The sequence below is a fragment of the Falco rusticolus genome, chromosome 8, assembly GCF_015220075.1.
Source record: "Falco rusticolus isolate bFalRus1 chromosome 8, bFalRus1.pri, whole genome shotgun sequence".
NCBI lineage: Eukaryota > Metazoa > Chordata > Aves > Falconiformes > Falconidae > Falco > Falco rusticolus.
Genome location: NC_051194.1, coordinates 42,214,246 through 42,336,141, shown reverse-complemented (window position 1 = coordinate 42,336,141; position 121,896 = coordinate 42,214,246). Strand labels below are relative to the sequence as shown.

Below are 121,896 nucleotides of genomic sequence, written 5' to 3'. Positions count from 1 at the left end.
TGTGGCTCTGGGTGCAGACCAGCAGGTCCATGGCCAGATGCAGGCATGGGGTCTCAAGTGGGGACCAAGCACTAGAGCCTCAGACCAAGAGCATCTCCCCGGGAAGGGGACAGCCAGCCCTGGCTGCAGCCTCCCCACTGAGCTGTCTGAAGAGCCTTCCCAAGGTCACCAGCTGCAATTCCTGGCCTCAAGCTCAGGCAGCCAGACCCACGAGACAAGGGAGGATGCGCTCAGGGCCTCCCTACTTTCCATCAGGGCCAGGTATTCCCTGAGTGGAAGGAGCTACAGCAACATAGTGCTTGAGATATGCTAGAGTGCACCCCTGGAAAAACATTTTGCTAGCAGATGCGCACCAGGTCTAGCAGGAAAAGCAAGGAGTTGTGGGCAAACTACTAACACTGCTGTGGTTTTTCTCACCCTGCTTCAATCCCCATCCACCAAGCTGAATGTGGCAGGCAATCTGACCATATTTCACCCTCCCTTTCCCCTTTTTTAAAATCGTAATTGTGCTACACTATGCTGAAGGATACTGTAAAGCATCAGTTAAATGAAAACCATGTACTTGCACGATGAGCACATTTTCCTACAAATACAGATAGCCATTCAGAAATCTAGAACAGGGAAAAGTATTGCCCTAAGTTTAAATGTTCTTTCTAGTCTGGCTTGCAATCAAACACAGTGTTTTCTCCTGAACTATTTCTGATGATTGACTATTAACTTTGTATTGCAGTGTTAAACTGAAACATGTTTCTTTAACTCTCTTTAAATGAGCTACCTTTGTGGCAGTATTTTTAGATGGGTCTTTTGATGCGTTTTTAATGGTACATTAAAACTTAATGAATGCTGAGTAACAGTAGAATCCCTATGGAAGCACATATGGTATCTACATTAATACTGAATGAATGCATAATGATCAGTAAAATTTCTGTGATTTCCACATGAATCAACACTGATGAGCCACTTAGTGTTACACTCAATTACATCATGTTTAATTTATGTAGCATTGTTTGGACATTGTGTTTAAAATGTCTTTAGTAAATCATTGAGACTCTAATTGAGCCTCCATTTCAGTGACAAATTGCACTGTAAACATTAAATTCAGTTTTTTACACAACAATTAATTTATGTCGAAGCCTGCTTGCAAAGGGTCAACAATTTGATATATACTCACTATTACTCCCTGAAAAATGGAATCCTAGTATGAAAACAAGTTGTGATAACCTGTTAAATTATTTCTGTTCCCTTAGTTATGCCACAGCCGGACACTGGAAATGCATTAATTCCCTGAACTCTGGCAACAGAGGCAATACCTCAGCTGTTCCATGTGAGTGCTGCCACGCAGTTCAGAAGACCTTTTCAGGTCAGAGCACCTTGTCCACATCTATGCAGCAGACTCAGAGTTCTCCACAATGCCTGCCTCACCGTGGTATCACCCCACTTCTCATGTATTTGGGAGGCCCTTGTAGCCCATCCATGACTCAACTGCAGTGTATATACGGCACAGCAAGGTGGGCCAAGAGCTTTTGAAGAGTGACTGTACCACCGGTCTGCCAGAGGTAGCCAAAGAGGTGGTGAGGGAGCCCACAGCAAACACACATACTGTCTGTCAGCTGTTCTCCCATCCTTTGCAGGACCAGTAAGCAAACACTTCCTCCCATGGTGTCGATTGCTTGACGGCCTGTGCAGAGGAATATAATCTTGCCTTGCTTCCAAAGCGTTACAAAGGTGTGAGGGCCCACTATCTCACTTTGTCTTTCCTATTCTACCTTGTCACACACTGAACATGGGCTGTTGGTTGCATAGGCCCTGGCGTTAAGGCTCTCTGGAAGGCTGCCAGTGGTAAGAGGACTCTGTAGCTGCAGCCCTCCACTGAAGTTTTCCACAGTAACTGCTGCAGCAACAGGATTTGGACAGAAAGAGGGCAGAGGCTTATCAGGGGATGCTGTGCTAGGCACCATCTTTCCAGACTGGCTGCAAGTGAAGACTAAAGATATGCACATATCTGATGACGGTGAAAAATAATACAAGTAAACAGGCTTTGTAAAGGAAAACCGGCAACAAAATATGCATACTTCAACCCTCCCTAGGAACAATAAACATCTGCTTGGCTTTCAGTATTTCCTGTGAGGTACTTCCAGCAGATAAGCTCCTCACACAGTTTCAGTGGGTGTCTGCTTGAGCTGGTTTTGGAGAAATTCCAAGGCAGGTCTGTAAAGATCTCCTCTGAATCAGGCTGGGGTTGCCTGTTTTACTCAATCAGCTCAGTTACCTGAAGAGCCATCTGAACTTGTCTGACTTCTGGCAGGGAAGATACCCTCTTCCACTACTCTAGAAGGGATCTTGCACTTTGTTCTCTCAAGTTGGTCTTTCTTACTTCTAGTTCAGGCCAGCAAGGTCTTATCAAGAGTCTTTTTTGGCTTTAATATTCTTCCTCAAATAGCTGTTCAAAATACAGTCAGCTTGAGAGGTCTCGGCTTAGGGGAGTTTTTAGTCCTGAGAGGTTGTCCAGTCCAGCTGTCTCAACAAGAAGGACTGGGGGGGAAGAGAAAAGGATTTGGAGAAAAAATCTGATCAGATATTTACAAACAAATCCATCAATATATTTTTAGCTTCTTAAAATTTCCTGCATTAGCTTCTAGCATGAGGCACTCCATCCAGTTATTTTAGTTTATAGAGGATTTACCATCTGTGAGTATACAAAGCTATCATTTTAATTTGCTGTTCTTTTTGATCTGCTATGAGATTATCTGATAACTGGCAAGGCATCTAACAGACAGCTGACCAACAACTTTGTTAGAAGATCTACAGACAAAGAACTTTATAATGGTAATGATCATAACAATAGCTGCTCTCATTTCTCTGGATTGCTGAAAAATGCAAATTCAGACCTTTAATAATTGCAGCTCAGGCTTTCATTTCTGACAGCAAAGTGAGGGAGTAAAAAATCTTTCCATCCTAAGAAGCTAAGAAGCTGTAAAGGAGGCTATTAGATTATTTTTTTTTAATTATAATTCACTTCGTTCTTATTAGAAGAATTTAATAAACGGAGTATAAGAGAGAAAAGATACTTATGGAGAACCTTTTCATTTTGTTTTAAAAGTCCTTTTTTGGTTTATGTTGATCATTTTAATGATACTGTTCCCACGATTCAGGAATTCTATTCTGTGTTAATTTAATTCAGCTTTAATTTGAATTGAATGAAATATTGGCTAGCTTGCTGGCTGCAATGATAAAATGCATGTACTGCTTAAAGTGTTTGAAATATATAAAATAATCTGAAATACACTTCTCTTCAATGTATGCCTAATAGATTTTAGTGATGTAATTATTTCTAATTTATTATGTAGCTATATATTTTTAGAGCCTGCCATGTAAGACTGTTTTTTAAAATTAGATGTAATGAGGTTATAACCACCATAGCCTTTGGAATAACACCAATATAAGAAACAGTACAAGAAAATAATTGAATGTATGCCTTGAGCTACATGATGACTGTACAAACAGACTTCACGGCAAATTAGATTTCTTTGACTAGTGTTGTGGTTACAGTGATATAATTCATGTTTCATAACTCTGAAGAAATAATGAAGACATTGTAACCAGAAATGTGTCAATTTGAATAAATTTATTATGAATTGCTTTGCTTCTAAAAGCTCCCAATATGTTATAATAGAAGCCTACGTTCTTGCTTGAGAGCCAGCCAAACTCTCTGTAGAAAACGGAATGGGGTTTTAATGTCTTAACAAATCACTTAACGGTATATTTTCCCTTCAAATAAACAAAAGCAGAAATCTTCTGAAGGAACTGTGCTAATAAAAGAGATTGGAATATATTCTAAAGCTACTCTGAAAGTAGAGTGTTTGGAGGCCTCATATTTAGATGGTGGCTTCTTACTCTGCACAGAAACTCAAAACACTGTTAAAACTGTACATCCACTTTTGCCCAAATCCAAGCTGCAATGAAGGAAAAATTAACCCATGCACCAAGTAACTCTCTTTGCCCATTGCTGAACCGCAATTACATTTGGATTGAATGCAAAATTCAACGGGCTACCTCCAGCTACAGTACAAAGTAACTTCTCCAACTGAAACCATGCAGACTGGTGGAATTTAGTTAAGGCACCACCTTAACTTGCACAAAGTACAATTCATGAGCTAGGAAGTTTCATGTGTCACCTTCAGTGACACATTCGGCTTTAATGTGGTTCCTTGGTCAGAGGCTTGGGATTGGCTTTGAGGCCATGGCTTGACAACATGCTAAAATGGGCTTGAGGCCGTGAAGAGTTGCCACAGGAATCAGAATCCTCAAACCCACTTGGTTAGTTCAGATTTGTTAAGAGATTTTTCTTTGGGCTGAATTTTTACCAGTATGCTTTCTGCCAGGTCGGATACTTTCTGTCCTCCCACAGCCTGTGTAACGTCAACACAGAAACATAAAGGTGCTACAGATTCTTTATCATGCGCTGTAGCTAATTTGGCAGAAATGTGGCTGTGTGCTTATTCTTTCTGTGGAATGGGTATGTCATCTCAAGTGATCCAGTAGTACAGAAATGCAGTCATGAGAAACACCAGCTTTTGTACCTAGTGTGGATTTCTAAAAGCCTGGACTTTATGAAAATAGAACATATTAGTCCAGTAGTTCTTCTTGGATGACAGGATGAAAGTTCAAGTGGGTTAAAAGTCTGAAAACTGCAGTGCTATTGTTTTCTAAAGTAAGTTCAAAGGATGTAAAAAAAAAACAAACCACCAAACTTATATTGCTTTGTCATATTTGAATTCTCAGACAAGTACAATGGATTGAGCTAAATTTATGGAACTGATGGAGAACCCTGAAGGTTGAAATTAAAAGGGTTGAGTGGCTATAGCAATTTTCCTAATTTTAGATGTGATCTCAATTTGTACTCCTGCTTCACAAATGCTTCAGATACATCAGATATTAAATTTCTTTGAAGTCAGTTGTAAATTATTTATGAACTTGTTCAGTAGCCAGCATTTTTCTCCTCTCCCCTCCCACCCCAAGGGAAATTTTATAAGACTTTTTGACTTTTAAGTAGAATTTACAGGGCCACTATGTGTAACACAATTGTCTGGAATTACCTTGTACGTTATTATTCATGTGTTGTGTAATGTCCCCTTCATAAATACACAAAAGTGAACTACAAGGTTGTTTACATTCAGTGTTATGAAATTGTTCTAGTTGTCACAGTAAAGTTAGGACTATTAGAAAAAAATTGCTTTTTAAATGGAGTAGCTACTAATCAACTACAGAGCACAGCTTCAGTAAACACGAAATCAAAGGAAAAAGTACTTTTTTCTCCAGCTCAAAGGCAGACCACCTTTTGGACCAGATTTAAAGCTGACTTATTGTCAGGAGTACTGAAGTATTAATACATTTTACCTTTTTTATTTTTAGAAACAAGAAACCTTCATTATTTACAAAGAAGGATGGCCTGATTGTTAAAGTACTAATTTTGGACTAAGAGTTTCCATTCCTTACTCAGCCATAAATTCCATTAGGTCTTGAGAAAAATCACTTAGCAAATTAATTGTGTTGCCTAATTTCCAACAGCTAACTGAGATGCCTAAGTTAGAAGACAGTCCTCCCTATGTTTCCCACATAGTCAGAGGAAACAAAAAGTTATTTGAGGATGGCTGTCAGTACTAAAACCTGTATGTATTTTTTAGTTGACCTTTGGAGTCTTCTGTTTCTCTCCATGGAAGTTCTAAGTCCCTATGTTAATGGCCAACTCTAACATGCCTAAAGTCATGTACTCTGAATACCCACACAGGGTTAATTTTTAAACATCTTCAGGCATATAAAGATGCAAACATTTACTCATCCGCAAGAAGGGAATAAATACATAAAAATGTTAGGAGCACTGATGTTGTGATAATTATGTTCATAATAAGTGCTGAGATTGTCGCTGTATTTAGATAGGGTTCCTGAATTACAGACATTTGCATGAATAACCTTTTAATAACTTCCAAGTAGTCAACACAATGCTTTTAATACATGAACGGTAGGTTGGTTTTTCAAGGTTTATTGAATACCTCGTTCCCTGAATATAGACTTCTTGGAAACACTCTTGAGACAGAGCAAATACCCCTTCTCTGTATAAACCCCACGGGATGAATTCATTCCAAAGAGTACTAAATGTCCTACCAGGGGATGTATTAAAATGGTGGCAGATATATTATCATACAGTGGCACCACCTTAGGAGTTCCAGCTGGCCAAATAAGCATTTGTTTGTTCTGCTTTCTGTCATTTGGGAGGAACATGATGACTCCATCATTAAGGTTCAGCAGAGCTTTTCATTTCAGAGTTCATTTCCAAGGCATTTTAAATTGCACATGCACAGGTAGATTGATTTGGAAATTGCTTTGCTCGGTCAGGGCTGGTGGAAATTTGGAGGTGCAAATCTAGGCTAAGTTATCCTAGTGATTTTGGAAGAGTAAAATTCCTCCTCCTTTCACCTGTATGCAGATATGTATACAATCACGTTTAAAATTTCTTACTATTCCCAGAATTAGAGAAAAATCTCCTTAGATATATTGAAAGCTTCCAAAAGCCAATATCACAATGCAATACATCTGAAGTTACTAGACTTTCATTATGTTTCCTAAAGTCATGGATAGCCATTGTGAGCTGCATGTTACAGAAGCAGGGATGAAACAATATGACTGAAAATCAGGCCCCTAAATACAAGTGTCTGGTGCCATATTTCATGTCCAGTAACATCTGAAACATCCAGACTGGGCTGTCACGTGTGACATAGGATGAACAGGAAACCCATCCCTTCTTAAGGCACGGTAGAATAGGTATCTATATTGGAATTAGATACCTACATTTAGGCAAACAAATTTCTATACATAAGTCTTTCAAAATACAGAATTCATTTTGTCTTTACATTTCATGTGTCAGCCTTGTACTCTGATAACAAAAGTGGAATGTTGCCTGCCTTGAGTCTGACCAGGTACGTTGTTTCTTTTTGCCCAAAATAACTCTACATCTCCCTTCCTCTCAGCATATCTCTGGAGAGTCATTGTGCTTTGTCTGGTACTATTGCTTCAGTGTCCTTGGCAGTAGCTCAGACAGAAATGGCTGAGACTTATGAGTGGTGTGGCTGTTTGGGAAAAGTCATTTTAGTTAGCTCTACATTTCTTGGGGTTTTCTTTTTCTTTTTTTTTTTTTTTTTTTAATGCTTGTATTTTGTTTCCCACTCTGCAAAACAACTAGTGTTAAAACGATGTCAAATCTCATTTCCCAACAACTCACATTATGGAAACTGAACTTCTGTGCTGGATAAACACAAGGAGTACCTTCCCTCCTTAATAATTACATGTTTCTGTGCAGTATTCTGAAGGTATATAAGGTCAGAAATTAAGTTCTTTGTGTAAAGTGGAGTTCCAGAAAAAGGGCTGTAAAAACTATCAACAGTATCAACTCTGCCATTGCATCGCCTGTTTAATTTACCTAAATAATTTATCACTCGTGATGTTTAAAGTTGTCCACTCTTGTCAGAAGTTATTTCAGAGGAACTAATAAAGCATTAAATTATCACAAATATTTACAAGGGATTAATAAGAACAGAGAAATGTACTAAAAGAAAAATGTTCCTTCCATTACAATACTATCATTACAAATGTTTGGCACTGCTAAATCAGTTCCCTGACATTCATCAATTCACTTTCACAAATAACTGCAGCAGTGTATTATGCGGTTCATTCATCTTTAACTCTCCAGATTATATCTAGTCCAGTAGATTTAGACCCATTAGATGAAGACCTAGGCACTCTAATCTATACATATGTAATATTCACCCTTGACAATTACAGTTGTCTCTAGGAAGGAACTTTATGCCTTCTAGAAGTTCAAGGTTGGCCAGTGCAGATTGCATCATCTAATGCACAGTTTATTATAGACACTGCTGAATGATTGATTTCATGCAGCCTTAGTGCAAGGGAGCAGAAGCCAGTATGTCACATCTGACCTGCACCTCAGAAGCCCTACATGCCACTGAGTCAACTCTATGCTGAACCTAATTATTTGTTTTTAGCTACAGTGACCTTTCAGAAATCATAAGCTCTTGATTTGATGTGATTGGTTTGAAGGGTATCATTCTTATTCTCAAAACCCTGCACAGAATTTAATTCTGTTCTTGTGTTACAGTTCAAGGCAAAATTCCAGCAGGGGGATATTCTCGGCTGAGGACAAAGCTGTCACAGGGAGTCACAGAACTTGCTATTGAAATAGCAAATGCTGTTGTCAAAGCTAGCAATAAAATCCATCCCTTTGCTCAATTTTCTTATGCAAGTATGCTAAAGTATTTGTGCTTTTCAACAGGTAAAAAATTCCAAGCCCAAACCAAACAACACAGAAAACACTGTGAAAATCTGCTTCTTGATAGTAAGTGCAGAAAGGGAAAATAAGTCAGGGGAAACACTAGGGTGTTACTGTGCTGTGGCTTGTGAAAGTGCGTAACAGAGGAATTTTCTGATTAGGTTGAAAAGCAGCTTCTGGAAACAGCTGAGACTAGTGGTACTGATTTAATCCCTTGGAACCTTTTCCTTATCTGCAGCGAAAGATACACATTTTAACAGTCATTCTAAACTTAACATTCGGTGCGAGCTGTAATAACAGGCAAGACTCCTCACAAAACATTCAACCACAGATAATTTTCGGAGTTATGCACTACTGCCAAGAAGTCAGCTACTGGTATCTCTGCTTGTGCTCATTGGCTAAATTTGGCTCTTGTGAGGTACTGCCCAGACAGATGGGCCAGTTTTCAAAGTTAAAAATGGGCTTTTGCAATACTCAAGAAGGAGCAAGGATGCACAGCTCATTGTATCAGGACGGTAATAAGTGTAAGTGTTCAACATATTTGAAGTACAATGAGATAATAAATACATATAAATTACAAATTCAGGCTTGCCTCTTGGGACATGCCTTTTTAACTGGACAAATAACTTCTTTTTTTTTTTTTTTTTTAGGTGATCCTCTATATCATTACATTTGATGCAGTTTCTTTTGGGGTGCTTATAGAGAAAACATTGTATTTGGAGACAAGACTTGGGCCTGGTTATAGCCTTGCACTGGAAAAAGTATCTATTTCTGTGGCCTCTATCTAGTACTTCAGTAGAGGTTATTTTTTCTCTGCTACTGCAGCTATGACGGAAGATGGTGTAAGATATGATATTTTTTGTCTTTGTGTATCCATCTTTAAGAAATTATAATGAAGCTTTTTATGGTGAAGCCATTACACATATAAAACCACATTTAAAATAACTTGATAAAAGTAAGGGGGGTGGTGTGGAAGGGTGAAATAAAAAAAAAAACCACCCAGCAAAAACCCTCTACAGTTCTCAGAGATAATCACAAATACTTTGAATTTTTTGAACCTTCACTTTGTCAGTAATAGCTGTGAAAATTTACTCTAATTAAAGGCATAATTTTGTCACATTAATCAAGTGCTGTGGTTCTAAATAGCGCACAGGCTTTTGAGAACTGGAGAGCTTGACTTTCTGGAAGTGGGGTGCATACTGAATAGCTTGACTCCATTGGGTTTCTTCTCAATTTATATTTTTTATTTTACTTGATAAACACCTGGACCTGATCAGGGCTATCAAAGATTAAATCAAAAGAGGAAAAAACTACTGGGTTGAGGATTGAAGAATGGCCAGAAATTTAGTTTTAGGGAAATGTTAAGTCTTAGAACAAGGACTACTGTGCTGCAGAAGTGTAGCAGGTACCAAAAACCAGACTAGGTAGCTTAGGTGTATTTATGATAAAAAGGAAACCAAGTCACACAGCTCAACAAATATTTTTGAGTCAGGCCTTCGCAGAAACCTGCTAGCTTTTAATATCAACACTATTAATAGTCCAGAGATTACTGGGCTTGTTCAAAGAGAGAGTTTAAAAAGTTTACACTTAAACAGAGTCTAGGTCAAACGCTCTCAGATATCTTTAGCCAAGCTCAGGCAATCTTTTTTATCCTTGCAGTTGTTTGCAAGGAGGGACAGGAAGCCAGGAGAAACTTTAGTTTCACATTCTCACCTATGCAATGCTGCCAGTGCTACACTGGAACAGTCACGTAGATCTTTCTGTGCCTGTTTTCAAATTACTGTATTTTTCTCGTACAATGCTATTCCCACAGAAAGCACAGAAAGCAGCAAGCATCAGGACAGACTACGCGTAGAAAAAAATAATTAAGTCAATTTGTTTCTTAAATTACTACATTCAAGTGAAATTATAATAGCATTTCATTTTTTATTGATCTTTCCTGCAAGTGGCATTTTTGCTGTCATGACTCAATCCGAGCAAAGTTATTTTGAAACATAGAAGTATTTAATTTGTTTGCTAATGTTCCTTCTAATTGTGTTTTTTATTTGCCTGCCATTTCAAAGCAATTACATGACTAAGCCAAAGAAACAAAAAGATACCATGTATATCAGGTTGTAACTATGTAACAAGTTGCACCTGGTGCTAAGTGAAAACATACTTTCTTTTCATGGCTGAACTTCTAAAATGCTGACTAATATCAGCATGCAATTGCCACCGAAGGCTTTCATCCCTTCCTGACTTCAGTATTCTACCTAGAGCACCTACGCCACTTGTCCTTTCTCCCGCTGCTTTGAAGACAGTGAGGTTTAATATGCCATATTTATGCCAATGAATCGATTAGGCAAAAAACAGTGGTCTGGTCTGTGTGGTTGTGTAAAAAGATAGCTGTTTGCAAGCAACGAGCAAATCCGGTCAGTCATCCGACACTGTAAAATTCCAGATATGTTTGCCGGTTTCTGTATATAAGAACTGTTAATCAACTTGGACTTGCACTTCTGTGGTCAGCATAACAGCGAATGGGCTGTTCAGAGGACAAGGAATCCTTCGTTTCATTGGCAATAAACATCCTGCAAAATCAACCGTGACTCAGCCAAAATGAAAACCGTGAGTAGGGCTTCTATGTTGAAAAAATCTTTCTCCGGAGTTGACATTTTGGCTTGTGTGTGATGATTTCTTTGGTGGGGTCAGGAAAACAGCAAAGCACACAGGTCCCAAAACGTTCTGTGTTTTCACCAGTCCGACACCTCCGCTGAGCACGCCGGGCACAGTCAGGTTTCTGCACAAAGCTGTTTTTATCAGGGGCTGGGTTGTAATTATTTGACTTTCTGTCAAGGTGACTGACTGACACCATTTCACCTGCTCTGCTTGGTGTTGTCAAACTTCTTCGTACAGCGAGGGGGTGTGTATTTTTGCAATGGCATGGAGGCTGATAAGGACGGCCATGGAATTGCCACACAGGGTTTTGTGTAGGTGAAGCCGGGCAGGAGCTGGCTTGCTTGGCTGCATGGGCTGCCCTGCCAGAGCCCGAGGCACAAGGAAAACCTTTGCCACCCTCTGCTCTGCTCCAAGCTGCGGTGAACGCCAGTCCCGGGCCCAGCCGGGAGCCGAGCTGGCCCACGGGGGCCCGTTGGGCACAAAGGTGACGGGCCTGTCCCCGGGCCCTGCTCGTTCCCGCTTACTCCGAGGCATAACCGCAAACTCCCGACCCCCCGCAGGGACGGGGCAGCTTCGTCAACGATCCCGCAGGCGCTCGGCCAGGTGCCAGGCCCGCCCGCGGCAGGTGGATGCCGGCCGGGCCCGGCCCTGGGCCGCGCTGCCCCTCCGCCCCCGGGGTCCCCTCAGCCGCCCCGCGCCGGCCGGGTGGCACCGCGGCACCGGGGCCGCCGCCTGCCGGGGCGCCTCGCCCCGCCGCCGGGGAGCGGAGAGACGGCTGCCCCGGCCGCGGCGTGGCGGAGGCGGCCGCGAGCGCCCGGCTCGGCCCCCGCCCGCCCCGCGCTGCCTCCCCGCCGCCGCGCGGAGCCGGCGGCCGCCCGCCCCCGCCGCCGCCCGCGCACGTGTGCCAGGGAAGGCGTTCGGTGCCGCTCGCCGCCCGGGCGGCGCTTCCCCCCGCTCCCCGCCGCCTCCCCCGTCCTCCGCAGCGGGAGCGGAGAACAGCCTCCGCCCGACGCGCCCGGCAGCGCCGGGGCCGCTCGCCGACGTGCCTCCCGCGCGGGCGGCCGCCCGGCCAGGACGTCGCCGCCGCCGATGGCCGCCCCGCTGCCCGGTGTGCCGCGCGGCGCAGGGCGGGCGGCGGAGCCCGCGGGCGGCGGCCCCCCTTGCCCGCTCCCCCGGCCCCCCGGGGGGACCCGCCGCCCTCGCCCCCCGACAGGTAAGGCCGGAGCCCGGGCGGGCGCTGCCCGCTCCCTCGAGGGCCCGCCTGCTGCCGTCTAGGGGCCGGCAGGCGTCCTGCGGGCGGGAGCGCGGGGCTGGCGGGGCCTGAGGGGGCGAGCGCCCCGCGGCTGGGGAGGGGGCGAACCGCGGCGGGGGGGGCGGCCCGCTCCTCCCGGGGACTCAAAAGTTCTTTCCCGGCCCTGCGGGCGCTTCCCCGCGCTGCGGATGCGTCCCCCGCCCCCCCACCTCCCCCCCTTTTCCTGCGAGGTTTCCCAGCGTGAGGCGAGCGGCGGCGCCCAGCCGAGCCTGCCTCGGCGCACAGCGCCCAGCCGCCGCCTCCCCGGCGGTGCCTGCCCGGGGGCAGCCTGCTGCCCCTGGGCGCCCCGCCTGCTGCCCCCGGGCTGCTCTTAAAGGCGCTGGTCTCTGCTCTTGGGGCAAGAAGCTGTGAGCTGGGTTTCTCAGGAAGCGTCTGAACAGTTTCGGTAGACCCAGGTTAACGAAATCTGAAAATACTGCATTACAGGGCTTTTCACTCCTTGATGCTAAATGCTACTTTAAACGAACGTTCGGTGAGGATTTCCAGGTAGTAAAGCATCTTCATGCTGCATTGTTACCTTACTCTGATGTTTTCCCCCACTTTGTACCTAGTGGTGTATGAAATCTGGAATGATAACGATGAAGGTAATAAAGTTAAATATTGAGCTCGGAGCCATCAATTCACACACGTAGAAAAATGTGATTGTATGATGTTGGACGACTCAAATACTTGAGGTGCTTTGGGTGCTGCTCTCCAAATGAAATCAAGTAGGCAAAGTGCTCTTCCATATTTTATGTGAGAAAACCATCGACTGCAATGTACACAGCAGTCTGAACAGCCACGTTATTAATGTGATTATTTTAAACCGGTGCATAACTGAGCTATTCAGCAAGTACAGTAATGATTATCTTCGCTACTCTCACAAATGTTGCTTCGTGATACTTCTGATACAACCAGATTTAAGTAGCCAGCAACTACCGAGACATTTATTTTATGATGGAGCTATGGAGATTCAAATACAAAAGTAATTGGAAACAGAAAATTAGTCTAATGCTTTGCACTGTTTTGTCTTGTCAGTCACTTCTGACTCCTGGTTCTGGTGAAAAAAAATATCCATTTGTTTAAAATACAGTTGTGATGTACTCAGGAAGTATTACTGAGAAGTTACATGCATCCACTGTTGTAATATGTGTACACAGGGAATGGCATGAACACAGGGACAACAAAATATTTACTAATGTCCTTAGGAGCCAATATAAATATATCTGTGCTCTTACTCTGCAAAGACTTACACATATTCAAACAACTTTATATTCAGAGCTGAATACTTGGATTGCTTTCAAGTAGTGTTAAGCGCTGTATGGTAATAGATTCAGCCTACTGATTAAAATAAAATCTGCACAAAAAAGCTAATTGCTGCAACCAGAAAGTATCCTGGTATTAAGGCCTTCATATGTCATGCATTGTGGTTGGATATTGCAATTTTAACAGCAGTTGTTACAATTATCACTTGGTATTATGTATTTTGTTGAAATAGGAGAAAAAAGAAAGACGACAATATTTTGGAGATCCCATCAATTCCAAATCCTTTCCCCGAGCTGTGTTGCTCTCCATTTGCATCAGTTTTGTCAGCCAGTCTGTTGCCCAAGGCAACTTCAAGAAAAAAGCAGGTAAGATTTATAAATAATTATTTGACAAATACTAAATTGGTTTCATGAAAGCTTGAGGAAAAGCTCAGTTAACTATTAAGTTATTTTTCTAATAAAGGTGTTCCATATTTCTGTAATTGGGTGAAATTTTCTCTGTAGGTCATTGATGAGTGTAGAAAATGAGGTTTCAGGATCTGTGACTTAAGACGTGACTGTTCTTTCACAGAGTCTACATGACTGCAAATTTTTTGGGTAAAGCGGAACCAGGGGTGGGCAGGCGGTACTTTATGTCCTTAAATGAGAAGTTAATTTATTTCTTTCCTTCCTCCCCACCTCCAGTTACTGTCACAAGTGCTATAGCACGGAGGGTTCTAACAGTTGCTGAGCAGCTTCTTTTGTCTGAAGGTCTAATTTTGCTAGGATAATGGAATAAAATTGATGGGGAAGGAGCAAATGCTGTGTACATGGCTGTATTTGATATGCACGTGTGTTTACCTGCGTATGGCCACTGCTACTATTTCCATAACCTTAAGCTGTAAGCCAAGGGAAGTTCTGAGCGGGCAGGCAGACCTGGCAGTGCTCTGTCTTAGTATTATCACCCACAGTGCATTTGTTATCCTGAGCAGGGGTAGAGGTTGAAGAGAGAGAGTTTCCAATTAATGGAGATTACTGGTGTCAGAGATCTGTTTTGCTCTTTGAAAGCTTACCAGTCTCATTTTTATTTTCTTGATACTGGGAAGTGTTCTAACAAGGACCTCCTTCACGTTTGTGGTGGCCTGCGAGATCTTTGTTAAGACAGTCTTAACAGTTTTAGGGGTGGTATTGGAGGTGTAAGAACTTACACTGCTGCTGTTTATTTGGTTTTGATGATAGATGTCTGGAAGCTGAAGTTTCTTGTAGTTATATTAACTTTCCTGAAGCTGCCCAGCCATGGCTGTTTCTGTGCACCTGCCAGAGAACTTCACTGGCAAAGTCTTGGCTGGCGTCCTAAGGAGGAACCTTTTCCCTCCTTCCCCAGTGAAAAATATGTATGTGTCTGGGAAATGGTGCTGATTCTATCTTGCCATTTTTTGCCTGTGTTCTAAAAATAGCTATGGTGTCTTCCTGGACTGCTTTTATTACTTTTAGTTCTTCCCTACAACAGCAATGATAATCTGAGGCATTTCTGGTCAGTGTGTATCTAAACATTGCTGATGCAGTGGGGTAAACTTGGGCTAGTTTCACGCTTGGGTAAGGTGGAAGCATTGATAGTCTCTGCAGAGGCAGGAGAAACACCAAATTTGTAGCATTATTTTTCAGAACATAAGGACTGGAAGTCACATTTAAAGAAATTGTTTTACATTACTCATATTGCTGGCTTAAATTCCACTCATTGCGGTAATCTTTGTGCCTGCAACTGGAAAGTAGATTTCCCAAGCATGATTTAACACACAAGGGTCAACTATCTGCTTTTGTGCCCTGTCACGTTTAAAATTACTGACTGGCTTGATCAGTTAAACCAGCTAAGTGTTAGCTTCAGTCTCTCAGAAGCTTCACTGATTTTGCTCTTGTTTCTTCATAAAGGCTGTTGTCATGCCTTTTGTGACAATTTCTTCTCACAGTCCTTAAATTCCTCTGGTTTTCCATTTAGGAATGTAGTGCCCTCTCTGGTAGAAGCAGGATCAAGAACAACTGATTTGCTGACAGAAACGAGCTAAAATGACAATAGTCTGTGGAGGGTCTGGTCCGTTTTCCAGTTACCAGAAGAACTGAGAGGAGTCTTCCTGTTATTTTCTGGAGACGTTTTAACAAGTCCATGGTTTCTGTCAAAAAGTCTTTCACCTAGGGGTACCTGTTTATGGCTGCTGCAGGAGAAATGGTACTGGGCTAAGTAGACCTTTTGCCAGATCCAGCATGACTGTTCTGTTCTTCATGTAGAGTTTTTAAAGGTTAAGGCCAAATGGGAACTGTTGAGTTAAGATTTTATCTTTGAAATTCAGGTTGAAGTCTTCTAAAATGTTTGTAACTTGCACGTTTATATTACTTAGGTTTAAAAAGGAGGGAGGGGGAATGCTGAGCAGGTGTGCAAAGAGGAGAAGTTAGCTGGCTGTGACTGTGACTTCCTACAGTTGGCTGCAGAGGCTGTGCTTTGAAATGTGGTGTTTCCACCCCATGTTCTGATTTTGCCAATTTTGTAACAGCTCTGTCTGCAAGTACCTAATCCATATACAAAAATTTCATTGAATATACCCCCGAGGTCATGAATGTTCCTATTACAGTTTGCCAGTTTCCTAATTCTTAGGAGAAACCAGCTACACTTATGCACTTTTTTTTGGTATAGTGTTGACAGCTGTCAGATTTTTTTCTGTTGCCTCTCTGATGATCTACATATGTTTTCAGCGATTCTTCTTTTAGATTGCTTTCTTTCTGATGGAATTTCTTTTTCTGCCGTGTTTTTAATTTCAGGCATAATAAAGAAAAATTACAGAGTGAATTTCTACTTATGTCTAGTAGGTAACTATTATCAAAATAGGTGTTTCTAAAAGAAAAAAAAACACCCAAAGTTATGCCACTTCTGTCTTGTTTTTCTCTCCAGAAAAGATTTTCTGCTTCCAGGGGAAAAAAGAAGTTGTTGCAGTTATCTACTGTCTTATTCATAGCACCTACGACATCTGAAATCTTTCCTCTTCTGAATAGATTATTACATTATTTTGAATTCTTGTTTTTCTAAGCTGAAGTTCTTACTTTCTTCTGATCTTTATCATAAGCCTCTCAAACACGAACGTGCTGCTTGAACAGTATGTCTGTTTGTGGGGTTGACTTACTGGAAATAAGTTTATAAAAGCAAATCGGTAAAAGTCATGTGGCAGAATAGCGAGTTGCCTCTGTGCTTGGGAAGTAGGACACCTGTGTGTCCGAACAGGATTCACTCTGCCTCATCAACACAGCCGTCCATCCCCTTTCCCCCCCTCCCTACAGTTTGGGAGAGTTGTCTGTTATATCCTCTCAGAATCATAATTGTGACGTGTTAACAGTCATAAGAACAGACTTTCCTTAAGAGGCAACCTTGACTATTTTTTTCTCTTTTAATTTAAAAAATGAAGGGAGGGAGAATGATGGGGTTCAAAATAAGGAGCAAAAGTATAGAGTCAGTGTAGTGACAAATTTTATTATCCTAGATGGAGGACTGGGTACTGGGAGGATGGAAAGAACAGACCAAGCTGCTAAGAACGTGCAGACTTGTGCCTCAGATGACCTGTTCGCAGGGGAGCATTTCATGGAGGTGACCCTGTGGAGCTGATGTTATGGTATCACACCCGTGTTTGGGAAGGTGGAATTTTGAGGCGTTTTACGAGTGGGAGTGGGATTACGTATTTAACGTCCTCATCCTTAAGGGAGTAATACAGAGATGGAATCAACAGCTGAATGTATGGATGGCAAGATCTCCGTTGTGGATTGAGCAATCGGTTCTGTAAAAAATCATCAGGTTTGGTATCCTTGTAAGAAATGTAGGAGGGAGTTGAGTGCTTTTGGCATGGGTAATGTTGTATTTATATATGTTCAGATAAAATGAATTTTATGCTTCAGGGTGGAAGACTCTTATCTGAAAAGGCCAAAAACCCCCAATCATCTTTCCTCTCATGTCCAACACAGCATGGTCAACTAGGTGGATGGTGGGAAATGTCGCCTTCCTCTGAGAAAGCGACCATTTGCTGTTATTAGGTGGAGTTTGTAAACTTGTATGGAAAATCTAACTGTGTCTTAAAATCTGTGTTCTCTAAGAAGTGTCAAAGAACTGAAAATATAAAACACTTTGTACTTTTGTCTCTAATTATGATCAAAATGGATATTAGTAGGGAAAAATGTTAACTGTAAAAATCATGTTCTGTTCTTTAGTATACTTTTGGTTTTTATTTGGTCAAGTGAATTAAAAAGAGGTTACTAGAGTTTTATGAAAGCTTATTTTTTTAGGTTTTTCTGAAAACAAAACCTGTATCATTTGCACTGGAGCAACAGTTATTGCCCTGCTCAAGGGTAAGCCAAAAAGTGTTTCATCACAAAAGTAGTTCAAGGTAATTAGTACCTTGTTTCTTTAAATTAAATTAGAAGTGCAGAAATAAAACTCAAGTAAATCTCAAGGTGAAGAACAGTCAAATCTTTGGAATTTTATCTTGCCTCTTTTGTCTTTCTTGATGTTCTAAACAAGTAGATAGTTTATAATTTAGAATCCAAATCTACTCCCACAATGGTCTTTCCAGGAAATAAATTGTATAATGAGACCTCAAATACATATTTGAGACCTCAAATGCACATTTGATTGTGGTGGAACATCAATTGTCTTTTTGCATTAACAAAGATTTTCATGTAAAGCTCTTTGGAAAGAACTGAAAGGAGCTTTATGATGAAGAGCAGATGTTTCTTTAAATGTGTGCTATTATAATTTTATGAATACTATTGAGCAGTGACTGTTGTAATTGGAGTACCCTTAATTTTTTTAACAGCTATAGTTTAGGGTCTTCTAGAGTACCCACTTGAAACCTCCTCCTCCAAAATTTTACATATAATTGTGCTAGCAGACCTAAATGGCTAAGTATCTGGTACTTAGACTTTTTAATTACAGATTTTTTGACTGAATTCCTGTTTTCTCTCAACTTTTAAACACACAAATGAAAGGATTTTTATTGAAATGCGATAATTCATGATTTCCCAACAGTTTCTAAGGGTTGAAAATATCTTTTCCAACCAAAAGATTATTAGTTAAATTTCCTCTGTAATTCCAGTCTGTCTGTTTCTTGTCAGATTTCTTTCCAGGTTGGAGAGCATTGCACATTACCTCCTTTATCAGTTCTCAATCTTTTTTCTCTCCGGCTCCTAAGCATAGATCTGTTTTTCCCATGTCTGCCCTTTAAATTGCACAAAAAACCCCCACCCCAACCTTGGAGTTTGAAAAGCAGGAGGGAAGGGAAAAAGTCTTTCCAACCAATTTACAGATTAACAAAAACCCCATCCTGTACAGAACCACCTTAAGGAGATCAGAGTTTTTACGTGAAGTCTGTAATATAAGATTTGATTCAATTGAACTGCTTTTTGTGGTGTGTCTCATCTGGTGGCTTCTGCTCCAGTTTCTGTGGTCTGTTCTTCATTTGAATGACTTGTACCCTCCCACCAAGGAAAGATTTATTACTATTACAGTAGATTAAAATTATTTAAAACCCTATTAAAACTTGCCGGTTTAATGTATGTACCTTTGTGCTTTGACCAGTCGCCTGAACACTGTTGCAGAAAGTCACAAGTATATCTAGGTAAAAAATCAGAGGCAGAGTTGAACAATTGCTTGTTTCAGCAATAAGGAATATCTCCTGGTTTATATTGAGGTGGCATAGCACAAGCTGTCTGATACAGCAGCCTGGGGAAACTTCACAGTAATCACCTGTTTGTGGTTTTTTCCCCTGTATTTTACTTTACCTTCTTTACATTGATTCATTCATTAGTGTATTTTTGTTCTAAAGAATAGCAATTGCTTTCTGTCTTACTTCACATGAACCCTGCAATGTTGTTACATATTAACGCTGTACTTTGTTACCTGTCCAAAACAACCCAAGCAAAGACTAAACGTTCTAACTTCACAAAAATAGCATGTGTTTGTTTTTTTTTTTTTCTACACCACCCCTCCCCCCCCTTTCTAATGAGCAAGAAAACAAGGTCATTCTAACTTTTCTGGTTACTAAGGTATTGCCTCTGCAAGCTTGCTGTTTAATTCACTTACATCAGAAAATAAAAAAAAATATGAGTGCTGTCAAAGATTCTGGTAAACATTTTGCCAATGTTTGTCAAATGGGAATGATTTTAATCATCCTTTCGATTTTCATTGTTCTGGGCATCATCAGCCTTAAAGTCAAAACTGAAGTTTCTTATCTTTCCTGTTATGACTGTTTCTCCATAAAAGAAACTTGCCATTTCTCTGCCATTGGGAAGTTATATTTAGAACAAGAAACCTCTGTACATTGCAGTAGGTCTAATTCTTTGTAGAAAACCTCTGTAAGTCTGAAAACCTTGATTCTCCAAAAAGCAATTCCTTTAATATTAATCTCTTGAATTCTGAGTTGACTACCGGGTATGTTGGTCCTGTGACACCTCTAGCACTATGTAATTATGAGGTGGCTAGAGCAGGCAATGATAAAACCAGTCTCAATTTCTTTGAATATATGAGACTTGACAGTTAAAGCCAGCTGAAACTGCAGGGGACTTCTGCTCTAATGTTGCTGAGTCACTTTTGATAACTCAGTTTTAGTGAGTTGGCTTTAAAAGATTAATGGATGCTTGGATAGATGCTGATGAATGAGCTTGAATTCTCATACTTTTCAGAAGGGAATGAGATGTTGTACATACTAACGCTGTTCTTATTCATAATTGTTCCCAGGGATGGGTGCATTTGTTAGGGTTAGGGTAGAGAACTGAGAAGTTCAGGTCATGTTGTGGCAGCTCCTGACCTGCTGTAGACAGATCCATGATTAAATAAATATTTTATTGACAGATTTTTTTTCCAGGTGGCTTCTCATTCGTGGCATTGTCAGTAAGAGACAATGTGGTAAGTGGGGGATGCAGGATGTCGGTATTGTAACAGCAGAATGCTATTGACGTCTTCCCTTTACAGACCACTGTCTGAACTGTCTTTTGATCAAACATTCCCATCTGATGTCCAGGGTCTCACAGTCTAGGTTAATCAGAGTAGTGTTTAGTAATAGTCATAATGGTATCATTTATTCTAGATTAACGTTATGATTCACATTGAAGAAATTATCTGGATTGTTGTTTAAAGGCATTATTAAACTAGAAGACCTGAATCTGTTGTTTTTGAAGCGAGACTCCTCCCAAAGTATTGAAAGCTTTTCTATTCCCCAAAGGACTGTTTTTTACAGTCTTAAAAGACTTAAATGGCAGAGGTTTTAAGCATGCACATTTAGAATTAAAGTTCATGTCTGGATGTGTGTGAGAGTTCCACAGATCATTTTTGGGTTTTTGTTGCTACAACAGTCTCTATTCTCAGCCAGATAAGAATGAGACTGAGCTTTACGTACTTTTGTATTCTTCTGGTATTCATTTCATTTTTCCTCAGTTTTCTTTTCTGGTCTTAAAAAAACTCTGTGGTCCTGTTCTGGTCTACTTCTGTCATTTCATTGACAAGTAAACACCTGTTGTATTTCATGTTCATCTGTTTTTATAACATAAACGATTTCATAGTTGTGTAGTCAATGATGAATAGCTAAATTACCTGAAATGCTGCAAGTTTGTTAAAGCTGAGAACTTAAGTCTCTTGTTGAAGGTTTCTGACTTTGACCTCCTTTGAATTAAAAGCTGCGCAACAGATGGAGAATATACCAAGTAGTTTATCACACATTTTACAGTACTTAAGCTAACATAAGATGATCAGAAATTTTATGATTTTATCACAGTAAAACTTTATTATCCTAGCCTTGGGGCATTAACTGAAGAATAGAGCTCAAACTCAGGTCCATTTCTGGTAGAAGTTTTGGTGCAGATTTTAGCATATCCTTGGGCTGTTGCATTTCTGATGTTCTGACAGTTATTACCTCTTCAAGTAAGAGCTTGAGAACTATAGAAACAGGCAGAGAAATATCCCCATCCTACTTCTGTGCATAAATGTTGCCACAGTAAGAATAATTTAGATTTTACATAAAATATACCTCTGCATAAACATCAGCATTAAACCTGGTTAGTTTTCACCAGTTGGAATTAACTAGATCATGCATATAGTGTAGTCTTTAATATTTGTGATTAGTAAAACAATTTCATAGTCGTTATACATGTGTATCTTCTTGTAAATTATTTACAATAGATAGCTGAGGACTTGTTCTTTCACATAATAATTCCAGAGCCACTAAGACAGTACTGTGGGGTTTTTTTCCCCAATTTTAGCTTCATCATCTTTTAAACTCTTTGCAGTGGTATTCTTTATGCTGCGCCAATATATTTAAGAGAACTAGCTAGAATTTGTATGGGAAATCGGACCCCATTGGATATGGGACTATTAGAATAGAAAAAGGACTCCTTGTTTTTTAAGTTGCCATCTTGGCCCTCTCCCATGCTTCAGTTGCCTTTGCTTTCAGGACCAAGTTCCCTTGTGTAAGAAAAAGTATAGAAACTGGCAATAACCTGAGATCACTTACCATTCTCAGCACCCTATTTCATACAGCGTAGTAGAGGACAATCGGTACTCTGTGTCTTGACATGTGCAAAGTCAAGTATAGATGAGTACTTTAGGATAAGAGTAGTCTTCTCGCTTCGGCACATGTATAGCAGGAACCAGGATGGCCAGGCAGTGAGAGCATCAAAATCCTGTTACTGACAGATGATGTTGATTTCTTTGTGTGCATGTGCCACCCATAGAGCTTCCAGTTGGGGATTCCAGGGCTCAGGGATTCCAAAATCTTCTAGCAGCTGATTATTTCTATTAACAAGAAAGGATAGAACTCTAGCAAGTGTGAAATTATGCAATGATAAGTAACCCTGGCCATATTCTCCTTGTTTGTCTTCATCATGTTTAAAGCTGTTACTTCTGAGGGAATTCACACCCATATGACTGCCTTTAGTTTGGCAATGAAGATAAAGGGCAGCCTTCAAGATAGTGTACTTAAGTGTGTCTTCCATGTTAGAGTCCTGATGGGAGTCACCTCAAATGGGAAGATTAAAAAAACCTGCTAATCAGGCCAAAGAAAATTTTTCAAGAAGGGCAGTTGTGGGAGGAGGAGTTAAGAGGGAGAAGAAACTAGACCTCTTTGCTCTATAACTGTGAACTTTCTTTTCTCCTGTTTCAGTCACAGAACATTCATTTGCAGCTAATCAACTCATATTTTAGCCCAGTAGTGTATATGATATTTAATACTTATGTCTCAAGAGAGAAGTGTATATCAGTTATCTTAGAGGTGTGCCTGTGCTTCTAATTAGGATACCGATGGATTGTTCCTACCTACTTCTAGTATGTATGCATGTGCTGCGTACTAGTATGTCTATCTCTTTGCTTCTTAACTAGATAATATGTCCCACAGGAAAACTAGATATGGGAGATTGCTTTGTGATCAGAACTGGATTTTCAATGATTGCATTCTTAGGCTATAAAATAGCCTTTTTATATTAGTTATGTTAACTCCTGTTACTGATTGCATTAAGACTTGGAGTTTATGAACAGCTGCAAGCACTTTATAATGGTACAGAAATGGTATCAACTGCTGAGAAACAGGCTGGAAGTTTGCAAGAATTTGTTCTCATAATCACTAGAGTTTACTCCTATGTAGTGAGAAGGAAGCCTGTGCAGTATCAGGGTTTTCTCATAACTCCATCAACACCACTCCATTGGTGTGCTTTTCAGTCAGGCCCGAACCTATTAATTGTGAAACTAGGCAGCTGAAAAACTTTGGACGGAGTGTGTGTAACAAGGCTTTAAGATCCCACAAGTTTGTAAGGAGAATAGGTGAGGACGGAAACCTGCATTATGGTCTTTGATACTGCAAAATCTAGAGCCGCATTAAAAAGCAGTGCTCAGATTTTTGCCATTGTTCTTGCAGTGTGACCCCTTCTGTGATCCTTCAAGCGGGGATCAACAATCTGGTGAGAGAAGATTTTTTTTCCAGGCTTGTGTGACTTTCTGTAACATCAGCCCCTCTCTGATTAGCATGTTGTAGTATTAAGGATCCAGTAACAGTGTCTTCCACTTTGGTAAACAGACAGGATCTGCCTAGTTTCTGTCTAGTACACTCATTAGGGCTAAAGGAAAAGTGTCCATATCCTGATTTTCATACTTCAACTTACTTCCCATATCTGTATCTTTTGACTAGTTACACTTAATATTTATATCTGACTGTTCTCATTAAGTTATATTTTAAAGTGATTTTCTTTGAAATTTTGTTGAAGTATGGGGGAGGGGGTGTGTGTGTGACTTGTTCAGGAGGTAACAGCTCTCTAATTTCAGATTGTCCTGGAAAGCTTTTTTACCTCTGCTGCAGTGTTGTATTAAGATTTGTGTTAAGATGTTAATTTTCTGGGTAAAATATTAATTTCTCAGGATAGACCTGGGAGAGAGCAAGGGCATTTAGATTTGTCAAATGTGGAAAAATAAGTGCTCTAAATAGTTGAAGATTAAGGGTCCTGCTTGTGATGCTGTGGAAGAAGGTTTAAATCCTTCTCTTAATTTGAAGTGATCTGGTTAGCAAGTCATTGCTCTAAATTGAGCAAAGTTGGCTCTTCCTAGTGTTTTTATAACAAATAATTCTGAATAAAAGGTATCTCACAACCAAAAGTTTTAATTGGTGGTATTCTGATAAGCTGTAGTCCACGATTTGTTAATTCTGTAATAGTAAATTACTTTGAGTTCATTGTATTAGGGTAACTTTGGAACATGGGGCTTTCAAAGGAAGTTTGTGTGTTGTCTCCTCTGGTGAACTCACTGGGCAATGACATCCATTCTTACCCAAGTGTCCACATAACTACTCATAAGTATGTTCTTAGGGTAATATGCTCCTCATTCATGGAAATGAGGAGCAACCATAAAAATGATATGCTGTGGGTTTTGTGTTGGCTTTTTTGTTGGATTTTTTTTTCTTAACATAAGATCAGAAGGAGTTGAAAGGATTTTTGAAAATGATTCCTCTTAAGTTACTTGTTAAAAAGTTTTGTACTTTGCCCTTTGTACTTCTGCCCATGAGACAATGACCTTATTAAATAACACTGAAGATTAAGCATTAATACATTTCTGAAGTTAAGTATCCAGTAGGAGGTTTGTAACTTTGTTCTTTTTTAGCAGGCACTGGGCAAACAGATAGAAGACTCATAGGTATGAAAGATAACGTCAGTCTTGTAATGATCCTGTTAACCCTTTGGCAATAACTGCAAAAGCTTATGTAAAGAATAGACTTTATGGAAAATTGGAATATGTAACTGCTGCGTCAGCTAAGCCATAGAGAAGACACAAGGTATTCTAAAATAAGAGGCCTTTGGAACAGCTGAGTAATGAACTCCTTGTGGTTGAGTGTTATTTTTCTTCTGGAACGGAGACTTCCCAAATCCTGAATGAGTTTATAAATCAGAAACTACTTGGCTTTTCAGGCCCAGAGGAGGGGCATTTCTAGGATCACTGCAGAGAAGCAGTAAGTTAGTGGAAAGGACTGAGGAGGTCTAGGCTTTTTCTGCAGAGGTATTGTGAAGAGGTGATGAAAAAATACTTACAGTCTGTATTTGTGCCTTATATGTTGGTACAAATCTTATACGAATCTGTTTTAATCTCTTCCTAAACTCTTCCAGCAGCATTACAGTTTTGAAGTAGGGATTGTCCTTACCTAAGTACAAAAATCATGACCTGGGAAATTATTTGAATAGACTTCTCTAAACAAGGTTTAAGATAGTATGTAGCATTATGACTCCAAGACAAAACACTGATTAAGTCCAAGCAGTCTCAATGTACAGGGAGGAAAATGCATGGTTTGTGGAGCTCTTGTACTTGCTTGACTGACTGCTGTTTGGTTTCTGTGTAACAGAAATACTAGCATGAGAAAGACTTCTCTTTCTCAAATGAAACTAGCTCCTTCAAAAGACAAATGTATGAAGATACTAAAACTGGAGCCAGTGATTCAGCTGTGGCACCAAGAAGCTGCCTTGTCTTTGACCACTCTCTTTCTGCAACTAGTGTTTCTCTTTGCTCTGGTTCTATGTGTATTATTAAACACATTTTAGAGTGGAAAACTGACACGATGAAAAATTGTTTTCTAATACAACCAGCAGGTAATTTTGACTGTCAGAAAATACAGTCACTGAGAATTTTTAACAAAGAATCTTGCTTTAAGTATGTTTAAGGGTAAGTTTTGACCCAGTTATATCATAGCTATAACCAGGGGGAAGAAGGAAGCTGACGTGTTAGTAATTGAAGGATAGCATTAAAAAGGAGTTCAGAATTCATATGGTACATGTTTCTTGGCCAGCAAAAGGACAGTGATCTGCTGAGAACTATGAAATGATGTATTTGGAGTTGGCTTTTCAGTGCAGGGTTTGGGATCTAGGGTTATCTTGCTTTGCCCTTAAGCTGGTCCAGCATGGTGTGTTGTTTGTAATGCCTGGCTTGTCCATACAGGCTAGAAAACGAAGAGCAGAAACCCTGAATTGTGCTGATTTTTATTTTGCGGTGTGTTAGTTTCTTAAAATAGAAGCATTTAATAGGTGGATAATTGTACAGAGAGACTGTGGTGGCTCAAACATTATTGTGAAGTTCCTAGTTATGTCATAATATGTATGTTGCTTTACAGGTAATATAGTCTGTTTTAGCACAACTGTTTCTGCAATAGAAATCAATCGTTATCAACCTTCTAAGAGGGTGTGTGTTGTGTTTAAGGAATAAGACCTTGTTACTTTTCTTTGTATAAGGGACTACAGCAGTAGAAAGACAATTGGTCCCCTCACTCAGTCACTCCAAAACCTTATTTTTTTTGTGGGGTGGTTTTAAATAAAATAGTTATTTGCCAAATGTATGCAAATGTACCTGTGCAAAAAATACCCTGTATGTGTTTCCACAGTCACGTTGGTGGTGTTCACTGACTCTTCTAGTAAAGAGATTAGGTGACTGCCTGTGCCAAGCAGAAGGGAGCACTTCCTCAAGGAAGCACAGACAGTACCACAAATAACTTACCTGACTTTATGTTGGTCTTGTGTAATAATCTTCTGCCTTAGCTTAAGGAAAAAAACAAATACAAAAAATAGCATCAAACTTTTTTATGACTTCTAATGAATTTCTATTCTCTGTTGGTTTTTTTTAATCTACGGAAGCTAAAGCTCAGCCTGATTTGCTCTTGTTACCTATAAATGCCCACATTCCTGCCTTATGTCTGGCAGTGCCAGGAATAGATCAGCTGATGTGACTCCACATCCAGTGCCTTAAGTACACCACTGACCTTCCTCTTCTAGCAGGATATCTCTATTCCATATGTTGTTACAAAACCCTTCCTTGGAGCTACAAACTCTTACGAAGAGCTTTTCAATTCTTGCCCACTCAATTTAGTCACGCTTTCTTTAGTGGCAAGAAGTAGAAGTTTTTTGTATTTTGGAGTATCTAAAAAGTATCAGCACAATGTTTTCAGAACTGTATCTGGTAGCTTAGTGACAAAAATAGGAGTGAAAACTGCATGAACATAGTCACTTTACAGAGCTGTCAAGCAAGTGAGCTGGATCTGATTTCCTTTATGTCCACCAGCAGTAGCAAAATTCTTTGCAAACCTCCCATGGACGAGTCAAATCTCATACCTGTAGAGGAAAAAGTGGTTATATATGTTTCCCTGAAGGCATAATTGGCTTTCAGAGCCCTTCTGTATCTCCCATTTATCAGCAGAACTACTCTTGACTTTCACATGGTGAAGTTATTCTGCAAGGCTTGCACTTAGCTGAGATGTCCTTTATTTTGTTTTATTTTATTTAATGAGTATTTGTGAAATTTAAGTGATAAAAATATTTCTCAATGTAATTTTTAGTACTCTTGGGTGCAGCTGATGTGTACTTTCATTAGCATAAGTAAATTACTGTTAGCATTTTTATTTAAAGTCATATCTGAATATTGGATTTTTATTACAAAGTCAAACACTACAGTTAAGTTTTTGCTTACTTCCTAAATAGGTCTGATCTGTATATCTGACTTCAGAAGACAAAATACAGATAATCGCACTGAGGAAAATAATCCTCTGCTTCACCTTGCAGACAAATAGGTCAATATTATTCATAGAACAAAAAGCAGCACATGCTTTTCAAGAGCCAAGGACCTTCAGTACCCAGGGGTAAGGAAAAATGGCTTGGGTTATTTTTATTTCTTTCCCAATAAAGCCACTAATGCAATGCACCAAGATTTAGAGTTACTGTTTCCCACATATTTTTTGATAAGATCCAAGTGAAAAAGATTATAGAGGAAGTCCTTTGTTCTGGTGCTGCAAACATATGCATGTCTAATATTCCTGTGAGTAAAATGCCTACAGGATCTGGCTCTTGTACCATAAGTTCTTTTGTGAACCTTATAGCAAAATTTTGAAGCTGTATTAACAGAATTCTGAGAACATGCTCCCATAGGAAATGAAAACTGTGTGCCTGAAAGGTAAAAACCTAATTGCAGACACTTGACATTTATCATAGCTGTCTCTAGTAGAAAAGGATGTTCATTCCAAATATTACAGAATTAACACTTTAAACTTGATCTCTAGAATAGTGTTTTATTCTTCTGATTTCTCGAAACAGCCATAAGGATTTTGGACTGGAGCCTAAGAGAGAAAAATAAAAGTAAATAAATATAATACCTTAAACCTAGAAGGTTAGTTGCTATGGATCTATTTCTGCTATAGGCTCAATGTAAAATAAGGCAAAGTTAAAACTGAACCTTTGTTATTTACCCAAGGAAATGGGCAATAGCTACTGCATTTTAATTGGTTTTATGGCTTTATTAAAAGCTCTTGTTTTAAAGCTAACTGAATAAGGATCAAATGTCTGTCTGCAAACAAATTATCTTTGATTTGGCATCAGTTTCTTACCAGCTTTTTTTATCCTGTATGTCTCATTCAAGGACAACAGGTTTTGAAAGTTTAGGAAAATATTTGTCTTTACTTTCTATTCTTTGGCAGTATTTTATTACTATTTGAGAGCTGCAGGTAGGTTTTGGGAGGGAGCTGTATTCTTTTTGTATTTACAGTGCTTGTTCTTGTTCATCAGCAGAATTTACTTAAGCCCTACTGATTTTAGGATTTCAGGAAAGTGATTTAGCATGAAAGTATAGATGCTTTGAATCTATGGATTCTCAAGTGTCTTACTGGTGCCAATGACTTGATATGTAGCTTTTGCCACTTAACAAAACTCTCAAAACAGAAAATTGCATGAAATAACATTGTTTGTCTTTAACTTGCCAGTATATAGTTTCTTATATCTTGGAGATAAGTTTTTTTTCCCCCTAGATATTCTGGGATTATTTCAGACTGTGCTCATCTCCAGTACTGAGGAAAAAACACTATTGATAATGATCCAGTGAATTTTAGCATGAATTATTGTAATGTTTGGTGAATCAGTTCTGAATGCTTCTAGGACATATACATGAGATGTGTGCTAAATAATATACTTGCAGTAACTTTTGATGAAACTACAGTAGTCTGTATATCTGATATATTGTTTGAGATGTTGTGAATGCTTAATACAAATAATGTTTGCAGAATGTCTGCAATCTTCCCCTGTGGTGAGCAATGTTTCTGATGTGAACTGCTTGTTCAAGAGTTATAAAAGAAGTCTCCAATATCACAGTTCTAACATCTGGTTAATAATTTGGTTTACAATAATTATTGCTTAGTCATGCTGCATAAAACCAGAAAACTGTTTTTCTACTATTAAGCACATTGAGACCTTTAAAAAAAAGATTATAGCTTGCCTTATCAAATAAGCTATGCAAAATTTCACCCTTTTTGACAAAGAAGAAAAGAAAAAACCTTGACTTCCTCAACAGAACCACATTAAGGAAACCAGGCTTGTTATGGAGATATTTGATACATAAAGTAAATATGCAAGTGGGGGTGATCAACAACTTGAGTTCATGAAGCAGTCTTAAATTTCACTCGCTTGTAACATTTTTCGTGCCACATTTTCAGGCCTTTGTTGCATTGCAAAGGTAGAAATTGCATTATTTTAAGTAAAAGGGGAGTTTTGCTACTGCTTTGAATAAAGGTAATTAAGAATCATAGAATTAAACTCCATGGATTCAGTGCATCTATTATGCTTAGTTGCTTTCCTGAAACCCTAAGATCAGAAGCACTGAAGAATCTTTTGTTTGCTGGAAGAAGCCAAGAGAAAAAACCCCAAAGCTGTAACCACGCAGTGTAAAGTGCTAGAATACAGTCTTTAATGACTTGGTTTTTTGTTTTGTTTTGACAGTGAAGACAAGGTTCTGAGTGATAGAAATGCATGTTGTTCTGCTTATTTTTATAGGCAGAGTTATCAGTGTAAGCCTTTCCAAGGACAGAAGATGAGTTTTCAAGCTCTTTGGTTGGTTGAATTCTAGTTACCCCTACCCCAGTGTCATCTGTAATTGGCTTTGAGTAGGACTGAATTCACATAAACGGTGACATTCACTATACCCTTAGTCTTTTCTTTGAACTGACCCTGCAGTATTTGGGTTATGAGAAGTTACGTGTTAAGGAATATCGCAAACGACTTTCTTCTGCTTCACATTATCACCTGGATGAAGGTGGGAGAGTTCTGTGAAAAGCAGGCATGAGTTTGTCTTCAAGAAGAGCAACGTTGCCTGCAGTTATGCCAGTAACTCTGCAGAAATGGGTATGGAATTTAAACCAGTCTTTGCTTAGTGTAAATAAACAACATTTATAAGAAACATTTGTATTTAATTTTCACTTTTGTTTTATTTCTCTAGTGTAGTAAGAATTTTCTGATAAATGTAGACTTTTAAAATTGCATTATAGGAAATGTTTACATAACAAATATGTTATACATAGTTGAATATTTGTTACTGTGCTTTTGCCTCAGTTACTAGAATTCTGTACCTTGTGCAAGAAATTGATTTTGCTTACAGATTAATGTAGTTTTAAAATATAAAGTGTCGTAATTGTGTTTCAGAGTGTTAAAATACACCTTTTTAGAAGGCTATGGTACTGTTCCTAATGGAGGTTTATTGGAGTCCGCTTCCTCACGCTTTTGGTCAGCCTTAAACAAAACATACTTCTTCCTCACCCTCTCTGGCTAACACCTTAATAGTGGGTGGCACATCATGTATTTTGGGAATCAGGGTAGCCCTGTACAGTGTTTCTTCATAGCCACTGTAGCTTGCCTTTTTTTTGTTACCTCACTAAAAAGTGGAAGCAATGCAAAATCATCATGTCTGTGTGCACTAGCATCATCTCGTGCAACTCTACAGATTGGGGGTGTCTGTAAAGTTAAAAATACCCACAGAAGTATGGAAATATGACTCTCTCCTAAGACAGATGTATTAACTTCTAGGAAGTTAGTACAAACAAACTGTAAGTAATTCATTAGTTCAATTTATTTTGTAAATGTGGAGATATTTTTCAAAAATTCATTGCTGCATAATGTGCCTGAATCACTGTTAATAGGCTCCCCTGTTACTCAGAGGCTTTTAATATACTAGCTGTGTGAAAAATGAAATTTCACTGAATTATTCCTACAATATTAAATGGTTCTCATGAGCAACTTACAAGGACACAGCATATATTTCCTATGGCATAAGTCTGGTGGGTCTAAAGTAGTATAGGAACACATAGCTCTTACTGATTTGTGATGCATATACTTCTGTCTTAATAGTGTGATCATATACTACTTTTCTGGTATAGTAACTTCCCTTTCAGATTTAGATGTCTGCAGGTTGTGCTCTTAAACAGTTTTATCCTTATGTTGCAGCGTATCTCTGTTACACTCCTCAAAAATACTCTTTTAAAAATTATGTTTTAACTTCTCAGCTCTCATCCTCTCAATCCCTTGGTTCCCTACTCTTCCTCTCTTCTGGACCCCAGCACTCCACCCAGTCTCAAATCTTCAGTTGTCATAGTTATTATATTTTTGGCTGTTCTTTAGTTATTTATATGTTAGGAAGTGAAGGTCTTTGTTCTTGAGCGTGTAGTTGTGTCGGATTCCTCTGGTCTGTGCACAGCAGTACTTGGTGCTATGTGAGAGAGAAGAGATGTGTAACTTTGCTCAATCTAGCATTCAGAAAGCTAGGAAACTCAGTTTTAACTGTACTGTGTATTTTAATGGATTGCATGTTTTTTTGTTGTTGTTGTTGAGAAGTGAGCATCATTCTCTGAGGAAACCTGAGGGTTTTTCTCTTTTGACAAATGTATGGTAAGAAAGATGATTTTCTGTGCATTCTCTCCTAATTCTAAAACACAAATATTTTCACACTACTACAAAACTACCTGTCAACGATTGCTAGCTTTACTTCTCTTTATCTGTGTGCTTTGTAAGCACAAAATAAAAGTACTGGAAGTAGTAGTAGGAAGCAGCGCAGGATGTTGCCTTAGGTAGGTAGGTATTTGATTATGCATAGTTGCAGAAATTCTCGAAGGCATGTGTCCTTGCTGAGGGCTCACTGTATGCCAAATTTAATAATCCTATTTATATTTGCAGTGCTTGTATCTATGCATGTAGTATTTCTCCTGAAATATCTCTTCTCTGTATTCAGAAGATGCTTTTGTTCTATCTGTAGCAATACTCACATTTCTGGAACTGGAATACTGCAGAAAGGGAAGGCAGGCAAGAAAGAGCCTTGCTTGTGAGGGGTAACATTTGTGCGGGCATATGAATGTGTATTTTTGTTTTTCTTTCTCATGGACATTGGAACCTTGGACATCATTTCTATTTTTTGTAACACAAGAAGGATCTGGAAATGTAAAAATGTTATATTAGCACTGCATAGTCAAGAGAAACCTACAAGTTAGCTCATAAAGTATTATTTTAGACTATTGATCATCCCCAAGCAATCATTATTTCTTAAATTCATGGAAAGGGTAACTGTGCAAGAAGTCTAGTTTAATTATAGTACTTAAAAAAAAAAGGCAAGTCATCTCGGTGTCCCCCCCCCCCCCCCCCCCAAAGGTAAAATTTTGCATTATCAGTGTGCTAATCTAGTGGTTCTGCCAGTATCTTGAATACATGTTTTTTCTCATTTTCATTCCAAACAGCTACGATGTTTCGTCCAAAGTTATTTCATACTTTTTTCTGTATTAAAATCTGATATGAAGTACTTATCACAGTCAACATGTTTTATTCTTAAGTAATATATTTTTAGCTAGAGCTGAAGGGCCTTGTTTAGATTCCAGAGGGTCTTTTGGCACAGGCATAAAAATGACTTGCTTAATAAGCATGGGGAATTATGCATACTGAGTACTATTACAATCAGATTTATTGTGTGCATGTATATAGACTAGACATACAATTAATCCAACACAGACTAAATGCCTTCTTTATCTTTTGTATGAATAACTTTGTACTCTTCTAAAAACGTTTTTAAGGAATTAAATTTAAATGGCCATAATGTTTTCAAATTGTTTTACACTCAGTTAAAGACCAACCGATAATTTGAGATAAACACCCACAAGTCAACTGGGCTTGTTACGTGGTAAGTAGAAGAGTAGTTATGCACCTGGTGTTGGATGCAAGGTGTATAAACAGTAAGAGTTGTAGTTTTCCTCCAGAGCAGCACGGAACTTCATAGCAAACTAGATCACACAATGTGAAAAAGCCTTGTGTACATGTATCACAGCTGAATAATTTCCAGTGATTCTTGGAGATTGTGTAGTGTGTTTTTAAATAGAAGAAATATTGATTAGAAAGTGAGGATGTGATTTAGATTGCTTAAATCTAGGACTGATATAAGAGTGCAAACATAAAGATTCTGTTGCATTTTTATTCCATTTGTTTTTCTGGCCTGAAATGACACACTGCTTTAAGCAACACTCGCCCCTCCCCCAAGGAAAAATAGTCACTTAAGCCAAATTGTACTGAGAATTGGTAATGTCTGTCTGCAAGGCTAAGAGCATGAAAGTAATTTTTCAGTTTTGCATTTGGGTTCCCTGAGATGAAAGGCCAATGTGCTAATACAGGAATTTTACATAAGGCACTTCAAGTGACATGATAATTGTGTCATTAAATGGATACTTTTTATAAAATAACTGGAGGCAGACAAAGCATTCATGTATGAAACATCTCTTCTTAAGGACAGTTTGAAAAATACTCATTTAAAGATGCATAAACAACACCCATGCCCTTTTTGTCTTTTGTAATAAAATAATTAAATAATATAATAATAAAATAACAGAAGGGGTAATGTTCTGCAAAAATTTGAAGACGGATGAGAGATTTAAGTGGGAGATGGACTTGAATATGCTTTAAAGACTTTAGGAACAGTGGTCAGAAAACCCACGGTGGTTGAGGTGAAGTACTGAATCACTGTAAGGTCTTATTTCCAACGGAATATTTGGTTTCATGACGTTGAGGGGTGTCTGAAAAGAGTAAGATGAACCTGACTGGAAATCAGGGTAGAATTAGATCTTAGAGATAAATTAACAGGCTAAAGCATCAGGACATGCTGCTAACTGGATCTGCAGAGTTTGGTACAAATAGTAAAGGTTTTGAGCCAGAACAAGAGTTAGGGAAGGTTGAAGCAGAGATATATATATATGAATGGGCAGAGGTGCAAACTGAATTGAGGCGACTGGTAGTGTGTTTATTGAAAGAAGTTTATGTTTAAAATTGCCAGAAGGCTGAGCTTGTATGTAAGCTCAAGGAAAGGTCTTGTCGCCTTTGTGTATCTGACACATGCTAAGATAGCTGTTTTGTTTGGGGAGATCTGGAATTCTTGCTTCATCTTGATCACACAAAAGCTTTGTGAAACTAGTTTTACAAGTATCTACCTCGTATACTTGTTTGAGGGAGAACAGAACTTTCATCTTAGTTATGAAAGGAGTCATGAACTGCCTAGAATTCAGTCATCAGTTGTACTGTACTTGCAGATATTAAGTTACCTACTCATGGTAGAGGCTGATGTGATGCTAAAGGTTCAGTTTGTGCATGGCAGAGAAGAAGCAGGGTGGCCGACTAGCATTTTTGTCATCATGGAAGTGGTCTGGTTAGGTCCAGGGGCTGTTTAGGACAGAGCTACTGAGAGGGCCTCCTTGGGGGAAGGTATTGCAGGACTTTTCCCTTCCCTGATGATGTTGGCCAAATAAATCTAGATCTGATACTATATTTGAGAAAGGTTCTCGTTTTTGCTTTGAATATGTACTCGTTATACTCAACCAGGCATCTAAAAATGGATTCTGGTATGGCAGTCATATACCAGTAAGCCAGTCATATTTCCTGCTTTGAATAACATGAAACCAGTAAAGGTTCTTACCATTTTTATTTTGTACACAAATGATCCCACATGTATAAATGAAATCAAAATGGGATTAACTTTAGTGATCCCTATGGTCCAGCTACTGGGTGGAGAGGGAGATTTTTTTTTCTTTCTGTCCTGTGACATTCCAGTTTCTACAAGCAATCGAATTCTACAGAATATTTTGCACGCAGAATCATCAACAATGTTAGAATGTAAAATGTATAACACTACACTGCATAGTTGCCATGAAAGGTAGGTCAGGATGTGTGTGTGTATGAGAGGGTAAGTCATAAATGCACAGAGCTTTTTAAAAAGTCTTTTAAATCTCAGTGGTTTAATACACTTGGCCATTACTTGTCTCTGTATAGTTTGACAAGGTTTAGTGGCACAATTAACATCGCACACTGTCTCCTCTCTGTCTTTGGTTCTTGAACAAATCTTTGATATGTTTTTCAGTTTCTTCTTGCCTTCTTTGAACATCTAACATTCTTCATACAGTAACCAAGGTAATTGGCAGTGTTTAGTGCCCTACTCTGCTCATAATCCTTTTCTGTTGGCAGAAACCCTTTAGAAAAAAAAAAACCACCCAGCTTTTTCATCAATTGAAGAAAGTGCTTGGCCATTTTCTAGCTCTAGTACTTTAGTCTCCTCTTGAATAAATTAGGCTTCAAGAAGTCACAACTTGACCTTCAGACTGTGTTATCTAGCCTTGAAGTATATCAAGAACAATTGCTGAATAGTTATTTCTGCTGGTAGTAAACCCTGTACTGATTATGGTACATTACTGTATATAAAGGGAGAAACTCAACAAACAGCACACAGGTGTTGGTTTCAGTCCTATGAGAAAAATGAAATTTCCCTTACTTATGTCTTCTCTGTGGTACTTTCAATGTGTTACAAGACATAAGCAAGTACTTGAAAAATTAGAAGATTTGATTTACTTCTGATAAATTGAAGACATACTAATGAAACAAAGAAAATTCATCACCTTGCACCAAGGAATTATTTATAGTTAAGATTGCTTTCTCCCTTATTTTCATGCTGTTGCTATGGGTACTGGCCATGCCCTGTGCTCCACCACTCCTTGTTTTTCTGCCTGTGGGTCAGGAACAGAGGCAGAACCAACCCAACAAAACATCAGCTGCCTTTAAGAACCTAAAAAAGAAGTCATGACTGTATGATCATGTATTGGATTTATGTGGCCAGGTTTTGGTAGCAGGGGGCTGCAGGGTGGCTTCTTTGAGAAGCTGTTAGAAGCTTCCACTATGTCTGACACAGCCGATGCCAGCTGGTTCCAAGACGGACCCACCGTTGGCCAAGGCTGAGCCCATCAGCGACGGTGGTAGTGCCTCTGTGATAACATATTTCAGAAGGGGGAAAAAAGCTGCTGCACAACTGCAGCTGGAGAAGGTAGTGAGAATATGAGAGGGCCATAACTCTGCAGACAGCAATTAGATGGTATCTAGACTGAACAGGAACTGGAGCCCTCTGCTTGTCTTGTATCAGCTTGGCAGCCAGACTTCCTAGCTCATCAGATTATTCTCCAGCTGTGTATGCAAGCCCTCAGTTTTTTTCCTTTGGTCTTATTAATTGTAACTTGTTGGATTGGTGTCTGACACCATCCTTTTGGTACCCTGTTTGACAAGACTTTTAGGATGACCATAACACAAATAAAATACATACATTTATAGCGATATGAACATGGCTTGTGTGTGTGGAAGAGAAACAGCAGCCAAGAAACCCAGAAGACCTCTGAATGTAGGGTATCGCAGCATGGGCAGAGATGAGAAATGTGCTACTGACTTCCCGGTTTTCCTGTATGACTGAAGGCTGTTCAGTCTACGTACCTCATTTTCATTTCAGAACAAATGATTAGAGGTAAATTTTGTCAAAATACACTTTGTTTTTGTAATTACTAGTCTCTCATTATTATTACATCATCCACTTAACATAGTCTTTCTGTTCCACTTCATTCACTTGTTTCAGTGAGTGTCTCCTGCATTAGATGAGCATCACATTTTTGCTGACAATTACAGGGCCTGATTTCCACGTCCAGCTGCTCCTGGTCTTTCTTTTCTGTTCCTGTAGTGGTTTGGATGTATCAGCAAAATATGCTGACAAATCTGTGATCAAATGACTTTGTATAGTTGAAGGTTTTGCATGTTTTGAGTAGACTTAATAGCTTTATTGCAGGATTTACTCTTTATTTGAATATTATGCTTTGGCCAGAGAGAATAATGATGTGAATAAAATGAAAGACAAGTTGAAAAGTGCTGAGGGACAAAATGTTCTGTCAGAACAGCTATGCTACAGCAGTTAAATCTTACTGTTATATACCACCAGTGACTAGAAACAGATACCCAGAGACAGTGGTGGGCTGGAAGTATGTTGTAGCCTGATCCAGCAAAGCAGTGTTTTTGGTCTTATATCAAATGGCAAAGTGCTTCAGCATTATAAAACAAAACAACTATTTATTATAGTGGGCTAACCTACATAGCCTTTGTCATATTTGCTCTGAACATTCCTTGCATCACTTCAGAAATTCTGAGAAAATTTCCAAACTCTATGTTCTTTAGCTAAAAAACTAAACTTCACTTAGCCTTACAGAGTCTACATTTCTTTCTCCTCTAGTGACCTCCATGGCAATATGGATGTGATGACAAAGGCATTCTTCACTCAGAAGCTGTGTTGTAGTTCAAGCCACAACTTCTGTATGAAATTGTAAAAGTGAAAGAACGTTTTAAGAAAAAAAAATATTTTTTTTTATTAAAAAAATATTTTAGGACTGCTGCAGAGGAAATGGGAAAGGAATGGGTCTCTTAATGGTGTAATTCAGAGACTTGGTGTTTTTCAGCTTCATCAAGAGATCTGCTCTCTGAGAAACCAACAACATAGTGTGAAAAACCTGGTAGAAACAATAGGTACTTCTTTTTATAGGTGGTATCTCTTCAGAAACATAGAGTGCAGCCAGAATGTGACAGTAACAGATTTGCTTTCTCTGGTGCTGGAACACAGCATTCTATTTATCTCTGACAAGCAAAGGATATGTTGGACAAACCGTGCTATTAAATGCAGAAAGCCTCATTTAAATAATGTTAGTGCTTTGACATAAATAGGGACAAGCTATTCAGACTTGAGGCTGATTATGTTCTGCCCTGCACTTTGTTGTACGCAGAAAGCAAAAAACCAGAAGTGTATTTTAGTGGCTTTGTATTTAAATTTCTTTCTCCCCCAGTCTTCATACATAACTTTCATGGAATGTACAGTAGTATGTGGATAATTTCTACCATATTGCTAATTTGGATATTTAGATAAAGAACACTGGTGCACTGGGAACTTTTTTCATTTTCTGTTCATTTCTATTTCACAAACTTTTTTTCTTTTTAATACGAAATAATGAAGTTCCTCCTTCAAGTCATATTCTTTGAATCATCTAGTATGACTTTTCATCCCCTTCCTCTTTCTAAGTGTAGTTAGTCTGACTGGATGTTTTTCCATCAGTATATGGTAAGCACATTCTAAATGTTGCTATTGTATATAGTAAAGTGTAAAGCTGTGTATTATTATTAAACATATAAAATCTGTGTAAAGTTAAGACTTAGCAGGCAGTGTGGAAGCAAAGGACTGAAGATGCTAAATACCATAAGTTTACTAAGAGGGTTAATAAGCTGTTAATTTCCACTATATTAACTTTTAATGAAGATTAATTCACATAAAAGTACACTATTATTAATCTTAATGCAATAATCAAGTCCAGTCTGAATATTGATCTCTTTAAATTGAACAATAAGGCTTTTGAACTTTTTTCATAAAGGACTTGGTTTGGGAGAAAAATATGAAAGTCTTAGTCACTACCAAGATGAGTTTTGTACCTTGCTAGTTATTTCAGCATTTTTCTATGGATTTCATGAGAAACGCCAAGCTCCGAGTGAAGATAGTGGGTCATAAAACATGTACATTTAGCTTAAATAACTTAAGCTTTGTACTGTGGGTAGTGTTGGTTGGACATACCCAACTATATGAAAGAGCATGGTGATTCTGACACTAAGGGGTGGTGGTGCATGGTTGGAAGGGAGAATAGCTTGCATACAAATATGTTTGGAAATTGGATTACCACTGAGTTTTACAATTACTTCTCTCGGTTAAAGAATTTTACCCAAGTTTCACTGGATTGTCATCATTACCTACCTGTCTGTCTGAAACTCTCCTGTCTTCCTAATAGAGACCTACATGTCTGTGTACCAGCTTTAGGTTTAAGTGGGGAGCCGTGTGTACTGTGCACTGAGGCCAAGAAGTGACTTACATTTGATTAGATGTCTGTCTGTAAGTGGTACATAGAAGACAGGAATAGGGAAACTTTTACCTTTCCCAGGGCCAAGAGGTTTTTTGTGTAGCTTTGTCTCAGATGTTAATGTACACACTTAACATTACTCAATAGTGTAATGAAAAATAACTAAGACTTATTTCTATCATGGCGTGTAAGACATAGGCTCTCCACTCTGATTTAAGGTTAGTATGAATAAGAGTCAGAAATTACTTGACTATAGCCAGCTGTTCTAAAAATGAACAGTTCATTTTTAGTGTATCTTTATTTTACAGTCTTCTCACTCTGTAACTGTTTAATCTTCATAATAGCTCCTCTTTCAAAGGACTTGGGAAAAGTTATTGATCCAGATCAATGTGAACTGCATTACCCCACTGAGATTTTTCAGAAGTATGATGATTACTTTAAACCATTCTAGTGACTGCTGTGAACAAGATGAGGAAAAGTTTTCATAAATTTAAGAATGGATTTTCTTCTAGGAAGAGACAGATACAGGTAATATTAGTAGATTCTTACCTATCTGCCTGGCAATGGGGGCTCACAAATTCACAATGCTACACCCCAGTAATAATCTGCCACATTAGCCCTTTCTCCTTCTTTGTGCTCTGCCTCTTTCTCAGGACTGAAAAGAGGTTTATACCCTATGCACATCAGATGAAGTAATAGATGGAACCTAAGTCTCTATTTCTATTGATGTTAGGACAGACTGAGGTTTGGCATTTAATTTCTTAAAATTTTAGACTGTATAACCTTGTTTAGTTAAAGGTGGTTTTTTTTAATATATATATATATATATATATATATATATATTTGGTTTTTGCCTTTTCATTTCCAGTGTCCCCAGTGTTTACACTGGCAATTTTATTTCACCTGTAAAGAGTAGATCTGTGAACATGTTCTTACATATCCATTGTGAATAATTAATGCAAGTAAATCATTTAGCTGCTCTGCAGTGTGTTTATCTTGTATAAGTGATCTTTTGACTGTTTAATCATTTGGAAAACCTGCTAATTTTCTTTCATTTCTGCTATTCCATGGAGTTGTATTATTTGAAATTTTTGCTGCTGATGTTTAAATTTCCTCACAGTTTTCTAGTTATTCATACACATCTTACCAGTTGTACTTGAAATACCTTTTTAGCTGCTTTTGTTTAGAATCTCTGTAATCTGAAAAATATCTCTGGTAAGGCAGAATAATTTGAGACTCTCTATTTAAATAAAATGTCCCACCCACCCCCACCTTTCCTTATAATATTGTGCATATAAATAATGTGCATCCTATTTAAGGACTTTAGTGTGGTTTTTACTTCTGTAGTTCCCTTTGCATTTCTTACTCCTGATTTGGTTCTTTATTGTGGTAATGGCTGTTGATGGTGTGTCCCGATCTGATATCGGAAGTCCGTATCAGGGACGGTTCTTAAACAATCCCAAGAGCGAGATTAAGGCACAAATGAGGCCAGATGCCATACAACCTTACAAGTTTTATTCTCTACAATAACTGATACTTGCGATAGGACAGAGAGGAAGAGAAAGAGAAAGTCAGAATCCCTAAGCAAGAGAACGGGAGAGGCGCATCTATTCACCCCCACCAACAGGACTCCAGCGATGTTTTGTCTCGGCGTGGTTGTCCAAGTCCCAGACTCTGTGGAGGTGAGTGGGTGGAGCAGGTGGAGTTGGTGAAGCCCGTGGAGTCCTCCGAGCCACCAAGCACCAGAGTGAGTGGAGCCCCAGCAGTTATAGGTTTTAGTCCACACCATTTCCCCGAAAAACCGCCCAGTTCTCTGAAACAGTTTAGTTTGCACCATTTTTGCCCGTGCGCCCAGGTGTTACTGTGCTGGCTCCCCAGCCCCGGTTCTGCCGGCCCGCGTGTCTCCGGCGGCAGCCGTCCCGTCGGAGGCTCTTTCACAACAACAACAGGATGTTGTGGTCACAAAGTAGATCAACAGGGAAATGGCGGTCGCGAAACAGTGATGTTGAGACAATTTTATTTTCTGTCCTTACACATGGTGATAAATCTGTCACTTTCTATGTTTGATCTACATGGTATTTATTACTGCAGTTCTTACTTAAAACATGTTGAACTCCATGATGTAGCTGTTCTTTAATTCTCTAATTATAGTAACCTTTTGAGCAAAGTATCATATAATTACAGCTATCGTATAGTTAACAATAATCTCATTTTCTGCTCTAAAAGTCATTGTACTATGAGTTAATTGTCCAAAGCGTGGAAGTTGCTTTCTCTAGACCTTGCCTTTTGTTCAGTTTTATACAGAGAAATGAAATATTCCATAACTATTTTATTGCTATTTATATTTTGCTTCTGTTGACCAATATTGAAAAAGTGAATGATCAAATTCAGGATTAAATAATTATATTTATATTTTAACTTTCCTGTTGTCTTTAAAACCTTGTTTCTCTTCCGTTTTACTGACGTTGTCTTTGAGATGATTGCATGTCAGCATTGTCCTCATTCTGCCATTTTTTCTAATATCATAATGTGATTGTCATACCATTTGTTTGAAAGAACTTTGCTGGTATATTTTTGCAGATAGCTTATTATAATTTGGAGATGTGCATAATTTAACCTCCCTTTTTATAATACAACATATTTACACATCTAAAGCAGCAGTCATATGAGGAAGTCTAATTGCTTTACAAATCTTAATGAGTTCAATCTGTTACCCTGCTGTACAGAAACAGATTTCCGTTCCTCTGCCCCATTTTACAAAAAGGAAACTGAGGTACTAATACTGACTTACCCAAAGTCAGATGGCAAATGTTTATTTTTAAACTAAGAGTTGGACCTTTTTTGCCCATAGGTAATCTCAAATATTTTTTGTTACTTCTTCACATTGCTATTTAGTTCCACTTTTTTTGGAGGGGTTTTTTTTCATTCATGGGATGGTCAATCTGGTGCTGGATTAGGTAGGACACAGAGTCTGTACAAAGAGTCTGGAGGAGGGTAGTGACTGTATGTGCTGTATGATATAGACAGCTGACATAGTGCCATAGTAAACTATCAGAAGACTACTATAGAAAATGAATAGATATTGTTTTTGATAATGTGCACATACTGTTAGTGTGAAAGTAAATATTTTTTTAATACCTTCTAGCAGAATATTTAGGTCTAAAAAAATCCGTTGTGTTTTGTGGCGACAAATTAATGAACTGCTGGAGAAATTAAGCTTGTCAGTGGTCTTATATTTCAATAGAGGCTGGAAATTTGACATTTTTGCTCTTTGAAATGTCATTTTAAAAAAGATTAGATTTTGGAAACAGTATGAGATTTTTCTAGGTGGTGGTAGGAAAGGTAGGCAATTTTCCTAGACTTTGCTCTTCGTTTCTCGGCACTTTGGTTTCATTGCAAGGCAGACATAATGGATTATTAGTGGTTTTATATCTTTTAGTGCTTGTGGGGCCATACCTCAATCTATCAATAATAGGTAAGTGTATACAAAGTTCTCTTTTGGTCATGTGGAAGAACAGCTCCTCCAGCTTCAGGCAACTACTTTGTTCTTTAACGTTTGCTATCCTTGTAATCAGTGACTTGGCTTACCTTCTTTAAACTGATCTCCCAAGTCTTCAGTATATGGCTTCATAAGCTGTACAAGGTGCTTAACTTTTCCTTAATACCCCTGATGGTCCTATTGAAGAAGATTATAGTTATGTTTCATTTTGTGTGATTTCTAAAGTGTCCAATCTGCCTATTTTGGCTGGGTTTTATAATTTTCTATTTTGTACCTTGAGAAGAAAGCAAGGTATTCTAGAATGTTGGATCTACAGAACAGAAAATGTTGCTGGCAACAGGATCTTAAAATTTCCCTTCCTGAAATCGATAGGAATACATGGAGTCTATGCATTACAGAAATTTTAAGTCTAATGCTCATGTCACCTAAGCTACTGTATATATATCCTGTATATTTTTCTGCATGGGAGCAGTGTTGCTTCTGCCTCTTGAAGCTATCCTGTGTTCCAAATAAGAAGTCAGAATTCGCTGGGAACTGTATTTTACATAAATTTGTGTTTTGGATTATGTGCTGGAACTCAGGTTTGCCCTCTTCTCCTATGGATAGGCTTCCAGCTAATTGTCCTAATCACTGGGTGGCAATTCATACCTGCCTCACTACACACGTTGACAAGTCTGCGCAGAAATCATGTGGTGCCTTGTGAACCCTCGTCAGAAGAGAGGTTCACAGGCTTAGTGAGCACCATTTTGGATTTGGGTACCTAAAATATTAATGAGTCCTCTGTTTTGTGTCTGTGCTTCAGTTCTCTCTGTTCATTCCTCACAGGGACATGTACAGGACAAATTTTGGAAGACTCCTGTTGTGGCAATTGAGAAAATAGTTGCTTTACAATGAGCAGCTATCATGGTGTTTATCATTGTGTGCACCTTTTTTTTTTTTTTTTTTAATTTTATGACAGAATTAGATTTTTGCAAACTGTGAGAATCTGTTTGTCCTGGAAATCTTCCCTTTGGAGGAAATATTGGAGGCTGGCCTTTTAACTGTAGGCTGGGGTATTTAAAAAGGAAAGTCTTGCATTCACACCTGATAATGAAAACAGTAAACTTCATTCACATACTTTTCTTTTTAACTAGTTGTGAGTTATCCTACCCTTAAATATTTTTATGAATGTGGAATTTTGCTGATTCTCTCTAAAACCAGGACAGACTATTGCTAGCAGTTTTAAAATAGTTCAAAATGTTAGAAATTTCTAAGTGCTTCTGTTGTAGTTCAAATACACTCCAAATTCCCCTACCCTCTGCCAATATCAATAAGCAAAAAACTTTGTCTAGCAGGGGGCAAGGCTGGAAGTTGGAGAACAAATGCTTCAGGCGAATAGCCTGCTAGTTAACAGTAAAAACAGAGGTTAGCATGGTATCAGGCAGGATCTCAGGGGAGGTATGGCACCCTGGAGCGTAAGGCTTTTTAATGCCTGGTTTTGCATACAATAACTGTGCATTTAATATAAATGTGACTGAAATTGTAATGTAAGTACAAAATGTGCAATGTTTTATTCATGGGGGAAAAATAATTGTAGAAGTGGTAAGATAAAGTTAGGTGCTTATATCTTTATAAATACAAGTGACCTGATTATTTTTTTTTTTAAAGGTGCTGATCATCCGGATGTCTTAATGTCTATACAGGAGCATTAAGAATCATGTAAATGTCAGGTCACTGTGATGTAGGTACCTAAATATGGACTCCATGTGCTGAGTGGTTCTTTTTCTGCCGGATATACCTGGCTTTTTTCACATGTTAGGACTTAGTTTGAAATTTGAAATTCCCCAGTGCAGTGTATGGTTTTCCCATATGTTTGCGCTGTTACTGCAGATTGGAACTTCCAAAACAGATGGCTTGAAGATTCTGAAGAACCAGACTTGGACACTGTCTCTTAAAAGTCTATGAAGAAACACTTTATTTAGTTGTTGTAATAGAGATGATGATTGGGTGTGGAAGAAGACTCGGGGGAGTAAAGTCCAGCCTTCTCTTGCTCCTCCCTCCTCCCACACTGATTACCTTATGTGCTCTTTTACTTATTCCTTTAAACAATTTCTGATTACTTTTGCTCTTTAAGGTTATTTTGTAGTATAAAACCTAGGGTCTCCTTTTTCCTTTTCTGTGTTAAATAGTAGGTTGTATTTGTCAACATTGATTTTACGTTCTGAGTTCAGATGACTAGTGAAAGACAAACAATATATTTTATTTTGAAGCAACGTTTCTTACAAAAATTTTTTGAGGGATAAAGATGCATTACACATAATTCTGGGATCTTGGCTGATTTTTAGTATGTTGAAAAGTGGAAAGAGGACACGTAGGAAAGCTGTACCTCCTTGCCTGCTGTCATAGGCAATGAAAATGATTGATTGCTTGTCATGATCAGCTTCGCGTTTTCCTCTTATAAGAAGACCTTGGAGCTGCTGATTTCTTACTTCCAGTAGCTTAAATGGAAGCTGTTGAGACATTTCTTTTTCTGGCCTTAGGAAGAACTAAAATCTCCTTGTATTTACAAATTAGTCAGGAAAGAAGATTTGAGCGCTGCAGAGGCAACTTTTTCTAACTGTCCACTAATCGGTATAATCAAAGGAAGTTAAATAGCTTGCTTTAGAAGAAAGCTTGAGAGTGTATGGTAACAAAAACTGTAATGACAGCTTTTTCACAATTAGCAGCTCTTTTCTTATGTGGTGCTTCTCAGACGAGTTTTCAGGGGTAAAAATGGAAGAGAATGGAGATGACTGGCCAGCCTAATGCATGATGATAATTGCTAGTAGATAAAAAGAAGTGGTCACTCAAGCTTCCTTATCTCTATAGGAGGTCAGTATAACTGCATCTTAACCATAATCCTGCCACTCTTTAATTCTTGGAGCATCTGCTGCTTCTGGGAAAAGAAGTATTTATTGCAACATATTTCCAAGGAAAAAATGGGATTTTGAATTTATCCTTTCTCATCTGATCCAGTTCTCTTGGAACAAATACATCCCCTGCAAATCCTACAAAAGACTGCTTCAAACACAGCAGAAAGTACAGACTAACCAACGTTTTCTAATTAAAAAAACCCTCAAAGGTCACTTTGATGAGATTTACACCATCACATTCAATTCATTAAACTAAAACTCTAACAGTTCAGAAGGGTCTATTAGGTGACTGCCTGTCTGTTGTCTCCTGCTGTATCTGAATCCCTTGCAAGGAAGAGAAAAAGGGGACAGCATTTGTGTTTTATAAGGTAGCACATGTCATAGCTGTGAGCTGGGGGATCTGTTGTCCTAGGCTTGTGCAGGATTTATTTCCCTATACTGAGAAAGCCAAGTGAGAATACTCACAGAGAATATAAACTTGTTTTTTTTCCCGGGCTGTTTTTTTGCTGTGTTGTTTTGTTTTGTTCTAGCTGTGCTCCTGTAGTCCAAGGCCACCTCCAAGGCTTCCCACTCCCTGAGCTGAACGGCCGCAGGCAGCTCATTATCATGACTTGTGTTGCTGTCTTCAGCATTTTAAAAAGTCTTTTTCTATTTCTTCAGCAATAAGAGTGTAGTCATCTGCACTGTGACTCTTAACCCTTTTAAAAAGAACTTCTGTAGAAATCGTCCATCAAGGGCCTCAGCGTGGGCTGTACGTGTTCTTGCTGTAAAACGAGCACACCACCTAAGCTGACGAGTACCTGGAGAAAACTGTAGTTGCTAATATGTGCTGGCAGGGTCCCTAACCAGGGTGCTGCTGTGGATTCTCACCCTGGCTTTATTGCAAGAGTATTGAGAAATAGAACAGAAGATTTCAGTTGGAAGGGACCTACAATGATCAACTAGGCCAATACTAGGAAAGTTGCTCTAATTCTGTCCTTTCTTTTCCCGTTCTATACTGTCTGTCTCTTTTCTGGCAATTCACCCTTTAAAATCTTTTAGATTCAGCCTGACATAGGTTTACTGGAGAGGCTAATGAGGCTGCCCTGGCCTTCAGTGCTGCCCAGAGTAGGATATGTTTTAAGGTGATGGGATGCCGTTTTGTGTACTCACCTGTACAGCCCTCCATCCCATTCACAGCCACCCTGCCAGACACCTCTTTTTATTTTCATATTTGAATCCTTGTAAATACTGCAGGAATTAAAATACAGCATGCTAGTTTATCCTCAACTGCAAAACATCATTTCTGTGTGATGAGTAGGTAAGTTTAAGTTGTGTGTGCAGAACAAGACCCTGCTGCAAGCAGGCTGCACTGCTACGGGTCTCACTTGCTCAGCAGTGGGAGTGCTGCCCAGGCACAGCCATCCTACAAAACCAGCAATAGCCATCAGTCGTGGCTGCTTTGGCAGTATCAGTCATTGAATTCAATAGTGATGTGGTCTTTCTGCCTTTTGTATTAAATGTAAGTACTGGGCTGTAGCCTAGGCCTGTGGAAACTTCAGACCAGCTTTCTGAAGATCTCGCTGTTTTTTCTGGATGATTCTGCTTTGAGGTGGTTGATTCATGAGTAGAAAGAGATTTTCACCACTTCAGAAGTGTGGGTTTCGTGTTTGCCATATCCTGGAGATCGGTGTCATGGCAAGGGTGGCTGAACCTTGTGTGGAACTCTTGATCTGTCATAATTTATTACTTGAAGTATTAGAGCAAATCATCATGGATTTCATTCTGATTTGATATACAGGACCAAAGCCTAGAACAGAACTGTTGTATATGTAATTCTATGGAGAAAAGCAGGTTTTTGAAGAGGAATAAGGCCATCAGTGTGCTTTAATCCCTACATCATTTTAAAGTGCTTTTTCCTTGTTCAGATGTTTGGAAAATATGGGTGAATTGACATGATTTTTTTTTTTTTATTTTTCTGGATTTTTGCTGTTAGTGGAAGAGAAGCAGGTGGCAGGAGATACAGCTGTAGCTCCTTGCTTGCTTTCTTACTAACTTCGGCACAAACTAGAGAAGGAGTTGCTGGAAGAATTTAGGGCAATGATACATTGCTGATTGTTCTTTAGATGCTTGAAATGAACAAGTGTTTAGTAAGGTAGCAATTAAGGACTGACTGACAATAATGTGCTTGTTTGTCTTTAAAGTAATAACTTGTTTAATGAAGGGTTTACAACAGCATTTAGGTTTTGTGCATAACGTTCAGATGAGATGTGTTGTGTGTTCTGATGAATATGGATAAATTGAATAAACCAAGGGGAGGATTTTTGAGATAAATTTAAACCGTCTTGGACTCCCTTTGTCTTGAGGACGTCTGTGCCAAAGCACAGACAGGATAGGCAGGGTAGCTTAACCTACCAGCTGTGCTGCTTGCCGTTTGTAGCCAGACTGTTGCTAGCCAGCGAGCTTCTTAGTTTTTCCACTGGCACAGTACACAGCAGGCACTGCTCTGGGGATGAATGTTCAGACTCTTGCTGTTTTGGTAGAGTGGGAATAATGTTGCTCAATGTTACTTCGCATTACTGGAAAATGCAAATTCTGAGGAATAAATCCCATTCCTAAAGATGAATTCATGTATTCACTTTCCAATCTCATGACATTGAGTGGCTTTTTGGGGGGAAATGCTTGTTTGAAAATATAAAGGGTAAAAAAGATGTATTATGGACTTGATCACTTTATGTGTTTCTGAGTAATGGGAAGACTAATGTTGCATCAAATCTTCTATATCTACTGCTCATGTTTACCTGTCTCTTTGTGCTTATAATAAAATCTCAAACATCTGTTATTTTAGGAACTGTGTTAATGTTCCAACATACGGTACCACAGATACGAGCTGATCATGTCAGAAGCCTTAATATTTTTCACTTTTTTGTCTTTTCTACTTTTAAAAAATGAGAAACAGAGGATATTAACAGAGTATTGGGTTTCTTGATTGCTGTGAGGAATATTAAATTATTGTCTACTTTTATACAAAGAATTCCTTCTGTGTTGACTTTAATGGGATTAGTCACTGTGCAGAGCTTACAAAGACACTGGTGATTTGCATCAATTCTATCCAATTCAGTAATTCATTTGATTCATCTCAATTATTTGATTCATTCCCTTTCAGAAAGAAAATACAGAAAATAATACCCCAATGGTCATGCCTTCTTTCAAACAGTCAATATGCAATAAGACTTCCTCAGCCTCTTCATTTGAAACAAAGTGCAAGCAGGTTTAGCTTCACCTCTTTAAGAACTTAATGGACACCCATTCTGCAGGACTCTAAACCGTGTAAAAATGTTGAAAATTAATTTTTTTAACTGAAATTTAAAAGTGAAAATGACAAGGATAAGCCGTGAGAGCTTGTATTGCCTCCCCCTGTTCCCAAAAGACTTAATAGAATAATGAAACTGGGAAAAACTACTGAGGTAAAACATCATAAAAATTGTTTTCTTTGTGATAAGCTTTTTGCACGTACAGCTTCTAGATCATTTTACTTACTTTCCTGGTCCTCATATGATGGTAATTCTTTTCCATGTATGATGTTTTTGATTGTGCATGTGTGTACATATGCCTTTTTTTACTCATAGTTTCAGTCCTTGCTTGTCAAAATTTGAAGCAGCTCTGTAGCATGTCCTGTTTCTTCGTCTGTGGAATTGGAAGCATCTTAAATCTGATTGCTGTTCCCTGAACTAACTCTTAACTTTATAAAATCTTTCTACAGTTCTGCAGTCATAGAGTTCTTGGGTTTCATTGTTTATCCTCTGTGGTTTCTTCTTTAGCTTATATAAGGACGTACAGTTTCACTGGATTTATTTACCTCTCCATTTCAATTTTTTTATAAAGTGAATGCACCAATCTGTCTGGTGTCCTGTGGGAAGGGATGTCCAGTAGCCAAATGTAGAAGTGGGATATGCTTTGTGCAGACATTTTGTTCTCATTTACAGCATTGCATTATGGAGAAACGACTGTCTTTAGTATTGCATTCTATGTGTATATGTTCTTGTCTCAGCCATGAAGCTGAAAGAGGAACATATTTGGACTAAATGAATCAAAGATTAAACTTACGGATATCCTAGCTTTTTTATTTATTGCAGGTAATTAAAGTGTATAGTGAAGATGATAGTAGCAGAGCTTTGGAAGTACCAAGTGATATAACAGCCAGGGATGTATGTCAGCTGTTGATACTGAAGAACCACTATATTGATGACCACAGCTGGACTCTGTTTGAACAACTTACCCACACAGGTTTAGGTAAGACTAATACTATACAATGGTATGGCAGTAAATAAGGTGTTTGGTTTTCATTTTCACATAGAAGTGCGGTTGTAATACAAAGGCTTGGAACCAAAATGCTGGGAGGGCTTGTGTGAATTTGTTCATTTGGGGGTTTGTTGCTTCTGTTTCTCTTTTTTTGAAGGAAGGCATAGCTATAAAGTACATTTTGTCATAGTACACTTGCTTCACGCTACTTTATTTGCATCTGTAAGAGTGATTTGGAAGACACTGACCATTAAGGTTCTCACTACAAATTCTTCCTCTCTATTCCTTGCTTCTTGTTGGCAGGTTTTCCTCTTTTACTGGTATTTCCTGCTTATCTCTAGCAAGGCTTGGGCTATTTTCATTGCAAATAAAATCTTTGTTGCTCCCAGCACTCCGGAGAGAAATCTCTGACATCAAGAACAGAAATCAGTTACACAGTGCTATTCTACCTGGACAATACAACTCGGTCTTCAGAAACAACACCAGAGTAGGCTGTCAGTATTTTCCTTCAGTACAATCGGTTGGCCAGATTTGTTCTGAACATTGGGGCAGGACTACTTAAAAATCTGAACAAAACCATCATTCTAAACTTCCCAGTTATGGACCAGTGAACTCAGTTGAAATGACTTTATTCTTAGTATTTCAAGTCACTGGAAATTAAACACTCTGAATTCGTTCCACATCATCAGTGTTCCTTTAGTGTAGCAAAAAGCCTCTTTTTCTATTGTACAGTTTAAAAGGTGTAGTGTAGTCTTTGGTTTCAGATTACAACTAGAATTTTAATGGCTGATCTCTGTTCCTTTTTTGTAGTATATAGACATAATTTTGCAGTATAAAACCACATTAAGGCAAATTAAATATAGGAAGAAAGCAGATGTTTGCAGAGAGGTAAACAGTGCAGAACACAGGAAGGACTTAACTCAGCAAAGGATGAGTTTAGAAGCCCACTGCTAGGCTGTAGCATTCAACTGATACTCTTATCAGACAATCTTACTTCATTTTACAGCACTGTGTTTCAGTACTGTATTGTGCTTGGTTTTGAATTATATCAGAAAAATCTACTAGAAGACAAACGCCATAAGAAGTCTGGTTTTAATTTCATGTCACTCAAAGTTTCCACATTATTCTTGAACTTTGGTACTGTACTAGAGTACTTCTTCCGCGACCTAAAGGGCAATTTCAGCTGGTAGTGCAAAGTGTGGCTTAAAAAGGAGGATGTTTTGAGGCCTTCCCACATTCTAAATACATGGACAACTTGGAGTCTGTAATTCTTAGAAGAGACTGCACTGGTAACTGCTAACTCCAGCACTGACAATTTAAAAAAAACAAACCCACCACACACCACTAACAAAAAATCAAACACACACACACCACCCAATATTTATATATGGCTAAAAGCTATTGTTAAACTCCCAGTGTATGTATCTAGGAAGTCTGGACTGGTGCATTTGTGTAAAATAAACATGACTGTACATCTCTGGCTACACTGTGTTTAACAGCCATATTTTAAAGATGAACTACAAAAGCTAAAACTGTTTTCTGCCCTTTCCCGCTCCTTCATCCTATGAAGGCAGCCACAAACGTTTTTGAAATATTTTTCTTGCTTTGTAACATTTCAAAGATATTTATAACCTTTTGCACTGAATGTATCAGTTGTAAGATGCTTCCAGCTCAGAGTAAGGTCAGAGTTAAATCTGGGTCGAGGCTGTAAATGACTGACTGCTACAGAAAAGGAGGTATAAAAATGGCTTTAGACAACACTATTATATAAATAGTAGACGTGTTTTCTATATTTTATAGTGTGGCTCATGTTTAAGTAGTGTAGTAACTATTGAAGAAGACACTTCTGACAAACCATGCCAGAGCAATAGTGGCATTGTTTCTCCAGCTTTATTTATTTGCATGGTACACTTTTTGTCAAATAGTGTGTTTTCTTCAGTCTGAAGGATTTCTTGAAATATTTCAATATCAAATTATTAGTGAAGTTTCTTTTCCTAACATTCTGAAATTCTCAAAATTGCTGACAAGCAAGTCTGAAGACCTGCATTTACTGTACAGTTTTCTGATTGCTCCAGCTGCTTTGGGCATAATTTCAGAAAAAGATGAATTTTTCATTTTTAAAATAAAATTATTTCCTAGATTATGAGGATGCAATTCAACATTACTAGCCAAGGAAAGGATCAACTTGAGATATCTTTTAAACATAATAATAAAAAAAAGGATTTATTTCTATAAGACTGTTAGATCTGGTTTTGTTTGAAAGGTTTAACATATTGATCTTGACTTGCATTAAGTCTGTTCTTCAGCACTGGAAGAGTAGCATGAACAAATATTTTTAAAATTATTTAGTTTTGGACTGTCTGCTATTTATTATTCTGTTGTATGTTTTATCCATGGAAATTTGGACAGCCTTTTCCTGCTTTCAAGTTAAATGAATGGGTATAGAAAGGAGAAGTACTGTGAGTGTCTGTGTAAATTCCAGTATGATGGGGATTAATAATTCATTCATCAATTAGTGAACATTTTCTTTAATATCTAACAGCTGTCTGAATACTCCTGAATTAGATATAATTGCATGAATCTTAGTGAGCTGAGCACAGCGTTCTGCTTTTAATCAAGACAGACGTTAATTACATCACCAGACTGTGCCTTCATTGTTGTGTGGAGATATCTGCATATGAAGGTTAAAAAAAAATAAAAAAAAAATCCCACCTAACCCAAAACATAAACCTATGGTCTGCATGTTCCTGTTTTCACAAACCTGTATGCCCTTTGGTGTGGAGCTATATTGTTGCACATTGAGTGTGGTCGTGTCCTCACTGCATTGCATGGCAAGCGCTGACCAGGTGGTGCTGACATGGGGCGAGTGGGCAGGTGAGATAGTTCCTCCACCTGCGCTGCTTCCCCGGCTGCTGGCTGGGGCACCCCATCTGCTGGCTGTGGGGCGCCCAGGCTGTGCACAGCCTGCTGCTGCTGCCTCATCACCAGGGATGCTCAGCCTTCCTACCCAACTCTGATGTTTCGCAGTACTCTGGGCTCTGTTTCGAATATCTGATGTACAACATCTATAACAGCACTATAAACTGCAATACGTTTCAGAACTGTGCGCTTCTGGTGTGTGTCCTCTTTGTCCCAAGCTATTGAATTCAGAGAAATAGAACATTTTTTACCTGGTCTAAGATTACTGGAGGCAGCTGAGATATGAGTAAATTTGGATGACACCATGTCATCCCTACCACCAGGTACCTTGGTGTTGGAGTCCCATACTTCCACTGTAATTGCCCTGTACAAGGCAGGCTGTGGAAACAGAACAGTTTTCCATAGCTCTTCTCCTTTTCAAGGAAAGTACTGTCTTCATCCCGGCATTTTTCCTTGTCTAGTGAAAATTTTTTTTGTGTTGACAGTAAACAGTTCTCCATCAGCTTCTGCAACTCAAAAGACTGCAGAGTTCCTCTCTGAGTAGGTGACGGTGCCTTGGCCAGGCACGTCATTGTTGTGTTTCAGTCTCATTTTGATTTCACTGTCTGCGTTCTTTTAGGTAGCCTGTGGGAAGGCTCACAAAGTACAGAGCAATGGATTTTCTGTTTATTTCCTTTAAATTTGGTTTCTCGCTGGGTGGTTAAAGAGGAGGCTATTTGAAATATGTTCTGTCAGGCACTTCAATATTAAATCTTCTTTCATATGCCTCAGTTACTTTCTGTAGTTAGGGAGAAGCTGTTTTGGACTGTAGCAGGTGCTCCTCATGTTAGACATAGTAGTGATAAAAGATGGTAGAGAGGAAGGTGGAAACTCTCCAGTCCATCTGGAAGAGAAAAAATGATCTAATTAAACCGAAGCTTTTTCATGGCAATATTTAGGGATTTGATTACAGGGCTGTGTTTGGAGGGCACTCATGTGTTTCAGTTCCTTCAAGTAAGTTGAATCAATCATAAAATATTCTGTGATGTCACACTTAAAAAAATAAATAACAGCATCCTTACCTATCCATTGGGGTGATGCAGAATGTCTTATTTTTGTACCAAGAAGTAAGTCTTGAGGAAATAGTATTTTCTTACATGTCACAATGCCAAACATTGAAGAGCTTTAAATGTCATCCCAGAGGAGCACTTCCTTTCTATAAAACTGAAAGGAAAAAAACCTTCTGGTTTTGAGTAAGAGCTTCAGATCTTTAGTGTCTCTTTACCCTTGCATCTGAAGAATGTGTTCTGCAGTAGAACAGCCTGTACAAGATTTTAAAATGCTCACTTTTCTTTCAGTATTTTTTGAGTATTTTTTGTTTTCTGAATTGCTTTATGTTTTTGTTTGCTTCATTTTATCTAGTTACAAAATGTATGTTTTGTGTAGTATTTTTAATCTCTGTCTTAATGGGCTCAAGAATGCGTTAAAATCAGTAAAAAAATGAGTTAAATTCAATGGAAGTTTCTCTTTGCCCTACTTGATCTGTAGATTATGAGAGTGCTTAATCTTCTGCTTGTTGTGAACTTGATATTTTCCTACTGAGCTAAAATTCAGCTCCATGAGCATATTGTCTGTAAATTTGCTAGCTGGAAACTTCCCGAAGAAGCTTACAGATTTGCAGGCTACAATAAGGCTGTTATCCACCAGACTGGACAGTGTGGCAGCATTAAAGAAGTGACTGGTGAAAGAAGTGGCAAGAGATTGATGAAAAGATCCTGTAGTTCTTAGGAGACTTTAATGATTTCAAATTTTTATCTCTTAGAAGGTTGTGCATGCTACACTTCATGAAAATTAGGTTCTTTGTTTAGCCAGGACCACTTACAAAAATTTACTGTTTATTTTAATTTAACCTTATGCTTAATTAAGTTTTTTAAAAAATATATACTATTCTTTTACCTGTTATGATTTTAAAAAAAAATTCTAACGGGCAGTTATATGAAAGCATCAACATTTATTTCAAGTATATCATAAGATCCCTTATGATAATGCAATGAAGTAGAGAAAATGTGATCAGAAAATTGTGAGTTACATGGCTTTTGTAATATATTTTTAATTGCCTTTTCCCATTGAAACCATGATCAGAATTGGATGTTAAAACCCTGTAATTGTCAGGGACACAGAAGTTTAGATCTCAAACCTTTTCTTAACCTGTAATTCATTGTTGGAATGTAATTTAAATTTGGAGGTGTCAATGATAATTTAAATAAAATTACAACTTTGTTCAAATCCCATCTTATTCTCATTAGTTTGAGTCCACAGCAAAGTACAATTAGCCACTAAAACTGTATACTCTTTTGGAAGCATGTTCATCTTTTTTTTTGTAACATGACTTCATAAGCTGCTGAAATTTATTTTAAAAAAAAGGTAGTACAAGTAGTCTTGTACAGAAATTATCCATAGTCTTTCAGGGTTTATGCTTAATTACCTGTACTATGACTAGTTCTATTGCATTACTGAGTATGCAACACATAAATATGCACAACACATCTACAGGAAAGTTCTTAAATTCTGTGTCTTTCCTATAAGTGTGTTTCATTTTGCTGTAAAATCAAAACATTCACTCAAGAATCTGAGTGGCAGAAGCAGTCTCAAGCAGGGAGAACACCAATTCTGAATGCCAGTGCTGTGGTACAAATAACTGAATTCTTTGCCTTTTCTTCCGCTCAACCCACTGCAAAGCCAAACTACACAGTAGGATTCATCTTGGAGGTTGGGGTTTTTTTGTTTTCTTTTTTTGTTGTTTTCCCATGGTTTACTTTTCCCATTCTTTTTACATATGCTAGTTCTATGACTGCTATAATTCTCAGTATTCTTGGGTTGTGCAAAAAACATTGAAATGCTGATATGCCCTAAGTTCATTTGCAGTTTTAGAAATGCCTCAGAACATAGTAGGGGCCTGGGGAGAAGAGACAAATTAATGCTTTTCTATATTGCAGATAACTTTCACTTTACAAATGATGCATTAGAGAAAGAAGTGTTAGGGAAAGGAACTTTAGAAGATGTTCCTGATGCCCCAGATGGGCTGAGTGAGTGGTTGAAACGCTCCTGCTGCCCCATGCAGCACACAGCAGGAACTGCCTGGCTTCTGCAGGGAGAACATGGGTTTGGCCATGAAATAGAATAAAGCCCTCAGCTGCCTCTGTAGAAGGAAAAAACAACAAAAAAACCCAAACAAACCCCCCATGTGTGACCTACCTCAGTAGTTGGACCCTACTGAAGTGGAACAGTAACTTGGTGTAACACGGACTTGATTAATGAACTTGTTCAAATTGCTTGTTTTATGTTTTGTATTCATTTAAATTCATTTAATTTAATAATATTTTTATTATCTGACCTTTGTGTTTTCACCTTCTACTCTTAGGCTCTTAGATGTAGGTTACATATTGGTGGTTTGTTTTTTTTTTTTAATTTGTTTGGTTTTTTTACAGGAAGAGCTATAGAGGATCACGAATTAGTGATGGAAGTCCAGTCAAACTGGGCAATGGAAGAGGAAAACAAACTGTATTTTAGAAAAAATTATGCCAAGTATGAGTTTTTTAAAAGTCCACTGGTAAGTCCTAACATTATATCTGTGAAGTGGTGCAAATGCTGTTGCTGCAAAATAGTCTTTTCTTTTATGCAGATAGGCAGAGTGTAAAGCTGTTAGTGTAACGTGAGTCAAAAACAATAATTGAAAGGGAGCATGTAGGATATATGAATATTTGTATATACATGAATAATTGTAGTGCATGTAACTGTTGGCTGGTTCTTTTGTTGCTATTGTAAATCATCCATGTTCGTACTTTTTTTGGGGGGGTGAAGCAGACAGACATAGGTTTGACTTTATTGACGTGTGCACACAGACCTGCAACAAAATAAAATTTTTGAATTTGAGTGAAGTTTCCATCAAGTTGCAACAAAATATGAAATAAAGCAGTGTGAGGAGGGACATCTGCAGCAAAGATGATTTAACTTTTAAAGTGAATGTCTAAAGTTATGGCTCAGCACTGCCCAGTGGCAGCTTCTCACAGCGATTGCTAGATGACAATGACACAAAAGGGCATGAGCAGCTGTAACCTGTTAGGAGGAAGGGAAAGTGAAGCCAAAGTTAGCGTAAGGCAGGAGTGGAAAGAGAACAGGGACAACTCCTAACTCGAGGATGTTGCCAAAGGTTAATGCTGCTGATTGAGACCCTGGCTGATGGCAAAGACCATGGAAGCAGTCCTGGCTTACCATCTGGTTGCTGAAATGCATGGTGTATTGGGATCACTCCTAATGCTGACTCTTGTAAAGTCAGCTCTTTTCAGATGCCAAAGCGAGAAATAGGAGAAATATGTGAGGACTTGAAAGGTGAAAAGTGGAAGGGAACTCAAATTATGTACCTGTGGAAAGGGTGAAAAAGTAAATATTAAGATACAAAAATAGGTAAGAGATCTGAGGATTTTTTCTTGCCCAAACTGTGTTTCACTGGACGAGTCCTGTACTCCCCTGACAGGGAGATATCACTGTGCTAGTGAAAAAGTCTGAACTTGAGATGGTGTACAGTTAGTAGAGAAGCTTTCGAAGAATAACTGTATTTGTGTACTGTTTAACCAGTGGGTGGAACCAGCAGTGGAGCGTGGCAGACATGCATCTATGACCAGCATGAAAAGCTGTGGCTAATCCAAGTCCTGTTCCTGTTAGGTCATTCTTCTGGGCGCTGTGGTTCCACATGTAGTAAGAACGTTTTATCAGAAATGAGTTAATATGAATTAACCCTACCAGCAGTTCAGGTTTTTTTAAAAATTAAAGTCAGTGAACGTTGGATGGTCAAGGGAATATTAGCTTCAAACTTGTCAAAGCTTTGAAAAAACTTCGGTAGCAATGGTCAAACTCTTGGTGGGTTCATATCTGCGTGACTGTATTGAACTTCACAGCTGCAGATCTGTCCCCTGAACTACCCCCTGGACTTACCTTTGTAATGAAATTGGCACTTTAAACATGGACTTCTTCACCACACCATATTGAGATAGTCAGATTTTGATGTTAATTCATATTCATATCACGTGAAATGGACAACAGAACAAAACCCCGAGAGGACCTGTTCTCTATCACTGGAAGTTAGGAAACACCACCAAGGGCCAAGTACTGCAATATGACTTGCACTGGTGTATGAAACCCTCTTGCTTCCAGAGACCACTCATGTTCTCTCAAATTCTAAGCTGTTCAGCAAATACTATATAGGATGTTACAAATTTAGGAATGATACTAAGGTAAGCTTTAATTATTGGATCAGAGAATCTGCTGTGTCTTGTACTGCACTGATAACTATAATTTTACATCCAAAAGGGGTAGGAAGTTTTTTTTTTTTTTTTTTTAATGGAACTTTGATACAAATTATTATTGTTACAGAGCTTTTTTCCAGATCATATGATATCTTTTCCAAGTGAGACCAATGCAGCTGTAAGCCACTCTGGGATATTGCAGGTATGTAGTCTTTGAATGAAGATGAGCCAGTAGAGCTCAGAATTTTCTGTTGCCCATGTTGTATGAGCATCGTTCTTTGTCACTGTTGAATCTGTTGCTGGGTTCTGAATAACTCATATCATGGTTAATAACTTTTTTCCCTATGAGATGTGAAGTGATGTGACCCTTCCAGACAGTTATTATATGACCACACTTGGAAACTTGCACATTCTTTCAGAGTCAAAGACTGCTAAACCAGACAAAATGCAGTAAAAATGGTTGATATCTTTATTTGGTCTTTCAGGTGAAAGACCCTGTTTCCTTAAAAAGGTGAAGTGCTGCATTACTCAGTATGTACTTAACAGAAGGCCTTGGTTGAATACTGAGGAACTGGTAATGTGTTACAAATAGATACAAAAAAAGAGTTAAATGGTTAAACTTAAAAATTTAGAATACAAAATTTAGACTGACTAGTATGATTTGTTAGCTTGAAGGCTACTGTAGCCTTCGAAAAAGAAATATAGTAGGTCACTCTTTGTTAGTCATCTTTTAAGTGGACATAAGAATTTAATTTACAGTGGGAATAATTTCACAGAATGACCATATCAGGGATCATCGTCTTAATTCTCAAAGAGGGGAAAAATGAGTAATAAAGGTGGAAACATACACATCACTCTTGTTTGCTTGTCACTAGAAAAATTAATTAATAGAAGAACTTTCACTGGTCTTAAGACAACCGCCCTATGTGTGGGTTTTGGGGATAAAGAATGATTGGAAAGGCAACAAAATAACACAAGATATTTAAGGCAGAACTAAAAAAAATAAAGAAATGACAGGGGGTTTTTTTACATCTTTATAATAGATGCATAATCTTAGCATCTGTATAGCTTAACACCCATAGGTAAATGAAAAACATTCAAAGAACTAATTCTAAAAGCATTCTTCTGCATTCAATAGTTATATCCTTACAGAAGCAGATGTCAGCAGGTTAAGATTACCCCAAATATAGTAAAAAAATGTTTCAAATTAAATTTCATTAACACATGCTATATACTATAAATCATTTTTACAAACCTAAGTAAAAACTTTGTAATTTCAAAAGATGTTGCATATCTAATGAAAATTGGTTCCCTTTTGCTACCTAAATAGCAAATAGATTTTGCAGTCTAACATAAACATTTAATTTAGAGAATCTTGTCCTCTGTGTTAATGGAACATAGTATTTTTTGCTCACAAGTATAATTTGGTAGTTTGAAAAAAATAATAAAGACTTCTATAATGAAACTCTTTGCCATGTACTTTTGCAAAGAACTTCCTTAAGGCCATATTGTGATACATAGAATGTGTGCAGACCTTGTGGGTAAGATTAGGAATCGTTCTAAATATGTATAGTTATATCCCATTTTAATAGCTTGAAGAATTTGTTGCGAACTCTCCTCTGTTGCTATTTTATGTTGTATTATCTGTTTAATTGTATTTTGTCAAATGAAACTTACTAGGCACAAAGTAGAGAATCCCTTTGTGGATTGTGCAGCCGTTATGCACATTTCAGCAGAAGCCGATGGGTAAATTGTTTACAGTGAGTTGCTATTTCCTTGGAAACTTTCATTAAGACAAGTTAATGGGCTTGCATTATTATTTGTGATGTGCTTGGTCAAGTATCAAGAGAGACATTACTTTTAACAACTCAATGCTTACAAGTGATTAAAAAATCACTTGTGATACTTTTATAGCTTTTTGTGGATTGAATTGTAAGCAAGTAAAATGTTTTTCAAGTATGTTTTTCTTGACTTTCATTGAAAGTGAGAGTTGAGTATTTTGGCTGATGACTTTAAATCAGAGCATATAAACATCCTCAAAACCAAGAAAAAGTTTACCTGTCTTCTACCCATTTAGTATGTGCTAAGTAAAATTACTAGGTCTGACATGTACCAAATGTCTATGTATACCAGAGAGGTTTAATCTCTGCCATGAAAATCTTTAACCTAAAAAGAAGTGTGTCACTATATCGCTTACAGTATGGCTGCTCTGAGATAGAACATTGTTAAGTACATGTCTAGTGGTAGACAGTATAGAATCAAACAAATCATTTAGGTTGGAAAGGGCCTTTAAGGTCGTTCAGTCCAACCATTAACCCAACACAATGAAGTCCCCCACTAAACCATGTCCCTAAGTGCCACATCTACAAGTCTTTAAATACCTCCAGGGATAATGACTATGGATCATTTAGAACTTGCTTTAGGTTATATTTGCAAATTGGATGTTTTAAAATATATAAAAAATGAATGTAGTATGGAGATTTTAATCTGAGGCCTCTCCCCATAGTAATGAATTTTTTTTTTTTTTCTGAATTTGGGATGGCTTCGGTGATTGCTTTTGGAGAATTAACAACTTTCACAGGTGGGCAACAAATTAATTCACTTGGTATGTGAAACTGTTGTTCAATGTGATTTTAAGTGGGGCTTGTGACTTGTTTAAAACAAGCCCTACTGGAGCAACTCTTATTTCAGATGTACTTGTGCATACTAGATCTTTTTATATTCTTATTCATGAAAGCATTTCAAATGAATAGACTGCACAGCACAGAGTTGACAGAATTGAGTCCTCCTGAGTTAGTAGGTGAAATCCTAACCTCACTGAAGTCAATACATATTTTTTTTTATATTACCTTGAAGGATCAAAATTTTATCCTGAGTTTCTTTTGTTTTCTTTTTGCCTGTGAATAACATTTCTCTGATTTTTTTAAGCCTGTTTTTTAATCTTTAATTATATATGTACCAGATTTTTTTTCACTATGAAGTATGTCAATCAGTGTTTTAAATTTAACAGTGATGTCTTCAAAATAGAAGATTGAAATTACTTGGGTAATTACACTTTTTTTCTGGTTTTGCTTTAAGAGTAGATCTATTCGCCTCCCCTCCTCCTCCTCCTTGTTTAATAAATGCAATTGATATTCAGGTTCTGTAGGTAGACTTGAAGTTCAGAGTTCAAGTCTTCTATTGACCAATTTGGCTGCTTCTTTCTTATAGCTTTTTACGTGTAATGTGAATACATTAAAAAAAGCTATTGGAGATAGCGCATCTCCAAGCCATCTTCGAGCAATGAAAAAAACCTTGCACCTGCTGTAGAATATATTAGAAGAGGGAACATATGTCTGTCTTAAATAAAGATAAAAAAATGTTATATACACAAAAATTAAGTTAAAGACAGAAAAGGATTACCAAGAAAAACACACATAATCTTGTGAAAGGTAGAGTTACTGACAGCGTCTTTTGCTTTTGCCTTTTCCCCATTCCTATCTCTTGCCCCATGTCCGTAGTTGTTCCTGTTTTCTGCCTTCACCTGTCTAAGATTCAGGCTTTCATTTCTTTAATCTCTCTGTCACAGCAAGTCCCTCTTTTCCTGAGTAGTTCCTCATCTGACTCTATTCCAGTCTTCAGGCTGAAATAGCCATGCACTGAATTTCAGTCTCCTGTCAATCTCCTAGGTCTGTTTTGGTCTGCCTGTTGCCTTTCACCACCCTCCACTCAAGACTTTTCTGGCTTCTCTCCCAGTCTAAACCCCTGAGATTGACTGGAGTCTATAGGAGACAGTGCTGAGACTCAGTATCAGTTCATCATTGGAATTACTTGGCGCCCTCAAAATTTATCTGCAGGTTCAGGAGAAAATCCTGCTCATTCCCAGTAGCACTGGGCTGGATCACGGCTGGCTGTCATGACGCCTTTGAAGTAATCAGTCATCAAATTCAAACTTGATTCACAGTCTTAGGAAAATGTTGGCTTCTTTAACTCTCAAAAATAGCGTGGAAGTGCTCGAGAAGTGTTGGCTCCACTACTGCAACCATTCTTTCATTGAAAATGTTGAAGGTGCAGACAAATAAGCTGTACAGTTAGGAGTGCAGCTCTCAGTCTTTATTACATTCAGCGACATCTAGTATTTCTGCATTTTTTATTATATTCATCTAAGAGTGCAATGTTTTTCCTGTTCTCTTTTTTTTTTTTTCTCCACTTGTTTATTGGTTTAATCCTTTGTTTTGATTTTGGTTTATTTTTCACAACAAAAGACATCTATTTGTTTTTTTGTTCAGGTTGGTTTTAAATTGGTTGGTTTTACAGCTAATCAAATTGTAGTCAAGTCCTTGGTGTGTCACGTATTAGTATCTGAAAGACATGGTGAAGTTTGACACCACCCTACATATCATGATATATATTTTATTGCATGGGGGAGAGTGTGCAAGCTTATTTCTGTATATTGTGTGACTCCCCACTTCTTCCTATATTAAGGACTTCTCTTATTTTTCTTGGTTTTGTCTTAATTTGATTACCTTTTATCTGCATAAACAGGTTAAAAAACCGAAAAAAACAAAAAAACCCCAGCAAACCAAGCCAGCCACAAAAAACTAAACCAAAACCAACCCACAACAAAAAACCCAAGGAAGCTGTCTTTTCTGTCTTTAGTTCTAGGTGTTTATTACAGACATTCAGTGCTCACTGTGAAATATTTTTACTGCTCATTCCTTCTGACAGTTAATGGTTTTGACTACAGCTTGTTCATGTTATATTTTCTCACACAGTCCTCAGCTGTCTTAGAAAGAAAAAGATGGATCTAGGATTGCCTTTTTCCTAGCATTATTACTACTTTATTTTAACTCACAGCATGGGTACAACAGTGACTGCTGAAGCTGAGCTTTGTATTGCTTCTCCACTTTGGTCTGCTGAATAAGAAAAGTGTTTTTCATGACAGCGCTTCTGGTTTGAAACTTATGGCAAAAATCCTGGGGAAGACACTTGTGCTGGCTGGGAGCCAACCACTTGTTGCATCTTCAGCAGAGACACTAAAGCCTAAAAAGATGCTCTTTTGTTTTTACGTACATTGACTCTTTTAGATTTTCCTTAAAGTTCCATTTGACTTTTTGTTTACGGAGTTAAAATACTTTTTCAATTCAGCCTTTATATTCACCATCAGTGAACCTGTTAATACATGGCAAATTAGAAGATTAACAGGCTGGAACACCTACCAGGACCTACCTGTCTGCTTCAATGTGGCTGAAATAGCTTATGTTGCGTTTGCACGCAGCTGTGTGTCAGCAGCACTTATAGATAGATGGACCTAGTCCTATTGTAATTTAGCTATTCAGGTGAGTAGCTGTGAAGCTATTCATAATGCATGCCTGGTTGTGGACTAGTGCACTCCCTGTCCAATGAAGCCTGCCCATGTTGCTGCACTCACACCAGCTGAATTTAATTAGCTCAGGTTGGTCTACAGGTGGTACAGTATGCATCTGACTGCAAGGTAGGAAGGAAGGCAAGAAAAGTGAAAGAAACCTTGTGTATCTTGGTTGGACTACGTTATTTAGTGGCCAGAGATCTTGGTGTACTTCCAAAATCACGTTCACTTCATCATTTTGCTGCAGTCGGGTATTGGTCAGTCTGTCTCTCGCCTGGTAAACTGTTGCTTTGTGTCCTCAAATCAGATTTTCTGGTAGAGGCAGTGAACAGGAGGAAAATGCAGCAACGAAAGCTGCAGATATCAACCAGAAAATCCTTTGTTCCCTACCTCTGTATAAGCCTAGATAGCATCATAAATACTATTTATGATATGGCAGGCCAGCCTGGGGCAAGGTTCCTTGAAGAGCTTTGTAATAACATAGATTCTTTTGCATATATGGAAATTGAAGAATTCTAGGTTAAGATTTTTAGATGTGTCATAGTTTTGAGTAGTTCTTCTGGAAGAAGAGTAATAAAAATGCATTACATGGAATTAGAATAAAATTAACAGTTGCCAGCTTCTAGGAGGTCCTTCTGCAGGCTGTAGTTTGTTTTAGCAAAGTAATAGCTGTGTGGCACTGTGATGGTTCAAATGGCTAAAGAGAAGCCATTGAATATTTTGAGTAGAGGCAGGAGCTGTCTTGATAACTGGCTCAGCCTCTCCTGCTTTTGGTTCAACTAAAGCTCCTAAGGCTCCTACTTAAGCACCGCTTCAGGTCCTGAAACCTTTGTTCCCTCCTTTTGGAAATGGTAATATCTGCCTGACCTGCATGGTTTTGTGATTCAGATTTTGTGACTTGTTTACTGAATTAGTTTAAACTCAGATCCCTTTGCTGGTTTGTAACACAGTGGGGAGGAAGTGATGTAATTTTTTATTCTTGAATTGGTAGAATTGATTTGGATTTTTACATAAATAGGGTCTGAGACATGGGATCAGAACTTCTTACACTGGTTTTGCTGCTGAAGCCAACATACTGCATAACTAATGCTCTGCTCTCATTTCAAATTTTATGTTCCTTATATATATGTAACTTGCTTAGCATACCTTGGAGTTGTGTTAAATTCTACATACCTCAAATCAGAGGTACTCTTAATGGGATTAGATGCAATCATAACTGAATTACTGTAGTGTGGCAGTGGATTTAGGGGTTTATTCCCCTTAGTCGCATCTCAGTATGTTAATGAAACAGAAAGCTGGTTTCAGATAAAAAGAAAAACTCATGTCTGATATTTTCTTTCAGATGTTCCTAAGCTCCAGCACGTATCCTGAGATTCATGGTTATTTGCATGCAAAGGAGCAGGGAAAAAAATCGTGGAAAAAATTGTACTTTATTTTGAGAAGATCTGGCCTTTATTTTTCCACTAAAGGTACATCTAAGGTAAGGAAAGGAGAGGAAAAAAAAAAAAAAAGGGAACTGTGAAGTTAAAGCAAATGTATATGTATTTATCATTTGTTGTAACAATAACCAAAATTTGAATTTCAACTTACAGCGATAGAAAGGGGGAAAAAAATCAGGTATTTATTATAGAAAAATTCTAGAGAGATATTGAGATATAAAATTGGGAAAGTATTGTCTTAGAAACGGTAGTTTCTTTTTGCCTGATAACTTTGCTTCTTTCTGGTTAATGTTTTCTCAATCAGTTAAGAGTACCCTTTTAAAATGAATTTTCGAATAGTACTTAAAATTCTGAAGTATAAGTAGATGTGCTGAAAAGTGGACATAATACTTCATTATCTAAAATAAACAAAAACCTTTGTATAAAAGGATTTTACAGGAAGATCTTGAGAGTTCTCAGATGTTTTTTCATTTCACTAGTTCATCTTTTTGATGGCAGTACTTTAAACCTGATTATGTTAAACAGGATACATTGGAATTGAGACACCTTTTACATAAATCACTTAAACCAATGTTTTTTTTCATGTTCTGAATTTTCTGTGTTAACTGCCAGGGCATTCATTGAGTTGATTTTGTATCTTTCAGCAAATTTCTTTTGTTTGCTTCCTTGACTTAACCTTAGAGGATGGAGTCAATGGTTAGAAATAGTACCGGACAGTAATTATTATGGCATGTTCTTTTTCAGATTATGAAAGTTTGGGGTTTTTTTTATGCTTGAAATGCATACTACTCTCAAAACTTGACTCCTACTGTAATAGTATTGTGGCTTCAAGTTAGTGGCTGTTTTCTCAGAAATTATATCACTTGTACTTTGGTTTTATCTCTCTCTGAAAAAGTGAACTTATTGACTAGTTTGAGGTGGTTTTTCTCTGCATTGTAACATTAATATTGAGTTGTCTCTTTCTAGATTTCATGATGTCACAGTTAAAATTGCAGTATGTAAGACTGTATTTTGGAACAGGATAACTACTATACTCTTCTGAGTTTCTTATCCAGAGAGGCTGGTTAAAAATAGTCTAACTGTATTACATTGCTCTTCTTTTTAGGAGCCAAGGCATCTGCAGTTTTTCTGTGAATTCAGCAATAGTGATATGTACATGTCTCTGACAGGCAAAAAGATTTCTGGAGCACCGACAAACTATGGATTCAGCTTTAAGGTACAAGCTTATTATTCTGATACATATTAAAGCAAGCCACAGTTTTTAGGTAAGCTTAAGTTTCTTTAAGGTTTTTGAAAACAATATTCAGCTGTCTATTATAAAATAGGAGAATTAGTGGCTTTTATTTCAACAGGTATTATCTTCAAGATATGCATTAATGCTAAAAAAAATGTGCTGTGGCCTTCTAGCCTAACAAATCAGGAGGAACCAGAGACCTGAAACAGCTCTGTGCAGATGATGAGCAAAGTAGGACCTGTTGGATGACAGCAATTAGGTTGCTTAAGGTAATTTTCCTACATGGAGTTAACTTCTTGCTTAAATTTACTATGTGAAATTTTGATATTGTGTGGTAGAGGAGTAACATAATTCTAGGTTCCCATGCAATAGCAATATCATTTTTGTGTTCTGAAAGTTTATTTTTCTTATCCCAACAAACAGAGAGAAACCAAAGTACTGGAATCATTGTAAGGGATGGAATAATGTCTTGAAGCCTCAGTCCTGCAAATACTTCACGTTAAGCATATGCTTATATGTCACCATGTTCAGTGAGATTGTTGAGTAGTGTTGAACGAAGCAATGAGAATACACAAGAAGGGAACTTTAACATTTTTAAAATGTCTCTGTTTGTGACAAAATAGGGGTAGATCAGTTGGTGTATTTAATTCAGTGTGAACATTTATGAAGGCAGCAGCAACAATGATGATGTGTATTTTCTTATCCTAGCAACATTTGTTCCTCATTTGTAATGGTAAAAAAAAGCATGTGTTATCTTTTACATCTGGAAAAAAATTTACTTGGCTTAGGTTTATAATTTAAAATGCTAACCATATTATTTTCTGGTTTTAGTATGGGATGCAGCTGTATCAGAATTACATGCAACCATATCAAGGTAGAAGTGGCTGCAGCCCTTTGAATGTAACACCTATGGTATGTCCCACAGTAGCTCCATGAATAAATACTTTGTTTCTGCAATCATGTTATTTTCAAGTAACTTGTGTCAGTTACGCTACTGACCTGATCCTGCAAATCTTTGCACGTGCGAATGCTTGCCAAAATCTTTAGGGCTGTCAGGGTTGACTAGAGCTAATTAGTTAATTTACTTAACACAGATTGGGTGGTTCAGAACAGTTAAGAGGCTTTTTCCCGTTGTGAAATCTCCAGTATTTTGGGAGTTCATTGGCTTATTATCACTGTCAAAAAGAATGGAAAGAGGATTTTGAAAACAGAGCAGCAGAATATAAATGCATTAAAAAAGAAGCAAAGTGTTTAAGGTTACACATGCTGTAAATGATGAATAAGAAAGCTATAACAAATCCTTTTCAGTATACAATAATACTTCCTTTTTTAAAAAAAATAATAAAAGAGTACTTGAGGTTAATTTCAGCTGGTGTAATACTGACTGGGCTTCAGAGGAACACCATAATTTGGCAGAACTGGGTTTTGGAGGAACAGCAGCCTATACTAGATGCTGTGCCCATCTCCTCAGTCAGATAGCTGGGATTGGATCGGGTTGTCCTTTTTCTTTAATATCTTATGTTATCCCAGTTCTTTGAGTCATTTTATTTCAGATTTTTTCATGGATAACTTGCATCACTTCTATGTTTTTTGTTGGCTAAATTGGGTAAAAATTACGTTTCCAGGACTTGTGACAGTGATTTTACAGTGGATTTTTTGAGTTTGTTGGGTTTTTTTGTTTTTTTTTTTTTTGTTTTGTTTTTTTTTAATAGTTCTTGCTGTTAAAATGCCTAAAATATATATTTGTTATTTTGGGTGTTCACAAAAATAGTTTTCAGTGATATTGCTAATAAGCATGGCTTCAAAATTGTGCTTAATACACTGACTGTCTTTACTTTCTGTTGTGTAAAGCTGTCACAATAGCCAGCTGCTGCTTTTATAACAGATCTGTAAGCCATTACCAATTCTCTCTCCTCTTGCAATGTTGTGTGCATTTTAGCTCACGTAGCCTTTAACGCAGGCAGAATATATAACAAGTATTAAGCATGGTGGTGTTTTTCTACTTGTGTATAATTCATGAATTAAAGAGCAAATTGGATAAACTTGGGAATTAAGCACACAAGCTAGTGAACAAACTTCATACGGGAACCACTTACATTTCACATTCCTCAATAACTCACAGCCGTATCAGCTACAAGGGGCTCTCGCCACTCTCCTAGAGGCAAACATTTTCTTTTACTTTGCCCTTGGTTTTACAATTTTGCAAAGTTCTTTACAGGTTGCAGTTATTCAGGCAAACCTTAGACTACAGTGTCAAGAATTACAGTGAACGACAGAACTGCTGTCTTACATTTCTAGTTCTATTCATGCTTGTAACCAAATGGGAAGAAAACAGACCTGCTTTGGTTTTGGTCTGGGAAGCTTTGCTAACTCTACAGAAATCTTGGCCTCTTCTGTTCCAGATGTTACTAACTTTTAGAAAGATAGAATGTTCTAGTTATTTGCCATTCCAGTGCCTGCCAACATTTTAATCATTACAATCCGTATTAAACTTGATTTTGTAAACCTTGGTTTATGAGAAAGATTTTGGTGAGTTTTAAGACTTTTGCCAAACTTCAGTGCTTTTTATTTTGTTGTTACAAACTTTATCTTCACTGGAGAAAAAACTGAAGCATTTTTTTCAAAACAGATCATATAGTTGTTGAGTCTGTGATAAGAGTCAGAAGGGTTGTGTTAAAATAGAAGTTAAACTCCATAGAAATGGCTGTTTTCAATGCTTAAATGTGGTAAACTTTGAGTGAAAGTTTGTATGGAAAATACATAAATTTGACGTATTTATATCAAAAGTTTTCAAATCTTTGTTAATTTGATGGTTATAAATAAAAATTTTGGTTTTTATCTTTTTTTCTGTTACTTTGACAACTTAATTACAGTTTTGTGATGTTTTGACATGCAAAGGGCTAGTTATAGTTAAAAATATAAATAGAGTTTATGGTAAAGCCATTTATTTATCATCCATTGCAGTAATGCAAAAAGATGATATGCCCTGGCAGACTGTAAAATCGAGCTTTGCAGCAGCATACTGGAATAAAAAATGCTCCCCAGGGTAAAATGAGTTTGGCTCTGGTGGGAAACACTGCAGATACTTGAAACACCACTTACAAAATGTGTTTTCTCAGAAGCTCACTTTGAAATACCAGATCTTTTAAAAAGTGAACAAACTAAATTTATTTTTCTTTGTTGCAGAGAAGCATTTCAGAAAATTCTTTAGTAGCAATGGATTTCTCAGGAAACAGAAGCAGAATTATAGAAAATCCAACAGAAGTCCTTTCAGTTGCAGTTGAAGAAGGATTAGCATGGCGGGTATAAACACCTTTGCTTTATCAGAATAGTATTTTCTGATTTTTTTTTTTTTTTTTAAACAAAAAAGCTTTGAAATCATGTTTTTACTTCTCTCTCATACAGAGGAGAGGGTGTCTACGACTCAACTCACATGGTAGTCCTATTGCAATATCTAACATGGGTATGTGTGACTGTATTGCTAGAGAATTGCAATAGCTGGTTCTTTCAATAAAGACAAAATGTTTTTTTAAGATCTTTATTTCCACAGCTATACACAGATCTCAGTCATGGTTTCATCATAAAATCTCTAGAGAAGAGGCTCAGAGACTTATTTTGCAGCATGGACTTGTAGATGGGTAAGTTAATTCTTTACGTAACTCTTCTGAGACGCATTTCTAGTCAACAACTTGTATTTTCACATACTACTTCGAGGGGAGAGATGGAGGAAGGAAGATTTTGCAGTTACCTAATAGAAATAAACATTATTTTATATAGGGCTGTCTTAGGATCAGTTGGTTTCTGTTTTATATCTTGTGAAAGCAATAAAGTAGTGATCTAATGCTTCGATCCTGTCACTGACCGATTACTTATGTCCACTCCGAGCCAGGCATTTGAGCTGTGTATTTGCACAATATTCTCTGGAAACTGTCAACTTTGGCACCAGTGTCTTTTGTATCTCTTATTAGTGATGAAAGAATGATGGAAAGGCTGAAAACATTTTTCTAAGCTGAACTGTGCAGGGACAGCCATTGAAAAAAGTATACTTTTCCTCATGAAATTACTAAAAATTGCATTATCCCTTAATGGTAAACAGTAAACACTAGGATAAGACTTATTTTTCTCTCATTTAATTATTAACTTTTAGAAATGACAAATCAAGTAGGTATTTTATGTTCAAGTTCTCCTGTTTTTCATTTCTGTATTTTTATACTTACTCCTGTATTAAATGTAAACTTGGGCCTCCTTAGCTCAATGAGTAATTGCATAAAAGTCTTCAGTTGCTCTGAATCTGTTTCAAGTTAGGTACCTGTAACATCACATTACTGGTTAAATTCTTTCAGGTTTAGATTAAGTATACTGTAATACTGTTTTCTACATCTGCAGAGAGGGTTCTAGGGAAGGAGAAGGAGACAAACCCAGCCATACTCAGCAAGGGTGGCTAATTGGACTTCACCTTCTGTATGTTTTCTTTTTCTTTTTTAGTTTCAGGGGTCTTGTATTTAAGCCTGGCTGATCATCCTGAAACTGTTTCTGTACTCTGCATTAATTTTTGCATTTGTTACACGAGAGAGATGGGATATGGGAGTGAATCCAACATGTATTTCTGAGCAGTACATCATTCTGGGGCTGATGAAACTTCCAATGTATTTCAGTGGGCACGCACGCATACTGTTAAATGAAACCCAGCAGATTTGGCGAGTAAAGAGGAATGGTGTTTGGGATGAGAAACTGCATACCTTGCTAACATTAGTTCAGTACAGTATTGTTTTATATTCTTAGCTCTATTCATAGATATGCATTGTGGTTTTAGTGAAGATGACACTCTCGTGTGGACTGTCTAGAATTGATTAGAACATGGTAGTATGAGAGTTCATATGCTGTCAGAAACATATTCAGGACTTGCAAAGAAGTCATCAATACATTACAGCATGTGACAAATGCTGTGCTTTTTGATGGGCTGAAAGAATGAGTTATCACCAAAAATACAGAAGTTTTTCATGGGAATAATAAGATCTAAGTTTCTGGAGGCTGGAGATGGGAGCAGAGAAAATAATCCATGTTGAGCCTTTTAAGGTGATCCCAAGCAGTAAGATCTCCTGCATATATGACAGAGGTCATAGGACCTCTGTAATACCATTATGTACCAACAAATATGCTGTTCATGATGGCTTAGAGAAGATAAAGGATTTACAGTAGTGTCAGTACTCAGATAACCCACTAACAGAATCAGGGACAGCAACAATCTTAAGGTTTGCATCTACTGTTCTGGTGTAAAACCAACTTTCTTAAAGAAGTTTGTGTAGTAATATTGTAGATTTCATACTTTATCCCCTAAAGGACATTTGAAGACTTTTCAGTGATAAAAAGTTGACAAGATTGCAAACTGATCAACATCTGATTGGTGAATGGGATAACAGCATTACCAAAAGGCCCATGACAAAATGTCATTCACAAATTTCCTTATAAGTTTGTGAAGAAGCATTTGTTTTGACTTATCCAACACATCTAAAATGTTCCCTTCCAATCAACATTTCTAAGATTTGGTGAACTGCAACCCTTTCTTCATAATCAAGTTTTAAAAGTTCTTTGACAACTAAAGTAGGTCTATTGTGAGAAGGTTAGAAAAAAGTAAAGATCTTGTTATGCAAAGGAGAACAAATGTTGCTTATTTTTGCTGTTAAAACAGGAAAAAAGTAAGAAAAAGGACTTTAAAAGAATGGATGAATGGGAACATAAATCCTAATCAACCTGTATTTTCTTTCCTATCCAATATGATTGCTTTATGTATTGTGTAATGTGGATCCCAGTATTTGGGTGTAGAGACCCCACTGGATACCTGCAAAGTGGAACATTCTTATAGTGTCATTTTTCAGAATAAAATGAAATGCCATTCCTTAATGACAAACATATAAAAGATGTAAGTGTATGGAAAGGATTTAACTGTGCTTTGAAAAATTTTATTCGTGCCCTGGAGAGGGTGAAAGGCCACTAGGTGGTGAGAGAGAGCTTGTTAGGAGAGCCTGAGTCTGTTGAGACGTCTTTGTGCTTGTGCGCTCTTACAAGCCTTATGCTGAGTTGGCAGTTACCAGTCTTTAATAACTTAATTACTCTCAGAGCTCAGAAATTGACTGTATGGGGATTTTGATAGAAATGTCAATGATTATGGATTCCAAATTGCTTAATTCCAGGTATTTTCTTACTTTGTAAATACAGAACTCTTAAAAACTTTGAGGATGGAATTAGTAGTTTGGATCCATGTTGTTAGTTAAAATCCACTGTAAATCTTTGTCTGATTTCTTCTCCTGAAATCCTTTCTTTTTGTGTAGTGGTTGTGCTCTCATTCCTGGTATGTAATTAGGCAAAAGTAGGTGGCCACTAGCGCTCACTTGGTTGATACCTGGAAGTCCATCTTTCCCGTCTTTTGTGTCCTGAAAGAGGAGCACCCTTACTAGAGGCTGTGCCTCTGTTTGCTTTCTCTGGTCCATTGGTTAGCTGTGTCTGTTCCACACCTGCACAGTACAAACAGTTCAGGCTCTCTCAACTACAAAGCTGTGGTCAAGTACTTCCCTCTGGCCTCCAAAGTTCTCTGCTGATATCCCAAAGCCAGTGATTCAATGAAAGCTGTCTCTTACTGGTAATCATCCTTTGCCTGTACCATATCATCCTACCAGGATTATGGCAAAATTATCTCTGTCCATAAGCTGGCTGGAATAAGTTATCAGTGAACTAGTTGCAGTGACGCTGCTGGCCATGGAGAGTGTTGTGATTTGAATAATGGTGCCATAAAGTGATCAGAGTGTAGCTCTGTCTCAGTGGGAATTTTGCCAATGTGCAGAAGCAAGTGTGCATTTATTGGCCAGATGTGGAAAACCATTCTGGTATGTCTTGCATTACCTTTTCTGAAAACTTGCTGTTGAACTACCTTTTGAATTTTCCCTATAATGCTTGTGATTTAGGTAATTGACAGAGTCCAAAGAAAAATTTTGTTCAAAGGCCTAACTTTGAGCATGCTTTTCTGCATGAGGAGATGCATTGTAATTCTATGCAGTGTAAAAACTAACGCCTACAGTGTCATTTATTCTGAGAATGCATATTTTTCACATAATAGACAAGGTGAGGAAGAATTTAAGAAAAAGTATTTTCTGTGACACATTTGCAAAGAAATACTGACTAAAACTATAACTTAATTATTATTATTTTTGCGTTTCACTAATATTTGCTATAGTGAATTTACAACAGTTTTAAATAGATTTTTACAAAAGGATTTCCAGAGTGATCTTACTGTGAAAATTTGCAATCTCTTTTAGGGTATTCCTGGTACGTGATAGCCAAAGTAACCCCAAAACATTTGTATTGTCACTGAGTCATGGATTAAAAATAAAGCATTTTCAAATTGTACCAGTAAGTAAATCTTTTGGTTTATCTATACATTTCAAAAAGAAAACAACTGAACAATTGTGGTAGAATATTGATGGATTTTTTTTTTCTTTTGCTGTTATGTGAAAGATGTAAACTTAATACCCATATCACTAAAAATAAGTAGTATTCATGAGCAGAGTTGAACATTTTTGTGCTTTTGTGTTTGATTTGTTATAAAGCTTGACTAGTATTGTGAAATCCTAAAAAGTGTCTTGAAAACACAGACAAAGCTATTTGAACTGGAATAGAAGCAACCCTGATGACATTAATAAAGGTCATATTGCCTTTTCACTTTTTTAATATGTGCACAATTTCTTTTTAGTTATCTGTTTAGGTGGACTGTCTACAATGTGTGTGTGTATCTCTCACTGACTCATCTGTTCAGGACAGTTTCTCTCAATGGTTGGAGTAAAACATTTTTTGCTGACCTCTCTTCTTAATTCATGTCGATGTGGTATATTCACGTCCAAGTCTCCTTCAGGGAGTCAATTTTAACAAAAATTATATTCTTATTTAGTCCAGTTGCTTGTAGGTAAGCTGAAATTTCCTGAATAGAAATCATATTTCTATCAGTTTTCACTGAAGATATCACCCAGTTCTCCTGCCAGAATGGCCTGCTTCCCCCATCACTTCCAGTCTCTGCAGAGGTGGTTTATGCTGTTTTCTTTGCAGGCTGCTTCTCTTGAGATGAGAGACACTTAAGCATTATGTGGTTTAGCTACAGATGCTTGACATAACTGAGCAGAACTAGAGCTTTTTCTTCTCTCTTCACAAGAACCTTTCTTCCAGACCACATAATGCTTTAGCTCCATGTTTCTTCCTACTGGTTTTCGGGAGATTCTGCTGTTTCTCAGTAGAAATGAGTATAGTGGCATCATTTTTATTCTGATCTGGAGATTCCCTATAATCATTCACCAAATTTCTGTATGCCTTACCAAGGGCTTATAGCTGATATCCTCCCCTAAAAAAGTTCCTGTAGAACAAAATGGAAGCATTATTTGGGAGGTGCAAAGGTGTTAGTCAACGTTAGTTAAAAGAATTACCCAGTATTTTCATTGTGTATAGGTACAATCAGTGGAGGAGTCTTTCGTCCGAAATAGTGATAGCTATGCCCTGGATCCCATATGAGCATCAGCATATGCTCTGTGATCAGGATCCCAGCTATAAGATCTCTCTGCCTCTATTGACTATAGTTGCTTCTGGTATTTACTTTCGAATAACTGTTGTGTGGTTTAGAAAACCTGAACTCCATACTAATATTGTATGATTCTGCTTCGTTGGGATGTCATTTAAGTCTCAAATTTAAGAGACCACTTTTTCTTTCCCTGTCAGGAAACACACCCTCTCTTCTCTAAGAGTAGATGTAGCAGGAAGCTGCAGTTATCCTTGGTTTCCTCTGAGCTGGATGATTCTCCTCTTCCCTTCAAAAAAACTAACCTGTCAATTCTAATGTTCTTCTGCAGATGTAAGCAGTGCATTTGAGGAATTAATCATACACACACACATGCCAAAAACCTTGCTGTCCTGTTATAAGATCTTTGGAGGAATCAGGAATTCTTTATTTTGCCATAGACGGTCTACAGATCTGGGTCAATTTTTCCATGCTGATGGTCTAGAAGACATGTACCACTTCAGTGCAAAACGTGTCTTGCTTAAAGGAAAACTTTGTTATTGTTTTTAAAGTAAAGCAATTTATCCTATGCTAGTTACCAGGAAAAAAAATATCTGTAATGAGAACTTGATCCAAAGAGACTGTGAATACGGAAACTGTTGGTTCCCCAAACATAGGCATATTTCAATTCCTTTCTGTCTTAATTTCCAGTCACATTCAGTACCCTCATGCCATTCTCAATACCCTGACTTAATTCATGCTCTGCTTTTGCTAGAACAATACTCTTCAAGAAATTCAGAAAAGTATTTTTTGAGGGGGAAAAGGTTTTGCTTCCAGTTACTGCTGATCTAAATGAAGTTATCAATTTCTAAGAAACAAAGCATTTTGTGTTACTGCAGTAAGCTGGTAGCTTATTGGAGATCAAGGCTGCCTTTTTGAACTCTAAATCCTACTGTTCTTCTAAACTCTTTTTTTTTTTTTTCCAGTCATTAGGAAGAGAAGATAAACTTTCCTAGTAAATGTAAATAAATAAATAAATGGCATTTAGAAGGTCATTTTATAAGTCAAAAATCATTCAGTGTCTAAATGAATTATTGCTCTCTTACATTTTATGTTGCTTCAGGTTATACTGCATCTAAAAATGTCTCCTTTCAGATAGGGCATGCAGCCTGCCAGTTCAAGCTTCCCCCACAGTAACAGGTCCATCATGTTAACACTGGTTACATGTACAACAGGTATTGCAGGTGGGTGGCAGGGAATTGATTGTAAAAAATTGAAAAGAAAACCTTTGGGATACATTTGCAATCCCATACTGTGAAAATTGGAGAACTTGATAGCTTAAATGTGTTTTTCAGTCTTACTGCTCTGAGCTGTTAGAAGTTAACTTCAGTGTAGTCTATCCTGAAATTAGCTGTTCTGTAGTCCATGTGAAAGAAGAATAATTTATATGAATTCCTGGGAGATGCTTTTTTTCAATAGATGTTCTTTCATAACAGCCGCCTTAGCTTGCAGAAGATGTTATGTTCCCGGGCAACATAAACTTGACATGAGTTTTTACTTTGCAAAATATTGATTGCTTTAGAATTAGCAATCTATCTGGTATTCACTTTGAGGTTTGAGATTAACTTGGAGGGGAAAAATAAACTAAAAATGAAATCCAGTCAACAAACATCTGAATTGTCAATTCTTCCTTGTCTTCAGTGTGTTGGCAGGAAAATTGCATGCATAAGAAAAGTCCGATAGGTTCAGGTTCTTGGCTGGAGCACAGGAATTTACACATGCACACACTGGTAATTCCTTAACTAGCAGTGTTTGACCTGGATTGACTGAAGTCGGAGAATAAAGAAATTACAAGCTACTTCCAGACATAGTACAAAGGGGTAGAATAACCAGGAGTCATAAGCAGTTAAACAGCTGCTTCAGATGAGAAATCTTAATTACAGGTAAGAGAGCTAATTAATATCTTCTCCCTTTCTGTACTCAAATTGGATAGTTGCACCTTACCTTAGTACACCATCTGCTACTCTATGCTAGCACTACTTCAGGATCTTCTGTTCACTACTTTCTCAATCTTATAAAATATCTTCTTTCCCTTTTCTTTTTTTAAAGTAGTTAAAGGATTTTTAAAAAACTATTTAATTTACATCAATACTTATTAGTCACTATTGCACTGAAACTTCTTGATATTAGACATATCAGCAGTAGAGGAAGTCGAGCAAGTGTATAGTCAGCGGTGCACTACAAATTGTGCACAAGCTAACATTCAGTAACCTAGAATACGGAAATACTAATTGTAAGTTTTTAAGCATCTAAAAGTTGAAAGTATGTTATGCAGTTTCTTCTTTCTCTCCTGTATTTATACTAATACATGCATTTGGAGACGCAGCAGTTCTTTCTCCTACAACAAAGACCATGCTACTGCATCAAGCATGTTACTTTTGCCATGGGCGGTTTCTTTTGTAGAAAATAGCATCCAGTACACCAATGCACTAGTGTGTAGCCTCAGTGCACCTTACAAAATAAATGATACAAAACGTAGCAGTTACACATAATGAGAATGGAGCAAAAGTTGAAATCTACGGGTAAGTTGAAACTTGGTTGTTTCTTGTCACTCTGTAAAAACTCAGTGTTCATATTAACTCCAACTATCATTCCACAGCAAATGCATAAAGTAGTAATGCTAGTGCAGAGAAAATAGTCCTATACTTATTTAACCATATTTTCCTCTTAGGTGTGTACTTAATTCAAAGGGGAAGTTAAAGAATGCATTGTTTTTCCTGCTGTTTATTTTGATCTTGCTGTGAATGATAATTTTATTTTTCCTTCTCTCAGTAAGATTATGAATGTCTTGGTCTACAAGAAGACTTCTTAAACAAGTATTTCAATCAGGAGGCAACACCATAGCAAAAGAGGATTTTATTCTATCTTGTTTTTCCATTTTTACAGTTGGAAGATGACGGGAAGCTATTCTATACCCTTGATGATGGTCATACCAGATTTACTGATCTCATCCAGCTAGTGGAATTCTACCAACTTAATAAAGGAGTATTGCCTTGCAAGTTAAAACACTATTGCGCACGAATTGCTCTTTAACCAAAGCATCTGTTGTTTCATCAGAGGGAAGAGAAGATGTTAGAATACTTTTTCCCCTAAAGGCAATTTGTGTAGTAAGAAGGGAAATAACAATACATTGTAAAGATTTTATGTTTAGGCTGAAAAAATATAATTATATTCTATATAGATAAGAACTTTGCTTTGTGATTGTCACAGCAAAATTAACTCTATGGTTTTAAAAAACCTTTCCTATGTAATTCTTTAGTGTTGTCTTGGACTTCTTTGGTTTCTTTTCTTTCAACTTAAAACAATTTAGAAAAAATACTGTGTAACTTCTACAAAAATATAACTGAGGGAAAGATCTTTGTTCTTAGGTTTAAAATTAACTTTTTGTCCCTTCAAATGTTTCTCATAATTTCTATGAATCACATAGAAGGATAACTATAACTGTGGTGAGGATAAGAAGCTGAACTGCATATTTTATTTGTAAATAAAATGAGTAAATATTTTGCACTATATTTTTGAATGCTACTTTGAGGATTATCACATACAAAAAGTGAAAAATCCATTAAAACTACTTATCACTGATTATTTGTATTGAGTTGTGCTATTACTCTTATAATATTTTAAAGGATTTTTTTTCTCTAATGACTAAATCTACATCTTTATACAGAGCTGGAGTGTAACTTACATGGCTATGATATGTATAAACATGCATAAAATATCATGTAGCTCATAACATGGTTTACTTTATACCTACAGTCTCTAACAAAAGACAGAGGGATACAGAAACCTGTTAAATACGGTGGATTGTTGGGAGCTGGGGAGGGAATCAAATTCAATTGCCCTTAAAAAATAAAGGTAATGTTATAGTATTTATGAATTTACAATACTTACAAATAAAGGTAAATCCAGTGAACTTTACTCTTTGCTACAAACCTGTTGAGAGAGTGTATTTGCAGTCAGTTCCTAGCTTATTTTGTTGTTTGTAACAGAATAAAAATTTCAATATAGCTACCAGTCAACCAATCTTTAGAGATAACCAAACATCTAATGTTTCAGCTAAAAACCCCGGTTACAGTAGACCAAGTCAAATGTTGGACCGTAGCATTAGAAATACTTTTGATACTTGTGTTTTGAAAGAGAAGTGATACTGCTGCATCCTTGAACAAAGACTCGAGTGGAATGGGGCTTGGCTTGAAAGAATCATCCCTGTCCTGATGCTTTGCTGTCGAATAGGTTTGATCTTGTTATGAGGGTTCAGGACCTGGCCTTGCGTATCTTTACTTGGGGTAAAGGCTGGAGGGCGAGGTACTTCTTGGAGATGGGCCATCACACTGAATCCGGCCCCTTCTTTCTGTGCTTGCTTTGATTCTCTGACTGTCAGACATACAGCTGTTCTGCTGTACGAGTTGGTGGAAGGGAAGGTGAAGGAGGCCTGGCCAAGGGATGGAGTAAGATGGACCCAAGGCTCTGCAGTGCCAGTGTGCATAAGCCAACAAGGTCGTGTAGATGGAAATATTAGAATAGTACGGTAACTACTATGGTTTTGTTATTGTGTGCCTGTGGACGGCAATCATAATAACATAATGCTGTGATGCTTAATTTACTGACTTGATCCACACATCACTGACCTTTTCCTCTGGTATGCAAATACAGTTTTTAAAGCTCATTAAAAAAGCAACTCTTCATAACGTGTACCAAAGATGCAACATATGTGGTGCCTAAGCTCATTACTTTAGGAATGCCTTGTAAAACTCTTCACAATCTAATAAATTTACCTCCTAAACCTCGAATATAATTTCAGATTGTAATTACAAAAACATAGTTTTAATTAAAGCCTCTTCAGATTTGATTTAATAATGTGATTAGTTCTCAGGCCTAGTATTATTTCAGAAATTGGGATAGAATAGAGAGAAACATTCTTCTCTGCATCCCTGGTTTATTGATCATCTGACAAAAGAAACAAATTGTCTACTGTACTCCATTTCTACCTGGACATGTGAAAGCTTTGCCATAATTTCTATTTGTATTTATGTATTTGCTAGCGTGCTTGGTAGAGAAGCTGTCTGGTGACTGAGTAGCTGTCACTTTTGGACCTACGAGAAAAGTAAAGAGAACGTGGGGATTATGTTATGTGGTGGAGAGACATCAACCATCAAGAATCTTTGCTTGCTTTTTCAGTTTTTTTTCCACAAGTGAAATTGAAAGAAAACCAGCCAAAACTCAATATCACACCCCCACACCCACCCCACCCAAATTTGGACATTTGAAAGTTTTTAACAGGCAAATATTCAAAGCATTCTTACTGTGTAAATTGTTGCCTTCTGCATTTTGATGGCTCTTTTAATTGAAATCTTGCTGAGAACACAACATTATTTTTTTTTTCAGAGATGTACATGCCTTTCCCGAACTGTACAGTTGTTTATGACTCTGCCATAAAAATAAAACCAGAAAAACTAAGAAAGTCTAGTTTGGTATTTAAATGACTAAAGCGGCTACCTCCTTGTTTAAATATTTCTGAAAGAAGAAGCATGGAGGAGGAAGTCTGAACATGTTAAAAAAACCCACAAAACCAAACTGTCCCTGTCCCCCCACCAAACAAACAACCAAACCAAACCTCTGATATTTTAATTACTTTAAGACATGCTAAATGGTACATGTGGTTGAGACATGATTTGCAAGATCCTTGTTAGCAACCAACATTTTCTTGTCAGAAAAATGGTAAGGTTTTTCATGATGCCACCCAGGACATGTCTGACCACAAGGTTCTCTGAGGGTGTAGACAATGGTGTTTAAATGGTTTCTGTGTGTTAACTGTGGCTTCTGGGTGTAGGCAATGCTGTTTAAATGGTTTCTGTGTGTTAACTGTAGCTTCTGATTAGGAATACTACACTTCTGTGCCCACCTTCCCAAAGCAAATTGGCTAATCAGAAGTTGCTAACAGCTCAGGGAGAAATCAGTACTATTTTGGTCAAGCCGGTCTATCTGTCTCCAGTACTTTGCTTCTTTACAAAATGTGGACAATGTCATATGTACTTAATAGAGCATTTAAGGACTGATTTATAAAAAATTACAATTGAAATTGTTTGAAGAGGTCTTTTTTTAATACATAAGGAAGTGATATGTTTTTACCTTTACTTTGGGGAGGTCAGAATCTGCAGTCTTAAACTTCTTGATGAAAAATCAGTGTCAGAGTGCCTAGGTTTGAAGCATGATATTTGAAAACCACGTCATACTTTCTTCAGATTTAAAATTCTAGAATTCTGCAAGTGTATCTGTGTAGTGCAGTGCAGTGCCAGGAAGAGAACTAAGCTTGCCATGTGGAGGTACTAGAAGCAGTATAACTGTACAAGCCTAGCTTTCTGTCTGGGGTAATTAGCCCTGCAGGGGTATGCTCTGCAAGATAGATGTGAACAAGTTCAGAGATTGCCCTAAAGCTCAGCATTGTATTTATTGGCATGCCCTTTGTGCCTTAGTTTCCAATCTTAAAATCTTCTTGGCTCAAAGGAGATTAAAAGTTAATTCAGTGGTGTTTCATAATGCATATACATACACGGCCGGAATTAAGGTTGCATGGGCAGCATTAAATGACATTTTTAAACTTCTGAGTGTTTGTACTTACAATCATATTAAGTCACTTAATGAATTTTTTGAAATGTAGCAAGACTTCATCAAACTAAATGTTTTGAAAGAGAGCTTTAACCCATTAAATAAAAGAGGATTACGTATGTAACTAACTACTAGTGGGATCTTTCAAGGATAATTGAATTTCTGTCAAATGTTGTCTGTTACATCCTGGTTTAAGAATCATAGCATTTTGTGCTCCCCTGGGGGTAGAATTATTCTGTAGTGTAAGTGGGTTTGGGGTGTCTCATTTTTAGATACAAATCAGCTTATTTCAAGAGAACAGCCTTTTCTTTCATTGTTACATTGTTTAAAAGCTACCCATCTTTATCTAAATGGAAGCCACTCAGACATCAATTACCTTTACCTGTTTAAACTCATTTCACAGATGTAGCTTGCAAATCAATGTAGCATTTGTCAGTTAGAAATCTTATGCATAATTTTTGTTACCTTTATTATTTTTGAAAAATACAAAGCAACTTACAGCTTACATCAGTGTTTCTGTGTGGTTAGTAAAATAATTATTTTTATTACTGTTCTGATATTTCAGACTACTACTTCTTAGCACTGTAATGCATTCCATTTCTAATTTCAACCTTTCACTGAAATCATCGAAGACGGGACATACCCCATTACTTGAATATACTTGCAAGCTTTCAGAGGTTAAACACTTATGGGCTATGCATAATCAATGTGTATGGTAGTGCAATTAATGTTAACTTTAATGAAATGCATGAATATTTAAAACTTAATGAATCTGGCTTTACAGCGTGCTTTACAGCCTGGTTCACATATGTGAACAGTATTGACTGTTGGCCTCTGGATGTCAGCAGTGTATCATGAAATTCCTGTAATCAGCCGCTGTTTTCCTGCTTTCTCCCAGAAATATCTGTGACTTGTGGTCTCTGCACACCTCCAGAACACCCAGTGCTTTTTCCTCTTATAAATTATTCACTTACTCTGTACCAATTAGTTCTACCAGTTGCTAGGTTTGTTATCAAGTTAAGCTTCAAGACAAGAACCTGAACTCAATGAGTGATTAAAAATTTATTAGCAGAGATGATTAAATATGCAGATAGTCTGTGAAGCTTGTTCTTGAAACCATTATATTACCTTTTTAATACTAATGATTTGTATAATTAATTTTAAAAAAGCCTGAAAGTCTTTTAGAAAAAAATCAGAGTAGGACATAAAAGGGAAGAGATTAAATGCAGAGGAGGCAGCGAACCTGAGTATTAAAACAGCTCATTCACATGTATAGGCAATAAAGTGATTTCCTTACAGGAATAGTTTGTGGTTTTTTTCCCCTCTGCTAAGTTGATTATTTTATTAATCTTTTAAGCAATTTGGGAAAACTCTATCCACCAGTGAGTCATATTTTGAAAACAGAACTTCATGTGATTAACTCTGATAATGCAGATGATTCCTCTAAACTTTACAGTTAAAACTAAACCATATCAAGATGAGGCTGCAACATTTAAGCATATTCTGGACTTTAGGGTTGCCAGTAACCCCAAGATTTCCATTGGAACCCCTCAGCTACATTAATGTCACCCAGGGAACTGCCAGGCAGCATGATGAATGCCAGGCAAAGTTTCCCAGAGAGGGGCTGTTGTCCCTCACGCTGGTTTTTCAAGTTGATATGTGTGAGGTGGGTGATGAGAAGAGCCTGCATCCTCACAGCTGTGCCCAGGGCAGCAGCTGGGCAGACCTGGGGGTGGGGGCAGGTGGACCCTCCAGTGAGTAAGGAGCAGCCTGCTGCTGTTGCTGTAGGGCCAGCTCTGGAGGAGCCCGGCCTGTCCTCCCCTCCCATGGGACAAAGAAAATAAATGACTCTATCACCTGTTAAGGGAGTAGCTGGAGCAGAGAGGTGGCCCTAGGGCCTGGCTTTTTTGCTTTCCACCTCCCTGAGAGAAGCAAACCCTCATGGCAGTGTAGGAGCAGTAGAGGACCTAGTAGTAGTAGAGCGGAGTAGTGGAAAGGTGGTGGGGAACCAGCAGTAGCCTGGAATGAGCCCATGGATCTGGCGCTAGCTGAGGCTGGTGTCCTGGTGAGCTTTTGGTGTCTGCACATGTGAAATGTTAGATGTTTTATAACACCTCTATGGGAAGGTGTGGGAGGTGACAAGACCTGGCTGCACACTGGGAGCTGGAGCAGGCTGGGGGCGCGGGGGAGGCTCAGGGGTGAGCTGCATGTTGCCATCTCCCTGTGCTGGCGCCCAGCAGGGCAGGTAGGGTTGGTGGTGGGCTGCATGCCTCATGGGCTGTGCTCTGCAGCAGGGACAGCTAGTACTTTTCTCTCCCTCTCCTTCCAGCTCTACCTCTGGTCTGCCTGGCACAGCACCACTGAAGACCATGGCCAATAGCCCCAGGGACCCCTGGCCATGAATTGCTGTGGACTAGGCCTGAAAGAAGCTGAGGGCCTGTGCAAGGTGGTGCAGGAAAAGCCCAGGTGCCGCTAGGTGCCCTTTGCCTCTTGGAAAGGCAGAGGGTAAAGTTGCCCCTCAGGTGAGGCTGATGAGCCCTGCCAGCTGGAGATGGTCAAAGTTAACAAGTTGTTCTTAATAAATAGGTGTGAACTGGGTTTGACTAGTAGGTTGTGTTTGGAGGAGGTATGTTGTGCAGCAGACTGAGGTCAGCACTGGAAGCATAGTGCTTTTGTTCTAAGACAAGGGCCTTGAGGAGGGGGTACAAAAGCATGGGGTTGAGATTGTCTTATACCTGTTATGTTGGGCTTTTTGTTCTGTTTATAAAATAGAATGCCTTTATCTTCAAATACTAGGCTCTGTGTAGTGTTTTTTAGGCTTTTTATGTAAAGTGCAGTGTGTGTTTCAAGCCTTGGCTGTAGAAGGCAGTAGAACTGGGGCGAGACCCAAGGAAGGTGTCTGTATTGCCAGTGCCACTGAACTTGCATAGCTGGGATCTCACTGTGGAGGACAAGTTTAAGTAAAAATGTCTGTTTTTTATCTAAAATAGCAGGTGTGCCTCTTTGATGGTGTGAAATTAGACTGTGCCCTAGGAACTTCCTTAGTAGACTGCAGTCCTGGAAACCATTTCTTTATTCTATGGGAGGTGTGTTGACTCAGATATGCAACTTTCCTTGCTTTCTTCTTGCTCTGAGCTAAGTTGAAACACTGCTTTTCACAGATGTGTTTCAGCTTCCCTTTATTTTATGCCAGCTACTTACTTAGGGAAGAGAAGGAGCAGAGGAGATTATCAATTAGGGTAAGCAAGTTGGTAGAACAAATTGAGAGGCCGTTGAATGATGTGCTTCCTGCTTTTCTCCTCATGGCTGAAGTTGAACAAAAGATTGAGTCCTCGCTCTTGTATTCCTGAATATGGGGTAGGCTGATGTGTTTCTAGGTGGGATCGTAAATTTAGATTGGTTTTTAATGTCAGCAAAAACTGTCTAATATGAAGAAAAACCCTTAATCTGAGGGAAAGTAAATATGTAATTTCAAATCTTTTATAATACAGGTAGGAGACAAAAACACATGAAGACTTCATTGGTTGGGGAGGGGTTTGATTTGTTTATTTGGCATTTTTAACAAAACCCCTTTATTCTGTTATTTGTGTGGAACTCTATAATTGCCATACCTATAGTCTATGCTAAATGTTGAAGTTCTGGGAAATAACTCATGGAAAAATCTCTTCTGATGATGGATGTGAGGTCAGCTATTCAAACCAAAATACTTACTCCCCAGTTACATGGTATAGGGCTGTGGTGCTCAGACCATATGCATAGTTAGTTATTTTTAGGCATTTAAGGAGAACATAAAGGACGTGATATGTGTAGGAGGGTGGAAGGGTAAGGAAGGAATTTTAGAAGAGATACTAACACAATAGTTATGCTATTGGAGTAATATTTTCCTAATCTGTACATATAACATCTGAAAGGGTGTGCTTCTGTGCCGAACAATTAAAGAAGTCCTCATTTCTGAAATGATGCATGTGCTTGTTTGTGTGCTGTGCGTAATGCTATGGATTTTAGCATGCTTAAGATAATGTGTGTAAGTGTTGGCAGGATCAGAGTCAAAGATGTCAAAAATAACTTGGAGGGCTTGTGGAAATTCACAAAGTGTAATAAGGTGATACTTCAATTGGTGCTGAAGTGGAAATTGTAGCTGATATATTTAACGATGGACTGTGGTCACTGGGTTCACTGTGACTGAAAAGTATTCGGCTCTATTCTTGAGGTAAATGAAGAGCAGTATATGAAGTTGAAGTAAAAATTAAGAATGCTTTTCCTCTTTAGTATTTGTACATTGATAATGTTATTTGCACTTATTATTCTGTATTGTGTGTTTAAGAAAAAACACAAAACCCCCAAAGCTTTTAAAGAAAGAATTTGCAGTATATTTGCAGGAATCTATATTTGAAGTGGCCTGGGCCTTGTGAATGTGTTAAGATGTATCATACTTTTGAAGCAAAAGTTCCTTATTCCTTGGCACTGTAGAGTTAGGAACTAAAAAGCATTATGGGAATGATCTAATTGTTTCTATTTCTTTGCTAGAAATAAAACTAACATACTAATTCAAAGATTAGCAGCAGTACAGGTGGCCCTTAAAAGGACCTCCCCATGGCAAAGCAGTACAGCTGAATTGTATTACCCCTTTGCTTAAGGTAATGAGGACTTGCAAAAAATGAATTCTATGTTGCTCTGTGATGAAGTAAAATGCTCCTTTGTCTGCAGAAATATGCATTCCATTTCTGCTCCTACTTCCACTTAAAATAAGGCCATATCACTCGGCATGAATTTAGAAACACAGGGAAGAATGCATATGCTTTTACCACTGTGTCAATCAAAGGAGCTGCAAGAACACTAACTTTTGACATTCTTCTAGGTTTTCAACTTTTCCCTTGTATAAAAATCTTTCTAGATTATACTTTTATTACTTGCAGAAATTAATCTCTTTCCCCTTGAATTTTTTTTTTTTGGACCGTTATTTATCCTCCTAGAATTTTTTTTCTACGGAAAAGAGGAAAATGCTGTCTTAGCTATATGAAGAGTATTGTTGGCTTGCAGTTCATTTTAACAATTTTTTGACGTAATCTGGAAGAAGCGTTGGTTCTGAATATAGTACTGAAAACTGAATGGATTAATGCACATCTACTGTTCAGGAAGCTTTCAAAGTCAACAGAAAGAAGAAAATGTATTGGATGTTATGCTGAATCCTTGTAAAGAAATGTGGGGTGGAGAAATTCTGCTATACTAGGTTGCACAGACAAAAAAATCAGGCATGAGGTAACTGAACATCTTTATAGTGAAGTGGTTTGCTTTTATAGCATATCAGAGTGGGGGTAGTTCAAGAGAAGAAAATGAAACAAATGCAGAGCTCCTGAAGAAGAGAATTGTGATGATGAAGAGGTAGGAGGAAACAAGCTTCAAGTAAAAGCTAGAGCACTATGGCAGTTTAGCCAAGTAGGCTGTGTCAGTTTGAACCCTGAGAAACACTAAAAAGTGGAAGAGTGAATAAGAAGATGAAATGGAAGGGAAGAAGTTTGAAAACAGCTACTTCAGCTGCTTGGGGAGGGAGAGGAGTCCTAATCTGTTCGACCCATGATTATGAGGCATTCTTGCAGGGATGTGTATGAATTTGAAAATCATAACTCTGAACTCATTGCTGAGCATCCTGATGTTGCAGGAGAAGTTTTGTTCTGAGGGGTGAATGTGTTTGTTTCCTGAATCTAATCTTCTTACTCCCTGCCTAACGGAAACAACAGCATGAAATGGAGACAGGTGGAGAGATGGTGAGACAGACAGAGGTGAGGTAGACATGTAGTATGTGCTGCAGTTATGATGCTCGACCAAAGATGGAGAGACTAGTAAGAAGTCTTATTTCTATTTAGTAATGTGGCACCATTTGCCGATGGCATGTAGTTGTAACTAAAATGCAATTGTCCAGACTCTTTTTCTGGCTTAGGTTTCTTATGCTGAAGATATGGATCTATAGTTGTTAAGTTAGCTATGACAATTGTTACTTGGAACTTTCATTGGGAGCTGCCTGATTTTGAGGTGTTGAAGTAGCTGAATTCACTGGAAGTTTAAGTAAACTGCTGTGATCTCTCTGGTAAAGAGTAGTGTATATATTAAAAAAAAAAAATAGAAAGGTGGAAACCACATATGTAAGCATGTTAACTTTTTATTAAAAGAAATCATTCCAGGAGACCTCATTAAGCCAGGACGATATTCTAAAAGTGAATATACATGTTGACAGCTACACCCATAAATTTGAAAACTGCAAACATGTTCAGCATAAAAGCCATTTTTGAAAAAAGCTGTTGCTCTGCCCTTGTACTAATTTAAGAATTGTTCTTTCATTCTGATTTTTATAGTTTCTTTTCACATATATAACTGGGACAGTTTAAAAAGTACTTTAAAGAAGCTTTCATGATGTCACAGACTTCCTAATGCAGATGACTGGTTTTAAAAATGCACACGTTACATAATGATTCAAAGCATCAAAGAAGCTCAATAATTTCATTTTCTTTTTTAAAGAAAAAAAAAATAAAAGACCTGTCCACAGACTACTTCTGTACAGTATTCTTGCAAAGAACCTCTGTTCCTGGGAATAGTAGTGTAATTTTAAACGTCTTGGCTCCAGCACTAGTCTTGGTGAAGAGGTTCTCTCGTTCTAGTCATATGGTATCTGGACACACAATGAAGTCTTCACAGTGAGGACAAGAAGATCTCAGATAATCTCAGTATTTTTCTGTCAGAGCGCATTCAAGGTACACACATGTTTAAGTTGGTTTTGGTAAAGTAGGTACTTAATATTAACCCAGTGTGGAGGAGTGTAATTGGTACAGAATCTTGAGTGTTCTCCCTGTGTGTGCAGACTCCGAGGAACATGAAACAACTAGTTGTGACCTCAGGTTTGTTTTCTCGTCCATGCAGGAGCAGGAATGATTCACTTGGTCTGCTCTGTGTGGGTGGAGATCAATAACGGAAAACCCCACCACAAGAGCATGGGAAGATGGTAAAAAGCCAGCAGGTGATTGAGGGAGATAAGCAAGGGACATGACCTTGGACTGGAATGGTTCTTGGACATTAAGAAACATTTTGGGAGGGTGGGGTGTGTGTTCCTCGTTTTGAGTAGGTAGGGATTTTTGTGGCTACTGTTCATATCCAAAGCATGTCTGTACAATCTGATTCCTTATATTTTGCCATATTTGGCAAATACCTTCTAGGTTTCACATTATGATACTTCATTTGTGTGGGAAGGAATTGCATTTCATGCTTAAACGTGTATGTTACCTTAGATCTTCTGATAAATGGCCAGTACTGTGTTTTCCCTACTACTTGAATTTAAATATTTTTCTTGGAAAATATATTCCTCTGACTCCCTGCCTGTAATGCAGGGTGATGTAATAAGGAACAGTTGCTGAAAATCACTTAATGACACTTTTAGATAAATCAGTACCTTGCAAATAGAAACAGTAATTATGATAAAGATTTTGATACGTTGACCATACTCTTTCATAGTATAGTGGTTCAAAACTTCTGATAGCTCTACCTATCTACTATTTCTATCTACCTATGAGGTGAATCCTCAAGGATTCATGTTAATACATTGATGTTCAAATATTGATAAGATCCCATTTAAGACTTTGTCTTTAACAGACAAAAAATAGTTTTGTTACAGAAAGGTTGCCAGGTGTGTTGCACTGCAGAAATGAAATCTGCACAGAATAAAGGAAGTTGTAAAAGCTACAGAGTTCCCAGACAGAACTGACACGGAGTCTTTCTAATGAAATTAACTGCTGACATAGTTGGGCTGTTCCTGGCCTCTTCCAATCTAACTGAACATAAGCTCCTCAAACAGGCTTTTTATTAGTGAATATTAGTGGAAACCATCTGGTAAAGGAGAATCTGCTTGTGCAAAGTAAGTCTTTTATTTCTAATTAGTGGTATCATACAGATTTTCATCTCTCTGGTAATATATGTGTATGTTATTTGTGGGTAGTGAGAAGAGGAGTGAGAGTAAATTTCTTATATAAATTAAGTGTATCAGCAGCAGTTTTCTCAGTCCCAGGGCATTACAACTTCCCTGTGTATTGAATTGGACTCCTGCCTCAGTTTTAAGTTTTTTAATGCATTCTGGTATCTTTGCCATAAGCAGGGGCAGGGAAACACCCCCCAATATGAATGTATAAAAATAAAATTTTTTTAGGTGATGAACCATATTTAAAAAGCACCTTATGCATCCAAACCAAAGGATTTCTTTATGCCTAGAAGATGCTTTACACAATAGAAACCCAAGGAAAAGCGAGTCTTGGAGTAGTGGCTTTGGCGCATTCTCTACAGCTGATACTTGCAAAATCATACAATGATTACACAGTGGACTTCCAATAGGAAGTCTTGCCTGTAACTTTTAATGCTTTTGAACTTGGAATAGAGCCAATAACAGACCGAGACAAGGGCAACTAACAGTTTAGGAAAAACAGTTGTGGCAGAGAAAGGACTAGAGTGAGGCTGTGTGACAATGAACAACACTGGCGCTGAAGAAGAGAAAGAAAGCAATGTAGGCTACAACCAGTAACATGTTAGTCCAGCATAAATACTTCCACACTGCACAATGTTTGTGCTGGAAAAAAGCATGTTTAGAAGAAAGAATGGTAAGAGCTCATTATATCAAGCCGATAAATATAGTGAATAAAATTCTTACTTGTGTAAGACTTTCAGTTTTTCTCTGCTGATTGAACAAGATTAGAGTTTTCTGCAGAGGTAACAGAAGGCAAGAGTACATAAAACTGTGGAAGAAAGTACCAGAGATGTAGGTGCCCGACACTAGTGTCTTTCACTTCGTAATTGAGATATCTGCCAATTTACTCAGTGTTGATCCTGGTGATAGTTGGAAAAGAATTGTGCTGGTGTGATGCACTGGGATCAGATAAGGAAGTCTGTTTTCAGTTGTTTGCTTTTTATTGAACATTAGCTGAACTCTTTAAGATGGCAGGCTCAAAATGATTGCATAAAACTTGTTTAAGTGTTAGGCTACTGATACCCAGCAGGAACTATTCTTAAGTATAACCTGTGTACTGTGTATATACTAACAGTGAATAGCAGTATACCAAATATATTGGTGTGCTATTAGTACATTAATGGAATTCAGCTGTGACTATTATTGCATACAGAATTTAAAAATGTTTTTTGTGATGTAAAACATTATTTCTTTGGGTAAGCATTCACATTCTGATTTTATGCCAGGTAAAGGAGTTATCAGTCAAATAAGGAAACGATGTTTGTATCTGGGGTAACACATTTTTAAATGATGCATTGTACCTAGAAGAATGTCTTCTCACTTAATGGTTTGGGGTTTTTTTGCACAACACAAGCTGTTCTTGTATTGGAGAAGGAAATGGATGGAGCTGGGCAACTGAGCAAATGTGACCATATGGCAGCATATCGTAGTGTATCCTTCCAGATTCTGCTGTGGCAGCAATAGCAGTAAGAATCCCATGGTATAAAACAGCTTTTATATTCAGGCCTTTTCCTTAAGGGTAGTTTAACAAAACATAAACCTTGCAGTATGCATTTCATAATCTAGTCAAAACTACCTATATGTCTGCAGCTCCTTGTTAAACCTTCTTTTCTAGTCATCTTACTTTAATTCTTCAATTCCTGAATACTTCCATTTGTAACTGGAGGTACGGGCCCATGCAGATTAGTTGAAGGCTGTAATTTCTGTTGGGTCAAAGAATAATTTTGATGTATCCTCTCTCCTGTGGAACCTTCTGCCCTAAATTCCTGCACCTGGAAAACTGCTAATGAATGCCAGAGGTGGAAATGCAGGCTGACTGGTTCTGTATGAGAGGTGGAGAAAGCACAATGGGGCACTGAAGAAATGAGATTAAACAATTTGAAAAGACAAGTACTTTTTGTCTCTAGGAATATCTATTGAAGGGTAAGGATTTCTCTTCCCCTCATCCCCAAAATGCTGGATGGAATGGGGAAATGCTCTTTATGATTTTTGGAAATGTCTCCAAATCAACTTGAAGTCAGGTGAACTCAATATTCTCTTCCTACTAGTGGTAAATTGTAAATGCTGGTAGCGGGAATAGGAAACAGGAGCTATATGGAGGGACCCTCCCTGTTGTGCATACTTCTGCAACCAGTTTGTCATTACAGAACTACCTCACAGTAGGCTGCATTTTGTCTGTTCTTAATTAGTCATTCCTGGACCATGAACTATTTTCAGCTCTGTTTTTATTCTACTTGCACTATTGACTTCCACCTTGCAGGCAAAGATTTGCACTCTTGTTATGGAAGTTCTTTGTGGGTTTTTAAATGCACTGCTTGATACATGCACCAGATGTTTATAAGCAACAAGTAGTAGCAAGCAGGTGACTTGTCCTCACCTTTACAGCATTGTTACTTTATAGGTATGGGCATAACTCTCCTTTGCTGGGAAAGAGACTAGTTGAAGAGTTGAACTGTCTCTGTCTTGGACGTTTTCTATATTCCTCGTGATTCTTCTTTGCTTTTCTGAACCATCTACTTCCCTTTAATAAGGTTATCAGAGCTGCACTTAAAGATCTGCGTGTATTTGGAATTACAAAGTCACATAATATTTTGATTTTTTTGGTGGTGGTCTGTTTTTCTCATTTTCCCTCCTTCATGGTTTTTAATACTGTTTAGTTTTCTGACCTCTGCTGATGTTTTTGGAATGGTGGTCACAAGTTTTGTCCTAATCATTGCATGTGCATGCTTTAGGTTATTCTTTCCCGTTACTTTGAGTTTAATGAGACTAATTTTCTGTGGGGTTTTTTTTTTGGGTTTTTTTTTATGTTAAATGAAAGTAGCATGGGGCTATACGTGAGAGATGTCATCCTGCCTGGTCTGATGTTGTCCTTGATGGTGTCTGACATAACTTGAATATATTAGAAGAGAAGATGTAAAGTTTGGGACTTCATTGTTCTGAAAAAGTCCAGTGAGGCAGCAAAGATAAGAGCCTGCTAGACAACAAAGGAAGGGGAAATTAAAGAGGATTTCTTGGAGATGGCTGGCTGGGCTGGCTTTCTAAGTGAAGAAAGGTACTGATCCTGAACAGAGAGACTGACAAATTTAGGACTCTGACGAAGAAAGCAAGAGTTGCATGAATGAAACGGTATGATCTTTAGCTGGAAGGAAAGTGGCGAAAGAGATAGCTTGCTTACAGAGAAGTTTGAAAGTAGAAACTTTTTTTTTTCTAATTTGGTTCATAGAATCGTTTGTGTACGCTTTTACAAATGACCAGTAGATTAAACTTCTGAAAATTGCTATTTGTAACTATTCCAAACTGCCAGTTTGAATGGACTGCAAAGATATCTTTCCATCCACTCCACTTCCCCTGCCACTTTCAGTTAAGATTGGATCCTGATGGATAGCATCATTTTGTCACATTGTGGCACTTTATAAATAACATAATGCAGTGATGTACAGTGCACTGACAATTGCAGTTTTAGTAGCTATTGGGAAAGCTAAAAATGAACATTTTCCATAATCTAGATCATTTACTTTGGCTGTTGGGCTTTCTGCACATCTCCAGTCTGTATTCCCATAAGATATTAAAAAAGATGTATATGTTTTTATTACATTGTGTATACACTTTGGTAGGTGTAAAATAAGTTTACATTTTAAATGCATTTGTGCTGCTATCAGAGAAAAGCAAAACAAAATAAATTGATGCCAGGGGAAATGTCAGGCATGCAACACAGATTTGTTAAATAAACATTACTGTGTGGCATTAGCTAATGTTATTACTTTGTTTCCCTAGTGGCTCTTTTTTTCATTATCTGCATTTCTAAAGACTGTGTGTTTCATACACACCAAGAACAGAGCACAAGGATTCTGCTAACATGAAGAGCCTTGCAAAAAATACAAAATATGATGGCATTTTTTATTTACAGCTCTCCTAAAAACGTGCCTACGTTTTTGTTATGGGAGAGTTGATGTGAAGAAATCTAGCTATTAAACTTTTTTTGAAACTGTATGGGAACTATATGTAGAAAATTAAAAAGCAAACTAGAATGTCAGGGATTTAAATAAGTCAATAGTATATCATACTTTTCCTGAGTGTCTTCCAGATTGGAAACTAAAAGTCTAAATTAGAGTTTGTTTAAAGTACTGGACAAAGGATTGCATAGATATGCTTGTAACTGTGCAAGGGGATTCCTTAACTTCCACTCAGCCTTTTACATGTAAATGCTTCTTATTAACAGGATAGTGTTGTTGAAACCAATATGCAGTGTAGGTAATGTTCATAGGTAGTATAAATTCAGGAAATCTATATGGGTGGGAAATCCCTCACTCTGTGGCCAGTCCATATCTAAGAGCAGAGACTGGAGTACCTTATTTAAACAAGCTGGATTTATTAGCAAAAATTCATAGCAATACCAGCTAGCAGTTGGTCTGTTTATATATTTGCTGTTGCAACGCTAGGTTGGAAAACGTATGTATGTTTATTTGAAGACTATAAAGCTAATTCTCAGGGTTTACATGATCTGCATGTTTCAAGAAAGTCTGATGCAGTAAAGTGAGGTAAAAAAGAATATCAAAGCTGAATGTTCTTACCATCTGTTCAATTTATTTCATATACCATGTTGCTGGTCTTAGTCCAAGTCCAAATAGACCTTTACCCGTACTACAGCTGCCATCAGTTGGCCTGCCTTTTGACTGTTGGTAGAGGAGAGGGAAAGCCAAAAGAGGAGAGCTGATCTCTAGCATGGCTAAGACATTGACTAGAGTATTTGGAGAGAAAGCTTGCACTGGCATTACCTTTCTCAGGAAGACAGCTTCATTTGAACTCAAAGTAGGTTGGACACGTGTAATTGTCAGTGCTTGTTTAATGGAGTGTTTTCTCCCTGTTGAATGTTGATTTTGCAAACTAAATGCTATTTCAGTATAATTAGTTGATTTTGATTATTAAGTAGGGAACAAGAGAAAGCTTGTATGTAAGGAACAATACTGACTTCTTTCTTGGTCAATCCACCTAGTATGTCCTACAGTATGAACTGGACTTAATGGAGCAACTTGTAAAAGTGGCAAAAAGCCAGTGACTTAGAAGAAAAATACCATTAATCTCTGTTGATGAACAATAATGTAGAACCTGAGTTTTGGTTTTTTTTTTAGTTCATATTTTTAATATGTGTGATGTATTCATGGTCTGACTTTCTATCCCTTCAACTTTCATCTATCTGACTCCATATGCTGGCTGCCGTTACTTTCTGTTTATGGAAAGAGGACTGACAAGGCATCAGTCTCTCCTCTTACTGACTCTCTTTTTTGACTTTCTGATCACTGTGCTGTTGCCTTCCCTAATATAATGATATCTTGTATGGGTAAAAAGAAAGAATGGTCGTCTTGGTTTCTTTTCTAGTACCTGCCATATTGGGGATTTCCTGCTGCCAAGAAAACAGTGTGCCTGAGGTCTGACTTCCCCAGATCCTGGTATGTTCAGAGCAAATGTACTTTCTGAGGACTTTGCCAAAATATGGCAATGATCATTTCGGAATATGCAAGCTAAATATAATCAAAACACTTGTAGCTTTGCCAGAAGAGGTGGAATTTCTGTGTAGGTCAGGGCAACTCGCTTTCCCAAATTTCATATTTCTCTTGAGAAAACATGTTCTCAAAGATTGAAGTTGTTTGTTTGTTTGTTTGTTTTGTCTCCCATGAGTTAAAAGATATTCAAGCAAGAAATGATCACTCTAAGAAAAATGTAATTTTGGGAAAGCTATGATCTGATGAGGATATGATTTTATGATGGAGGATGAGACTTGTTTAATTATAAATATTCTCTCTCTTTATTAACTATTGTTATAGAGTATATACATGCTGGAGATCTGCTGATGAGAAACCATCTTTTCTTAGGGAATGGGGTGTGCCTGGATGGACAGCTGTGTCAGAGGTTTATAGTGTATCATACTGAACCTGTATTAAGTAATTTTAAAATGAAAACTTCAAAACACTCCTGAGCCTGATCCAGCTGAGGATGATAGTTGGTATACCATTCATTAATTTAGGAGCTGCATCAGTTCCTAATTTATTCTTCCTTTGTTGCATTAAACTGGAAAAGAAGAAATTTAACGAGTTTTGCTGTAGGTATAAAACTAATTGCCACAACTCTAATTTCTAGGCTGGTTTTCAACTCTTTTAAAAAACTGAAGTATAAAAATAACCTTCTTTTTTGTTATTGTTAACCCTATTAACGGATTCTATCACCTACTGGTAGAACTTTAATCCCAGCATCCATCCTTTCCCATAATTTTCCTGAAATCTATCATTTGCAGCATGTGGCAATGGAGACTCTTAAATAGTGGCATATATTTATCCTTAAGAAGCAGGTTTTGCTGGGGTTCATGCTTGAGTCTGTTTTTCTTATCTTTCTCAAATGGCCAAAGTTAACTGATTTGAAAGGGCCTCATTTTAAATTACATTCATTCAGTGAAAACAGAAATTAACACTTAGAGACATCTATATGCTAATGATTGTAGCTTAGGGAATACCCTTCTAACCTTTTCGAAAGGAGTCGGTAAAAAGCCATTTCACTTGAAAGCAACTTAGTAAAAATGGTAGATTAATTAAATACAATAAAATTTCCCTAAAATCTTTATCCCATTTATCACTTATCATTATTTTTCCCTTTCACATATGGTACCTTTGCTCCAAACTGAATGTTCCAGGACGCATTTATTAAAACTGTTTTTCTGGTGACATCTATTAGATGCTGAAAAACAGAGGTTAATAATGTCATGAGTTTTAGGGATGGTGTATGAACAGAGGTGAAGCAGCAGCTTCATCTATCACAGTGCATAAGATACTAAGTATGAATTTTGGCAAAAGGGTCAAAAATGTGTAGAGGAAAGATTTGCTATAGCCCTTCCAGATGCTGAGCAAAGAACGGAACAAGAAGATCCCAAGCTTTCAGACCTTTAAGTGCTGTGTATCGACATCCATTGGAGAGTTTACTGTAAATGCAAAGTATAACTATTGCTGCTTATAGGCATGTTTATTATAGGTGCAGTCTGTGTTTGTTCTTGACTTTGTTTGTAGGAGGTCAGAATTTCTGAAGAGGATAAACTGAGTATTGCACATACTAAGCTGTTTGTGCACATTGGTATTCTACCTTGTAGTACCTTTGTTACTGCCTGATGTGTAATGCTTCTTAGACAAGGTCACTGCTGTATACAGACGACTTGCAGGTCCTTGAATCTTGCATTCCTATTTGGAAGAAAAGGAAAAGGTTATGGAAACAGTTGCCTTGTTGTTCTTCCTCTGACTAACGCTTGTATTGTGTTTGTTCTTAGAGGAACAATTTCTAAGGAAAAGGCCTAAAAAGCTAATGTCTGAAGCTTCTTTGAAGCTACCTGCCTGATTGGTCTTGTAGATCCTGATATAAAGCCAAACTAGGGTCAAATAAAGTATTAAGCCCTGGAGTAAGTTGTCTGCCCTAGGTTAGATGCAATTTGCAACTCATACTTGGTTTAAATTTGGAAGCAGTAAAAATCCTATTGAAACAAAATGTGACAATTATTGCACTTGAAATTCTAGTGTGGGAGAGACTGGTGGAAGGTCACAGATCTGTGCTTGGTTTACTGATGAAAATCTGTAAAAGCGAATGTGAAGATCCAAAAGGATCATAAGCTTCAGTAATACTTCCTTAAGCAAGTGTTAAGGAACAACTTCCTTTCCACCAAGGAGAAGAGAAGCCTAGAAACCTTCCCGGTTGGCTGAGCAGTGTGTCTGCAAGCCCTAAGGAGGCAGGCATAAAAGACTGCATTCAGCTCTACCTTGAGAGACAATCAAATATGCTGGGCAAGCAGACAAAAGATAGGTGGTGACGATCCCCGAGCAGAGAGGGACACTTGTGACTTGAGGATTGGAGGGTGAGATTTTTCTGCAGGAATTGAGGGAGAAAGCTAAAAGACTGGGTGATATCTACCTCCTACACAGCAAAGGAAGAGAGGCTGGGAATCTTTTGACGAATTGCTGCTAACAGGTAATAAATGATTAAAAAGGAATAACTGTGCCTTGAAGACACACCAGAAGAGTATGTGGGGTGTGAGAAAATGGCTTTTGCAGGCTTTATTAACAGCTCAACTGTACCCTAGGTTTTTTAGTGTTGTCAGAAAAGTAATGATCTACACTGCTGTGTTTTTGTCCCCTGGACTGGAGAAAGACAGTTTTTAAGCAGCCGCTGCCTAATGCCACAAAAAGCTAACATGACCTGGGATCAGAGCACTTAGGAACAACAGGATCTTTGTTTTTTCACTGTTCTGAGGAGGAGCTGTTCCTTCTGCTCTTACGACTTCAACTTTCCCTTGGGTTTTAATCAAAATGGTGTCTCTTTCAAAACCCTTCAGAAAGCTGAAAGCATCCCATCTGAACTGGCAGATTTTAGTGTGTGTAATAAGACACATTTCTAATGCCAAAATGTCTCTGCCTGTTGTTTTCTGTGCTGCACCCTGCCTCCCCCACAAAAAAACCCAACATAAAACAAAAAAAACCCTAACAAAACCCCCCAACAACAATAAAAAAAACCCCAAACCAACAAACAACCCCCCAAAACCCAACAAGCGCCCCCCCCCCCAAAAAAAAAAAAAACAAAAAAAACCAAAACCACCCAAGACAACTGTTACAATTGTAATTCTTCACCTAATCAATTTTGGAAGCAGCACTTATTTGTTCCTTGCTATCAAATTGCTCTTCTGCACTGTTTTGGCTCTGGATTAAAATGTGATAGTTCATTTCACTTTCTTAGAAAGGACACCATCTCATGGTAACTCTAGACGGTTGGTACTCTAGGTTCTAGGCTGGTCTAGCTAAATAAAAGCCCTGCTGTCCTGGCTGTTACCCAGGGCACTCCAGAACTGTTAGAGCTGGAGAGGCAAAGCTTTGTCCTTGTTCTCTTACACTTCTCACATCAGTGTGTTAAGCACAGCAGGGAACTGTAACATACTCTGCTGCTGGTCTGTAGTCTGAGACTGGCTGCACACTTTCAGCACTCTTCTTGCAAAGGCAGGGCTGAGAAACAAAACATCTCTAACCTAAACTGTTTGGAATGTTATAAAGCAACAATAAAATGCTTGTAGAGTCCATGACTAAATAGCTGCAAGTTGAGAGGTCAACACACTTTTATAATCATTGTACTGTTTTCTGTGGCGATGGTTAATATTCTGTGTTCCATGTTTATGATTTCTTAGTGTTAAACTGCATGCAACAGTTTGGATGTTGTAATCACAGTACTTAGGCAAATGTATGGAATGGGAAAAGTATAAATTGTCTAAGCAATGGAAAAAGAATTATTCTCTGTGCACTGTGCTTTTAGTTAATTTAAGTGTAGTTTAACTACTCTTTCCTGTGGCCCTAAATAAGGGCTGCCATGCAGTTCTGTTGGTCCAAGAATATTTTGTAATGAGGGGTACATGGCTCCCACAGTGGTGAGTCAGAGCATGTGTGTGACTGCTCTGAATGTAAAACAAACAAAAAACCCATGCCCCCACCCCCCAAACAAAAAAAAAACCCCAAACTACAAACAAAAATCAATCATTGATTCTGTGCAGAAAGGAATAGTGACAATGTTCCTAAAATATTGCAGAGAAGAAACATTGTTTTCAGTAGGAAGAGCAAATAAAAACCATTGCTTTCACTGTGCCCCCCATGAGATATGTGATACCTACACCATGTTGGTCAGATTCGGCACATTTGTGTGCCCATCATCTTGCTTCCCATGGAGCTTGCTTTCAGACTAGAACCTGGTCCTCTGTAACTCTATAAAGAGCTAGGAACATGTTGTTTGTGTATGCATGTGCATCAGTTTTTCTGTTTATTTTAAGGGGGGAAAGTCTAAATCTTGTGGGCTAGATGCTACAGTTAATTACTGTACAGTTGGTGGATTTACTACTTAATTGGCAAAACATTGGTATGAGTGTACTTGGTATTCTATGTTTCTGGACTAATGTGTGCATTTAACTTGTCCTTGTTCTTTCATTTACTTCTATATCTCCCCCCCCCCAAAAAAAAAAAACCAAAAAACCCACCAAACAAACAAAACCAAAAACCACAAACCAAAACCAAAAACCAACAAAACCCAACCAAACAACAACAACAACAAAACCCCACAAAAAAGCCCCAACCAAACTAAAATTGGCTATTTGGAGACACATTACACCATTAATGTTTGCTACCTTCACAAAATCCAAGCATTGCTAGTAGCTTCAGTTTCTTTTTTGCGAACATCTTAGTTAAATGGGAGCTGATTCTTGGCTGAGGACTGCTGACTCTTTGTTGGGGAAAGGAGAACAGAAGCAGAAGAATGGGAGCACGTAGTAGGGCAGAGGACTTTCTGGTACTTTGATCCAAAACTCAAGAGACTAATTTCTGCAGTTCAGTAATGATTTGGAGAGGGACTTGATATCCTGATAGATGTCCTTGGCAGAGTTGAGCAGAGGTCCCTGCGCAGTGGTAGCAGGAAGTCAGGCAGCTGATGGAAGTTGGGAGAATCCAGAGCTGCTTTTTGGGTTCAAATGCTTGACTTGTACCCTGCCCCATGGTGAGTGCTGTGGGACTCATGGTGTGGAGCTTTGAGTTCCCTCGAGGTGGTGGGGGTGGGTGAATGACTGTAGCTCCATGTACTCTGAGAAGGTTTCTGGTGTCTGTCGATAAATCTACCCACTTCTGATTCACGGTCACTGGTGTGCCAGACTGGGTTGCTTTCTCAGAGGTGTATAACATTGCTTGTCCTCAGCCTCTAGTTTATAAAAGCAAAACAACGTATAAATCCCTCTGGCACTGTAATAGAGCTGGATTTGCAGGAGTTTAGAAAGCTAAAGCGGATCCTGGAAGTTGAACAGATAGAGATTTAAGGCAATGGAAAAACCTGACTGAGGGAATTTCGTAAATCCTGTTTGCTGAATGCATCAGTAAACCAATTGTTTGGTTTGTTATGGTATGAAAATTTAGTTAGCTGAGATAGTTATCAAACTTTTGAAGGTTGTGCTCCCTGCAGCAAACTGACTGAAGTTAATACTCTTTATGTTAACGAAGATAATTTTACATGGATAGCTATATTATAGTTAGCAATTATCATCGCTACAACAGAAAGATAAAGCATATTGGGAGCTTTCCGGGTAAAGATAATAGTGTAAAATTTCAAGCACTTAATAGTTTATAAGAAAACTAAAGCAAACCTCTCGAAGTCTTATTTTCAGTTGATAATACTCTGCTTTACTGTACATGCACAGGTTGTGCATATGCTTCTAAATCAAGAACATGTATATAAAATGAGAGACTATAGCTTGACAGGGAGGAAAATTTTCTGTGGTGGCTTGTTATAATTATTAGCTTAAGTTATTAGTTTTTAACAAAATTATCAATTTAATTGGAATTCTATTTTTCAGCCTTATTTGAAAGGTGTCCATAGAATAAGATTGTGTCATATCTGACTGGCACTGTCTGGAAAAAAGTCTTCAGGGTACTCTACCATTCCCCTTTATCTTTTTTGGGACAATATTCAAACCAGTATTTGTAATGCTGTGAATTTGGTATGTTTTGGTAGTTAAGCTTTTGGAAAAGCATACTAATGTCTTAAATATCCCCTGCCAAACACAGTACCTGAGCACTTGTGCATACCTTTTTAAAACGAAGCGTTAATCACCAAGGGATAGATTCTTTCATTACCTGAATTAATGTAGATATGAATGAGAAATTATAATGGTAATGTTTAACAGTATGTAATAATAGTGCAAGTGTCCCTAGCATCAGCTTTCTTATGCATCCAGAAGAAGCAAAAAAGGTGATGTATTGGGAGTTTTGGTGTGGTGGGGTTTTTTGGGTATTCTCTCGGATATTTGAAAATCTAATCAGAGTGAAAGTAAATTCTCTGCTTTCATATGTGTGTTTTTTCCTATGAAACCTAGTGTAGAATCTTTCTTTGTGAATGCTTGAGTATTTTTAAAACGTTTCTTTAAAATATAAACCCAGCTTTTTGTAGTCTCTACAAGTAGACTTCCTATAATTCTGAGCAAGTTTAAGAATCAAATTTTTGTTGTGCATCTTGGTTAAAGAAACATCCCTATTAAATTACATGTAACTTCAGCTGATTTACTTGAAAAGGAAAACAATTATTCTTTTTGCTGTCTTATTGTATGTGAAAATAGAAAATCCAAGAAGTGGTTTGCTATAAGATAGTCATTTAGAATATTAGTGGAATGGAAATCAGCTTGGGCAGGGTGATGCATGTTCGACCCAAGACTGAGTGTGCAGTTACCAAAACAAGAAGGAAAAGGTTTCTTGCATGCATGTGCATTACATAAGCAATGCATATACATTACATAATCTAAGTGCAGGAAGATGTGAGTTTAACCTTAATGGACTTCAGGAAAAATGTTGCCAGATTAGTTCATGTCTACTCTGTCCTTGCTGGGAGAGATTTATTGTCTTTGCACTAGGTTTTAAGTATTCTGTTCCTATAATAAGAACACAGCAGAGCCGTGTAAGGACAAGGAGAAACCCTCTCCGGAGGGAAGAAGGACACAAGGCCAGCTTTGAAGGTTTGGGTCTCCCATGCTGTAACCAGGCACAGAGCCAAACATCCAACTGATATCCAGTGTATCACATGTAGGGGTGACAATAGGTTTGTAATCCAGCCACAACAATGTTAGTTAATGACATACTGAATTAGAGCAATCTGTAATTTTAATGTGTCTTATGGAAATAGATTCTTTGATGAAGTTCAAGGGATTCAGTGTTTTTGTACAGGAGAATGTGATGAGTTACTTAAGAAAAGCACAGCATGTGTATGGTTTTGATTTTTGTGTGCTATATATAGTTGTGTGACTGTATGGATATTTTTAGTAGCTTTGTATGACTGCATATCATGGTTAGTTGGTCTTGAGACTTTTGCCAAGCTGTATCCATACAGTTTTGGAGCATTCGCCCCCTACCCTCCCCCGTCTTCTCCCAAAACAAACCTTAGAGTTAAATCTTTACATCTAGGTATCTGAAAAAATGCTTCATGTTGGCACTACTTATGGTAGAGCTTACTTAGCAGGAACTCAATGCCCTCAAAGAAAAAGGGAGATTACAGGAAACCTAAATTACCTTTTACCCCCTCATCTTCTTTGACTCTGCTTTTAGGCTCTGTGGATTATACCAGGATTGCTACTTATATAAAGCTTTGAGACTTGTGCCTACCTGTCTCTTTCCTGTTTCCCTCTACCCCTCAAAGTACTTGTAGTTGTGGGACTATTTGGATATTACTGCTCAACACCCTTCTCTCCAAGCCTTTATAACTGAACAGTACAAGATCAAAAGGAGGCATAATCCATTGGATATCTACAAAATACTTCCTACTATTCATAACAGCCTGCTCAAATGAATCAACAAATGTAATTTTTCACATCCTTCCTTCTGTTTAAACTTAATCTTAGCTGTAATGTGAGCCTAACAAGTTATTTTTTGATGTTTTAAGTGTGCAAAAGTAGCTGTATCTCTTAAGACCTTGCTGATGTCTGCCAATACTCTACTCACTTTTTGCCACATAGGATAAAGCTGAAAATAGATATATTCAGGAATTTTTATAATGTTCCCAACCCCATCCATATCTTTAGCATTAGAATACCTCTGTGACGTGGGTTTGCCTGTGACCAAAGTGGGTGAAATCTAGTCATGCCTGCATTGCTAAGGCATTAAATAACGTGTGAAGTGCATGCACAAGGAAATGGGAAGCAGTGTTGTTAATGTTGTGGAATATCACAGGTACGTGCAAAGAACTTCCACCTAATTTTTGAAAACAGAGAAAGGACTTGATTTTTATAATTAAAGATGCAGCTCTTCTGGTTCTATCCCTGTAAATAATCCTATTGGCATCTGAATTTGTATTTGATATGTATATGGTCCTAACCCTACAGTGCTTACTCTCAGAAATAATATAACTCTGGAATTTTTGTTATCTGTCCATGAGTATCAATGTGTCTAGTGTTCAAATAATGGATAAAAATGCAAAATGATTAATGTAGGGAAGCTTTAAATAGTGAACTCTTCCTTGACTGCAATTCATTCTAATTTGTTCTGTGATTCTGTTATTTCTGATGGAAATACTTTTGTAGTTTAGGGGATGAAGAGAATCTCAGATCTGTGTAAAAATGTAGGCAACTTTTAGAGCTATATGTGTAACAGGAACCACATGAAATCATAACCCATCACACATTAAGCTTCAGTTTGTCTATGTTTAAAAATAAACCACAGGTATCTTGCATCTTGTTAGACAGGAAAATCATACTAATTTTTCCTTTCAAATAGGAAAATTCCTTAGTTTTTTGTCTCATTGGGATAATGTAAATAGAAGAATGGATCCTTAAAGCACATCCTCTTGCTCTACAGACATGGGACCAGGAAAGGGCGCTCTGTTACCAGATATTGGCAGCTCTGTATTTTGCTAATACACTGTAGCTAACAGAGATCTGTACATGCACTGAAGTTAGATTTTTTTTTTAATATTTATTATTATTTGGTTCTACTCCGTGATTCAAACTAAGGTTTAACACCCATCTTGTATCATTGCTGTAGCATTAGACTAGACTAACCTTTAAGCACTAATGCAAAGGCAGCAATAATGCTTTGGAAGACCGCTTCTGCATAAGCTACTAAGGATACAGTAATGAACATGAATGTATTTTTAACAATGAAAAGTAATATGGTATATACTTTACAATTCATATACTTAACTGTTCTTCATTTGCTAGTAGCTATAGGGCAGAAAATTGGTACTACTTTATATGTTATATATTGGAACATACTCTGCGAAGGATCTGGGATTTCCCTCCATGGCACATTTTGAAAGTATTATTGACATTACCTCCCAGGGTGTTACTGGTGACTGATGTGTCAATGCCTGCTGTTAAATTATTCTCCATCTGCTGTTGCACTGTGCTAAGATGGTGCAACCCATGCTGATGCATATCTGCAGTAAGTAACATTCCTATACTCTGGGAGGAGGTTGAAAAGAATTACCTTGGACAAGAACTGAGTGGAAGAGAACAACTAGAATAGCTGGGAGAATGTGTGTACAAATACTGCAGGACTTGTGGACTGTACTCCTAACATAGTTCATGGAGATTGGACACCGATATTACAATTTGGTTGAAAAGATCACACAATATGATGGCAGAAAGAGCATGTTTCCTATTCTGATTTCAACAGGAGAGCTATTCTTAAACATCTTTGCAACACGTTTTGGAAACTTCTTTGTGCTTTTCAGGATATGTAATCCAGGTAGTAATTTTCTCATCTCGCTGAAGAAACTGGAGGAAATATACCAATAGAATCATGCAAGTGATGGCTGACAAAGAAGCTACTACTAAATACACAGGATGACCGGACTATTTTCTCTACTATTGTGTAACAGTATCGAACTTTTGATGATTCTGTATCATTTTGCAAAATATGGGAACTGACAGCATAATGCAGACAGCTCCAGAAAGGTGGTATGCTTTTTAACTTTCAAATTTTCTATTAAATATACTACTACTTCTTTCAGTTTTTCTTATGTTCTGCCTATGGCAGTAAAATTAGGTCCTAAGATGCTGGTAGTCTCAACAGAAAGGCCAAAGAATTTTCTCCTGCAATCGCTCAGACCTTTGGATTATGCTTGAGAGGCTATCTTAAAATTGGTTCTTCTTTACAATCTAGGATGACTGAAGGTACCAGCTCTGTCCGCTTCCCTTCATTCAGCTGTTAGGCTTTCTTAAAGGAGAAAGTGGGTTGTCCTCAGACTCATTCCAGTCATGTTTCTGTGTTACTGCAGGTAGAGAATCCAGCACTGAATTCCCAAAGGTGAAAATAACCCTATGTCCAGGAAGAAAATTTCCAATGTATCACATAATATATATTTATAAGACAAACAATATTCATGTATCTTGGTCTCATTTTTTCCTCCTCCTCCTCCCTGCCACTCCCCCCCTCCCCCCCCCAAACTCAACTGAAATTCATTGAAAAACACTATATGCATTCTGCCTAAGGTAATTTGGACTGAAAACTTCAATTAGTTTGTAGGGCTTTTTATTATTATTTTATTTTTTTTTCTCTGTCTTTGTGAATGTTCTGTATTTTCATCATCAAATAACTTGCTGGCTATTTTTGTCAAACAAGAACCCTGAAACCATCACACTGGAGTGCTGAGCCTATCTACTCATTCTGTCAACAGGATGAAAGTGAATCTCAAGCTTTTTTAATTACAAGGATAACATGTTCGCTCATCTAATAATGAAGATGGTTAGCAATTTTAAATTTTAATAATCAATTACTGAAAGTAATTCTCCATTAAACCACAAGAGAGCCATTAAATCTCAAAAGATGGAACATGCTGTATGTAACAGTAGCAAAATTTCTATTTTTAAATATCATTAGGGAATATCTGATTTTCATTTCTCTGCTTTTCTTTTACCTTTTTCCTCATGCAGACCATCTCATTTTCAGCAGGAAGACAGCACATGATCTTATAAATAATAAAAGAAAACCCTTGCAAGGCTTGATCCAACGTGTGAAATATGTGCTAAAAATCTAATTTGTTTCAATCCAGCATATTTTGACTGAATAATAAGGAAAGTGACTAATTAACATCTTAATACACTGAGGGCTAGGTGGAATGGTGGGCTTGATACACTCTCCTTTCACCTCAGGAGACCTGAGTTCAGGTCTTATTGATACTGCAGGTGCTGAAGAGAGTTTGGCGATTTCTCTCTCGCTGCTGGTATAGCTTCCATCTAAACCGTAAATTCAGTACTATTGGCAGCTTCAATTATAAGCATGTTGAGAGTTGGAAAGCAGGAATACTAAAGCTCTGACAGCTTGGTGTGCTTACATGAGGTTGCCTATTTAGTGACAAGCAAGTTGGCAACCATAAATCGATAGTTGCTTCCAGCAGAAATAAAAAAACCCCAAAGTATTGAGGGAGGAGGGAAGTAATAGATTAGCGTTGTCTCAGTTACAAAATAGCTATTTTTCTTCCCATGTATTTTAAATTTGAAAGCTGCAGAAGTGGTTTGTTGATAATGTTGGACTAACTATTAAAATGTGTGGGGAGAGGACCTGAAACATCCGTGTCAGTTTGAAGGGGGGAAAAAAAATAAAGCTCTGAAATGAAAAGCTAATACAACGATTAACTTCAAAATGATACTTGAAGTCTTCAGTGGTTTTTATTGCCAAGGAGCCACTGATGTGATTTAGTGGTGGACTTGGCAGTCTTGGGTTAATGGTTGGACTTGATGATGGTAAAGATCTTTTCCAACCTAAATGATTCTATGATATTACAGAATATATGCACCTTTTCGAGCAGATAGTAGGCTGTGTCAGGACTTGCAAAGTTCAGCTTGATCCTTTGGACCCCATCACTGAATATCCTGTTCCAATGTTAGGTCATCAAGCACATTGAGATGGTAAGTGCTTGAAGGACTCTTAACATTAGTTGGCATCTGTTCCCTGTACTTGGAAAGCAAGGTCTGTGTGTCTCATGGCTTGGTTTAAAGCAGAGTCTGACATCAACAGAAACTTTATCAGTCTTTACAAAGAAGTTGAGATACCTTGGGAACCCAAGTCTTATTGGAAAATAAAAAGGTTTAAGGTTCTCCCGAGCTATCACAAACATTCGGAAAACTCTGGTTTGCTCAGCATAAAGTTTGCTGCTGCAGCCATATTAAGTTTAGGTTACAGATTAAGGGAGAGGGAATTGTCTTAATGTGAGTCATTGCGTCAGATTTAAGGCTGTTATTACATTAAATAAATATTTTTCTTATCTTGTGTTATTGTTGATCTAGAAAAAATAAGCACAAAAAATTACGTGGTGTTCACCTACCTCTTCTTCCAGAACTTCAGGTTGCAGATATAAATTAGAATTATAGAATCATTTAGGTTGGAAAAGAGCTTTAAGATGATAAAGTCCATTGCCTCTTTAGGTATAGTTTCCACATATATGAAGGCTTAAGTTAATATAATAACAGTATAGTTTTCAGCTTTTGGCTAGTTTGAACAAATTTTATTCCCTATCTCAAGCTCTTTGATAAGACTAAGAAAATTGTTATTAACTGCAGGGTTGGAGGTGGGGGACAAGCAAACTTTTGAACACAAAGCCATTCTCAGTGTCTGAAATAGAAGCAAAACCCCTTCAAAACCAAATACAGGTTGAGAACAATTACTCTGAGCTTAACTTGATTATGTTCATCAATTAGGCAATTTTAAAGAAAAGGTGATTGTACCCATGGAGCAAAGGGGAAGTATTAACAAGGAGAGGGGTGACAAGGTCATTAACCTCCATGGCACAGAGAAAGAGATAGATAATTATCATTTGTGGAACATTAAGGCAATATTTGGGGGTAGAAGGCTGGTGAATAAACTGTAATATTAAAAAAAAATAATTGTCATGTCACTCTAGAGCTATGATTGTTAGTTCCACTCTTGTTTCTTACTTGTTCCTTCAGCTCTTTTTCACTTCAAGGCTGAGAAGTTAGATATTGAATGGTTCTTTTGTGAAAAATATTCTGCAGTAGTTACTAGTATTTCTGTCCCTTTTATTGGTTATCTAGTCACATGTAGGTTCACAGTGGTTGTTATGAATTTGCTAGGTGAAACCACAGATAACTTTGTAAGGGTCATAAATAATTTCAGCATGATGTAGTTAAGGCAATTAATGGCAATCTTTTGCCTGGATTGATCTGTGATTGCCCACTTCTGTTAGGTGAAGGATGGCTTGTATGGTATTTGGTTCCCCACTATGGGTTTTGCTGTAGACTTACAGGTTTTGAAGACTAAAAGCAGAATCTTCCACTCTGAGTGAATTTCTTCTGAGGTGTGATAGTATGAATTGTAATGGCTTAAGGAGGTTTTGAGGAGGGCTGGTAGATGACAATCTAGGATATAGATTTTTTGGGGCACATCTTTATCTTGAGTATGCATATATTACATCCTTGAAGGAGCCACATGTCTCCTAGAGGAGACCAAAGTCCCAAGGGTCTGGATTAAAGGAGTATCTGCAAGGTGTCCTTGGGTTGCTCAAGGTGTTCTGGGAGCAAGCGGAGCTGTGTTTATCTTTACCTTCTGGCAATTTTTTTATGTGTTTGAAGGCCTAGGGCTTTTGTGGACTAAGTCTGCGTTTTTTTATGTCTTTTCAGCTTGGGTAGACTGTGCTTTTGATGCTGTTTTATCAGAAATTGTTATTGAAGAGAAACTGCTATAGAGATTATCTAATTTCCTCTTTCAAATTAGTCAAATGAAAATTAGAGTGATGGCTCTCAATTGAGAAACAAGTCAAAACATCTGAAGAAGGGCTTCTGTGCTTGGAAACTTTTCTGTCTTCTCACTGTTCTTAAAAATCCGATTTTATGTAGTTTGATTAAAGCTAAGCTTCCAAGTCATCTCTTCTACTCACAACTGTAGAACATAATGAGTACAAGAGCACCATTATTAGTGAACAGAGGTGCATAAGTATATTTGGAGACTAAGATCTTCTCTTGAGTGTTTAGTCTTCTGCGCGAGCTCGGAATATTTGTTTCTGGACGTCCTGACCCTAACCAGTAATACAGCGATGCTATTATGTTGATGTATTATGTATGTATGTATTCTTTTCAACCTCCTCCCAGAGTATAGGAATGCTACTTACTGTAGATATGTATGTATGAATGTTCTTTGTTCACAACCTTTACTGTTTAATTCTTCCTATTTTCTTATTCTGAAATACTTGTTCCTCCTCTCTGTGGTATATTTTTAGGGGGTTTGGTTTATTTTTATGTTTTTAATTTAAACTGTACTATTTCTGTCAGATTTTGACTTTTTTATAGCACTTCTCAAAATTTGAAATTAATTACATTAAATGTTCTCTATCCTCTGTGCAGCTTCCTTGCTGGCTCTGCTAACCTGGCTGGTGACATAACTGTTGCTTTTTTCATGTCCCTAATCCTGTCCTACTGTGCTTTCAGTGCTTTTGGCTGTTTCCTGCTCATTGTAGAGTCAACATAATTTTTCAGAGTACAGAGAAGCTTTTAAGTGTAGGCTTATATGTTACAATGGCAGGAACTCTAGAAATACTAAGATATCACACAGATAAGCAGAAACACCACAAAGTTTAGCACTGATTCACATGAATAACTGTTGCCCAACCCTTGGCAGTACAATCACAACATCTCCCCAGAGTTACTGGTTGTGCAAGCTATCTGCTGACAGGCTGCAGGAGGGAATGATTAAATGCTTGTTTAATGATGTCGTAATGGAGATGTTACTACTGGTCAAACAAACTAGCTGCTGTCCAGGACTACACATGAACTGTGGCATAAAGAGATTTTCTCATGCCATAGGTAAGCACTGCAAATGCAGTTTAATGGCAGATATATACAGTAGTGTGTAAATACAGGAGGACACCCTCTCTCCCCCTCCCCCCCCCCCAAACCTTCAGATGCAACAGCATAGACTGTTTCTAGCAGCTAAACAGGGCCAAAATTTTTCTTTAGGTGTGACTACAAAGTCTTCCACTACAAAGAAATAAACTTTTTCTGAGTCTGATTTCTTCCTACTGTGTTCAATGAGATGGGTTTATTTTCTGTGTAGTGAGCCTGATGGCTGCAAAGAGAGAAATATGACCAGAAAATCTCAGAAAGAGAAGTAAAGAAGTTAACTTCAAGAACCTAATAATTATCTAATTAGTCAGGTCAAAGTAGTGATAAATTCTACCAACTCTTCCTATCCAGTCCTAGTCACTTACAGTAAAAGAAAACAAGGGTAGTTTGGATAAAGAAAAAAATCTTGTTGGGTATACGCGTGTGGGAGGAACTGACTATTGAAGGAGAGTTAAAAAATAATCTATCGTAGTCACGTGTAGTTTGGCTGTCCAAATGAAATATGAGACATGGCAGGGGCTTAAGAGCAAGCAGCAAGAGGGAAAGGGAGCCTTCGATATTAGCAAAAGGCTGAAATTAGGCAAATAAATAGCAGCAAATGTTTCTGAAAGTGTTCCATGATAGAGCTGAAGTTGCATGTATATTTAATTGTACGTAGTTTTTAAGTCCTGCTGAAAACTGATGTTACTAAATATTCAGCTGACATAAGACTTCTTCGTGGTATAAGCAGAATTGAAATAATTTTGGTAGGGACAGATTTTGAGGAAGAGTCGGGGAGAAGGGCTAGTTTTAAGGTCCTGAGGTGGGAACAGGTTTCTTCTTCACTTTTCATCATCCCAGGATATCTGAATACATCCCTTAAAACTTCCTCAGAATGCATATTAATTATTTTCCCAACAGGCACCTGCTGACCTAGAGTCCTACATTCTCATTGTAAGTACAAGCTCTGGCACTTTACTGCTGAGATGATGTGCAGTGCTGGCTGTTACTAAAGGGAGAGGAAGGGCTAATCCCAAAGGGATCCATGGGGTAGAAAACTTTCTTGTCCCTACTCCTGCCAGAGTTTGGGAGCAGGAAATTATTTGGTGTGTGTATCAGCTGCCTCTTGAGGTGAAGACTTTAGTGTATGTTCAGTCCCCTCTCTTGGAGAGAACAAGAGGCAATGACCGTCATGGAGTAACCTGGAACTGCTGACTGTTGTCTTCTCCAGCAAAAATATAATGGGAGGGGCTTGTGGTGACAAACTGCTTTATATCTCTAATGCTTTCAGGCAGTTCTGGTGTGACAGATCCCTTGCTAAAGTCTAAATACAACTGATCTAATGGCTTTTTTTGGGCTCGGGACTCAGGCGTACTGGAAAATGGTGGATTCAAGTGAATATGTCTTCCAGGTGAGGCAGGAAAAAAAAGGCTAATGATCAGCCTTGCTTTTGTTTCAAAATCTGCTTTCAAAAGTTTGGGTCCCTTCTAACCCTGAGGCAAATGCCTGTTGGCCAGCAGACTGGATTGGTTTGTTGTTTAGAGGTTGACTGGGCATTGCAATAATGTGTCACGCTCGGTTACACCTTGTATTTTTTTAAATAAAGCAAGCTGCAGTGTGTTTATTTTTTCCCTTATGTCCAGCTCCCTCTGTGAGTTAAGTCCCCCCTTCTCTCATAATTTGGATTTAATAAATTGCTGGTGTTCTTGCTTCCTTTATTCAGGTGAAGGTCTGATCTGCAGTGAAGGCATGTAAAATTTCTGGGAAGTAAAATTAAAACTTCTAAAATTTGCTTTTGTTTATTCTTTTTAGCGACAATGAAAAGTATTTACTAAGTTTAGGGGTTCAAGGATCAGATGATCTTAGATTATTTTTTTTTTTAAGTCTTTCTTGACATTTAAATTTGACTAGAAGAATTACCCTTTTGACAGCTCAAGACTTTATTTTTTCCATGCATACTTGCATAACACACTGAAGTCTTTCAGATGAGATGTAAATTCAAGGTCCTGACCACCTGTGGTCATTAAAGACTTCATAGCATTTTTTTTTTTTTTTTTTTTTGCAAGAGGAGGAACATTAATGCCAATGACCTGGCTAAATTCCAGCTTCAGTAATTACATTCTGCCTTCCTAAAAATCTTTGCTGTTTTCAGATGGAAAATTTATTCTTCATTTTCTTCCCCAAAATACTGTCTGGTGATGCTGAGTGCTATAAAGACCTTCAGAGTGGACCAGGGAGGTTTAAGCATAGACTCAGGTAGTCACAGTTTGCTTAGTTCTGTAGAGCTGTCGATCTTGTGCTAAACACTTGCACGCACACAAATAGCTAAAAGGAGTTCTGTGTAATTCATGGTTGAAGTTTCAATCTCAGCATATGTAATAGCTTCCTTCATGATGAAAGCATTTCATACCTGGGAGGATTTTTACTATTTGTCTCATATTTCTGTATGAAGAGTTCAAAGTACATTTAAGAATGTTTGCTACTCTTTTCTTAGTTTGTTTTTTTTTTCTTATGGTCAGAAAAGGAAGAAAAGAATATTTGGATATCTAGTACTGCCACTTGGTTTGTTTCCTGTAGTTATGGGTCATGTGAACAACCATCAAAATATAATTATGAAGCACCAAATGATATTCTTGTGTGGTCCTTCTACTCACCGATGCTAAAATAAAAATAATTCTTCAGTGTTTCTTGCCAGTGGTGCCTTTTGCCAGCTTGTTGCTATTTAGTATACATGTATTTTGATAAGGCACTTTCTGGAGGCTTGCTTTTGTGAGTAGGGAAAGGATGAGAGTGTAAAGGAGGTGATAAAATTGCTTCATTCAGTTCAGCTTTGCATTTAAAGGCATACCTAAGCCAATGGCAGATTATATTAATTTAAAATTAAATTCATGTTTAATATCTTATAAGCTGTGTAGCTGATGATTAGACACTGAAACATTTGCACAAGAGCATAACTGTGTAGCTCTTGTGAGAAGAGATTTGGGGAGAATTCCATGTGGTGTGATGGGATGTGCCAAGGGGAGAACAGTTCGTCTGAAGAACTTGATAAATCTTTTAGAAGTTCTCTAACCCAGTTGGACTAGTTTGTTTTGCCGTTTTGCTAATGAATTCCCTATACACTAGCCTTATAAATAAAACCAACTTTGCCATAAACTGAAACTAGTGCTCTCCTTAAAATGACATACTACAATAAAAATTGAAAGTCATACACCAGGAATAATCTCAAAGTTTGTATCCCATGTGTGTAATCAGTGGAACCTGCTGAAGTGTTTGAAGACTACATCTGTTTCACCATATTAAAAAAAAACATATTCCAATCTAAAAATAAGAAAAAGCAAACTTAAATTCTGCAATGCTGGTATAATAATTACTGGACTTATGTACTCAAAAATAGATGTGCCATTTCTCAGTGTGATCATAATTTCTTACTGCTACGACTGCAGTTTTGTTAAGTAAAACTTGCAAAATGCAACACAACAGACTTTGGAAATGCAGCTTTAGCATTGTTCTGTGTTCAATAATTAAATACAAAATGCAAGAAGTTGCCTTCTTGACTTTCAAATCATACTTTTGCCACATCCAAAATGAAACACAACTGCAGGGTACTAATAAAAGTAGGCATGACTAGGCAAGGTAATTTCCTCTTGCATTAATCTTAAATTCTTTAAGAGTCATCAGAGTTTTATTTCACTGGTTCTGGTTTAAATGGCAGAGTTTAACACCACATTAAAACTTGCACTGGGGAGATTAATTTCAAACAAATGCTCCCTTTTGCAGTTGTGCCTGTATGAAGAAAAACAATCTTCTGTTGATCAGAAATTCAGTCTACTTTAAACAGCGTTTGAAGGAGCCAAGTGGTTCTCATGTATGTTTAAATAGGGCTGGATGCTTGATGTCCACTCATTTAGTTGGGAGCAGTCTAATTTTAACAGCAAGCATTCAGGACTGTTTGCTCCTGCTCTGAGACTCGCTGAGCACAGAATGGATGGGTAGCTGTCAGGGAGCAGGTTGCAAGTAACCACAACCAGAGTCCTGCTGTGCAGTAGATCACTCATAAGTGATTTTTTTTTTTTTTTTTTCTTCTAAGTAACAGTGTCTAGCTCAGATTCCTAAGATATCAAACACTCTTTTAATCTGATTTGCAAATTTGTCATTCTTCCTTTCTGGCCTCCTTTATGCTGGAGAGCAGTGGGATAGAAAGGGTCCCAATTTAATTTTGCGAATTAATGAAAATGCGTGAATGGGCTGTTCTGCATGCTGTCTCTCTGTTACAAAGGAGATGACCTTATCTATGCTACAGTTGAAAAGAATAAGGCAAGGTGAGATTGTGTCACGCAAGCCTTGTTCATTTCTCTAATCCTAATATGGATAAACACAATGCTAGTCTGTGGAAAGGAGGGCAAGACAACCCTGTTGTATGACTGGGTGCCGTTTTATGTCTTGGCATTTGGAGATTACTTAGGTAAGTGTAAGCAATAGGTAAGAATGAATTATTGTAACATCAATCACACTTTCATTCAAATAATCCTAGTGAAATCTTTGCGACTATTTATATAGGGTAAACATAATCACAATCTAAACTTCCTGACTTCTGAATTGTGTTATGTGATGTCTGGAAACAATATTTGAACCAAGCAGCCAAACGTAATTAAACTTGACCTATGTAGTAGCATATATATAATTGTACATCTATGTTTAATTTTTGGTGATTTTTAGCTGACACCAATGCAGAAGTGCTCAAGTATTTTGGGGGAAGACTGAAATATCTCTTGCTGAGCTTTATGTTACCTTTTGTCCTTGACCAAGCTAATTTGGTGGCTTGTGGTGTTTATGTGACAGGTATCTCTGTCACAACAATGCAGATACGCCATCATCAGAGCTATTTCTCATCAAAAGGCATGGGATAAAATTTATACAATTCTCATTCTTGGGAGGAGTTTGCAGGCTGGTCTGGGAGGCTTTTTTTTTGTTTTCTTTTTTCTTCAGGTTTGTACTTCATAGATTAGTCTCTCTGCTTCAGGGCTTCCAAATGCTGATTGTTTTATCAAGCACAAGCATCCCTGCTCACCTTGCGCATTCAGCTAGCTACAGGCAGTCTGTTTATTTTGACTGGTTTCTTATAGGTTAGTGAAGGGCCAGTTTTGTGAGCAACAATTAGATGGCCTTATATTTCTCTTCTGGATTTCCCACCATATTAAACACTTAGCTCTTTTTTTCCTAAATTGCAAGTAGCAGAATTATTAGAAGGAGGAAGAAGAGAAAGTTCTTCAGAGTCTAGTAGATACTATTCCTAGCTGTTATCCCCCATCAGAACTGTTTACCCACCATCTGCACCACATACCTTAGCAATAATCCTACCTTCATTAACCAAAACGTGCCTAGTTCTCACCAGCTTCTCCCTTTGTTCTGACATCAGCCAGCATTGCCTCTGCCAGCCTCTCATGTCCTTAGCAGTTAGAGCTGCTAATTTTTCAGTAACTACAATAAGTTGTCAGTGATTATTTTCAGACAACTTTCAAATATGCATATTAGTTAATTAAATTTGCAATAAGTGTCACTCTGTTATGCTAATGTTAAACATGCAACCCTTTCCTTGTCCTTCTGTATTAAGCTTTGCCTAAACTGATGTGTCAATACCTAATTTTTTCCAGCTGTTCTAGATCAACAGTTATTTTCTGAGCAGTGATGCAAAAAAAAAGAAAAAAGAGCACTCACCTCATTTATACTCTATACAAATGAAATGTACCTTCAGAAGTCACTTTATTGCATTCAGGTGTGAAGTCTAGCTTCTAAAATTACTTCTGTCCTTTAGTACCACATAACACTTAAAAATATAAGATCTATGCTTGTATTGCTGCTATTTTGGGCCTTTTGAATCTGTCAAGGTGCAAGACCAACAACTCTTTAACACAGAAAAGAGTCTTAGATTATTAAAACACTATTGTGCACCCAGGAAATCTACTAATTGCAAGTAATAAAGTTTCAGAAATATAGAAATCTCTCTTTCCTTTTAACTGTCCCTTTTTTTTCCTCTTCAAATAGTTTGCCAAGAAGCAAAATGTTCATATTGGGGTTGGGGTGGATCAGAGCTCAATCTTTTCAAAAGGCTGTTTCTGAGGTGTTCTGTTCTTTAGATTTCCTGGTATAGGACTCTGAGGTTATTCTTACTTAATTCTCAGGTCTTATCTCCCAAACGTGAGACTTTAACAATTGTCCAGGCAGAGAACCAGACTATTCATATATCACTATTTTTAGTGGTGGACTTGGTAGCATTAGGCTAACAACTGAACTTGATGATCTTAACAGTCTTTTCTAACCTAAATAAGTCTATGATTCATCATGATTCTTGCAAGTTGCCCTGCTTACTTCTACCATTCCCCCTTAAGTTTCGTAGTAAAGCAGTAACACACCATTATTAAAAAATCTGTTCCTTCAGCCTTTCTTACCGTGAAAGTTTACAGAGTAGATAAAATTCTAAGTCATGATAATTGGAACTGGAAAAAATTTTCTTGATGAGCAAGAGGAGGTGGGGGTACCTTCCAGGTACTAGGGAGTCAAGCTAAACTCCTGCCTAAACAATGATACACAGTTTTCTGTTTATCATTCATTCTTCTCTTCCCAAAAAAGGAAAGCGAAATAATAATTGTTCTCTCTCTTGACTATGGCTATTAGTGAAAAGCAAACATAATGTGTTTTTCCTGTACCCAGCAGTTCCTAAAACAGTGCCTACTAACACGTGCTTGGTAAAACCTGGGATGATCCTAGTATCGTATTTTCAGCAGTGGTACTCCAAAGATGTAAGTCCTTTTACCCTGTGGCAAGCTTATGGACTTAAGCAGCAACCACGGTACAGATTTCTTTTCAGCCATTAGTGCGGACTCCCTTCTGTGCAACAGAAAATGGTGGGAGCAGGTAACTAGGCATTTGGCTGAAAATGTAAACCAGTTTGCATTTGGTCTACTACATTCTGGAATGCATGCATTGTGGATGTTCTAGAAGATTTTCTCTACCTAGAATATGTAGAATGCTTTTGCCTATAGAAAGTATATATTATGACTGAAAAAGGGAGTGACCGTATATTTCAAGACTGTTTTGTAATACATATGCACCAGGGAGCAGAACTAATGTAGTGTGTACAATCCCAAGCCCTGTCCCTTCCTGACCGTGAGTCCTTCCTAAGCACAGCCTTAACGACAAGTACTGCATCCCTGCCAGATTTCAACCTCTCACCCAAATGGGCTCAGACTTCTTTCATGTGGCCCTTTTGATGTAATCACACGTAAGGTGATTGCCATGTTTAAAATGTAACAGCTTTGAAATTAATATTTCATTAGAGCCAATTTCTTTCAACGAATCAACAAATTTGACTTACAGTGAAATGTCTGCTGTCAAATGACTAAGCCCCACTTCTGTGAGTTTACAACACAAGTTCTGACCACACTTAAATTGGAGCAGTGACAAGGTGATTACATGCAGTCTTGATGTTTTCGTCAGGGTGGGAAATAGAGCATAACAGACTTTTGTGCTGAATACCCTAGTTTTTCCATGTTAATATAATGTAAAGATAGGTATGTGCAGACAACTGTCCCAAAGGAAAAAAACTTTGTCAAGATAGTTTGCTTTGTTGTACGTGTTTAGTATGCAGAGGAAGAAATTCCTTTTTGTTTGCTTCACCTACCAGCTAAAATACAAGAATACAAAACTCAAGTGATGCTTCCCCCCCAGCCTCTCTTTCTCTCCCCCCCCCGCCCCAATACTGCTGTAATTATGTTTACCCAACCTTATAGGATGGGCTTACAAGGAAAGCATAATTACTAGTGCCATAGAACTTTGTTGTTTATAAAAAACCCAACAAACTATCCCCTCCAACTTTTACTTTCCTTGTTGTTATATCTGTTTTTGTGACTACCTTGCTTCGAAGTATTATGAAAACTCCCATGATGACATAAGCCTTCATTTCCAAAGGTTTCCAATGGAAATCCTATGACATAACAGAATTAACATTGTTGGTCAGCCACAAGATATTCAAGGTGAGGTTTAAAGTGCTTCCAAATCCACTGTATAGCCTACACAGTTGTTTGTTTGGATCTGCAGGTATATGTGCCCTTAAAGGGTCACAGTATAGCTGTTATGACACTGGATGAGCATCTAAAGGGTGGTACTCTTGGATTTCTGTGCATGAATCTACCCAGCCCCACGCTAGCCTATCAAATATGTGTGCATGATTCCACTAAAGTGGAAGGGAAAGCACAGACTGAAGTTACTGACAGATGGCTGAGCTGCCCCCCTGGGGAGGTAGGAGGTATGGATTTGAACCTTGTCAGACAGTAGAGGAAACTGATACCTTACCATAATTTTAGTAACACACTTAAGTGTCTGCACAAAAGCACCTATTGGGAGTGTCTTGAGTGGCAGAACAGATGCTCTCCATGGTGCAACTTGCAGTCTTACTCCCTGATTGTCTAAACTGAATCCTCCTGGGCTGACTGTGAACTTAAGGTTCTCTGAAGGGACCTCTCCAAGGGAATCCTGCGGAAGACCTCGCTCCCACCTGGAGTCTGAACAGAGCCACACATGTCTGGGTGCCAGCAGACATAGGGGAAGGTTTTCTTGCAGTGCATGTGCAGCTAAAATGCTTGAACTACGATACCTGTGAAGTCCTGCTGTTTTGCACGCCAATATTTTCGTGCTTGTGAATATGCATACCCAGTTGGCTTATAGACAGATTAGCCACTATATATGTATTTTTTAAAATTTTTTTTGTTAACCTAGTCTATGCTTAATTTGCATTGTAATGTCTTCATACACAGAGCACAAGGGTTTTCTTCCTTCTTCAATACTTTAGTCTAACAGAATCTTAATGCAGTTTGAAGTTCAGTTCATAGAGCAAAAAAAGCTCTTTTCAGCACAGTGTTTTCGTGTGGTTTACTCCAAACAGCTTTGAGCTCTTTGGAGCTATGTGCATGGAAAGCACTTCACATAATGAAAGCTCATATGCTTGATGTTTGGGCACTATTTTGAAATATAAACTAATGATATTGTAGTCACAGTTTTTCAGTGAGAATGGGAGGGAATAATAAAGCTGCATTGTAGATTTATGGTAAAATTAACCTTAAAGATGTAACTCAAAATATGTAAACATTCTATTATACTTTTATACTGCAGTGACACATACAAATAGAGTTTTCTCATGCTGAAATTATATAATTTGTATATATTCTTAGGACCATCCCCCCTCTTTTTTCTTTTTTTTTTTTTTTTTTTGGTTAAATCAAAGGTGGAAATTATGATGAAGAAAGCTTCAAATGTCTTATTTGGTTTTTTTATCTCCCTAGTACTGTATGAACCACTCACTCAGGCAATAGCTATAAATATATAGTGGCAGACAAACTGTACAATTGAACTTGAGCTATATATATATATATGAGAAAGAAAGACTTTTGCACTGGTTAAAGTGGAAAAAAGAACATTTTCCTGTCATAGCAAAATACAACTTGATTGAAGATATGCATACAAGCACACAGAATTATTGCTTGAGCTTATGAAAATGTAGCTCTTAATATCTGTTCTAACCTCCATTAGGAATATTACAGAGCTGCAGTCTGCATCTATATCGGTTATTTAACAGTGATAGTGTATATTGTAATTGATCTAGATAAAGATGTTAGCATAAAGCATGGCAGATGTGCTTAAACCTTATGTCCCTATGTAGTCATATTGGCCAATGATGGCTTAATTTTTCTTTGAGATAAAATGTGCAGATCCACATTGTAGCTTGGTGTATCTTTTAAGAGCAAAATTCCTGTGCATCCTCATTTAAAGTGACAGTTTTTATCAAAGAATACAGATAATTAAGTGCTGAAACTGAAAACCCTCTCCAAGTGAAGAATTCTGCTGATTTTTGTGTGCGTGATTGTTTACAGATTTCATTCTCCATTTGCTCCCAAAGAATACACTTAAACACTCAATCAATGAATAACCTACAGCAGTTTGTTGTAGATTCAATAATGGGGATGGTTCATTGTACCAGGATAGTCAGATATACCCATAGGGAGTGTCAGTGGTCAAAATGCTTCCATTGCCAGAAGGTAGTCTGAAAATGGTCTAGAAATTCAATACAGCATTGACCCTATATTGTATACATGATCTGTAGTCAGTTTCTCGAGCTTACTTGAAGTTTAAAAACCAGCCATTTTAATTCTAGGATTTAAAGTATAAATATATATTCTGGATTGAAACTATAATTTTTCCTCTGAAGTTTTAAGTTTAAGAGCTGTTGTTTTGTTTGTTTGGTTTCCCTCCTTTTTCTATATATGTACTTTATTTTGTTTTAGAACAAACAGATTTTATCACAGTGATGTTTCTGAAAATACAGTCTTAGAAAATTTACACACGGTGGTCACCCCTGTCCCCGTCGTCCTCCCCCCCCGCCTCATTGCTCATTGTCAGATATCTTTATCTGGTCCATCACCAAATGTTTTTTAAATGCTCAGCAATAATAAATTACAGACAATATGTATATTGCTAGACTTACTGAAAAGCTTTAGCTCCTGTTGATGTGAGAAGCTGTCTTGAGTTATGAAGTTCCAAATTTGGTCCTTTAATGTAGAAGTTTATTTAAATAATATTTCAAATTGAAACAAAAATATGAATGATATTTTTAATATAAATTGAAGATTGTATTTCTTAATTGGCTTACTCTAGTACCTGGAATTATAAATGTTTTTTATTATATGACAGGAAACTAAACATGTTTCCATCTATGCCTATATTCATCACTGGTTTTGTTTTTATTTTTTTTTAGAGTTGGAGTAATAAGTTTCTGAAGAATCCTACCTGGTACCTGCTTAGTCCCAATGCCCAGATGGATCCTATGCTACGATCCTATGCTTTTTGGACAGAACAGAAGCTTCCTGCTAATTAACACATCTCTGCCTTTCTCCAGTCTACCAACGCTTCTAGGTAATTCAGACACTTTTATTCTTCAGTGTGTTTCTTATTTTCTAAATTGCCAGTGAAGGTCTTGTTAATCTAAAGCAAAAGTGTGCATTGCATTGCCCTGTGCTTCAGAATGATGCATATTAAAGTGAGCATTACTACTAAATACTTGGAAAAACAGTCATTAGACCTAATGCCTTAGTTATGCATATGATCATAAAGTGACATTACACCACTTGCAATTTTTAATGTCAGGATTCGTACAGCGTCACTGGCTAGCTTTCAGAAAAGAACGCACAACTGTAGTGTTTGCTTCTCAAATGGAAGAGTAATTGTTCTATTAAAATAGCAGCCACAAACTTTTTGTTTAATTCAAACTTTTAAAAAGACCTTTCTCACTTGAGATTGTTTGTCATGATGAAATAGTTCAACTGTATCTTATTTAACACATGCAAATGTTTCATAAAAGCAAGAGAGCAAAATAACCTTCCAGCTTTTTCTGAAGCCTAGAAGTGTTTTGTTTTGCCAGCTGTCTATGAAAGTTCAGTGTATAAAAGGTTATGAGCCTGACTTTTTTCTGTCTTGTATATCTTTGAAAAAGTGGTTTATGGCAAGTCATATATCATGTAGCTAAGACATATGGGAATAGTTAAAGATTAAGGTAAATAGACAAATTGAACTGCTTTAAATCATTTTTCACTGTTTCACTTTTATGAAAGAGCTTATGAACAAAAGTTGACATTAAGCAATCACAATAGGCTATTCTATATATTTTAGACAGTAGTAAAGACTTTAGTGTCAGAAAGTGTTGCATCACTGATGCTTATATCAATTTGATTGGTGTCCAAGTTTTAAAAATGTTACTTTGTCAAGTCATAACCTTTTCTGAGTCTTTCATTTGTCATTGTTTTGATGATTATGTTTTCTTTTTTTTAAAAAAAAAAAGAAATGAAAAATGTTCTGTGTATCAGGAATCATATCATACTTTATAAGACTTATCAATTGTTTGGATAAAATTAGTGCTGTTGTCATTCTTATGTAATAGGATTGCTTAGATGTTTTGGTGTAAATGTTTTATTTCAAACACAAAGATTAGCAATTTCACTCAAGAAAAGTATGTTAGAAATGCATTTTCATGAAATGACAGAATAGAGTTTGGCTTGGAAAGTCATGAACACGAAGTTAGTCACTCACAGCCACCATATCCTGGCTGTTGTTGATAATAGTATTACTGTGAGCTGGGGCTTTCCAGACCAAAAGGAAAAGTATCAGCTGACAAAGCAAGATAATTCAGAGTATGAACTTGATATAAGCAGACAAGTCTTTCTGGTTTTGTCTTAACTGGTCCAACTAAAGATGGCTATTCTGTAGACACCAAATAACTAAGAGGGAATGGGTCTGTTTTGCCTATTTGTGTTC

At 37.8% G+C, this 121,896-nt stretch overlaps 1 protein-coding gene across 1 annotated transcript; it reads left to right on the top strand.

The window, feature by feature from the left end:
• The first annotated feature begins 12,070 nt into the window (after positions 1–12,070).
• On the top strand, positions 12,071–78,493 carry GRB14 (growth factor receptor bound protein 14). The gene is given in 15 exon segments (XM_037396682.1): positions 12,071–12,149; positions 12,152–12,209; positions 13,786–13,918; positions 49,596–49,752; positions 56,148–56,269; positions 58,090–58,164; positions 64,652–64,789; positions 65,854–65,964; positions 66,156–66,251; positions 66,814–66,894; positions 69,169–69,285; positions 69,388–69,445; positions 69,533–69,620; positions 73,293–73,386; positions 77,462–78,493. Coding segments are annotated over 15 exon segments (1,539 nt in total). The 5' UTR covers positions 12,071–12,085; the 3' UTR covers positions 77,609–78,493.
• The last annotated feature ends 43,403 nt before the right edge of the window (positions 78,494–121,896 follow it).